The 144,179-nt window shown below is 36.3% G+C and overlaps 4 protein-coding genes across 4 annotated transcripts; 3 read left to right on the top strand and 1 right to left on the bottom strand.

Moving 5' to 3' along the window:
* Positions 1 to 9,850: 9,850 nt before the first annotated feature.
* Positions 9,851 to 67,302, bottom strand: LOC149816666 (sequence-specific DNA binding transcription factor ATNDX). Its single transcript, XM_089988170.1, has 17 exons — positions 67,078 to 67,302; positions 66,598 to 66,728; positions 66,335 to 66,496; positions 58,344 to 58,427; positions 58,134 to 58,262; positions 50,122 to 50,343; positions 49,828 to 49,959; positions 49,650 to 49,745; positions 49,404 to 49,562; positions 48,776 to 49,082; positions 48,558 to 48,680; positions 48,405 to 48,474; positions 31,427 to 31,487; positions 30,803 to 30,916; positions 30,050 to 30,628; positions 29,901 to 29,935; positions 9,851 to 11,163 (listed from the first exon to the last, which is right to left on the bottom strand). Exons 2-17 carry the CDS (start codon positions 66,718 to 66,720, stop codon positions 10,575 to 10,577), a joined length of 2,985 nt encoding a protein of 994 aa, XP_089844296.1. The 5' UTR covers positions 66,721 to 66,728; positions 67,078 to 67,302; the 3' UTR covers positions 9,851 to 10,574.
* A 1,058-nt stretch (positions 67,303 to 68,360) lies between these two features.
* LOC149816667 (uncharacterized) lies at positions 68,361 to 105,815 on the top strand. Its single transcript, XM_089987386.1, has 8 exons — positions 68,361 to 68,518; positions 69,629 to 69,700; positions 69,821 to 69,895; positions 104,267 to 104,336; positions 104,420 to 104,511; positions 104,593 to 104,634; positions 104,727 to 104,807; positions 105,599 to 105,815. Exons 1-8 carry the CDS (start codon positions 68,489 to 68,491, stop codon positions 105,668 to 105,670), a joined length of 534 nt encoding a protein of 177 aa, XP_089843512.1. The 5' UTR covers positions 68,361 to 68,488; the 3' UTR covers positions 105,671 to 105,815.
* Positions 105,816 to 116,165: 10,350 nt separating this feature from the next.
* LOC149816668 (16.0 kDa heat shock protein, peroxisomal-like) lies at positions 116,166 to 116,961 on the top strand. Its single transcript, XM_089987764.1, has 2 exons — positions 116,166 to 116,412; positions 116,512 to 116,961. Exons 1-2 carry the CDS (start codon positions 116,277 to 116,279, stop codon positions 116,784 to 116,786), a joined length of 411 nt encoding a protein of 136 aa, XP_089843890.1. The 5' UTR covers positions 116,166 to 116,276; the 3' UTR covers positions 116,787 to 116,961.
* Positions 116,962 to 136,199: 19,238 nt separating this feature from the next.
* Positions 136,200 to 136,979, top strand: LOC149816669 (uncharacterized). The gene has a single exon (XM_089986855.1). It carries the CDS (start codon positions 136,404 to 136,406, stop codon positions 136,794 to 136,796), a length of 393 nt encoding a protein of 130 aa, XP_089842981.1. The 5' UTR covers positions 136,200 to 136,403; the 3' UTR covers positions 136,797 to 136,979.
* The last annotated feature ends 7,200 nt before the right edge of the window (positions 136,980 to 144,179 follow it).

Consider the following 144,179-nt stretch of genomic DNA (forward strand, 5'->3'; position numbering starts at 1 on the left):
ACTTAATAGCATATATGTGTCCACATCATGTCATGAAAATACGCATGCATTGTCACATAAAGTATGCATCAATTCGCATAACAACAAGTTCGGCCCGTTTATTCGATATAGGCTATAAGGTAAGCTTGTGCCATAGCACATTGATTTGTTCGTGTCTCATAAGTGGACACTTTAGTTTTCTACAATAAACTCATAATTTTAACAGTCCACAATAGCTAAAACTTCATTTGAAATAGCATGAACACGTACACATAGTTTTTGCAACAAATAGCTAGTCAGGTTCTAAACTGGTTCTAAACTCACAAAAAACCAACTTTGTTCGACAGTTATAGAGTGTACAATTTTTTTTTCATTTGATGGTTAGATCTAAATTTTTATAGCTTGTAAGAAATTTTGTCAGCTTTCTGATACCGTAAACCGTTTGTAAAAATTCATCTGTATGAGGGAGTTACGAACATTTTAGTGCAGACCTATACTTTTCTGTTCTGATTATCACAAAACAATACTCAGTCAATGAACATGGAAAGCATTTCGTAGTAGATGTAAAATTTTGTTAGCTTTTCAATACAATAAACTGATCATAAAAACTTCTTCGAACGAGGAAGATACGAGTGATTTACCGGTCAAGTGTCAGGCCAGAAATACGAAATTCTGAGAATTAGGCATTCAGGTGGGCCAAAACAGGCCACCTGAATTCTAAATTTTGATTTTTTTCACATGAACTCCTCTAAAAAATTCTTAAAAATTATATTCACATAATTATAATTAATCTACCATGGACAAGCTGTGTTTTCACAGCTGTTAGGTCAGAAAATTGGTGTCTCCCTGAAGTCTATTTCCTCAAAATGATTCGATAAATTTTATAATAAAACAAGTAAATCACATAAATTTTCTATAAATAAAAAAAATCATGCTATAATTTCAGAGTATTCACATGTACTTACACTATAATTTTTAATTAAATTTTTCATGAGAAAAATTCAATATAACATGGTTTTTGCTAAAATTACAAATTTTTTTTTGAGAAACCTGATAACATAAAATATGTATTTTTGCATGACATCTACCACACAAATTATTCTAATTTTTATAGTATATTCACACAAACATGGTCTACTAATTCTGATCAAAATTTTTAAAAAAACAACTATGTAAAATATGTATTTTATAAATTTTATGGATTTAATTTCTAACAAAATCTAAAGCATGTGTATACCCTTTTCTTTTTTATTTTTAATTAAAATTTTGGGTAATTTTGAAGATGAATCGAATCCTTCTAAGGGAATTCGAGATAAACCCCTTGTCCTTAAGTCCAATATAGATTCTTAATTTTTATTCCACTTATAAAAAAAATCGATTTAGGTCCTCATACCTCAAAATCCAACCTTACTTTTTATTCCACTTATCTGAAACATTAGCTCAAAAAACTAAATCTAGCCTTATATTAGTCCTTGGAAATCCCTATGACTGATATAAGTGTTGATTAATCACTGATCATAAACAATAATCAAGCATGCAACCCAAAATCGTTTTTAAGAAAATTACAATCTCTTTTTTTTAAACAATTTCTTCAAAACCAATTTTGGTATTTTTTCCTTTCATATTCAACATTATGTCCTCCATGACTCATATCCATGGCTGAACATATGTAGACACATCAGACGTACCCACCTTATGCATACAAAAGCATAAATCAAACCATGCATAACCATTAGAAAAAACCATCAAGTTACATAGGTTTCTCCAAAAACCGTTTTTCTCCAAGATTTTGGCGCAGTCTTTCTTATTTAAATTTAATAGAAATCATGCATAAAGATTAATTAAACAATGCATGTAAGTCTTCCAAAATGTTTTTTCTCCAAAACTATTTTGGAGGTTTTCTCTTTATTTTCCAACATACATCAATCATGGCTAAGATCCATGACATAATATATGTATTCTCATACATATATTTAATTCATATAAAGCATGCATTTGCATGTCACCATGCACACACATAGAGATATTATGCACCTACATATAATCCAAATTATTTCAACTTCATAAGAAATTCTTTTAAATACTAATTTATCATAACTGACTAAATTTTTTTCTTAGAAATACCATTTTTTCTGAAATAAATTTGAATGTGATTTTTACTATTGTCGGGAGGACAATTAGTCATTTTACATTTTTTTGTAACTTAGATTTCAAACCCATAAAACTAAATTCAAATTTACTGAAATTATATTTCATTCGTATCAAATTATAAAAAAATTGTTTGAAATGATATTCAACTTTATTTTAACAAAATTTACCAATTATTTTATTAAATTTCATCTTATTCATAAATTTGATTCTGAATGTGAATTTCACTAAAATCAACTAGAATCAACTTTAATTTTTTATAAGATATTTCTTATAATTCATCTTAGGCTAATTTATATTTTTACACTTTTTTCTCATAAAGTTTATCATTAAAATTTCCTTGAGGAATCCACCAACAATCCTTCTTGATTCATTTTAAAATTCTAAATTCAATTTCAATAAAAATACAAATTATTGTATATTTTAAACTTAAGTTAACATTCAATTAGGTCTTAATTTAGATTTAAATCCAACTCAAATCTAATTATAATATTTAGGGCATATTTATTAAATTTGAATTCAAATTCAAATCCGATTGAAAATCGAAACCCTGATTCAGAATAAATTCTTTACTGAAAATTTATTCTGAATCCTAATAAATGTTTGAATTATAAATTAATTCCCATCTTAATCTCAAATAATATTTTAGCCTTAAATTCACTATTATTTCTTGTAAAATATCTACAAATTATGGATTTTACATAGGTCGCATCTGTATGGTTAGATTCAAGAGAAAAAAATAAAAAATCCATAAATATCATGGTTAATGCATTAGTTCTCATATTTTAGTTATTATATATATATATATATAACCTAACAAATGGAGTGGAACCCCTTTGTTTGGGTTTTTTTTACATATCTAACACTATTGAGGTGATCTACAAGTTTTGCTTGGTGGGAACCGACTTTTGGATCACCATACTCTGACCTGTATATAGGTTTTTCCAATGATAAAAAATCAACGGCTATGAAGACATTGATTTTCCTGACTCATAAAAACATATTTTTTTTATCGAAAAAACAAGATGCAAGAGTTGATTCCTACTAAATCGAGCACGTGGAATACATCTATGAGGTTAGATTGTGTTAAAACAACTAACATCATGAGATTCAAACTAGATTGTAGGTAAAACCATTCACTATTGAGTAAAATATCACTTTCTTTTCACATTTTTTAAATTTTTTTTCTTTTTTTTTGTAGATTGGACCCTATGGATGTGAACTGCAGTGTTTATTTAGGACAAAATGGTTGTTGAAGCATGTGAAGTAGGTTTTCCAGGGCTTTTAATATCAACATCCCATAATGTACCAAAATTTTGCAACTAAAAAAAAAACATTTTTTTACATAAAAAAATGTGACCCATAGTCCAATGTTTAGTAAACAAACTATGATGAGCCCATCAATGTGGTTAGATTGAGCCTATACAACTTTCACCTTTGATTTCTAGCTCAATAGTTTTGTACCTTATATATATAAGCAATCATCTCTAGAAAGAGATACTTGGAACCCCACTCTCTCTTTTGGATTTTAGTTAGACCTTACCTTACGAAAAGTCACCAGCTTTGTTAAGCTTTATTCTTTATTCGTTATTGAATTATGGTTGCTTACCAGTCAATCATTAACATTGAGATTAATACCAGCTTAGTTTTGTCTTGCCTCCAATCATGGCAAATGCCTTTTGGATGGTCTGTTTAGGCATCTCCGAAAGTGGTTGCGGGATCAAAACTTGGGAGGGCTATTGGGATAAACAAACAAGTTAAGAGGTTTTTTATGTTGGATGCACTATTCTGATGTGTTTGAAATGGAGGACTTGGCATGTGTCTCGAGAGAAAGAACCATATTCTCTATTTCAATGGGTGATTCCATGGCGGACTCCTATTCCTTTCTTCGATAGATGCGATGTTAGTTGATTCTTTGGATTTCACCTTCTTTTGTCAAATTGGTTTTTGAAAGCCCTCGTCTTTGTACAAGTAGATACAAAACCTCCTTTCATTATGATATTTCTTTTACTTAATTTATCTTCACTTGAAAATTTTGAGACTTCCATAGGCTATTCTCTCTCCAAGACAATGCAATTGAGTGTGTCTAATCCGATTTGCAAGATTTTTTAAAGAAATTATCTTCCAAACCATTTATCTCTCAGACCATTCTAATCCTTTTAAAAAACATACTTGCATATGTTTTTGTTTAATCTAAACCCATGGATGTGATCTCTATGCTTTATTTAGCATAAAACATGTACTAGTTTAAACATTTTTCAAGTTTAGGTGTGTTTTTAGCTCAACAAAAAAGATCAATGGTTCATATTACACAAAAAACTTGATTAACTAAAAATCAAGAATTTATTTTTTTGAAAGAAAAATAATTCAATCAATTCGGCAAATAGAAGTTACAGTAGGATTGACGATGAGTCAGTCCATATAAACTACATAACAATGTCAAAAGATAAGAGAAAATGCTCACACTGATTCAACCATTTAATGGAAATTCTTTGTCTCCACTTTCGCAATGCAACTTTGGCATTCACCTTAAAAGCCAAATGAGATTCTAAATGTTTGTTTTTGTTCCTTTGCTTCCAAACAACCCTCCAAATAGTCAACACACAATATCTTCATGCAAATAATATCTTGTTGCTCATTGATTTAATAAAACAGCCAATAAGCACTTCTCTAAGCTCAATATTACCTCTCCATAGGCAGTTAGGCAACTTTCAACTATTTTTGAAGCATTCTTTAACATAATCACACCTCCAAAAAAGATGACTTGAAGTTTCCTCCTCCTTACCGCAAGAGCACATTGACTAGGAAGATAAAAGCCTTTTCCTTGTAGTGCATAATTGGTGAGAATACAATCATGAAGAATCAACCATCCTTGGCATTTTCTTTGCATTTAGCAATCCAATATAAGGACGAAAAACATCCTTAAGACAACCTTCAACATACCATGTATCTTTCCAAAAATGTGTTCTTTTCTCATTTTTCAATTGAACATGATTAGACTATAGGAAGATAGATAATAGCTTGACTAGGCCTTTCCAAAAACCTGAACCACAAGTCCATTTTGACCCTCCTAACCATTCCCAAGGCCAGCCCTTCAAGGCATATTTTTCATTTATAACATTCACCCAAGGTTTTTATAAGCACATTATGCACTAAAGTTGCTTTATTAGAAGACTTTGATTCCATCTCTCAAACGCCTAATCTGCCACCATCCTTGGGTCTAGTAATGAGATCCCAATATGCTAGATGCAATTTTTTCTTTTGTGTCTTTCTCGACCATAACACTTGAAGAGCTATATTAATTCTTTTTCTTGTTTTCTGAGGAATTGAAAAAAATTGAACAAAATGCAATACAAGGCTAGATAGAACATGCTTGACAAGAGTAAAACTTCCCACAAATGCCAAATTAAAATCAGTCGATGAGTTCATTTTAATTACAATTTTCTCTTCAACATCCTTCTAAAAACTTTCTCTTAAGATGCCAAGATGGAGAGAAAGTTTGAGGTACTTAACTTTCCAAGTTGGCAACCAAAGAGCAAAGTAGCAAATGATTCTACCCTAGCCGACCCCTTAAAGGAGACAAGGCAAGACTTAGAGCCATTAATGAGAAGACCTGATACTTTGGAGAAAACTTGGAGCAAATTCCATAAATTAGTAATATTAGTCTCATTTGCTTGCCCAGAAATAAGGATATCATCGGCAAAAAGAATATGAGAGAAATTGTAAAACCTTGACAACTTCACCCCCCACAAAGAAGCCCCCTTTTAGTGGCCAAATTAAGCATAGAGGATAATGCTTCTATAACAATGATAAATAGGAGAGGGAAAAGTGGGTTGCCTTTTCGCAACTCTCTTTTCAAGTTAAAGAACGCACCTTGAATGACATTAATGCAAAGCGTTGTGTTGGAGATTCAAAGAAGCTCTTTAAACCAATAACACCACTTATGACCAAAGTTTAGGTGATCCAAGTAAGCTAGAAGTCTCATTTGACTGTATTAAAAGCTTTAGAGAGATCCAGCTTAAGAATAAATACTATGGGTAATTCTTTGTCTGATCCTTCATGAAATGCGACAGAAATTTGCTAACTACATGAGAAAGATTGGCCAGTTGTTGAATAAACCCAAACTGTTGAATGACTCGATTGGCCATTTGGTGCTCAACTTTATTCATGTTGTGCAACCAAATATCCTTCATCACAATGTCTTTTACCCCTATAACCACATTGGCATTCTCCTCCTCTTCCTTCAATGTGCCTTTATAGGAGAACCAATTTACCTACATTTTCTTTATGGTTAAGCCTACAAATATGTATTTATTAAAAAAATATAAAAAATATCAACAACAATACTTATGTTTGCCCTGATCAGCTAACGAAGCAATATAGTACATTTGGCATGTGACATGCGAGGACCCACCAATCTTTGATCACGACTCTCTTCACTGCATGACCGGCTCTACATTGCGGCACATGAAAATTCATAAATGTCATACATCTAGGTCTTTCAATGGATATGTGCTCTCATATTCAAACCCACATAACAATAATTAATAAGGATTAATACACAATATGTATCTATATATCAAAACTTTAGGATTAATACAAGTATATAAGTATGATATATGAGTATAAATCAAAAGTTTAGGTACAATGAAGAAATTAATACCTCCAACAATACCAACATCCCGACATTTTTTTTTTCATTGCTCATGCTACTTGAACTTGCATGTAGGTGTGCAAGTAAGGTTGTGCGTACTTATCAATGTGATCCAGCTCTACCAACAATTCAATGTACGATGCATGGATCGACTTCCCACCAATTTTGATGAATAAGCATGAGTCGAAAAAGTATAGCAAAAATATTCTTGCTGACATGTGTACCCTACTACCACCCTTCTCTCTAATACATGGTAGTTTTTCATTCATCCTTTTCGTCATTGTAGCTCCTAAGCCATGAAAACATGATTATTTCGCCTTCAAACACATCATCATTTGCTTGTAAGTAAGTAGCATACAAATGCTTGAAATATTATCATTATTGTCCACTCATTGGCTTCCTATGATACTTCAGTCCAATGATTTGTGTCACATCTTCCAATGTGATTGTCATCTCAAGATCTTTAAACTGAAATGTATTGGTTGCAGGATTTTAAAACTGCACAATGGCCTTTAAGAGGGGGTGACTGATGTTCCATGGTGTGATCTCTAAAAATTTACGAAAATGCATTCAATCTAACAATTTCTTCACTTCTTCCGTTAGTGTTAAAAAACATTGGTGTGCTTGGTTCCAATAGAACCAGTATATGCAGGATGTTGGCTCTTCTGAATTATTTGCCTAAGGATTTTATAATCAAAATTAATTTTATAGAAATCAGTTAATTTCAATGAATTTCTACATGTTTCATACGTACATGAAAAACTAATAAATTATATTCATGGATAGTAGTAACATTAAACTAATCAATGATTGAATATATATGTGTGTGTGTGTGACAATTTATTCGATGATTGAATGTAAGATTGAAACAAATTATTACAAAATAACAAATGAACAAAATAGAGAGCAACGACCTCTTCATCAGAGCTTGTGACCTCTTTAACCTCTTCGTCGGAGCTTGCACTTTTTTCTTCACTATGACCTTATTCTTCGTTGTAACCTCTTTGTCGGAGTTTGCACTTTCTCCTTTGCATAGGGAGTAGCATCATACTCTTGAATAGGGTTCACATCCGATCTAGCCACATGACCCTCACTTATATCTACTTTCTGAAGAGAGTCCATATTAATTTCAGCCCCTTGGTCAGGTACCTCCTCCACCCTTTCATTGCTACCATTGCAGGTGGACGCATTTCCAACTTCATTTATCCAGACATTGAGGTTAGCAACAACCTTATTGTAAGTTAATGTGTCACCCTCTCCCTCCTTAAATGTTTTCGGGATGGTAGACAAGAATGTGCTTACAAACTGCTCAACTTTTTTTACACATACTGCCTTAGATATGAGTTACATTGAAATTTATAGTTGTTCTTTGTACGGCAATTAAGTTTTTTTTGTAGTTTGAGCGCAACTTTATGTGATTATTAAGGGTGATTTTTTTGTGAAAAACGTCATACACCCACATTTTTGGCTTTGGATGTGGCTCCTTCTCTACCCACTTCTGCACACTAAAACATGCTTGCAAATTATCAGGATGACCCATTTCGTAGGTTTTTGTTGGCTTTTGTTATTGTGCTACAACACTAGAAGATGATGTGGGTGTGGACCCCTTTGACACAATCTTCTTATTAGCCATATTATATTAATAAACATATTCAAAATTTTCTATAATAACAAGACATGAATATTGAAAAAGCATTGCAAAACACCAACAAACTATTTATGAGGATGAGTAACTCCCCTAATCAAATAAGTAGTCGTTGATGGTAATATTGAAAAAGAATTTCAAAAAATAAATCAAAACAAAACAAAAGATAACACTATTTGATTCAATCGTTAAATTAACAAAAACGAACACTGTATTTACCAAAAAAACATATTGTCGATGGTTCAACCATGATGAAGTGCCCCATATGAATAGTTGCTGAAAATAGTTGTCGAAAATGGATGCCTAAGAAAGTCGATTGGGAACCACTAGTTGAAGACAAAAACAAACCCTAGATTATGCAAAAATAAGTAGGTTGGGGACCAGAGTCGATTTATATATCATTTAAAAAATCTGTAAAAAAAAATATCATATATTTTATCATAAATTCATAAATATTTAAGTATGATATTTGCAATATAGGGAGATTCACAAATTCAGTTATGTGAGATTGTGAAGTATATGCGAATAAGATATTTGTGAATTTAGTGGTTTCTAACGTTTCACACATATATTTATGCGATTTCATGAAGTATATATGAAAAAATAAGATATTTGTGATTTTGATGGTTTCAGTTTTACAAAAAAATTGCAAATAAATTTATGCGAGTTCATGAGACCCACATAAAAAAACGTGTGATTCTAGATTTAAGAGTTTAAACTAGCCGACAGGCGGTACAATTTTATTGCAATAAGCCATCAATTCACAATTGCAAAGGGTAATAAGGTCCTAATAATGTTGAATATTTGAGAGTTTGGAAATCGAGAGAATATCAGAAATTATAAGGTTTTTAAGAAATCGAGTTATTTATACAGTACGGTCATTTTCTGGTGTTTTATCATCAAGATGGTGATAAGGTCTATGAGTAAGGACATGATAATAATCTACGTCTAAGCCTATGGTTCGCGCATTAATTGTGCCATGGTGGATGGAGTACATTGAACCAACAGAATCTGAACTACACTGGTCCAACTGAACAAAATATTAGGCCAAACATTTAGATAAGCAAAAGACATACTGTTCGCTCTGCTTGTCTGGTAGGAGAAGCTAGTGCACGTCTCCTTGGTATAGTTGTATAACTGGTAGTGGTCTGCCTAACCCCAGCTTGACTTAAAAAAAAAATTGTGCCTCCAAATTGAGTCGGCAAAAAAGTTAGTTGGCACGTATTAATAACTAACTGCAAAGACGTGTATAACATGACAGTTCTTTTCTTTTTTCGCTTTTCCTTATTTTCTCACAGCAAAGAGGGATCCATGGAAACAAATGTACTGTTGGGATTTTATGCAAGTGAGTTTCACTAGTGCTAACAATGTAAATATTTTCTTGACTACCGAAAAAAAAAAGGAAAAAGAAAAGAAAACTATGCACACAATGTTTTCTTTACCAAAAAAAAAAAAGAAAACCATGTAAACAATGTTTTTAGTTTTTGACATGCATTGATAAGAGATTTCCTTTAGAGCTCCGTTCGTGACAAGGTGGCAGATAAAACATTATAAAAGTCGCAATTCTCGCGAAACAAAAAAAAAAGGCCCTAAGGTCAAGTGGGAAAACACTTCCCCATGACAGGAAGTGTGAACACTTTCCGTATGAAACATATTTCCTACAAAAAGGTAGGGCCCACCATACTCAGGAGCGAGACGTTTTCCCACAATTTGAAGTGAAACAAACGGGGCCTTACACATAACAGACTATCCAAAGCAGGCCTGACATCATCATCCAATACCTTGACTTAACCGTCTGCTACCACTTGCAAGAGGCCACCAAGGGAACACAAGTCTCCACGATCGAGCCTGGGCGTTTGGAATCAGGGAAAAAGCACACCAACATGTCTACACAAATGCATAATGCTCCTAGTCGTGTGCATGATTCTTCTGTTTACAAAAAAATCGTTGGTTTGACATTTCCAGAGCTCCTGGTAGCATTTGCCAACCAAGATAGTCCTCTAGAGTACTTTACAAAGATTGCCATCGATTCACATAACACTGGAGCAGCAGATGACTCTGGGGACAGGGGGAAGCTCTAGCTGTACAAAATGCACGCAGTTCTATATGCAGACAGATGAAAGAACAATGATCATCAGATCATGCACCTTAAGACAGGATGAAGATTTTGTGTGCATCCCAGGCTACCCTCATTTTCCCATTTTTTGCTTCCGCCTCGTCAAATGTGGTGCCACCAGAATCAGAAGGGTGCGGCAAACTGGTCCACCTCTCAACCTTAAGCTCGGTAACTTCTACAACCCATACCCTGGCTTCCTCCAGACTCTTCCCATGCCATTTTCCATCCACCTGGTAAACTATTCCCCTACCAACTTCCTTTCCATTTCCATCCATTATACACACACACTGGCCGGGTTCGCATTGCACGTACCTCAAAGGACAGTGCATTTGAAACTGCATCTGTATGTCATGTGCAGCAAAATCCGGAAAGTCTGAGGGCAGCACTTCACGAGTTTCAGGCTTTGTAGCTTTTGATGTGCCACTCGATTTCACTGCACTTTGACTACTGCCTCTCTTTGCTGTTGATGGCACATAATATTCCTCTCCGTTACTCTCTGATGAATCGTAGAAATTCCCTGTGCTGGATCCACAGGCCTTATCCAGAAAGGTATTTTCTCCCTCTGATGGGGCACGAGCTTCTCGAGCTGCACGGGCCAGACGAGCTTTCCTGTTATTCAACCTGCCAAGAAAACCAATCAAACTAATTATTTCATATCTAAGCCAATCATTAATTTTACCAAGCATGTTAAAATAGACAATTTGAGAATTACAACTAGTAGTAGGCACTTGTGAAAATTAAAATTGCATAACCACTCATCCATTTGCACTCCATTTTAATTGCATAGCAGGTATCATTTATAGAAATGCGAAGAGCCAATTTTTTGTCTCAATTTTGATCAACGGGGACAATTCATCCTCTATAAAGGAAAATAAAGAGATCCAAGGAACTCTAAATTTTAATCTTGCTTTTTTCTTCAGTTTCATATTGAGTATTCCGTGATATTCGAAGCCAAGAATTTGATTAGAGGTATTTCAGATACCTTTATTACTTATTTCTTGTCATCAGATTCTCCTCTCATCAGAAATACTTTGCTGTAACCACTTCATTCTGTTCTTTCTTCAATATGAGGGATGCTACAATAAAATGGCCCAATGAGACAGCATGGATCAGTCTGCAGGTGCATTGATGTACTTGAGATACTTTGTCTTCGATGTCCTTTTCCGTTACTTGCTACTTTGTTTTCTGTGGTGAATGCATGGAATTGGAAACAGAGGGCCAATTAAAAAGGGGATCTGGGGTTTCGAGGGGTGAGTCAAAATATTCTAGTGCTTTCTTGGAGATGAACAAGGTTAGAGTGGAAAACGGCCAAGTTGTTGCAACTTGGCACAATATTTGACTGTTGGACGGCCCTCTGTATACTTGCTTTCCAAGACTTCATAGGTTGGACTAGGATAAAAAGAGAGATTTCAAACTGCTGGAATGACATAGATGACTGGAAGGTAGGAGGGAGGTGTTCTGTATGTGGTATAGTAATGGTGGAAGCTGAGAAGCTTCCAGCATTGCTACAACGATGCCTACTCTTAGAAACACAAGTCTTACTGATACAAAGACGCTCTAAACCAGGTATTTTCTCAGTCACATCCTGTTATTCGACATTCACCTTCAGTTAACTCCCCCTTCCAAGCAAAATTTTGGTGTTGGAAATGTTGCCAAGAAAAGAGATTATTTGCTTGGCAGTGTCACAAAATAGAAACTGAACCGCAACAAAATCTCAAAGTCAGAGGTTTCGCTGTGACAAATAGATGTGTTTCATCTCTCAAGGCTGAGGAAGGGATCAAAACCTACTGGGAAATGTTCATACTTTCAATGCCTATATAATTTGGCTAGGTAAGATTTCCAGACAGGTCTTCTCGTAACTCGTCAATCAGGGATTTAATTCTGGTGCCACTAACAGAGCAAAAAGGGAAAGAGGTAGCATATAATTTGAAGATGGTATACCTTGCCTAATAGGATAATTAGCTTGTATGGACGGAGAGAAATTATAGAAATTTAAGGTGAGCCAATCAGTTATACATCATACTCTCTAAAATGCTACCCAGTTGTATGTGAAGCATCTTGGGGACTGTCAAAACTTGGATGGAATGAATCATGAAAAATTGGTCGCCAATAAAAAGGGACACCCATTCATACATTGTTGTTCCTATGACTCGTTATATATTTTGTTTTTAGTTAAATTTCCTTTGTTCATTTAAAAAAATCATAATATCATATCTTTCTTTATCTCAGGCCTGCCATGGGTCTATACTCGGTCTCAATGCTCAATCGTGACACAATCCTCCGTCACTTTCTTGACCATGAGATCGTTTTCTCAAATATAATCTAGTAACTAGTTATAGATCTTTGTGTTGATGTTTGCACTGATGGGTCTCCTTCCCCTTCCACAAGTATGCTATTGCTAACACATTTATGAGACATCTCCAATGAATTTAACAAATACAAGACCATCCCTAATCATGCTTTTAATTTATTAACTGCTTGACTGCCTCCATGTGGTTGTACCTTTGGTGCATGCATAAACTGTGATGCCTTATTCACAGCATAAACCAAGTCAGGCTGCACAAATATGAGATACTAAGGTGCACCTACAATGCTTCTGAACTTCTGTGGGAAATCAAGTAAAGCATTATTTTTGCTCTCTTCTTGCAATCCAATATTCAATATAATTGAGGCTTTGGCAGGTTTATATTCCAACATTTCACTAAGCTATAATAAATCTTGAGCATGCAGTCCACTTAAACACCAAGAAAATATCTTAGATTCCCAAGATCCTTCATAAGATACTTGCAATACAAAAATCCTTTGAGGTCTTGATGCAAAACAAGTTGCTTCCCATAATGATTATGTTGACAACACATACAAGAACCAGTGTAATACCAATCTCACCCAGCATTTACAACCACAAACCCCACCCCCCTGTGGGTCCCACTTGTACTGAGCTACTGACTGCAGGTGAACCCAATAGATGCTTAATTCATACTGAAAATGACAACCCATGCCCTAGATGCTTGCTTCAACACAAATGACTTTCTTTAATCTTAGAAAATGGTGGTGACATCTCCTTTCAGATATCCAAGAGGATGCCCATAAAAATCTTGGTGACATCTACTTTCGGATATCCAAGAGAATGCCCCATATATATACCTCCACACAAATCCCCATGCACAAAAGCACTTTTAATGTTTGACTGATATAACTATCAACCAAAATTAACTGCCAAAGAGAGAATAGCTATAATGGTTTCCATCCGCACCATCCCAATGAAAGTTATTACATCATCATCTAAACTGTACTCCCAAATATACCCTTCGCTATAAACATAGCCCTTGGATCTCCCTATAGTCTCATCAGCCTTATACTTGATCTTATAGACCAATTTGCAGACAACATTCTTGTTTATGGGTCTTAACCTACAGTGTGTCACATTCATGAAGCATCAGTTTCCTCATTCATGACTTCAATTCATCAAGCATTTCTACATGCTTCCGCAAAATATTTAGACTCTCTTTCATGATCACTTGCAGCAAAAAACTGAAAATCAAGGGAAAAGGTACTGTGGCTTACCCATTTGGGTGGCTATCAAATTCTGGTGAACCTTTTTACTTGCATTTGCTGATCAACTAAATGCCTTTTGACTTGAAAGTATCAAATTGATAGCTTCAGCTGTGTTGATGTGGGCTCAGGTTAATGTCAAGACTCCACAATTGACTGCAGTTTAGGATGTCTGGCACAAAGTATAGTGCTGAAACTCCGTGCAGCTATCTCACAATCAGCTGCACAATAACACCACTTAATCCACTTGCAGAACTAGAATTCTGCACCTTCAAAGTACCAGAATGCACACTGTTAACACCATAGTTATCAAAAACGCACCTCAAGGCGCAAATAGAGCGCCTCGCCTTGAGGCACAGGTAAATAGCAGAACAAAAAAAAAATAAAGAAAAGAAAGAAAAGAAAAACAAAGGAAAGAAACAAAGAAAGAAAGAAAGGAAGGAAGGAAAGAATGAAAAGGAAGGAAGAAAGATAAAAAAAAAGAAAAAGAAAAAAAGGAAGAAAGAAAGATAAAAAAAAAAGAAAAAGAAAGAAAGAAAAAGAAAGAAAAAGAAAGAAAGAAAGAAAGAAAAAGAAAGAAAGAGAGACAAAAAGAAAGAAAACTATTTGTATTTGCATTTTTCTGTAGAAGAAGAAGAAAAAATGTTAATTTCACTATTTATTTGCAATTTTCTGTTTCTTATTGATTGTTACTTTATCAATAAAGCATTTCTATTATTTATTTGTATTTGTAGATATTCTTAAAGGTTTTTTTAAAGTTAAAGAAAAAAAATTCGGAGGCTTATGCCTTATGCCTTGAGGTTTACACCTCGCTTCAGTTTTTGGTGGAGCGCTACGCTACGCCACAACGCTTTCACAACATTGGTTAACAGTATTCTGCAACTCAGAAATACCAACCACATGCTGTTATCATCATTCTGCACCTCAGAAGTACCAAACTGCATGCTGTTAACACCTGACTGCACATTAAAATTTACTTTAGGTGATCTTCAACCTATGTTTCCACAACCTTTTGGTTGCTGCAATGAATTATCCTTGGACCGCAAACTTATAAAAGATAAGAAGTCAGCCAGAACTAGGATAAGGATTTCAGTTCAGCAGTATCATAATGATCAGCATGCGATTCACTCTTTTTCATTAGATATAACAATCCGATTGGTGCTCACATTAAAATATGTGTACTTTTGTAGTCACCATCATATCCATTGAATGTCCACACTTGTGCCTTTAGTGAAAATTTGTTGCATAGGGAATCATCTATATGAACGCACTTGCAACCAAAAGCACAGGATATGGTGAATTTCCATCCAGTCCATCTAATGGCATATAATTTAAGAGAAAAATGACAATGTAAACACCTTAGTCCATAAATCTGCCCTTAGTTTAGAATCAGACATTATAATCAAGATGGTCTCAGTAACATGCTGATATTTCCCTTCGATGGTACATTTTTCGGCTGATGTCAAACAAGGTATTTCATGCGAAATACCATTATTATGTATTCAACAAAGGCATTAAAGGTATATTCACCTTTCCATCACTATGAAAGGCAATAATTTTATGAGAAAATTGGGTCTTCACAATGGCCTTGAATTGTTTGAAAACATTCAATTGCTTGATCCTTGGTTTTCAGAAAGAAAAACCAAATATATCGACTGAATTTGTTAATAGGAGTCGCATAATATCTTAATTTAGAAAAAATGACATGATAGGAGGTGAATCCCATACACCATAAATGTACAAGCTCAAATAGGAATGAAGTTCTTTTATTAGAATTCCTAAAAGATAATGTGTAACTCTTACAAGTTCATCTATCACAAAAATCCAAAGACCCGTAAGCCTTGTTTCTCAACTGTATGAGATATTTGTTACATGACATCTAAGATATCTCCGATGACACAACTCGACTTAATTATTGGGATGCTCCACACATAACAAAAGCAACGAACGAGAAGATGAAACTAAATTTCATGAGGAATCTTTGTTGCATGATATAAAAACCACCACATCTCCCTTCAACGAACATTTGCTTCAGGTGGAGATAATTCACAGAAAAAAAGGACGAAGAAATAAAAGATATAAGAATTTATTTGGTCAAGAGTCAAAACTAAACTAAGATCAGTCTGATACTAGGAGCAAGATAGGTATTGGACAAGAAGAGGGTGTCAAGACTATTAGGAATAATTGTAGTGATTATGTGAGTGATGCATAACATTTAACATCCTTTGTGATAACTCTACCTAAACCATGATAAGGTACAACACCAATGAGCTTACCAGAGTCTCTAATAACATGATGGGCAGCTCTGAAGTCTAGGTACTAAATGTTTTGAGGTGTAGTGTGTTGTCCTCTACTATTCTGCTGCACATAAGAACTTCCAGACCATGAATTTTTAGCCAACACTTATTGTATAATAGGTTGTATGTTGTACTAAGTGCATCATGTGTTAAGAATACTCACTGTTTGTATATGGATCTGGATCCATAATGTAACACGTCACACACATAAATATAAGAAAAGACGTCAGATCTAGCGTGACGTCTTCCTTTCTAATCCACAAGTCTTCACTCTTTTGCTTTCTTTGTTTTCTTCTTTTCTTGTCTGTTTACTGTGCAGAAACAGATCTCCAAAGGATTTTCACATGGTATCAGAGCCTGAAAAGAGGTAAACCTCATTGATCTCGGCTATTCTTTCTTCGCTTCACCTTCAAATCCTTCTCCTGTTTCTTCAACCCTAAATCCATTTTTCTTTCTCTTCGAATCATATCTGAACCTAGTCAGATCTGACGTGATTTATTTTGTCAGGTTCAAATCTGATCAAATCTGATAATCAACAACAGATCTGATCAGATCCTAGCCAAATCTGATCTTCACCTTTCTCTTCGCAAAATCTGATCTTCACCTTTCTCTTCGCAAAATCTGATCCTCCTTCCTCTTTGCAAGACGTCTCCTGGTTTGATTTAAAAAAAAACGATCAGATTTCTTTTTCAAAATCGTTTCCTTTTGTCTGGTTTTGAAAAAAAAAATTCCTAATCACTTCCAATCAGTCTGACGTGATCTTGATTCAAAAAAGAAAAAAACAAGTTGTATCACTTTTGACTTCTCTGATCTGACCAAAGCAAAAATCTGCGCAAAAAAAAATGCAGATATTATTTAAGGTCAGAAAAATTTTCTCTTTATTGTTAGACTGATTTTGTGCTTCCTTTGTTATTCTTTCATTGATCTCTGAATCTTCTTTTATTTATCGTGTATGTCGTGCTCGTGTCCGTCGGTCTTTTCTTAAAAAAAAAAATTGTCGTTTCGTCAAATGGCTGCTATCAATGCCTCTTTTCTCAGCCATTTAGCTACAAAAAAAACTTAACTCTTCAAATTTTATCACATGGAAGAAGCAGATTATCCCTTTCCTTTCCAGCCATGATATGATGAGTCACCTTGCTGGAACGATCACTGTGCCTCCGGAACTGGTTTCCCAAACAATTTTAGTGCAGAATGGAAGTACAGAAATCCAGATTTTATTGCATGGTGGAAGAATGATTAGTCAGTTGTAGCCTTCATCATAGCCACTCTCTCTCGTGAAGTTCTACACATCCCATCTGGAGTTCCGGCAAAAGTTTTGTGGGATACTCTACATCAATGGTACAAAGAGATTTCTACTCCCCGGATATATCAGCCGAAAGCAGAATTTGCAATGATTAAAAGAGGGGATTCACCTGTAGCTGAATATCTAGATAGGATTAAGGCTCTAGTGGATCAACTTGTTGCCACTGGATCACCATTGTTAGATGAAGATATATGCACGAAAACCATCAGAGGGCTTGGCCAAGAATATAACATGTTCATTACTGTTTACGCTAGCATTATGCCTCACCCATCTTTTGATAAATTGAGAACAACGCCCTTGGAACATGATTAATATATCATCAGGATCTTAGAAGGAAGAAGTGCATCATGACGTTATGGTTGCAGCCCAAAATTTCAATCCCTACAGAGGAAGAGGGTGTGGCCGCGGGCGTAATTTTGGTGGACATGGAGCAAGTATTCTCCCCACACCGAATTATTCTTCTAATCAAACAATCATAGTATGTCAAATGTGTGGAAGAAAGGTCATACTTGTTCCAACTGTTATTGGCGTTACGTTCCTACCTATTGCCCACCTACAGTATTGATTCCTCCTCGTTTTCAGGCACTTGTAGCTGCTTCCCCACTTCTAACAGGTGTTGGTCCGCATGATCCAGCAAATTTTATTCAGGCTCCTACTCCTACTTGCCCATATCCTTTGTCTGTTGTTGGTTCACATGACTTAGCGGCTCTTACTACTGGCTTTGGGTAGCTTAATTTCCAACAACGTCATAATCATGTTGAAAATACGTGGGCTGGTATTCAGGCTCCTTCAGGATATGCTCCTAGCACCCCCTCACACGGCTGGTTTATGGACTCAAGGACAGCACACCATGTCATAGGTGATTCAGGTAAACTCTCTCATGTTAAACCTTATCGTGGTAATGGGATTGTGATTACGGGAGATGAAAAACATCACCATATTACTCATATAGGCACATTCATTGTTCCAACAAATAAAGGATCTCTTTCTTTGCCCAACACTTTGCTTGTTCCTAACATTCATAAAAATCTTATTTTTGTTTTTCAACTTTATCGTGATACTACTTCATACGTCTCTTCTTCTCTATTCTCTGTTTCTGTGAAGGAAATTCACATGAATCAGACACTCACTGAGGGAACATGTGAAAATATAAATGTCCTAAATGAAGCTCCAAATCCCCTACGTTGTCATTCATTGTTTTCGCCATCAATAAGTCTAGAAGTTCATCTACAAGTTGATGTTTGACATCATAGATTAAGGCATTGCAATTAAAGTTTTCTTGATCTTCTATGTAATAAAGGATTAATTAATGTCAAAAAAAAATTCTTCTTCTTGCATTAGTTGTCGTATTTGTAAAAGTCATGAACTTCCTTTTTCAAGATCTAATAAAAAAGCTTCTTTTCCTTTTGAGCTTATTCATTCTGATGTTTGGGAACATTCTCCAATTATGTCTCCGTCAAAATCAAAATATTATATTATTTTTATGGATAACTTTACTCGTTTCACTTGGATATATTTATTAAAATCCAAGGATCAAGTGTTTTCTGTAGATTCAAAGCTTATGTTGAAACTCAATTCTCTAAAAAAAAACTTAGCCTTACACAGTGATGGTGGTGGTGAATACATGTCCAGTCAATTCACAATTTTTACTTGATAATAGAATTCAATGTGAGTTGAGTTGTCCAAAGACTTCTCAGCAAAATGGTGTGGTTGAACACAAACACCATTATATTGTGAAAACAACATTAACTATGATGTATGATGCTAATCTCAAAGCTGGTTTGTAGACGAAAGCCTTTCATACAACCACGTATTTGATAAATAGAATGACTTTGTCCAATCTTGGCGATGATTCATCATATTCATTGCTGCATGGTTTATATCCTAATTACTCTTTGCTACGTGCATATGAGTGTTGATGTTTTGTTCACATTGATGATTCATTGTGCCATAAGTTTTCTCCTCGAACAACTATGTGTCAATTCATTGGCTATGACGAGGAGTATATGGGGTATCGATGTTTTGATCATGCTGTAAATAAAATTGTTATCTCACGACATGTTTTTCATGAGAATGCATGTGGAGCAATATCATCAGCTGCCGGCAATTCCGTGTTGCACTCCTTTTGGCCGTCATCTCCTCAAAATATGCAGCCTGCCTTCAATGATGATGTTGCAGACACTCCTTTTTCTGCTGAACCACCGCCAATACAGCAACACAGTTTTCAGTTCTTCAAGCAGGTATACAGCAGAAAAAATCAGGATTCACTAGATGTGAGTAATCAACCAACAAGTTTACATAATCAGCCCAATCAGCATCCGTTCCCTCCTTGAATGATAATGCTATCCAGCCACCAGTTGTCTCCACTCGCACATCCACTCGTGTCTGTCACCCGCTGATATATGGGTCAGTTATAAAACCTTTTAATTGGATTTTCAGGTGTATGCCACATCTCTCGATGCTATACAAGAGCATCGTTCTTACCTTGAAGCTGGCAAACATCCTCAATGGACAGATGCTATGAATGAAGAGATAGCAGCTCTTCATGAATGTAATACATGGGAGATAGTCTCTCGACCAACAGAGAAGAATGTTGTTAGATGTCGTTGGGTGTACAAGGTCAAACGAAAATTTGATGGCAGCATTGAACGTTTTAAAGCCATGTTAGTAGCCAAAAGTTACACTCAGGAACATGGGCTTGATTTTGATGAAACATTTAGCCCAATAGTTCGAATGGGAACATTTTGTATGGTTTTATTTCTAGCGGTATTAAATGAATGGGATCTATTTCAGTTAGATGTGAAAAATGTTTTTCTTCATGGTGATTTATTCAAATAAGTATATATGGAACATCTACCTAGCTATCCTAAGGGTGATACTCAGTCTACTGTGCTCGGATTGAAGAAGGTTATATATGGGGTGAAACAAGCATCATGTGCGTGGTTTGACACTTTTAGCACTGTGGTCCGGTCTCTTGGTTTTGAGAGTAGCCACTGCAACTATTCTTTGTTTATTCACTGTGATTATCTTGGTCTATGTGGATGCCATTATTATTACTGGCCACAGTGGTGCTAAGATTAAGTAGTTGAAATCCGTTCTATATGGGCGGTTTCACATGAAGTATTTGGGCCTTCTTCGATTCTTCTTAGGTGTGCAGGTGGATCAACATGCAGAACGACTCGTTCTTTCACAACACAAGTATGCTAGAGATACTCCACCGTAGTGGCATGCCAGAGTGTAAGACAGTCCATAGTGTAAGTCAGTCCATACCCGTAAGGCAATTCAGGCCCAATTAGGTAATACTCTTGCAGATGATGTTGATTTGCCTGAGCCTGAGAAATATCGCAGTATCATTGGAGCCTTACAGTACATAGCTTTAACACACCCAAACTTGGCTTTTTCAGTGAATCAGGTATCGCAGTTTATGCATAAACCACAAGTGAGACATATGAAAGCAGTGAAGAGAATCCTTAGGTACATTAAAGGTACACCTTCAGATGGCCTTATTTATGTCAAACCTGCTTCCTTGAATTCTCAAGTCTCCGTTAAAGTTATTGCCTACTCCGATGCCGACTGGGCCCATGATCCCTCTACACCACGCTATGTGATTAGTTATGGAGTTTTTCTGGGAACTCATTTAGTGTCTTAGGCTAGTTGAAAGCAGAAAACGATAGCCCGTTCGAACACAAAGGCTGAATATCATGCTATGACAGCAGTTACTGCAGAGATTGTGTGGATTAAGCCCTATTCTTTTTAATCTTCACCAACACATCTCTAGCTCACTACTATATTGTGATAATCGAAGTGCAGTATCCATTTCTACCAATTCAATTCAACATGGTAAGATGAAATAAAAATCGATCAGAAAAGCTGAAAGCAAAAGAAATTCAATCAGTATTCATTAGAGGAGAAGATCAGGCTGCCGACCTTTTTACCAAAGCTCTTACTGTGCAGCGAACTGGTACTTGAAATCCAAACTGTCCATGGTTCATCACCATGTTCAGTTTGAGGGGGCATGTTAAGAATACTCACTGTTTGTGTATGGAACTGGATCTTGATCCAGATTCATAATGTAACACGTCACACACATATAAATATAAGAAAAGACAGATCTAATGTGACATCTTCCTTTCTAATCCACAGATCTTCTCTTTTTTGCTTTCTTTGTTTTCTTTTTTACATGTCTGTTTAATGTGCAGGAACAGATCGCGGGTGGATTTTCACATCATGTCCTTGATATGGGCATAGAAGCGAGATAAGCTATGTAAGCTGTTGCAGAAATCATAGGATAAGCTGGAGGTGCAGCGGTAGTAATCTGAGGCCTTGTTCCTTTGATGGGACTATAGAAAGTACCCTAAACTTGTTAAATAGGAACAGTCAGGTCGATGATATGTTGACACATCACATCCTATGAGACTGTAGAAAGTGCCCTAAACTTGTTAGATTAGGAACAGTAGGTGGATGATGGCACATCATGGCAATAACAGTTTGAACTCATCATGTTTTCCACACATTTAATAAACAATACGTCCTGGACGTGGAGTATTAAGAGTGGTAAGATGCATGTACTTCTATCAAAAGAGTTAGGCCAACCTCGACCTCCACGCCATGCTCCTGAAGTAGATATAGTGAAAAGAACTTTGTGTTTTTCAACTGATCTACATCCTTCTTTGAGCCAGTACCAGAAGGATAAACACTACCTCATGTTCCAGTAACAAAGAATGCAAATGATCAAAACATGGTCTGGGAATCTTACTCACACACATATAGCGAATATATACTTTGCCCCTAATTCTCAGACTATTTGAATAAAAATATCATCACCTAAAATCGGTGAACCAATAGCAGTAAGCAGATCTATGATAGTTTTTATCAGATTTCGTATGGGTATATGTGTGGTTCAGCTTGCACAGAAAAGTAGAGAGAGAGAGGAGGAGATGCACAATTGACTGGGGCGGCACACAAGAGCTCGACCTCCAAACCCTAAGCTTTATAAAAAATAAACAGATATACAATTAGCCTTTTAATATCAGAGATATTACAAGAATGCCATTAATGAAACTGATATTGTGCATGTGTTTCATTTAACATGCCTATTTTCACATGCGTATGGATCCGGATCCAGATCCATACGCAAGCTATATTTTAACAACCTCCCTCAAGTTGTACGTGATTTTGGAGCATGTCCAACTTGCTCTTCAATAACCAAAATTGATGTCCTGTTAACCCCTTGGTAAACAGGTCTGCCACTTGATCTTCTGTTCGAACATGACGTAGTTCTATTAGTTCTATCTCCTTCATCTCGACTTTCTGCTGTATAAAATGTTGATCAATCTCAATGTGCTTCGTTCTGCTATGCTGGATAGGATTACATGCAATGCTTATTGCGCTTTGATTGTCACATAGAAGAAATGATCGAATAATTGTCTCCCCAAGATCACTCAATAAGTGTCTAATCCATGTAACTTATGTCGTGCCTGCAGCCATCGATCTATATTCAGCCTCTGTACTCGATCGTGCCACTGCCTTTTGTTTTCTACTGCTACAGGACACTAAATTGTGTCCAATATATACACAATATCCAGAGACAGATCGTCTCTCATCTGGATCCCCTGCCCAATCTGCGTCTGTATAAGTGATGAGTTCATGTCCTCTATGCAGATTATCGTTCTTGCGATAAATAAGTTTGTCACCTATAGTTCCTTTTAAATAGCGTAGAATGCGCTTCACAACTTCCATATGACCCTCCGTTGGAGCATGCATAAACTGGGATACCTGATTGACAACATAAACTATATCAGGTCTGGTAAAGGTCAAGTACTGTAACATCCCCACGAGACTTCTATACATTGTAGGGTTGACACAAAATGACCATCTTTAGAGCTCAGCCTTTGATGTAATACACTAGGAGTGCTGACTGGTTTGTAATTCGTCATCCCGGCTTTTTCCAGAAGGTCAAGAGTGTATTTTTGTTGTATGAGTGTCAATGTGTCTTGTTGTCTGTCAACTTTCACACCAAGAAAGTACCTCAACTCCCCTAAATCTTTCATCTTGAAAGTTTTCATTAAAAACTGCTTCACGTCTTGCACATGATTATCTGAGCTCCCAGTGATCACAATGTCATCAACATATATAAGAAGAAGTATAACAATGCCTGTCTTTTGGTAAATAAAGAGTGAGTGATCCAGAGAGCATCTTCTAAAACCATAACCCTGAATTTGCATAGAGAAACTTTCAAACCAAGAACGGGACACTTGTTTCAACCCATACAGAGATTTCCTTAGTTTGCACACCCAGGCAGTAGGATCCTTCTCGGCATAACCAGGAGGTTGCTCCATATACACTCCTTCCTTTAAAGTTCCATGCAAAAATGCATTTTTAACATCCATCTGGCTAAGGCTCCATCCTCGATCGACTGCTAGGGATATAATGACACAAATAGTACCCATTTTGACTACCGGACTAAAAGTTTCATCGTAGTCTTCACCATACTGTTGTGTGAATCCTCGAGCAACAAGTCGCGCCTTATATCTGTCAATACTTCCTTCAGGCTTATACTTTGTTTTATAAACCCATTTTTAGCCAACTACATTCTTTCCTTCTGGCCGAGGAACTATTTTCCAAGTCTGGCATTCATGAAGAGCTTCCATTTCTTCATTCATAGCTTCAGTCCAATGACGAGATTGAAGAGCTTGATTAAAACAAGTGGGTTCATCCTGTTTTGTGAGCTGAGACATAAACAACTGGAAATCAAGGGAAAAGGTCTCATAACTCACCCATCGTTGAATAGGATGCTTAATGCATGACGACCTTTGAGCCGGATCATTGGTGATGCTTTCCACATTTCTCAGCTCTGTATTTTTGTTCCGTCTAGTGTATATCTGTTCATAGAAGCGTTCTACTGGGGGTGGCTCAACTGGAGATAATTCAACATGCATTTGTGAGTCATTCAACTCCCTACTCAAGCCGAAGGAAGGACAATTTGTCTGACATGTTTCTCCTGTATTAGCAAAAAGATTTGCGCTCATCTATGTCACATGGGTGCGGGCGCGGGTGCGGGTGCGGGTGTGGGGATTCGGCACTTCCAAAAAACCTGGGTGCAGAGGTGCGACAGGGGCAAAAATGTAATATATATATATGTATATATATATATATATGTATATATATAAAGGGGGTCGGGAGAACAGGCAGTTTTTTTTTTCAAATTTTGCAGCTGACAGACAGCTGCTGTCAGCATAATTTTTTTTTAAAAAAAAATCGCAGCTCATTTGGGCAAATTTTTTAAAAAAAAAATCCAAAAAAAAAATGGACCTTAATGATCTTGGGTGCGGTCAACGCACCCAGGATCGGGTTGACCGCACCCGCGTTGAGTCGCGTCAACGCGGGTGTGGCACCCTGCTAGCCGAATCCCTGTGACATAGGCGCTCATCCATGGATCATATACCTCTAATTCTCGAGATGGCAACGCTGCAGAGTCATTGACCTGAAAATTTTGTTCCTCAAAAACAACAATTATGGAGGTCCTAATACGTTTTGTAGTAGGGTCATAGCATTGATAACCTTTGTATTCATCCGCATACCCAATAAATCTGCACTTGACAGCCTTGTCCTGAAACTTATTTCGCAGAGATGAATCAATATGTACATAACATACACAACCAAAAATACGCAGCTCATCGTAAGAGGGATGTTGCCCAAATAAAATATAATAGGGAGATTTCCGATCCAAAAGTGCCATAGGAAGACGATTTATGATATGAACAAATGTGTGAAAAACTTCTCTCCAGAGACTAACGGGCACATTGCTATCATGTAACATGCTCATCGCGCTCTCGACAATATGCCTGAGTTTCCTCTCCGCAACCCCATTTTGTTGAGGAGTATGAGGGCAAGAAACCTGTCGACTTATTCCTTTATCCCGAAGAAAGGCAATAAACTCGTTCGATGAATACTCTCCTCCACCATCACATTGTAAATGCACAATATCACAAGCAAACTTTGTTTTGACCATCGAATGGAATTCTCGAAATATTTGAAAAACTTCATGCTTGTGTTTTAAGAAATATATCCAAGTATAACGGGAATAAGAATCAATAAAGACAACATAGTAATGACTGCTAGAAAGAGAAGGAATAGGTGCGGGTCCCCAAACATCAGAACAAATAATCTCAAATGGCTTTGAAGCTCCTTTATTTATAATATGAAAAGGAAGAACATGGCTTTTGCAGAGTTCGCATGAAGAACATTTATTATTATTATCAAAAAATGAACATAGGCTAGACTCTGGAAGGAGACCATCAGATACAAGATTTTCAACGAAACTCCGACTACAATGTCCCAAACGACTATGCCAAATATCTGACTTATTACAATGAGATGAATTAAAAACTTTCAATGAAGGGAAAAACAAATACTCTGAAGGCGAAGACACTGAAGAATGCTTGGACGACTTCAACTGGAGGACTGGGACTGAAGGCGAAGAGACTAAAGGAATTTCCTTGAAGACGTACATGTTTCATTGTCGCTCCCCCTTAGCGAACGTCTCCTTCGTTCGTAGATCCTTAACATAAACAGAAGAGGGAGTAAATTCAACGGAAGAATTCATATCGTCAACAAGTTTAGCTACATAAACAATGTTCTTTTTAATATTAGGAGCAAGGACATTGAACAAGTGAAGTGAGCACTTTGACATAGGGATATGTGCACTGCCAGTATGACTAATGGAGTGATAAGTTCCATCTCCCGTAACTATACTACCTTTTTCAAAATAAGGCAATAAGTGAGATAACTTACCCGCATTACCCGTAACATGTGTGGCGGCACTTGAATCAATATACCATTCGCCTTGTTCATTTTGCTTGATCGTCATCTGTGACAATGTTGATAACAAAAGTTGTTGCACATCTGTGGATGGCACTTTCGTGTCCATAGTAGTAGCTAATTTATTCTCAATTTTGTTTATTTTTCCTCTATTCTGTAGATTGAACCAACAATCAGCCTTCACATGTCCTCTTTTGTTACATAAGAAACAAGTGGACACTCTCCTCTGATTCCCTGTATTAAAAGCCCCTGAAATATTAGGTGTAGGCAAGATACCACGTCCTCCCTGCCCAAAACGTCAGCGGCCTTTGCCTCCTTGATGCCCTCCATTCCCTCGTCCAAAATCTACAGAAGTGTCCATGACCAAAACTGAATGAGGATGAGCTGATTCATTTCCTTCTGCTCTTTGTTTCATAATCATCTCATGCTGGAGAAGTTTCGCTTGAAGATGGTCAAAGGTGGGCAAGTGAGGAAGGCATGATAAAGCTATGGTAAACATGTCAAAATCAGGACCCAATCCATTGAAAAGTTGTTGAACCTTATCTTTATCTGCAATAGCACTTCCAATAACCGTCAATTGATCAGTAATACTCTTCAAGCGGCCTATGTATTTCATGACCGTCATGGAGCCTTTCTTCAAACTTTGAAATTCATTTTTTAAGTACATAACTCGGGCTTCTGATATCTGAGAGTATGTCTGAGCCAGCTTACTCCACAGATCCGCCGCAGTGCAATCATCTGAAAGAGTAACCAACACTTCTTGAGAGAGTGTTGACGTAATATAAGCAACCAAAGACTGATCCTGCTTCCTTCAAGCTGTATACTCTGAATTCTTAATAGAAATGGTAATTGTGTCACCCTTCTCATCCTTGGTTTCCTGCAAAATACGCCGTGGTGGTATAGGAACTAAAACATGCAGATGTTCATCGAGATCCTGACTCCGTATAAAAGGAAGGATTTGCCTCTTCCAAGTCAAAAAATTAGAATGAGTAAGTTTTTCTGTAACGAGCTGACTCAAGAAATTTGCAGAGGGACCGGATGACGAAGAGTAATCCATATCAATGGGACAATGAATAAGCAAACAAAATGAATGGAAAGAAACAAACAGGTTTGAGACCACTTAATCAATCAGGAGAACTTCAACAAAGCATGTACCTGTGCTACCAATATCTTGAAATAATTCCCTTTTGTAAACTGTTATAATCTGCCTATAGGCGTTGCACAAGGAACACTAAAATAGCAATAAAGGAAAAGAAAAATTTCTGGAATCAAAGAGATTGTTTGCAATCAAAGATGACTACAATAAAAAATGATGACTACAGTAAAAAATGAATCAAACAAGCTGCAATCAGAGAGGAGAACACTTAGAAATGATGACTGCAATGTGGCTGCAGTCGTTGATGTTGAGAAAAGAGTAACAGACGTTAAGAGTGGATGAACGAGAATCAAGAAACGATGACTGACAGTCGTTGATGGCTGCAGTCGTTGATGTGGCTGACACTCGTTGATGAATGAGAATAAAAAAAATGAGTAGCAGACGAACCTGTTTAGTTCTGGGACCGAGACGACGATGGGATTGGTATCACGTTAAGAAGATAGACAGATGATGAACGAGAACTAGCAGAAAAGAAGGGTTCAGAGAGAAGAATAAAAAGGGGGAAAGACGAGTTGCATAGAGGGGTTCGAAGAGGAGAATAAAAAGGGGGAAAGATGAACCAAAACCTGTTTCTTCAGATCTCGCTGAACACGCTTCTGATAGGATTCCGCAACCCAGAGCTCTGATACCATATCAGATTTCGTATGGGTATATGTGTGGTTCAGCTTGCACAGGAAAGTAGAGAGAGAGAGAGGAGGAGATGCACAATTGACTGGGGCGGCACACAAGAGCTCGACCTCCAAACCCTAAGCTTTATAAAAAATAAACAGATATACAATGAGCCTTTTAATATCAGAGATATTACAAGAATGTCATTAATGAAACTGATATTGTGCATGTGTTTCATTTAACATGCGTATTTTAACATGCGTATGGATCTGGATCCAGATCCATACGCAAGCTATATTTTAACAGTTTTAACCTTACTAAAGCATTCAATGACATGACTTTCCACAACCTGAGTTTTGCACTCCCCTTTTAGATGATAAATTTTGGGAGACGAAATCTGCTCAAACCCTTAATGGAGAGGTTATCCACAAGTTCCATTGAAGGAATCTGCAATAAGACCTTGCGAGTAAGTAGCAATAATATATGCCACTACTACTTGATCATTGTTAGACCACACAACAAAATCAGGGATTCTTGACTAAGATACCCTGACCCTATTAACTGTTCTTTTATGTCCATGTGACAAAATCCTTGAATATAGGTAGAGACCGTCAAAATGCCCCATCAAACCGTTACTGATAATGGAATGATATACTTCTTGAAGGTCAAAAGATTGGTTCACTCAAACTTTTTGGTGGATCAATTAATATCACTACTGTACATGGGAGAGACCAAGAATGAAGGTAGTAAGGAAATAGACATGGAATTTATTTCAGATGTTTTAGAGATTAATGGTCCATGTACACTTGAATCTTCACTCTTTCTTTTGAGAAGCTGCACCTGGTCAACCTTCATCTTTGGCTGACAGCCTGTCAGTTGTGGAGCCCAACAGCAGATGGAGGGAATCCAGGTACAGCGGCACACTTAAAGTGTGCAATGTGATTGCACCTGATCTGCAAAGGGGGGATCTCCTCTCACTGCAGATTGATCCATCTTGCTGCCTCAAACTTATTCTCTCTCCTTCTCTTCATGGACATCACATCACATTAAAGGCATGAATCTCAAGGTTGCTACCCACAAAATCTGGCATGGTATTAGATTAGAGCTGGCGTAAGATTTGACCAAACAATCCTGGTAATGAGGGAAGAAATGGACAAAATTGGTACAAGAAAACCAGTGCAAAGTGATGAAATTAACATTAAAAATGTCAGCCTTGGCAAGTCAGACCCATGCTTAAGCTGGGTAGCCCTTTGATGACAGCCATTCCCATGGGGTGCATGATCAACCTATTTGCTTACAAGGTTGAATGTGTCACCAGTTTATCCCATTACAATCAGGATTTGAATCATTTGATACATAGAAGAGGACCCAAGACCAATATGTTGAGATGTGGCCAGCTTGGACCTGGTATTTTTTCAGGGGATCAATCATGAGAAAACCTCACACAATCTAAACCTGACATATAGTTGCATCTAATAAAAATGGGTAAAACCAAGTTTTTTCCCACAAGCAATTTTATATGAAGACATACTGGATATTGCTTTGAACAAACCAGGCTTTTCATACAATGATTCAGGCAAAAGAAAAAAGAACATTATGATTTAAAAAATTATTCACTCACCAGTTTTTCAGTTGAGAAGATGTGAGCTCAGATCCCTGTGAAGTTCACGAAGAAAATTTATCAGAAGAATAGCATAAGCAGTCAAACAACGAGGCTATGAAACAAGTTTCAACAAAGCAAAAAAGTGCAATAGATTTTTATTTACACACATGTACACTAAGCTTTTCTGTCCATGACTGCAAAGAAACTGCATTGCGCTGCAAGTCTGGCTCCTCAATAAGGGCTCTTTCAATTAAAGTTATCTGCTTATCATTCATAATATTTCGCTTCCGTTTCCTTGGTTGCTTGTCTTCACTCTCAGCAGCTTCAAGCTTTTCATTTCCATGCACAAAACCCTTGGTTTCATTGTCTTTCATAAACTCTGAAAGCTTGGGAAACTGCCCATCTGCACTGGAGAAAAATTCGTCAAGCCGATTCTTGCTCTTCCTGGTAACACCTGAATTTCCTTCAGCAAACTTACTATCTTTTCTGACCTCTCGCTCACACCCTGTTGCAAATCTAGTGGATGCTTTCTGCTCTTCCACTTTAATCCTATCAGGCTCCATGTGTGACTTAAGAGGACTCTTTTGCTTATTCATGACATTCAGTTGATCCACCTCCTGAAATAAGGAGGTATCAGAGAACCCCTCTTTAAGGTCACAAATTTTCCCTTTGTAGTCTAGTGCGTCTTCAGCTTCATCCACTTTCTTTGTCAAACATGAACTGCGTAAGCCTACACCTTGGGAGTCCTGTTACATAATAATTTTTAGCTCCCACTTTTATATCCGCAACTTGGTTGTTAAGACATTTTGATAAAGAACCATGAGATACAGGCATGTTATCAAATACCTGATGACACTCGTTCTTGCTAATGTCATAAAAGATGAGTTGCTAAGAAACAATGATATAAATTTGTCACCCACCTTATTCCTTTCATGATTAGAGAATTTTTCCCACAATTGTAAACTTTGGTGGGTTCTGTGCACTGCTTTAAATTTATTCTCACGCATTTTTCTCATATTATCATTAACAAAGTCCTGCAGATAATGAAAACCAGCTAATCAGATCTGGAAGTAAAAAAATAATGGTTTGCAAACTTTGCATGATTATGAGTGACACATATTCAAGAAAAAATAGTTTACATAATTATGAGATACATATTTCTTTTTTTATTTATAAAAATCTGTGCCAAGATATAATAAAAGTGGCAATGTATTTATGCATGCAAGAAGTGTTGCATTATCCTCGGGATATTCTCAAGATATATTTATTTTATTTGGAGAAAAAAAAATTCATCTAAAAAAGTTCAAAATTTGTCAAACAAAATAAAGTTATGACAAGAGGAACCAAAAAAACAAAGAAAATTGACAAATTTCTGTTAAAGTTGTGATATAAAAGGCAACAGATCGAATATGCTGTAACTCCTTGTTTATTTAATTCTGATAAAAAGATCGCTACAGATTCATGAAAAACAGAATCTTTTGCCAATGTTTTTGTGATATTATCATGATGGTCTCGTATTTTTCAGGTCATGTAAAATGGCTTACCTGAGTTGCATTTGCCTTGTATGATGGAGGAAGTATCTCACACAATTGTTCAACAAATACACTACATTGAGGGAAAAATAGAGCCAAAATAAGACAAGAAAGCAGAACTAAGAGGAAGTTGAAACTAAGTGGCTTAGTATCTGACTTGAAACTTTGATATAAACTGCAAGAGGCATTACAACTTAAAGGTTGTTATTGCAAACATCATAATAAAAAGCATGAAAAATCTCAGTAAAAATCTTATAAAAAACTCAAAATTTGGGTTAGATTAAAAATATGCAGCTGCACATTGATTGCATTGCACGACAAGAAATATCACCATCGATGTGTCCCAGCCAAAAAAGCTTCTGGTTCATGTTTTCAATAACTTTCATGTTCAGCAGATATATCACCCCACATATTAACCTGACACATTGGCTTTTCAATGGAAATTTGTGTTAAATGTATAACTGTTTAAATGATGCATATGGTTATCTGCTTCCACTGGGTGGCTGGCAAAAGTGCTCTACATTGGTTGATGAGAACATGGTTGGTTCTGGCACTCTTTGCACCATCAGATAGTCCACAGTGATTACAATGACTATAAAGCTACACACTAGTGAAGATTCTCATGATGGTAAGCCCCATTCAAGTGCATCTATCAAGTTCTCACTTTTTCAGCCTTTTCAATCTCCAAGTTTTCCCCCTCTAAATGCTTCAACCGTTAAATCTAGTTGTGGTGTTTCCAACATGTAAACACAAGGTTGGGGAGAATAGAATATGGAATCATGCAACCACCACTCTTTAGCATACCTAACACAAAGAACAATATGCCATGCAGAAAGGACAAAAAACCACAAAAATGTTGATGTAATTATTGCTTTTGACAGAGAAATAACATATTGATGATCACTCTGCAAATGGATGGGTCCATGCCAAATATTTTCAAGTCTGACAATCAATTCAATTTAAAGAAGGCAAATAACTACATTATACATTATATATATGTGTGTGTGTGTCCCGCATCATTGAACTGGTTAACCATCAAACGACGCTCGGATGTGGGTCCAAAAAATAGGTTTTAAGCAGTGTTTCTTGACCGCCGCTAAAGAATGTATTCACGCAAAATTGTCCACAATCATCGAACGATTTTAGCGTTCGATGACACGTGTTACTATATATATATATATATATATATATATATATATATATATATATATATATATATATATATATATATATATATATATATATATATATATATATATATATATATATATCGGATACATTTTAACATTCCCCCTCAAACTTACAGTGTGATGACCGAAAGTTTGCCAAGAAGAAAATTGAATCTAGGAGAACAGAGCACCTTAGTAAAAAAGTTCGTCAGTTGGTATTCTGAAGTCACATAAGATAGATCAATAACATTCTTTAGATATTCTTCTCTAACATAGTGACAGTCCATCTAGATAGGTTTCGTGCGCTCATGAAATGTGTGATTCTTTGCAATATATATTGCACTTTTGTTGTTACAACATAGCTTGATAGACTCTTGAACACGAACTCTCATATCTTTCAATAACCGCCGAATCCAAACAATTTTCATGGTTATAGTTGTCATGGCTCGGTACTCAGCCTCCGTAGAAGATAAAGACACTTTTTGTTGTTTCTTACATCTCCATGAAACCAAAGATGTGACGGTTATTTGGGTCACCTCCCCAATCAGAATTAGTATAAGCAATTAAATTTAACTCATAAGATAAAGATAGAAATACTCCCTTATTTATGGACCCTTTCACATATCTGATAATCCGAAGAATAACACTCATATGAACTGATGTAGGGGCATGTTGAAATTGGCTTGCAACATGCACTGCATGAGAGATATCTGGTCTGGTGATGCTAAGATACATCAATGAACCAACGAGTTGCCTATAAGGAATAGGATTTTCTAGAAGAATTCCATCATCAATTTTCATCTTTGTCCCTACTACTTCAGTAGTTTCACAAGTTCTGTCATCTGAAATACCTGACCTGTCAATGACCACAAAAGTAAGCTTAATTTGGGACAAGAAATAACCCCTATGAGAATAGGCAACTTCAATGCCCAAAAAATATGCTAGAAAACCTAAGTCAAACATTTCAAAATTTTCTGTTAGAGTAGACTTGATACTCTTGATTCCTACTGCATCATCACCTGTGATTAACATATCATCAACATATACTAACAAAATTACAATACCTGCATCAGAGTTCTTGACAAATAAGCAGTGTCAGTGTAACATGAGACAAAACTATTTTCTACCATTATACTGGTAAATCGATCATACCAAGTCTTAGGAACTTGTTTCAAACCATAAAGGGCTTTTTGTAGGCGAAGAACTTTACCTTTAGGCACATTCATTCCCGGAGGAGGATCCATATAAACTTCTTCATATAGCTCTCCATTTAAGAAAGCATTCTTAACATCCATTTGATATATGTTCCATTTTTTAATAGATGCAATTGTAATTAGACATCTAACAGTAACCATTCGCGCAACCGAAACAAAAGTTTCATCGTAATTAATACCATATTCTTGACTATACCCCTTGGCGACAAGACAAGCTTTATATCTCTCAAGAGACCCGTCACTCTTAGTTTTGACTTTCACAACCCACCTACATCCTATTGTTTTCTTTCCTTTAGGCAAATCTTAGAATTCTCAAGTTTTGGCCTTCCTAAGATCTCTAAGTTCATTATCCATTGCATCCCTCTACTCTAACATTTTCTTAGCTTCTTCAAAACTTTTACGTTCTATAAATGAATGAATGACATTAAGACATGCTCTATGTTTAGGTGAGAAGGATTCAAAGAAAATAAATCTACAAGGGTTTCTTCTAGTTCTTTCGGTTCTACAAGGATTATTTGTTAAAGAAGATTCACTATATTTTTCGATTGCACTTCTAAAATTGTTTCTATCTCTATGTGTATAGGTGATAGGGTCACTAGATGCTCTTTCTTCTATAGAATGATCAATAGGTTGATAGGAAAAGTTGTTATTTTCATCTATATTTTCATTATCTCTAAAATCATCATATATACAAGTTCATCATCGCTTGAAATATCATCATCTCTAGATAGTAACTCAAACAAGAAAGAGTAATCCATCATTTCTTTAAAACCACTCACATTTTCTAGGAAAGTCACATTCCTACAAACATATAATTTATCATTCTTAACACCATAACATCTAAAACCTTTTTGAGTTTCGGAATACCCAAGAAATGCACAAGGGATAGCTTTTGGTGAGAGTTTGCCATTTTTATCGATAAGGACAAAACATTTGCATCCAAATATTCTCAACCTATTGTAATCGGGTTCCTTTTGGTATAGAATTTCAAACGGTGAAATTTTATTTAGATTTTTTGAAGGAAGGCGATTTATGAGATAAACGGAGGCAAGGGCCGCCTCGGCCCAAAATCTTTTAGGAATATTTTGAGAAATAAGCAAGTTTTAGTTGTTTCAATAATATGCCTATGTTTCCTTTCAGCTAGACCATTTTGTTGAAGTGTTTTTGGAAAAGATTTTTGATGAATTATTCCATGAATTTCAAGATATTTTTTTGAATCATTTGAAAGATACCCACCTCCGGAATCGGTCCTAAGAATTTTCAAGTTACTATTAAATTAATTTTTTATCATCATATGATGTCTTAAACGATGCAAAGACCTCATGTTTATGCTTAAGGAAATATATCCAACAAAATCTAGAATAATCATCAACAAAAATAACATACTATGCAAATCCTCCTTTAGATATAACGGGTGTCGGTCCCCATACATCCGAGTGCACAAGCTCAAAGGGTTTGCTTGTAAACATAGATCTTTGTTCAAAAGGCAGACTTCTCATTTTTCCAAAAATGCAATCATTATAAGTGAAGTTATCCTTAGCAAAAGTCAAATAAGAAAGCTTGACGACATTAGGATGTCCAAGTCTTTTATGTCAAACATTTATATCTTTATGTTGAGCAATATTACAAAAAGAAGCTTTTGGAATTTGTAGAAACTTCATATAGTAGAAATCGCCTTTTCTAGAGCCTTCCCCAATTAACTTCCCGAACTAGCGATCATGTACCCAATATTGATTTGATGAGAACTTAATATCACATCCATGGTTCGAGAGTTGAGAAACGGAAAGCAAGTTTAAATTTAATTTTGGTATAAATCTAACTTTCGGAATAGAGAAATTTTGTCTTTCAAAGTTTTCAACTCCTTCGATTTCAAGAGAAGCATCATTAGCAGTTGAAACAAATGATGAAAAAATATTTTTTGAATATTCGAAAAGTGCACAAAATTGAGTAATATGAAAGGAAGCACCCGAATCTAAGAGTCAAAAGATCTTAACGGGAGGAGATGACATAGCGGCACCGAAAATTGATCATTTGAGTAAGGGTTGAAGAGCCTCCATGATTTGACTTAAGGACAAAGCCCCATTGTAGGAAGTAGATGGATTCAAATCTTTTTGTGGTTGAAATGTGGTAGACATAGCCACCTTCTTTTTCCACTTAGGGCAAACCGGCTTGATATGTCCCGGTTCTTTACAAAAATGACATAATTTTTCCATACTCCGTTAAGAGTCAAAAGATCTTAACGGGAGGAGATGACATAGCGGCACCGAAAATTGATCATTTGAGTAAGGGTTGAAGAGCCTCCATGATTTGACTTAAGGACAAAGCCCCATTGTAGGAAGTAGATGGATTCAAATCTTTTTGTGGTTGAAATGTGGTAGACATAGCCACCTTCTTTTTCCACTTAGGGCAAACCGGCTTGATATGTCCTGGTTCTTTACAAAAATGACATAATTTTTCCATACTCCCTTCCTTGATTTCATCTTCTATTTTGTCCTCCTTCTTCCCTTACTCCTAGATTTTGATTTTGATTAAAATGAGGAGGCTTATATGCTTTTAAATTGCTTTCGGGCCTAGAGACGGCATAAGCACCTTTATTTTCATATTTACTTGAAGGCATGGCAAGAACACTTGGGTTTGATTTACTCATTCCCAAACGAGTCTCTTTCTCCACTTAATTTGGTAAGAACATCTTTGAGAGGAAGAGAAGTAAAAGAAGAGAGGAGAGAAGATCTTATTTGTTCGAATTCGGGTCTAAGCCCATTCAAAAATTAAAGAACCGATCTTCTTCCAATTATTTGTGGCGAAGCACAATGGCTTCTCCACTCCACTTTGGTTCAAGCATAGCAAACTCGTCCCAAATAAAAGACAATTCGGCAAAATATTCTCTAATGGTTATTTCGCCTTGTTGGAGAGTCAAAGCTTTCTTTTGGAGATAATACTTGTGAGATTAATCTCTTGAGGTATACATCCTCTCAAGATATCCCCACACTTGAGATGCTCTTTTAAATTTCAAGATATTTGCATTGATTCTAGTCTCAACCGAAAAAAAAAATCCATGATAGCATTTTGTAGTTTTTCATCTCCCATTCTTTATGCTTTTTGCTATATTCTTCAAGTGCTTTGGCTCTTTCTTCTTCATCAAGAATTTATATTTCTCCCTTTTCAACCATAGTAATTTTTTGCTCCGGTTCTGGTATTGAACCTTGGACATACTCCCAAAGTCCCTTAACTTTGATGTGAGCTTCCATATTACCGGCCCAAACATGATAGTTTGACCCATTAAGCTTGAAACCAAGAGAAAACTGAGAATCTTTTTCCGTCATATGAGAAGCTTACATGAGAGACTTCAAGAATAAAAGTACTTACCACAACGAGTCTTTAAAGCTTGATTGATGTGGTGTGATTCACTAGAAATGAATTGTAGAAGCTCTCCACGCCAAATGCAAGGATGAAGTATGAGCACGCTTTTCAAAGCAACCACCAAAATGAGGTAATACACGAGCAATTCTTTTAGAAACCAAGCTCTGATACCATGTAAAAATGTCTTCAAAGAGACAACATACACAAGAACACTAAGTTCTTAACGAGAAACATGTGCACAAAAGCACAATAAGAACACTTAGAACAAATGTGCACAAAGGCACAATACATTCAAGAGATCATAATTGCACAAAGGTATATAAAAATATGAATCTTTATTCAAGTAGTGAGAGAGCTTTTGCTAAAAAGCTTAGAAAGCTCCATATAGACATTGGAGCCCCTCCAACGGTCACAATTGTGACCGTTGGAAGGACCCAACGTCTATATGGTGGGGGCCCCAATGGTTCAAAAAATAAAAAATAAAAAAAGAATAAGAAAAAAAAGAAAAAATACAAGAACAAAAATTACATACATATTCCAAGGGGAATATGCGTAAAATGAGAAATGATAGATTTACCCTTATAGGGTATTACAAGAAATATTTATTTATATATATATATAGATACATATACATATTATATATATATATGTATATGTATATGTATCTCTATGTATATATGTATAGATATATATATATATATATATAAGGTACATTTTAACACAAATAACATGATCCAAACCATGATTCCTATCAAACAAACTATGTTGAGTACATCCATAAGGTTTAATTGAGAAGATACAACCTACAACCATGATTTCTAGTATATGGGAGTAGGTACTCCCGGAGCACCGGAGCATTACTATATATATATAGTAATGCTCCGGTGCTCCGGGAGTACCTACTCCCATATACTAGAAATCATGGTTGTAGGTTGTATCTTCTCAATTATATATATATATATGAGTAATGTGCGCCTGCCCACCTTCTTGTTCTGCCTGGTTCTTCCCTCTCAAAAATCGTTGTTTTTGGCATTTTTTCTCACATCTAACACCATAGATGTGATCTAAAAGTTTTGTTTAGTGGGAACCAGCTTTTGGATCACCAGAATCTGACCTGTATACAGGTTTTTCCGGTGATCTAAAATCAATGGCTATGAAGGTAGCAGTTTTTCCCAGCTCATAAAAACATGTTTTTTCATAGAAAAAACATGATCCAAGAGCCGATTCCCACTAAATCAAGCATGATAAATACATCTAACGGTTCAGATCTATCATAAAATACTTCAAAACTATGGGGCAGAACAAGAAATGGGACCCAATATGCTCAGCTCTCTCTCTCTCTCTCTCTCTCTCTCTCTCTCTCTCTCTCTCTCTCTCTATATATATATATATATATATATATATATATATATATATATATATATATATATATATATATATATATATATATTGTTATCTCATTGTAATATCGATTTCAAGAAATCTGTTCCAGCATTAGAAAGTTATTGGTTAAGAGTTACTACAGAGCCATTATTAGGGTAAGAAATGCAGCACCTTCATCTTAAAACATATGATGTTCAGGTTTGTCTCCTTGAGCAAGCTCTTTTGCTTGTTTTCCATCAAAAGATAATTTTGTAACAACAAAAAGCTTTAAGCGGTGATTTTTTTTTTTTTAAGAAAACACACCCTTATATTCTCATTAGTGTGAAAAGATGCAAGCACACTACTCTCAGTGCAAATACAGTGTAGAAAAAAAAAGAACAAGAAAAGAACCTGAGGTAGAGTACCTTCATATGTTACAAGAAATTAATAATAAAATCTGACTGAAAAATTGGCATCTTAGACAAGGTTCCTCAACCAAGTCTAAAATGCTCCAGAGAGATAATGATGACTTTGTATATTAATGGCATACTCAGGCCCATACAAAATGTACAGATTCTTCCTCTCATGATTCTTTCATCTAAGAACTAATGAAAGGCAAATTAGAAGGAAGCATGGAGCACAGGATTTAGTAAGAACTTGGTGACTCATTTCCAAAAATAGGAGAAAGATAAACATCGAAAAGTTTCTTACATTGTTAGGGTGACAAGATGAAAATAAAGAACTCTCAAAGCAACCATGTAGATGATGGCTCCTAAAGTTACTGTTCATGTCTTGAGAAGCAAATGGAAAGAACCTTATATCTTCTGTAAATTGGTGTTGGATCACAAAAGGCTAAAATTAGAGCTTTTATTTTCAACCATTTTGTCAGAAGCCTATGGTTTCCCCTCCATTTTCAACAACCTTCTTATCAGAGCTATCATTAGCAGAAGCACAAAGCGATTCTTGGCTTCCTCATGTGTTATGCAGCCTACTCAATTCCAACATTATTTTTGGGTGCATCCATTGTTTCCATAACAAAAACAGTACTAACCTAAGTCACACGGACTCGGTTAGAAGGTCGACGCACCCGCGTCGCCCGTACCCAACACGGGTGCGGCTTCGGACAAGGGGCGGACATGGTCAACGAAGTGTCAGACTCGATCAACGCACCAGGGCCAAGTCCGTCCACATTTTGGACTCAGTCAACTTTGACAGAGTCTATTTTTGTCTATTTATGATTGTTATATATATATATATATATTTTTTGTCAACTTTGACCTATCAACTTATTGCTTTAAAATTTACAACCTTATTATTGTTATATATATATATATAGCTCTGCACCCGTGTCCAAAATTTTTGAAATTGCTCCGCACCCGTACCCGCACCCGCACCCGCACCCGCACCCGCACCCGCACCCGCACCCATGTGACATAGGTAATAACCTATGATTTTCATCATCATAAAGCCAGCCCCTCCCTTTACACATGTTAAAGCTTCAATCTCCTCCCTTTATCTTGGGCCATTTTGTATTTTTAGCAATAGCAGATTCCTCACTACCTGCCTTTTATGTTGGTTCCTAATAGCCCTACAAAGTACAAACTCTCTTCTGCTAGAATAACATAACAAAAAGACTTTCATGGAAGCTGATTATTTTCATCATTAAATATTTGCAGCAGCTAACCACAGTAAGACGGAAAACTTTTCTTTTATAAAAGTCTTCATTCCATGTCCAGATATGTGAAGTACATCTGATAGGTTGATAGCAAATAAACTCATCTGATAACCCACAGAACACAATCCAAACTTAAAGGCCTTTCTGCTTGCTTAAACCTTACAATTTTCATGGTATGAATTAATATTTATTCTTTTTAGTATATGCTGCCGTGCTATATAAAAGTTTCAATAAGTTGTATTGATTGTGCGAGTCATCACATCACAAGTCAACTCTTCAAGCTACATCCCCCGTGCAGAGGAGTCAACTCCCAAAAGAAAAAATAGCTCTAATAGCCTGTCCATATGCTAGGACCAATTCATAAAGCTTTTATGTGAAGTCTAACATTTGTAATTTGCCATGAATGAGCCCAAGTCACAGTATATTATTCAGACTATCATGTTCTTAACTTCCAAAATTGCACGAATGCACCACTCAGTTTCATTTAGCTGAAAGAAACAGCATACGATGAGTCACAATCACTATCGTATGAGAATACCACCCCTACACATAAGATGTGGTTTGTAACGTTCTTGAAAATCAAGCCCTACACACATAAATAATGAAGAAAACCTAAAGGAAAAAAAACACATACTACCCTAATATTTACTCTTCAGATGAGGGATGGTGCTGCTAAACTGTGTTATTTATGCATAAACAAGCCCTAATTTTAGGGCAATACAATGAGGGTACAGTTAAATTCAGAATTTATGAATATTACAAATATGCCACTATACAGTGGCATCAACATTGAGGCAAATATTACATTAATGCCACTTAAAGGTAGTATCAAGTCAGATTTTTATATTACAAAATGGTATCCTGTTATTGCCCCAACAGTTTTATATCATGATTGAACAAAGTATAGCTTGTCCATCAAATTATTAGTACACAATTTCGAAATTCCTTTCAGGAACATGTCAACCACTTGATTTTTCATGTTTAAGAACCTAAAACAACTTCTTGTGATCCAACATTTTCTTGCACAAAATGTTGACCTATTTGAAAGTGTTGATACTTATCATGCTATGTAACATAGACACGAAAAATGACCCACTGTACCTGTGTTGACACACCTGGGTTCGGGTACCGGGTGTAGCATGCGTACGTTGTGGGTCAGTTTGGGTCAGGTCCAACTATGACCTAATCCGAAATTCAGCTGATTTTTTTACCCGAAAACCTGAGAGAGAGAAAAGGAGGAAGAAAGTGGTGGAGAGAGAGAGAACGGGGGAGGCGTATGTGGGCCTCCATCTTCTTCTTCTTCTTTTGTCGAAGGTGCCAGAGAGAGAGAAAGAAAAGGGGATAAATCTTCCCCTTTTTGCTTTTTATTTTATAAAAGAAAATATCAAACTGCCCCTCCCTTTCTTTAAAAAAAAAATCGTCTTACCCCTAATCTCCCCAAAATATCATCCGCTCATATAAAAATATACAAGATGGTTCGGTCCAACCTCATCCAAAGTCCAAACAATATATATAGCTGTGTCGCCGTACCCATGTGACATATTATCATGTAAAATAGGATTCTTTTGGCAAGGTTATAGCATTTCTCTTATCATAAAAAATAATTGTTTAATGTACTTTCATTTTATGAAATAGTCAATAGGCTTCTTATCCGAATCACTTCTGCAACAGTGATAGCAAGAGCTCATATTTGGCCTCAGTACTTCATATAGCTATATCTCTTGTTTCTTTCTTAATTTCTTCCCAAGTTCACACAATAACTTGTAAGTGATTTTCTTGTAGCTCAATCACCAATTCAATTTAAATTTGAGAAACCAACATTAATTAGGACCTGCAATATTTTGGAACCAATTTTTCAGTGTACAAGTTTATTCCCTATTGTTGATATATTGAATTATTCTTTTTAAAGCTTCCAAATATACTAACTATAGGGCAATGCATAAACTAATGTTTTTGATTTACGGCATAAGTTATGACAGGCAGAATGAGTATCAAACACTGTAGGATGTCTCCCATGCTTTTGTACTTTAAGAGATCTGCATACAGTTCTCTTTCTAAAGAAAGTTTCTTATCCATTATAACTAGAGTATCCATTGATTTGCAATTCAACATATCTACAACATGCACCTATGATTTTCCAACTAAGTCAGTAATATATATATGAAGGGGGACTGTCCAACCAAAGGAAGGTCCAAAATCTACAACCAATGAAAATCGACGACGTTCCTTCTCTAACGATCGAGTCTTTCATCGATCGGACTTTACATATTGGATTTTTATCATTCATTTAGTGAACAACATATTTTGGATTATAAATTTTTAATGTTTAGATGCGTTTTTGAAAGCGCTAAAACTCAACCGTCCACAATACTTTGTATTGTAAAGTTTCTAATGCATACTAAGCCATCGATTTTTCACATTTTGAAAAACATGTTTGTATGTCATAAAGACTTCGTGAAAGCATATTTCTTATTAAATAAATTATAAAAAACAAATATATGAGGCCCGATCGATGAGATGAACAAGCATTGGAGAAAGGGAGCCGTCTGATCGTCGTTGGTTGTGGATTTTGGACCTTCCTTATGTTGGATGCTATGTAGTCAAAAGCCCCGACTAGGCACCGACTAGTCCGCCTAGCCGGTCTAGGCTAAGTAAAATGCCTAGGCTTTGCAATTTCTAGGTGGGTACCTTAAAAGGTACCAATTTTGCTGACTAGGCACCGACTAAGGTGCCTAGTCGGCAACTACGCTGCCTCTGCCTAGGGACGAGGGTAGTTTAGTTATTTATTATTCATATATATTGTTCTTTTTTTGTTTATATAATTATGCGTATGTGTATGTTTGTGTGATTTGAAAACCTGCTTAGTTATTATATTTATATCATAGTCATTGATATCGCCAATATTTTGAAAATAACGCGATATTATTGGCAATTTCAAGGTTGGCGATAATATCAAAAATATATCACGATATTTTCAAAATATCAGCAAATAGAAAATATAGCGATATTTTCACAATATTTTTTGAGTTTTTTTTTTAAAAACTAAGTTTCCATTTTTTATTTTTTTGTTTATTTATATTTTTTATGAAAAATAATACAAAGCTTAGTATTTAAGTCACAGGGACTCGGCAAAACAGGTGTCGCACCCGCGTCGACGCGATGCGGGTGCGCGTGCGGCACTGGGTGCGGTCAACACGACATTGGGTGCGGTCAACACACCTAGGGTCATTTTTGTCCACTTTTTGGCGTTAAAAAAATCCCCGATGAAAAGGAGGATTAGGGCAAAAAAAAAAATTGCCCCTAATCTCTCCTCTCCTCTCCCCCTGAGCTCGAGCTCTCTCCTATCGACGCCCCAGCTCCACCTCCCAGGCTCCTCCTCTTCTTTCGCAGGTATGTACCCTCTCTCACTCTCTTCTTGTGTCGGCAGGGGAGGGGTCGAGCCCCCCCCCCCCCCCCTGCACCCTCTTGCTCTCTTGTTGGGTCAGTAGGGGAGGGGTCGAGCCCCCCCCTCTCACTCTCTTGTTGGGTCTATAGGGGAGGGGCTGAGCCCCCCCTGCTCCTTCTGTTTTCGGCACAGGAGGGGTCGAGCCCCCCCCTCTGGCTCTCTTTTTGGGTCGGCAGGGGAGGGGTCGAGCCCCTCCCCCCTCTCGCTCTCTTGTTGGGTCGACAGGGGAGGGGTTGAGCCCCCTCTGCTCCCTCTGTTTTCGGCAGGGATGGGGCCGATCCCCCCACCCTACTCCCTTTGATTTCAGGGGAGGGGCCGAGCCCCCCTTGCTCTCGCTCTCTTGTTGGGTCGGCAGGGGAGGAGCTGAGCCCCCCCTTCTCCCTGTGTTTTCGACAGGGGGAGGGGGTTGAGTATAATTGATTTAAAAATTTTAATGTATTTTTTTTTTGTGTTTCCAGGATAAAAATGACGGATAAAGAGAAAGGACTTGCGTCATCCTCATCCCAACATGTGAGTTCTGCTACTAGTTTTGCTGATAGTTGCAGTGGGATCGATGATGTGGGGCCACTATTGGTACATGTAGATAAACTTGCAAAAACTGGAGAAAGAGGTGGTGGAAACAAGAAATTTTGATGCAAGCTCTGCGAAAGAGATTTTGTTGGGTCTTACACAAGAGTGAAGGCTCATTTGTTGAAGATACCAGGACATGGCAGCTTGCAGAAAAGTTGATGAGGCAATGCGAAGACAATACAAGAAGAATATGAGAAGAGAAAGGCGATGGTCGATTCTTCTGCAGTTAGTGTGCCATTTGCAAGCCACCAAGAAAACGCTGAAAAAAAAAGAAAAGTCAATGTATGAGGTAGAGGAACGATACAAGCAGCATTCAATACATATGAAAGAGAAGAATTGGATAGAAAAGTTGAGAGGTACTTTTAATCTCGTTCACTCTCATTTAATGCGGCTAGAAATCCTTATTGGAAGGATTTAGTAACATCCTTGGCAAATTATAATTTGAGTGGTTATGTGCCTCCAAGTTCAGAAAAAATACGAACCACACTTCTTGCAGAAAAGAGGGCAAATGTGGAGAGGTTGCTAGAGATTAAAAAATATTCATGGAAGCAAAATGGAGTTTCTATTGTGTCTGATGGATGAACATATATTCAAAGGCGTTCATTAATCAATTTCATTGCTTGTTCGCTTAGTGGCCCAATATTCTTGAAAGCAATTGATGCATCTGAGGAATATAAAAATGCAGAGTATTTGAAAGTATTGTTTATAGAAGTGATAAAATAAGTGGGTGATCAGAAAGTGGTACAAACCATTACAGACAATGCTCCAATTTGTAAAAGTGCAGCGTTGAGTTTGGAGAGTGAGTACCCTCATATTTTTTGGACTCTCTGTGTAACACACAGCTTAAATCTAGCCCTAAAGAGCATCTGCAACCCCAAAGAAGAAAAAAATTCACAAGCATATGCTTTATGTTCATGGATTGAAGATTTAGAAAGAAATGTCAAAAGCATTAGAAATTTTGTTGTTAACCACCATCGTGTTAATGTTATATTTAATAGGCATTCTGATTTGAAATTGTTGAAGATCGTTGAAACACGTTTTGCGTCCATCATTGTGATGATGAAGAGGATTAAAAGAGTGAAGAATGCTTTGATTAACATGGTGACTAATGAAAATTGAACATTCTATCGTGCTGATGATGATATCAAGGCTCAAGAAATTAAAAAATTCATTCTTGATGATGAGTTTTGGGACAAAGTGGTATGCTTCCTTCAATTTACGCAACCTACTTGAGAAATGTTAAGAGAAGTTGATAAGGATGAGCCCATGCTTCACAGAGTTTATGAAATGTGGGATGATATGATTGAAAAAATACAAGCTATAGTTTTCAAGCATAAAGAAAAAAATCTTGCATTTGATGATTCAGATTTTTTTAATCATATTCATTCCATTTTAGTCAGAAGATGGGATAAGAACAACACTCATTTGCATTGCATAACACATTCTCTTAATCCAAAATATTATGCAAATAAGTGGCGGGCTGGAGGTATTGGTCGTGTCCTTCCAAATTTAGACCCAGAGCTATCAAGACATAAAAATATGTGTATGACAAAACTTTTTTCAGAAGCATATCTTCTACATCAAGTCACACAAGAGTTTGGAAAATTTTCATCTTCGAGATTATATGGACCGACATTATTCGCGAGAGAAAAAGATAATATAGATCCTATCACATGGTGGTCAACATTTGGATCAGAAACACCTCTTCTCCAACATCTTGCATTAAGATTGCTATCGCAGTCTGCTCGTTCATCTTGTTGTGAAAGAAATTGGAGCACATATTCTCAAATCCACAACATGAATAGAAACAAACTCACCAGCAAGCGTGCAGAGGATTTAGTATATATCTATTCAAATCTTCGATTACTTTCACAAAGCAATGATGAATACAGGTACTAATTTGCTCTCTTAGTTATTTGATTATTTCTTAGTTTTCATTTAAATATACTTGTATTGTATTTATCATTTTCAAATTGAGTTTGTAACGCAAACAAGGAACATCCAAATTTTGGAATGTAAACCCAGAAGAGTGTGACTTCAAGGGAGAACATGATTTCAACATAACAAACATGGATTTAGCTGAGCCCAGTATTCCTTTCTAATGATGCATTTGATGATGAAGAAGAAAATTATTAACATCCATTACTTCATCAAGATATACTTTGGTATGTAATTTAGTTCTTTTATGCTTTACTTATTTGATTGATATTTAGGTCGATTTATGTAATTGTTTTACTTATTTAATTGATAATTTGATATTTAGGTTGATATACTGCATGCATGATGAATGATATTATGACAATGTTAACTGTTAAATGTTAAACTGTTAAAACTTCAAAATTATATATATATATATATATTTTACATTTTTGCCCTTGTCGTACCCCCGCACCTGGGTTATTTGGAAATGTCGCATCCCCGCACCCGCACCCCGCACCCTGCACCCATGTGACATAGCTTATTATTTTCTTAGGTTTTTTGGTGTTATTTATATTTTTTCAATTTTTTAAACTCCTGAGATTTTCTCGAGATCTATCAACTTTTGAAAATGTCTTCGAGAAATACCCTCGCCAAGAAATTACCTTAACGATATAGGTGACTATGATTTATATGTGTGTGTGCTACTTTGCTTTTGGGATTTTTTCTTTGAAACATTTAAAGCATGCATAATTAATTTTAATTGATTATGTTTATATATATATATATATATATATGTTACTTTGTTTCTAATTAATTTTTTTACAAAAGCTTGAAAGCATGTTTAGCATTATGAATTATGTAATATGTTATTTATATATGTATGTGTTATTGTGCTTCTGTGAAAGGTTGAAAGCATGTTTTGTTGATTATACTGAATATATTATGAAATAATTGAATATATATATATACAATTATATATATGTGTATATTTTGGTTATGTATATTAATATATTTTGTGAAAGCATGTGTAATTTTGTATTTTGTGTACTTTTTTTATATTTAATTGGGGTACCGATTAGTCCCACCTAGTCCTCGACTAGTCGTTTTAGGGGTCTACCGACTAGGCACCGCCTAGCGCTTTTGACTACATAGGTTGGATGGTCCAACCAAAGGAAGGTACAAACTGTCCAAACCACTTTCAAAATTCAATTTTAAAAGTGTTTTTTAGCAACCGTACAAATGTTGTCTCCATAGTCAAAAACCAAAGAACCAGCTCTTGTAGCAAATTTTTCTGATATGTAAGTAGGATTTTATAATGTGTTAAAAATCATATGTTTCAAAATTTTAAAGTTTTCTAGATCATTGAAATTTTTTAAGTTACATAGATCATAAAAATCCAATCTATGCATCAAAAAAGTTCACAATAAGAGTCAGTTCTTAGGTTTTTTATCAAGAAAATCACATTCATATGGTCGGATTTGCCAAAAAACACTTTTAAATATGATTTTTAAAAGTGGTTTATAACCTTATAGGGTTTGTACTTTGTACCTTCCTTTAGTTGGACTGTCCCCCTTATATATATATCATGCTTTTTTAATTACAAAAAATGATTTTTTGATGCTTAACTATTTACAAAAAATCTGAGCTGTTGATATTCAAGACTTAAAAAATCCTGCTTATGCATCACATTCGGATGATTCAATAGCCCGTTCCTTTAAAAACAAGCATGTAGATCTCAATGTCTCATCCATAGTCAGTTTCAACAAAAAAACCCATGAAATCTCAGTTCACACACACACACACACACACACACACACACACACACATATATATATATATAGGCGTCCACCAATTAAGGTGTGCACTATGTGCATTCAGGTCAAAAACATCTCTCAGACTTTATCTGACCCCATAGATATGTTCAGAATGGTCTGTTGGGTAAGGATCACATCCTAGATTGTGTTTTTTGAAGTAAATTTTTTGAGTCATAAAGTATTGATAAATTGTGGGCAATTGATTTTTGTAGCCCTTGAAAACTCTTCCTATAGATTGCAATCACACGAGTTTTTCCTTGAGCATCTGATTAATTGGACAGTCGAAGGTAGACCCATACAAGTGTACACCAACACCTGGTGCACAAGAGTAAGAGAGAGAGAGAGAGAGAGAGAGCTCAATTAAGTTTAAATGATGAAAAACATTAACCATAACTTTCCTGCTAGTGATAGGGACTGTTGGAAAGAAGGAAGAAATTATGAAAAACATCAAAATGCATTACCTTAAAAGCTGCACATCCTCCTCATTCAACAATACAGGAACTAGAGAAATTGCATGATCCAACAAAGAACCTGCAGAACCACAACTCTTGCTTTCAAAGGCAGAAGTCAACTACAGAAAAATGGAGAAAGAGCATCATCAAGATGAACCTTACACAGATTCTCGTAAACTGCAATGGCTTTTCTAGCATCAGAGTCCGGAGAAACTTTGGAAGAGGTGTTCTGCTCCATCCCCGAACATTCAAGAAATTTGTTGAAGAATTGATTTCTCTCTTCCTCTGCAGATTGCAAAAAAGTGTATGCAATCAAAACATGACAACACAAAAAAGAAAAAAACAATCAGAATAGTCATGGTACAAAAGGCAATGATTACCTCCACAAATGTTAGGGACAAAACAATGGAGATTTGCAATTATTTTGACCATAAATGATGTTTTCTGTTGTGCATGAGAAACTGGAGGTATACAGTTGACAGAAGGGCACTCAATATTGTCTATAGAACCTGCTTCTGACGTCAAAGTTCCAGAAGCTCCTTGAACTGATACAATTACCGATCCAGCAGCATTGAATGGTTCATACTCAACAGTTGCATCTTCTTCCAATACTGGGGTTTCAGTTGAACACCAACTTGATATAAAGTCATCATGAGATAAGCTTAAAATATCAGCCAAAACTGGAGTCTGCAAAACAAACCACCACAAGAGACAAAAATAGAGACATTAACTGCAATCAAAAGCAATGTTCCTGCTCACAAAGATTCTGCTCATCCAGTAGGGACAACTCGTGAACGTCACCAAGCTGAAGGGATGTCATGAGTTCAAAACCCACAGGTATATGTCCCTTGCAGCGAGGCCGAAGCTTGGTATACTCCCTAGTAGATAAGGGGGACCTGGGGTTTTTACACCAATAAGCTCACAATTAAGTGAGGTGGTTTCCACAGTTATCCAAGAGAAAAAAAAATACAATCTTAATTTTAAATGCCATTTAGAGAAATAACATACAATGTTGGCTGTAATGAAAGATCGAAAGTTCGAATCATCGGAAAAAATATCAGCTAGGCGCATTGAATTGAGAAGTACAAGACCCTTTGGTTTCTGGTTCATGATAGAACCATTAAGCTGTGTTTCTCTGCCAAATGCAGCCTTCAATAATGCAAGCACCTGAACTCAAGGCAAATATATATTGGTCAAAAAAACCGGAAAACATACAAAGAATGCTAAGATCATCTCCAATCATCACAAAACAACCTCTAGGGCAACAGATTTTGCTAAATGCATACTCCTTGAAGAGCTAGCAACCTCATCCAAGTAAGAAATGCTTTCTGTTTCACAGAGCTGCACCAACTGAAAAGAAGATAATATGCAAGCACATTAAGGTCACTTTTTGTGGATCTTGGAGTTATTATGTCCTGTTACATGAACTTACAATGGAAAGCACTTTAGATTTTATCCGGGAAACAACAGCCACTAGACATGAAGATTCTGCAAAATGTGGCTGTACATTTAATTTAAGAACTGCTAGAGCCAGTGACAGAACACCTCCGTTTCTACATAGCTCCTGAGATTTGAAAGGTAGAAAATATTAATAAAGAGACCAAATAAATAAATAAATAATGCATTTATTATATATGTTTATTTCCATCCAATAAGATAGAACATTTTGATGACATGTAGAATCTTTCTGAAATACAAGAAACAACTCTGGTCCACAATGAATAACCTTGTTTCTGAGAAGGCGTTCTCGAAATGACTTTTGCTGACATAAGAACATAAGTATCTGTAAAGAAGCTTCACATTGATGTGAAATGATATGAACCTCACTTTCAGTATTCAGAGGGCTAGCTGTTTTTTTTGTTTCATTAGCCAACATCACCAGTTTCATCTGGCAAAATATAATGTCTACATATACTGCATCAAATGTTGTATCCATAAATATATCAACCTGGGAAAAAAAAGGAAACGGTGAACATTTCATACCTCAAAACCAAAAGCATATAGTCCATATGTCAGAATAGTAACAAAAGCTTCAAAAGGGAAAACTAGTGGCATTGCAGATCTCATGAGGAATGAACATTTTTTATTTTCTCATTTTTTTATCTGCAAAATATTGGTAAAAAAATTTAATTATAAATAAGAAAAAATAGGCACAAGTAGCAAAAATGAAAATTACACAAAACATAAACAGCCCATTTTCTCATAAGATAGCCATTAAAAATGTAAATATTGTGATAAAATCAGGACATTTTCATTAAAGCAATATTATCACACTGTTTCAAAAATATCATGATATTTTAGACATTTAAAACTGTGACAAAAATATCATATTGTTTTCCATAACATTTTCAAAATATTGTGAATACTTGCCACTATGTATGCTAATTAAGAGAATAATGAAACAAGAATGGTCTATAGAGTTTAAGTAGCATTAATGACATGATAGGCAGAACTGAACACATATATATAGATAGACCAACCTGCCTAAGAAAAAAAGGAAAACATCAAGGCAAAGGAACAAAATCAATAATTAACAGGCTACCAATTCTAGGATTTAAATACCATGCCTTCTAAATTTCTTCCATTAACTTCTGCATCTAATTTTGACTTATCAGAGCAAGTTAATCTCTTGGCTATCACTTTACAATCTCTGTTTCATTGGTTGTCCAAAAAACTCATCTCCATTCTAACATAATGTCCGCAAGTACCACCAATCACTCCAATTAGAAACAATGATGCCTGAATTAATTCAAGACAACTAAACAAGCTCTAAAAATCAGAGTATCAACAACAGGATTTGTGAGGTTTATATTTGCTTTATGAGCTCCATCAATAAGCCCAATATGTGGAATGCTTGCCCAGAGGGCTTCCTAAGGTGGGGCCCACCATAAAATTGACTAGACAAAGTGCAAAAACAATTTATTTTCTTCGGTCAACATGACAGAGAATAAAAGACAGCAAAAAATAAGCACCATATTATCTACCCAAGGGTCTCTAGAACCAATTTCTCAAGCCAAAACCGAACTTTGCTAAGATTTTAAGCTGTCACATGGGTATGGCTGTGGACACATGGATACAACCATTTTTATGAAGTTTTTCAATATGACATGCATATAAGGGGATAAAGTATGATGGAAAAAAATGGAGCATCTGTACTGTAGCTTTCAAGCCTAGGTAATCAAAACAAAAGTGCTAATCGGCACCTAAGTCCCCTAAAAGGCTAGTGAGTGCCTAGGCAGGATTAGTTGGCCTAGTTGGGACCAACAAGAAAGAAATAAAAAATAAAAATATATAATAAATTCTTAAAAATAATAGAAAGTACATATTCAACACAATTTATGAGGCTAAACAACTGAAACGAAAAATAAAAATTACATAATTCATGAACGAAGCTAAACAATTAAAACATAATTACATTTCTAACATTCAAATCCATCTAAATAAATTTTTGTTTAGCTGCATTACCTAGAGGTTTACAAAAGATTACTTAAAATAAAAGTATCAAAAATATGAAAAAAACTGAAAGTTTTAATTGATTCAAAATACACAACATGATTATAGTGTCTTAAACATTATAAAAAATACCAACTTTGGTGCCCCCCACTTAGGTACTCGCTTAGACACCGAAGTGCACCTAGGCAGTAGACTTGCGCCTAGGTAGCCTAGGCAACGTAGGCTAGATTTTAACTACTAAGTGTCATGACAAAATCAAACTATTGCAAGATGCCTTGCAAATAGTCAACCTAAAAAAACCCAACCACAAGTCTTATGCATTTCTCTGATTAAACCCCAAGACCTACGCATCTCTGATTTAAAAGATATGTGCATATATGGGTTTATAATTGGTACTAATGAAGGTATGGAACTACTTAGCTGGAAATCATATGTTCAAGCTATACTGATTCAACCTGACCACAGAGATGCATTTAGCACAGTTTGTTTGCTAACGATCAAACCTCGGATCATGTTTTTTCAATATAAAAATTGATTTTTTGAATCATGAAATTTTGGTACGTTGTGGGCTGCGAAGCTCTTAAAAAAGCTGCTTACATGTTCACAATCACATGATTCAAAACTCATTTTCTACTAAACATGTAATATCTCATGGAATTTTCCCAATTTTAATCTAATAAATATGATTTTATTAAATAAATATATATATTTTTCGCTGCTTGAAGTGGTATAATATATATATATATAGAGAGAGAGAGAGAGGGACTGACATCAATTTGGATCTGAACATGGGTCCTGGATCCATTAGCCGAGACCCATACATATATATAGGAGGTTGATGTCGATTTGGATCTGGTCATGGGTCATGGATCCATTAACCAAGACCCATAGTCCATCTATGACAAGATAACTCAGTTTTTAAAATAAATAACAAATTTAAAACTATATAATAAAGATAAGTTATACATAAATATATATATATATATTAAAGAGTTAGAATTAGGAGTTCTATTTCCATAATTATAGAGGGGTGTCACCTCCTGGAGGAGTCCCTCTCAAGTTATAAAACATTAGAAAAACTCTCTCTCAACATCGGTTTTGAGAGTGAGAGAAAGAAAGACAAACCAGTTTGCAAACTGTGTTTGATTAAAAATCTGTATGCTTATTATGTGAAACCAGTTTGCAAGCATGTGTTTGGAATGAAATCTGCATTTTTAATGAGCTGCAGTCTTGATGATTAACCAGATTGAAATTTGTGTTCTTGTTGAGCTGTATTCTTTATGATTAACAAGATTGAAATTTGTGTTTTTTCTTGAGCTGTATTCTTGATGACTAACCAGATTGAAATCTGCATGTTATTGAGTTGTATTTTTTATGTTAAACCAGATTGAAACCTGTGTTTTGTTTAACAAGTAATTTGTTAATATTAAACCATATTGAAAGCAGTGTTTTGATTAACCTGTAATCTTTATATGTTAAACCAGTTTGAAATCGGTTGAACCAAGAATCAGCCTTGTGGATTAAAGACATATTCTTAGGCTGACAGAATCAAGACAGGTTTTTGAATTCAGCCAATATATATATATATATATATATATATATATATATATATATATATATATTGGCCAAGATGTATATATATGCATAATAGGCTATGTATACAAATTGACCAGCATATGAACATATGTATAGGTACATATACTAAAACATATTTTGAAAAAGGTTTCGAAAAATCTGATTTGATTAAATTTGATTTTAAAAGTAAGTTTGGCATGTTATAAAAATCCGATTCTCAGTGTATCATAATAATTTGATTTCTATTTGAAAAAGCCTTGAGGTGAGGCCCTCTCGCCTCAAGGCGCCAGCTTGAAGAAGAAAGCATTTTTTTATTTATATAATTAGTTTTCCAGTTATACAATCAGTTTCTTAGTTACTTAGTTACTGCTTCAGATGACATTATATTTTTCAGTTATATAATTAGTTTTCCAGTTATATAATCAGTTTCTTAGTTACTTTTATATGTTAATCTCATATTTTTTAATACTTATTTGAGATTTTTTATTTCTTATTGGTTGTTGCTTCATAGGACATTATATTTTTCAGTTATATAATTAGTATTTCAATTGTGTAATCAGTTTCTTAGTTACTTTTATAGGTTAATCTCATATTTTTTTAGTACTTATTCAAGATTTTCTATTTCTAATTGGTTGTTACTTCATCAATAAAGCATTTTTTTATTTATTTGTATTTTTAGATATTTTTTTATAGTTTTTAAAAGCTTTCAAAAAAAATTTTTGAGGCTTATCCTTTACGCCTCGAGGCATACGCCTCGCCTTAGTTTTTGGTGGAGCGCCTTGTTACGCCTCAATGCTTTTCACAACACTGGTTGTGGATATACATTGAGGTTGTATTGTGAACATAAATAGTTGAATATTTATGTGTGATTTTTATTCACTAAAATTTGCAATGTCATTTAAATCTTATTAAATTGTATAGTGGTTATGTATGAATTACTGATGGGCCTTTGGAGGCCAGGAGCACGCTTATGAGGTAGTAAATTGTAAATGCATTGCAAAACGATTTTGGCATTGTTTTAAATTAATTACATTGTTAAATTGATAGGGTAAGGACCCGAATATGTTACTGCATGATGATTTTCATAACTAATAAATGTTTAAGAATGGTAAAAGAGACCAGTAATAATTTTTCTTCCCTGGTGTCCCTCTGAAAGGGTGGGAACCTTGGATGGCGGTCATGGAGGACCGTGAAGATACTAAACTTCGTATGCATTTGTTTCTCCAAAAATCTGATGTGCTATTTGTGTTCCTGGCCATGGTTGTAGGAAACTTCTGCCACTTGGCCTGCGAGTGGTGTTGTTGACTGAGCTATAGTTATTCGTATACCAAGAAAATAACGTCAATGGATGTTGATTTTCTTGTTGTCTCGGTATTAGGTGATGATTCCTAATGTTCTAATTGATGGTGATGATTTCTAACGTCAGTCGAGGAACATGTGTAGAATCCAGTAATTAAAATACAAATTGTATGTTAAGTGACCACTGAGCACTACCTTGAACCTCGAGAATTTAGCCCGTTTGTGTGTATCCGCGGGTTTTAAGAAAGTGAAAATTAAATTATATGCATTAAATAGGGACATGCATGTAAAAGAAATACTAATAATTGAACTTAAAAAGTTATTCATGCATGTTGTATTGATTCATGCATCCATAAATGTTTAACGTAGCATGAAATTAATGGTTATGTTATTTGAATTGCTTAGACTGTAAGTTTGTTCTGAATGTGTGTTGTTTGTAGAGCCCTCTTAAGCTTATGTTTGGTTTGACTTATGCTAATTTTCCTTACTGTTCAATTTGAAAAAAGTCTCGTACGAGAACTTCGGTTCTTATCCTATTTTTAAAAAAATCTTTTTTAGGTACTAAGGCACAATGATGAAGAACCAACTTGCTGGAAGGATCGAGGATTATGATCTGGTGGTCAGGGCACTGACGTATTCGAGAGTTTTTGTTTTTTTTGGGAACTATGTGAACCCTCAATGGGGATTATTTGATTTAAATAAATTCAAATTCAATTCATAATTTTATTTATATTATGTCTAAAGTTATTGTTGGATTGTGTAAATTAAATCGGTAATGTGCCCCGGGTCTCTGAGATATTTTCCGCAATCCTTAAAAAAAAACTTTTTTGAGGGTCAGTTTGGGGTCATTACAAAACAAGTTCAATATATATATATGGTGTGATGGGTTTGCATTGGATCAAGAACTAGACTCAACCAACTTTCTTGATGTTCTGAAAGAAAGAGGGGGAAACAGATGATATTTTGAAAAATACAGGGGTCGGGTTGGAGACGAGGCTTCCCCCCTCTCCTCTCCACTTGTAAAACCCCAACAAATTGTGTCTAGTACCAGGTTTGACCTGACGCAACCCCTGTCAACACAGGCAACCCGTCCTTCCCCACATAACCATGTCACATAGATCATACACTTGACATCTTATAAAACCACTTCAAATAGACCCAACCACCACCTGCTTTATTAAGTCCCATGAGGCCAACAAGTCCATATATTTTAGTCATGTCCTCCTAGAGCACGCTCTTTTGCAATAGGCATTCATAAAGTAGTCTACATATTTGATGTCTACACATTTGATGCATTTGCAATATCAAGTTGTTTGATGTTACAGTTTTCTACCCAAATATTTTCTACATGTTGTGCATTAATGATAATGATATATAGTGAGAAGTAAATGTGTTCCTTAAATTACCACTCCTTATCTTTTAATTGTTTCCTACACCACCTAAGCTTGGTTTTTTTATGCCATAAGAATTACGAGGACTTGAATCAAGAGAAATTGTAGAATTCATTTACTATTTTCTAGATACCTATATGAGTGTGTTTCTGTAATGTATGTCATCTTCCTATTCAAAGGAAAGGAGCACATGGTATGACCTAACACCTTAGTAGGAGATAGAATGTGAAAAATTGGTGCTCATGTCCATCACAAACCATATAGTCCAGTCAGACTGCCTTTGTTTCAGCCCTGAACATCCTATAAACCTTGTCAAAATGGAACCTTTCTTCCCAAACATGGTCTGTCCAATGGAACCTTCCTTCTCTATAGTGGAACAGTTGAATGAAACAATAAGAATAGATAGCTCCTTTGGAAGAATTACAAACAATTAAAAAATATGAAACCAAGCGTGTGGTGATTATGTTTCATTGTTTGTGATATTCTTACCATGAACAAACAAACAGTTCAAAACATGAGTTCATAAAACTGAACCATTTTAGAACATCTCAAATTACAGAACTGAAAATTATTTCCAATGACAAACATGCCAAAGTAGCACTGGCATTTTCAAGATACGCAGACAAAAAATTTATCTCTAACCAATGTGCTTTTGTAGTAGAAAAATCAGAAAAAGAATACATCTTAGAAAACTAAAGGTTGTCAAGAATGTGGCATGCCAAAAAGTAAAATCAACACAACGAGACGCCATTATAATAGGCCTACTTGTTTCCAAATCAACTGAGTTCACATCCCTGGTTTTGCATATCAAGATTAATTTTGCTGTTGAAATTTTATTCATTTCTAACAGTAACGATCATGACCAAAAGGCAAATTTCCCACAAGAATTTCACTGGAACTTATACGGCAGCAGTAGCATACAGATAAAAAGAAAAGAGAGCACTTTCAAATGCCACCATCTTGTCATTCCTGGGTGCAAAACACTCTTTCTCAAGCAACTTTATTGCTCAAATGGGCGGATGCACATTTTCAAGGTCATTATATTCCTATTCAAATGCCACCATCTCATCATTCCTGGGTGCAAAACACTCTTTCTCAAGCAACTTTATTGCTTATTGCTCAAATGGGTGGATGCACATTTTCAAGGTCATTATATTCGTACTTTCTTCTTGCATGTACCATAATCAATGGACTTCATGTGATAGAGAATCAAGAAGCCCTATATAGCTCTTTAGAGTTCTCAATGGACTTACACATCCAATGCCTTATTGAGTTTGATGGCATTCAGAAAGGGAAGAACATGATCTCAAATATGCAGATTTAATAAAGAAGCAAAGGACATGGGCAACTAACACCAACCTTCAGCTAAACAGAAAAGTAAAGCTAATTGAAGATAGATGACAACCATGTTTTAAGCATGTTGTGCTTACACATTGCAGAGTAGTTTGCGAACATAATTGTTCATTTTGAACTCTCTTAATTTGTCAGTTATGTAATAAAAAAGTGCTGGCTACCAGCTTAAACACCAGTATATATATTGAATTTTTATAAGAGATTAGGTGGAATTGGCTTTAATCTGATTATCTGATAAACAGGATAAGCAGGGATAATGCTCTACCTGGATCCTATGTGAAACTATCTTATGTAAAAGAAAAGTATGTAATTTTACAACAAAATCTAATTTTTAAATGACAGAAGTTCATATCATTATCTTGATCAGGACAGTTAATCCAAGATAACATGAATAACTACAAGGTGCAAATACGGCCATTTTATATAGTTTTTCAGATGTCATGGTATAGTTTTCCATTAAAATATATGAATATAACCATGCTACTGGACTAAAAATGGAAAATCTATGATATGGACGTGAACTATAGATAGACACCTATCCTGCCTACCAAAATAGTGTGTCTAAAGCAACTTCCCCCCTGATTATTATTCCAAAGCAGGGCAAAAGAGAAAGATTAGATGGTAAGTACAAGTACCAGAATAAATATAGAGGGAAAACAGAAGGCACCTTAGGATGCACCAGCAGCACATTAACTAAGTCTTGCCATTGCGTAGAAATACAGCTTGTCAAAAGGAAAAGGTTGCAAGCCACTAGTGTGGAGTGCAGTACAGGGAGTGAACTCTCGACATGGCTTTCCTAATCCAAGAGACACTTCAGCAGCAAACAAATAACCAGACAGAAAGGAAACTGAATCAAGCACTCAGAACAAAAGTGAACCTGCTCATAGTGTGAAAGCATAACAAACATAAAAAAAACAAGGTCCAATATCTGTTCAGAAGTCTTCATTTCCTCCAGTAAAACCTGCAAAATAAATGAGTATTGGTTGACAAAATCCCAAGGATACATGAAGCAGGAAATGATAAAGAAGAAATACACATCCACAAATGGAAAAGAACCACATTGAATACAAGACAGAAGCAATAACTACAATTGTCAGTTTTGGGGTCCATACACCATAAAGTGGTTTAGAGTCTAGACACATAGCTAAAAAAATAAAAGCATCAAGACAGCTGCCTAGACTACAAAAAGAAGTATAAAAAACAGAAGGCATAACAATGCCATCCAGGTATAATCATATAAGTAGCTACACAATCCTTACAGTCGTGGTAAAGCACCAAGTGTTAGTTAAAAGGCTAGACTTAAGGTCACCAATAGGTTAACATACAGCCGCTAGGGTCCTTGCCAGCCCAAGCTTGAATGACCAAACTGGCATGGAGATGAACAATAAGCATAGACACCACCTTGCAGAGCAAAGAATATCACCAAAAGTCATCATTGAAGTTCTTGATTTCAAGAGATTACAATAATTGCAAGATAAAATTAACTTTGATGCAATAATAGATGGATAACGACACAAATTGAATATAGCTTTGGGGTACAAGATTGCTTACATGAGATTAGGAGATCCAGAAAGACTCTTGGCTTGTGAGAGACTAGGCGTCTAGGGATAAAAGGAGACTCATAGAAAATTGCAAGACACTAACCTTGGAGTAAAACTACAAAAGTATACAAGCCAAGTGCTTCACACTATTAACCATAGTTATTAGAAGCACCCTCTTCAGGAAGGGGAGTGCGCTTCCGAAGTGGGAAGCGTCAAACTCCCCCAAAAAGGGGCAAGCATGGGGGAAACTCGCTTCCCATTTGTGGGAAGTGCGCTTCCTACATTACAGAAAACATGCTTTTCATTTGCTTCTCAAATCACTTCCCAATCGCTTCTTCCTTGCTTCCCTCTTGTTTTTTTTTTTCATATTAAATGTATTATTTTTGGTTTCTTTCTCATATCCCCCTCACTTCTCATTCGCTTTCCCCTTGCTTCCCCCATGTTTCTCCATCGCTTCTTACATGTTTTCTTTGCTTCTAACACGGTTCCACAATCATTTCCAAAACGAATCCAGCTTCGGGCTTCATACTACTTTTTTAGCACTCACTTCCCTACTTCCACTTCATGCATTGCTTCCCGTATCCATTTTGTTTCCACTATGCTATTAACCTTTTAACCAAGGGCATTTCTATCATTTTTCATACCTTCTAAACCATGTGTGCATGTCTAGTAGCATTTTATTATTTTAATTGTTTATCTTTCATTTAATGGAAAATAGTCATGCTCATTTATATATATATATATATATATATATGTGTGTGTGTGTGTGTGTGTGTGTGTGGCCACCATTTAGTGGCACTGTTGTAATTTAATGTATTTTTTTACAGCATTTGTACACAGCCCATTAGGGCACCCCATATTAATAAGGAACAGTGTGTTAGCCCCCAGATACATGAAAGAAAGAGTTTGGGGCTTTTGTGTTTTCTCCTCGATTGCACTCCTACCTTGTTCGTCAACTTCATTCGAGTTATTGTGGCATTGTATATCAACCTGCATCCAATTGTCTTTTTCCCTATTAGTAGCTTATTCAAGTCCAATCATGCATCTTTTTATAGTGCAGCAACTCTTCTGGCATAGCTTGCTGCCACTCAAGCTAAAGAGCAGCTTCAAGATACATACTAACCAAGGTTTTAAAACCCGTGACTCGGAACTCGACTCGTTCTTTATTGACTTGTGACTCGGACCGGATTTTGTTAACTTTTGATTTTAAAAGAAAAACAATATATAATTTGTTTCAAACCATGTTTTTCAGTAAACATATAGTCTAAAGAGTTGACAGAATAAAAAATTGCAAGTTCAGAGTAGAAAAAGTACAAACTTCTTCATAACAAGGTCACATGGAAAGATCAAGTTACATGAAGAAGCTGATGAACCATAATACAACTACAGCAAAAAGATAAATAGAAATAAAAAGGACATTAATGAATACCTTAAATTCAAAGGTGATTAGCTTATTGAGCCAAAGCATGCTGCTCATATTTGACTCAGGTTTAGCTAGATGAATATTGATTGTCCCCAGCTAGAAGCCTAGAACCTCTAGGTTGGAAGAAATGGTTAGAAGAGGCAGGACAAAGGACTGAAAGGAGGGACCGAGCAAGGGAAATGCTGTCACATGGATACATGCACAAGCATACAGTACAAGATCAGCACAACTGGTATGATATGGGTGTTTCTGTCAAAAAATAAGGATGCCAGGGTACAGATTGTTATGCACAGGTGTGGGTGCAGGTATATTTAAGATTGCAAAAAAAGAAATTCACAAGAATATGAAGATACAAAATTTCAAACTTTGTACAAGAATATATTTGTATATACAATGAAGGATATGATATGAGTGCATAAAGTGCGAGGTGTATTTAAGATTGCAAATAGAGAAATTCACAAGAATATGAAGATAAGCAAATACAGACTTTGTACAAAAATGTATTTTTATGTACAATGAAGGATATGATATGTGTTCATAAAACAACACCCAAAGGCACCCAACACCAGAACATGAAGTACAAGCACCGATACGTGTATGCTTCACGTTTTTGTTAGATCTTTGAATCATTTTTTTTGCCAATATGTTTAATCAACACATAAAGATTGATAGATTATTGTATCTTTGAACTGGTTTGTCTTGTAATTTATTATTTATTATTGACCTGTTATTTTGAAATACCCAAAAAATCAAAATTCAAATATCCCAGAACTCAGCCGAGTCAAGTTTACCCTGCCGGGTTGACTCGCTGGAGGGCCGAGCCGAGCCGAGTCAGCCGAGTCACCGAGTTGACTCGGCGAGTTTTAAAACCTTGATACTAACAATAACACAAAGTGGATTAATGCAAGAAACATATGGTGTTGATAGAAGAAACAAAGCTAAAAGGACAAACAGAATGGTAAGAACTACGCTTTGTAGTACTGATATTTGTTGTGGTACCTAACCATTATCAATAGAGGTGAAATCCAGTTGGGTGCTAGGGGAGTCCTTTGTATCATGCATGTTGCCTATCCAAAAAAGGTACGCTATCAAAATCTGGATTTCTTCAAGTATATATATATATATATATATATATATATGTGTGTGTGTGTGTGTGTGTGTGTGTGCACATGGTCTATACTTCCTATTCCACTATGTATCTTTTTCTTTAGGAGAAAAAAGAACTACAAAGGAAGTGTCTGACTCATCATTTTTCTCTGAAGTTTTAGAAACGAAATAAGAGAGATACTCAAAAAATATAACATGTTTGGAGATCCACTCTACATTGAATTATAACATCTATACATTTTTTACCTTTAGAGATGAAGAAAGGTGTTTCTCTCAAGTACATTAGTATAATTAAAGATATGTATGAAGGAGTAGTAACCAATGTCCGCACTTGTGGAGGGGTGACAACCAATTTTCCGATAACGGTTGGGTTACATCAAGGATCTGCTTTAAGCCCTTTCCTATTTGCGATAGTGATGGATGAGCTTACGAGATCAATTCAAGAAAATGTACCGTGGTGTATGTTGTTTGCTGATGATATTGTTTTGATTGATGAGTCTAGAGCTGGGGTTAATGCTAAGTTAGAATTATGGAGACAGACATTGGAAGCTAGAGGTTTTAAGTTGAGTAAGAGTAAGACTGAATATATGGAATGTCGGTTTAGTAAGCAACGAAGTAGTGATGGGAGTGTAGTGAAGCTTGGTGAGCAAGATATACCGGTGAATGATTATTTCAAATATTTGGGATCCATCATTCAAAAGTATGGAGAAATTGATGGAGATGTAAATCATAGGATAAAGGTTGGGTGGATGAAATGGAAAAGTGCTACTGGAGTGCTGTGCGATCGTAGAATGCCATTGCGGTTGAAGGGAAAGTTTTATAAGACGACTATTAGACCCGCTTTACTATATGGTACGGAATGCTGGGCTGCCAAGAGACATCATATTCAAAAAATGAGTGTAGCTGAGATGCGGATGCTTAGATGGATGTGTGGAAATACAATAAAAGATAAGATTCGGAACGAAGAGATACGTAAGAAGGTAGGTGTTGCACCCATTGAAAATAAGATGCGAGAGAATCGTTTACGGTGGTTTGGACATATTCGGCGAAGGCCTAATGATGCTCCAGTTAGAAGGTTGGAGAAATGGGAAAATATATTAGTTAAAAGAGGTCGGGGTAGGCCTAGGAAGACTTGGATGGAGATGATAGGAAAGGATATGAATGCTTTGAACCTCACCGAGGACATGGCGTTGGATAGAAATGATTGGAGGAAAAGGATTCATGTGGAAGACCCAAAATGAATTTCTTTTTTGGTTCATATCGCTGACCCCAATTGTTTTGGGATGAAGGCGTAGTTGTTGTTGTTGTTGTTGTTGTTGTTGTATACATTTTTTACCTTTAGGATAACCAATAAAATAGCACTTGACTTCCCTAGGTGACAGCTTGTCTCTTTCATGCTTAGGCAACAACAAAAAACAGGTCACCGACTCACCAAATACATGCAGAGAAGAGTAGTCCATAACAAAGCTATCCTCATCCTTTTTTGCCTCTGATTCAATATTTCAGAAATGAATGGAGATGGAAAATACTCATCCTTCAATGTTTTAAGCTATGTCACACGGACTCGGCTAGGGAGGCGCCGCACCCGAGTCGACACGCCCCGACACGGGTGCGGCTTCGGACACGGCCCGGACTCGGTCAACGCCGAGTCAGACTCGGTCAACGTGTCGAGGCCGAGTCCATCCTTTTTTGGACTCGGTCAACATTGACTAAGTCCAAAAACTATCCATTTTTAGGGTAAAAAACAAAAAAAAAAGTGATCTTTTTATATAATTTTTTAAAATATATATATATATATAGCATGAGTCTTAAACATGAGTCTCAAACCCGCACCGGGGGGAGCCCCCGGACCCCCCTTTCTGCAAGGGCAAAAGTACGATTTGCAAAGTTTATAAAAACACTCATGTTGGTGCCAAACTTTAGAGGACAATATCCACATATATGCACACAAGATATATTATTATTATATATATATTTTAAAATATATATATATAGCCAAGTCCCCGTGTCCAAAATTTTTAAAATTGCGCCACACCCGCACCCGCACCCATGTGACATAGGTTTTAAGTATTTATGGGACAATGGCACAGAGCATCAAGTTTCTTATCTACCCATTCTACAATAAAATGGAATGTCTGAAAAGAAACCCAGACACTTTAGTGAGGCCTTTAATATGACCACATGCTATTAATTGGATTCCCCTTATGTCTTGAAGCTTAAGTCATCTTATGAAACTCTTTATATGAAAATTCTGGATTATGATGTCATGAAGGTGAATGGATGAATATGCTATGTACATGTAGACAGCACCCCAGAGAAACACATTGGTAATTAATTGTTATTAGCAGGGATAATCAAGTAATAGATACATTTGTTAGATGTACTTATGAAATGCAGCAAATATTGCACTTGTCTTCTCATTGTAAGTTTACTAAAAGTCTAAAACACTTGTTCTGGTTTCAATTAACGTGAGGAGCCATCACATATGAAATCTGTTAGGGGCTAAGTCACACGGACTCGGATAAAAAGCCAACGCACCCGCGTCGACACGCCCCGACACGGGTGCAGCTTCGGACAAGGGGCAGACTGCCAGACACGGTCAACTAAGTGACAAACTCGGTCAACACACTGGGGCCGAGTCCATCCACATTTTGGACTCGGTCAACTTTGACAAAGTCTATTTTTGTCCATTTATTAAAATTAATTTTGGACTTGGTCAACTTTGACCGAGTCTATCTTTGTCCATTTATGATAAGTTTTGTTGTTATCACACTCACAAGCTTCTTTATGTGTTATATTTTGGTAAGTTTGTGTTGTTACTTCAATAGAATTACTTTTTTATTTTTGTTTTAAAATTTACAATCTTATTATTGTTATATATATATATTTTTTAAATATATATATATAGCCGTGTCCCCGTGTCCAAAATTTTTAAAATTGCTCTGCACCCGTGTCGCACCCGTACCCATACCCGCACCCATGTGACATAGGTTAGGGGTGAGAAAATGTGGTGATCTAGCCAACATCCAAAAGGTTGTGAAGATTAACAATAAATAAATAAATGCATATGCACATTCACAATTGTATTCTAAAACTTGTATTGAATATTTTGAGAATTTGACCATAAGGATGTGATCCACAAGTTCTTTAGTGGAGAAAATGTATGAAATTAAGTGATTTTGATGCTTTATACAAATTTTCAAATGAATCTCAAAAAAATGGCCCAAAATGCACCAAAAAATCAAAATAAAAACTAAATGCAAAAAGTCAAGTTTACATTAAAAAGAAAAAAGTAGATAGAGAGCCCGCACATTAGCAAATAAACTACGCTGAGCATATATAGTGTATCTGACTAAGAAACACCTGAAACTATGACTTGCTATCAGACGGTGCCATACTATAATATTATAATACTTATATGTATATATATATATATGAGAGTAGCTTGAAAACAGTCTTATCTCCTAACCCATCCTAAACAGCTTTATAGGGATAAAGTTGGCAGGTGTTAGCTTAATCTGAACTCATAGACATATTCTATATAGCTTACTTAGTAAGGAACATGTACTAGATTAGGCATTTTTCATGTTTAGATGCATATTTAGAGTGATAAAAAATCGACAACACATAATGCACCAAACCTTGGTGAAGTAGATAACAAGATTTTTCATTGAATCGATACAATCCAGGTTAAGATAAAGCAAAAAACATGTGCAACAATGCTTTTCAGAAACAACTAGGATGGTTTAGGACATAAAGTACTCTCTCTCTCTCTCTCTCTCTCTCTCTCTCTCTCTCTCTCTCTCTCTCTCTCTCTCTCTCTCTCTCTCTCTCTCTCTCTCTCTCTCTCTCTCTCTCTCTCTCTCTCTCTCTATATATATATATATATATATATATATATATATATAAGAGTTACTGAAAGCTTCATAGATACGTGGGAAGCATGCTTCCAAGAAACTCGCTTCGGAAGGCGAAACTCTTTGCTTCCCAAACTTTATGGGAATCTTAATTCTTTCACATTTTTCATACGCTTCCCACAGGTTTCTTCATTGCTTCTCTACATGCTTTTTATGCGCTTTTTCATGCTTCTTTTCATGTTTTTCATGTGCTTCCTTTCACGCTTCACACTCACTTCCCATGTACTTTCTCTAAATTGGTAGCTATCATTTTTAGATTTTGAGAAGAATTTAATTCTTAGACTACAACATCATGAAATTTAAGAATGGTTATTTTTATTTTAGCTTTTATTCTCTTCCCATTCAATTAGTATTTCGCTTCCCATTTTATCCTATATTACATCCTTTTTTATTCTTATTCCGCTTTTAAATTGATTTCTCACTTTCTGCTGCTTATAAATTTTAAAATACCTCGCTTCTGCTGCTTAGTCCGGCAACCTTATATGTGTGTTGTGTGTGGCCGTAACAATGGACAGAAAAATGTCAGAGGCCCCTGTTGGACAAGCATGCACCATTGATCGGGCATGCGAATAATGGAGCATGCTAAGTGTTTAGAAAAAGGGTCATTAGCGGCAGTCAGTGATGGTCGCTAAAGCGCTTTAGAGGGGACGCACAGCGCATGTCCACCTGTTCGATTTTTTTTAGTGTCCACTGTTACGCCTCTCTCTCTCTCTCTCTCTCTCTCTCTCTCTCTCTCTCTCTCTCTCTCTCTCTCTCTCTCTCTCTCTCTCTCTCTCTCTCTCTCTCTCTATATATATATATATATATATATATATATATATATATATATATACACACAATGTAGCAAAATGGATAACTGCCAAGAAGAATGTTTCTTAACCTGTTCGATGTCTGAATGTCTGGATGCAAGATCAGACAGAGTATGCAAGAGCCGCACGCCCCTTAGCAAATATGTTAAGTGTGCTTCGTCCCTGCAACCAGGGACAAGAAGCACGGCAAGAAGGTGCAGAGGAAGAGAAGACGCAATTTTCTTCATATCAACCTGGAACCACATAACATCACACCTTTATACAGCTTCCCAATACAAAACGCAGCAAGAACACCAACAATTAACAAAACATCCAAACGAGTTCGGTGACCAACCTGCATTGAAGATCCATTTCCCCTCTTAACGTGCAGAGTAGAACTCGCAGACTCCCTCAACAGCTTCGTTAGCTCTTGGGAGCTAATCCCGTGCAGATCCTCTACTATAGAAGAAAAAGCCATTCCCTTACCTACACAAAGAAATCAACAAAGCCACCAAATGGGTCTTCTGGAAAACCAAAACAACGTTCGACACTATAAAGTTTCTTCCTCCAGGACGCAACTATTCCTAAAACCAAGAAGTGGGTGGCAACCCATTTGATGCAACACTTCAACAAACGCATGATGTGCATGAAAACGCACGCCAAACGGAGCAAAAATAGCGGCAACCACCTTCATTTTCCTCAGTATTAAAGTAAAAACAGCGCAGAAACAGAGATTTCAGTGATTGAATGCGGCTAAAAACAGATCGATTTTCCTCGATGCATACAGAGGTAAAGATTAGCGCAGCAATCGGTGAAGAACTAAGAAGATTCTTACCGTTACGGGTGACGATCCCACTAGCGACTGTCAGTCATTCGAAGAGACTCCCAACCGATCGGGAGCCCTTCGCCATGAGGGGTCTCGGAGTCTCCGGAGAGAGAAGATTCGAGCTAGGGTTAGGGTTTTAGCTTTTCACTCTGCGGTATGCAAAATGTGGACGAAAAGGCTTGGAGTCGTTTTGTGTGAAGCTGCCGTACCATGTGAGTCCACCGTCCACTGCTCAATGGCAACAATGATTTGGCCAAGCACATCCGGTTTGGATCTCGGGTCGTCCCAACCTGGATCCAGAGTTCATGATTTGCCCCTGCGTCATAAATATGGGCGATGTTTTTAAAATTGCATGGTTTTATCACAATGTTTTTCATAAAGTCACTGTCAACTTAAAAACTACAATATTTGTACATATCATATTTTATGATTATACCAAAATGATTAAAAATATTTGTTTTTATGCTTTTATATTTGGTTTATAGCGATTTAACTAGACTTAAAGGGCAAGAATAAATGAACGTCCTTGTTTGACAGTTTCAAGAAAAGTTTGACAAATATTTGAAATTTAAAAAATGTGTGACTCATATTTGGAATTAGGAAAAAAAAGTTGGTCTTGCAATGAATTTTTTTTTTTTTGAGGGTGGCATTATTTTAATGGGCCCTGAATAGTAAACCCCATTAGCATCTTAGGCCTTTTTTACCTATTTTCAAAACACTAGGTGAGCAATGATTAGGGATGGCATTGAAGCGGTTGAAGGACAGGAAACTGAAAATAGATCAGGGATGCAGTGAAAATAAAACCAAAGGCAATAGAAAAACTGACTAAAATACTTTTAGTTATTTAATAAAATTACATATAACTCTTATGTATATTCTTAATATATTTTTAACTGCTTAAAATATTTTTTTTGGTTTCTTGAGTTCTTCTTCTTCTCTTTCTTTCAATCAACACAATTGACCCTTTCGGCCACCTCTTAATGCTTTTCGTGCCACTTCGCGTAACTCGCCTCTGATTCTCTTCTTTTTACGTGCATTATTTTGAGAGGTGACCTTGTCCCGGCACCCGCCTCGGTCCACTGCCATCCCTGTCAATGATTTGCTTTCGAACCACTGGACGGTAAAGCTCAGGTGAGCAAAGATAACCTCGTCTCTTACAAAGGCAGTTGGACCTTTCTCCCGTATCGCCACTCGCACATAAAATGCTCACACTTACAAAAGCAATCGAAACTAGATGAGCTCCTCTCCGACACTCACTCTCACTCTCTCTCTCTCATGCATGCGCAAGGGAAGGAGGGTTTTCAATCACTGCATAACCACCATTCTTCGAGTTCACTCTTCCTTTTCCTCCCCTCCCTTGAGGGCAGATTAGGACAAAGGAAGCAATCCGCCTTTCCAGAAGAGTAGAAAGAATCCGAAGATGCCCCCTTCAGATCCTTCTTGCTTCAAGGTGGGACACTATTTGCATCTCTTCTTTGTTCAACTCTATTCACTATTCCCGCATCGAAACCACTAAGGTGGTCACCCATTTCATCAGTTTCTGCGTAAAATCACCGTAAGAGCCAAAATACCAATTGTGGTGGTGACGATTTCTATTGAAAATTGAAAGAAATTGAATCCAAATGCAAGTTTTCAACAACTCCTTGCATGACAAATTGGTTTGGTAGGCTGCCCCTTCCGCCATTTACTAGTACAGGCTGCACCAACAATTGCAAATCCATCACATTCTTTACAAAATGAATTTGCTCATTTCCACGCAGAAACCTTCTCTGATTCCTTTTGGAAGACACTTTTTGTTTCTTGTGCAATTAGGAATGCAGATGATGGGAAACGAGAGCATTATGAATTTTCAAAGATAGTTGCAATGTCGACATTTTTTTCTATTTTTATTTCTTTTTTCATTTTTAATGCTATGTAATATGGGTTTCAACAATTTGTGGCTCTCTGGGCCTTGTTCTAAGAACTCCCTTTGTTGGCTAACGACTCACCATTCACCAATGCGATCGCCATTTCAAGCATTTATGTGTCCTTGAATTTGTCCTTACATGAGTGTTGTCGTTTGTCACGAGTCGTTTCTGCTTATCAAAATCTGCCTATAACGGCTTCTAAGAGTGTCTAAATATTAGGCTTGAAGTTTCAAGAGCTCTGAAGAGAACCTTCCTGTACAGGTTGAGCGTTCACAGTATAGTTTTGCTCTTTTCATAACATAGGATCCCGTTTGATACGTTCTTTCTAGATCCTTCTTCTCTTCACTGTTGAAGCTGTATTCTCTGATAACTTTTGGGCTGTTATTCTTCGTTGCCATTGCAAGGCCTGTTCTCATATTCCATTTGGGGTTCTTTTATGCATTAATGCTAGTTGTTAGATTTGTTTCTACCGTCTGTCAAAGAAAATTTACTTACTATCATAAGATAAAAAGAAATGGTAGGGCCAGTTAATTATGCTACCAAATTATATAATCTAATCGATTCCTCTTCAGACTTGTTTGCTGTCATCTGTTTACGCCTGTCTATTGATTCACATCCATTTTGCGTTGTGACATGTTGAGGCCTCGGTGCAGATTATATTAGGCTCTTCCTCATCATCTCGCAGGCAGATTTTAACGGAAATGGGATATGAATTTACTGTGGTGGTTTGTGCATAACCCCTTCTCTTTCCATCATGCTCATCTTCTTATTCTTCTTCCCCTTTTATATGCCTTTTTTATATCTTTTGGCTTTTTTGAGCAATTGGTTAATTGGTCATGTTGTAGACTGCAGATATTGATGAAAAAGCAATCCGTAAAGAAACTCCCGAAGAGCTTGTGATGACACTAGCTGAAGCAAAGGTTAGTCATACATTTTTATCTTGAACATGTCTTACTCATAGCATTATATTTTTTTTTTCATTTTTGTTGTTCTTCAACTGTCTTTTCCATCAAAATTTTGTTGCTGATGTTATCGGTAAAGTTCCATTGTTATTTCAAACATTAGAGGCATGACTAAAAAGGAATATATCTCATTAGGAGCAGAGTCAGACACACATTGAAAAAGAGAATAATCATAAAAGGAGCATCAAGGATTACAGAGCTGCCATTGAACAAAAACAGATTTGTAGTCAAATAATTGGTTCTATATGTAGGCAGATCTTTATATCAAGAACACCTATGTAGTCATCCTTTCTATGCCCCACTCCTTTTAGAAAACTTACTCTGGCATGTTCTTAGACATCAAGATTCTCTTTTCAAGGTTTTTTCCTAAATTCTGATGGTGCCATTAGGAGTTTTAATTTTGCAACACCATTTGGAAAGTGGAAACTAGGAAGTGGAATAATGCGTGAGAACTGATCCAATGGAAAAGCAATTGGCAAGAAAGTTGTTCAATGGAAAAGCAATTGGTAAGTAAGGGTATGTTTGGTTGCATTCAATGTGATTTTTAATCTCATGCAAATGAGAGAATGAATCTCTTTTTTCACAACTAATCAAACATGTGATTGGGAATCTCATGCAAATGAGAAACTGAATGTGATATGATATCACATTTGGAGTTGGGGTATGTTTGGCACTTTGGCTGTTCTTTTCAAAAATGAAAAGGAATCACATGATTCCAATTCTCATGTGATTTGTTTTTTCATGTTTGTTTAGTTTGAGGAAAAGGGCCCCTTTGAGCACCTGCAGGGAAGGGGTGGAACTCGCTGGTGATGATTTTCGGTGAGCTCCACCCCGCCTCAACTTACCCCCCCCCCCCCCTCCAAAAAAAAAAAACAAGGGAGGGAGGAGTTGAGCTCGCTGGTCAGTAGGCTCTATCTCACCTGAAGTGAGGGGGTGGAGCTTGCGGGCAGCGGCTTCTGGCATGCTCCACCTCACCAACAAATTAAGGAAACCAAAGGGGCCCTTTTGAGCCCTAGCACGAAGGTCGAAGGGGGTGGAGCTCGCCAATGATGATTTCCAACAAGCCCCACTCTGCCTCAGCTCACCCAAGAAAACATGGGAGGGAGGAGAGTGGAGCTCACCGGTTGACGAGCTCCATCTTGCCTTCAATAATAAAAAAAAAAAAAGAGAAGGGAGCAAGGTTGGAGGTGGAGCTTGCCTATGAATTCCACCTCACCAACAAATTAGGAAAAAGGGGCCCCTTTGAGCCCCAACAAGGAGATGGTGTGTAACGCTCCAAAATTTAATACAAATTTTTAGGTTTTTTGTTTTTAAATACACAGCGAAAACAATTGATTGCAGTTGAAAAATCTTAAGGAATTACAGATCAGTGTATCTTGGACCAAGTTACTAAAAATAAAACCATTCCATCGAGTTTTAATAACTATTACATCAAAGAGTTTCAAAATGTAACAAGAAACATCAAATCAAATAAAGATGGATCCTAGATCAGCAAGGAAGAGGTGAACACCACGACTCCGATCCTAGCACCTCGCAACAACTCCCAATCATTCTTCTTGACCTAAAAAACAATAATTATTTAGTGGTCAAATTCCACAAGCCCCAATAGGAAATCTCTTTCCAAGACACATAAGTACAGTGTCGGCATATAAGAACATAATGAAGTTTATACAAACTAGAATATATTGAAGTTCAGAAGAAGATTATTTAACACAGGCATAATAGCATATATTTTATTCATGTAAGCAATGTCATAAACAAAATATAAAACTATGCAATAATGATTGTGTTTCACTTTATTAACCCCCTGTCGGTACGCACAGTTCGAATACGTCAATAGAGATGAGATCAACTGGGGATCTATTATTCTTTGAGTGGTTTAATACCTCAGTTGACTATCTGGATCGGATTCCAAAATGGGCGGTATAATGACCGAGAGATAACCCCTAAAGGCCGAGATAATAGGATGCATTCAACTTCTACAAAAGTTTTTGGACCTACCCCTAGGATTTAATTTTGGTAGTCCAGATCCTCTAACTCTTGTGGGCGGAGGACTGTCGAGCTATTGTCGCTCGTAGCATGATAAAGAACGTTGTATGTTTCAACCACAACCCACAAAGTTTGTACCATCTACCCTCTCTAAGGTAGCCCGACACTGGATGGGTATCCAAATTTTATTAATTTGATTAGTTTAAAACCACTTCACCTGCCTCTATTGGGCAACCCAATGTAAGGCAATAGAGTTGACTACTCAAAAGAGATAGTCGAACAACCAGATTTTTATTTGGTATGTTAACAATGCTCATCCAATAGGCTTGTAGGGCATTCAAACCAACGAGTGTCGAAAACAATACCCTGATACGTTTAAACTAGCCAAACGTTATTATTTTATGTTGTGTACATGCAACTTATCAGATTTTATGTCTTAGGTGTATCCATGGTACCCTGCATGTCAGTATGGAGTACAAGCCCAATTTGGGCCAATCACCTAGGTGTGTTCAAATACACCACTGATCAATGTTATAGAGTTTGCATGTCACACATAAAGAAAAATCACAAGTGCTTGTGTGGTAGTGTGATGGTTCAGCAGAACCTCAGGCTTTGTTTTGGAGCTTTGGCATGATCCGGCATATATATATATATATATATATATATATATATATATATATATATATATATATATATATATATATATATATATATATATATAATCATGCATTCAATCGAAAAGGGTATGTGAACGAGACCCGGTCATGCCACATAACTTTTGAAACATTTGTAAATGAATTAAACATCACAATTCTCATAATATATGTTTCGAAATACCATTCAAGGAAATAATTCATTCACTTGAGCATAAAATAATAAATGTGCCAACTTTGCAAAAATACACTCGCATCTATTGTTTCACACGAAATGACGGCCAAAACTATATTTTTTCCACTTGCCTTTGTGTCACCGTCAAGAATAAGCATTTAAGATATGTATTAAATTGAACTTATGCATATTCGATCACTATCATGCACATTCAACCAGTAATCAATCTCTTGTTTGTATAAATTTTAGAATTTGCTGTTTGCGATGAATGCACAGTCACAGGTAATCGATAACTTCATTTTTTTTTGTATTGTATTGTATATATATATATATATATTGCATATTGCTGGGACTGCAGCAAGGCAGATTGTTGTTGCAAGCAGGACGCAACTGCAGCCCTTAAAGGCACACCAGCAGGGTACCATACCCTACCGGTCTTGTAATGAAGTGGTAGTCTTCCACGAATGCACTTGAATCTCTCAAAAGAAAGTATCTAAAAGATACTTTATACAAGACCCCAAAAAGGTTATAAATGGAAAAACAAGAAATAAATGACAAGCTCTATTTATGAGAACAAATGCTTAAAAATCATTTTAGTGAATGAATTTACAAAGGGGATGCACCCCTATTTATAAGAGAAAAGGAGGAGAGCTCATAAGGAGCTCTCCTCTTAGCCATTGGAACCAGTTCCAACGGCTAGAATTCTAGTCGCTGGACTAATTCCAACAGCTAGATGCTTGGTCAAGTTCCAACCGAAACTTGACCAAAAGCAAACTATCTAGTTCAAAATAAACTAGATAGTTAAAAGGCAAAAAAGAAAAATATAAAAATATAAAAAATATATATACAAATTTATATAATAATATTATTATTATATAAATATGTATTTTACATTTTAACACTCCCCCTCAAACTTACGGTACAATGAGCGAAAGTTTGTCTAAGAGGAAGTGAAATCGGGGATCTGCAAGAGGTTTGGTGAAGAAGTCTGCTAACTGGTATTCTGACGTAATATATGGCAGATCGATGGTTTCATGCAAGTACTCCTGTCTGACATAGTACAATCCATCTCAATATATTTGGTGCGTTCATGGAACGGCCGGTTGCTTGCAATATAGATTGCACTCTTACTGTCATAACACATTCGTGAAGTGTGTGTTGCTTCAGCTCCCATATCAGCAAGTAGTCGTCTGAGCCATACGACTTTCATTGTACTGGTTGTCATGGCTCTATATTCAGCTTCTGTGGAGGAAAGAAAAACCTTCTGCTGCTTCATGCACCTCCACGATATTAGAGATTCACCTAAAAAGACAAAGAAACCAGTGGTTGAGTGCCTATTATTAGGATCACCTCCCCAATCAGCATCAATATAAGCAATTAGATCTAATGAGGATGATGCAGACAAGAAGAGTTCTCGTGAGAGAGAGCTCTTTAAATATCTAATAATACGTAAAACCGCTTCCATGTGAACAAAAGTGGGAGCATGCTGAAATTGGCTAACTGTGTATACAGCATGTGCAATGTCTGGCCGAGTGATGGAGAAATAAGAAAGTGCTCCAACAAGTTGTCTGAATGGAGTAGGTTCATCAAGACGTTGTCCATCATCAATTTTCGTTTTAACATTGACCACTTCTGAGGTGTCCACCTTCTTATCGTCCGTAATGCCCGACCTGAAAACAATATCAAGGGCAAATTTAGATTGAGATATTAAGTATTCATGAAGGGCATAAGCAACTTCAATTCCTAAAAAATATCTCAATAATCCTAAGTCAAACATTTCAAAATGAGTTTTAATAAGAGTTTTGATATTGGCAACTCCCTGTTTGTCGTCATCGGTGATGATCATATCATCCACATAAAGAAGAAGAAGAATGATACCTGCATAAGATTTCTTAATAAACAAAGCAGTGTCAGTCAAGCAAGAGTGAAATTCAATATTTGTCATAGCATGACTAAATCTGTCATACCAGGCTTTTGGGGCCTGTTTGAGGCCATAAAGGGCCTTCTCAAGACGAAGAGTTTTGCCTTTAGGGATACAAATATCAGGCGGAGCGTCCATATAGACTTCTTTTACGAGACTTCCATTTAAGAAAGCATTTTTGACATCCATTTGAAATATAGGTCATTTTTTAATAGAAGCCAAGGCGATAGGGGCCATAGGGTCATATGGGCCATAGGGGCAAAGGTTTATTCGTAGTCAATGCCATACTCTTGAGCATAACCTTTGGATACGAGTCGTACCTTATATCTTTTTAGGATCCCATCACTTTTGGTTTTGACTTTATAGACTCATCTACAGCCTATAGGTTTCTTTATGAGGGGAAGATCTTGAATAGACCAAGTGTTGGCATTTTCTAATGCATCCAATTATGTTTTCATGGCTTTAACCCATTCTTCATGATTTTTGGTTTCATAATAGGAGGAAGGTTCAACATATGATTGGATTAATGCAAGGGCTGCCCTATATGAGGGTGAAAAAGATTCGTAAGAGACAAATTTTCTGCGATGTCTAGAAATTCTAGAAGTCCTTTGAGGGAGAACTTTAGAAAACCTTTCTAATGCACATGGAGGGTGTTGCTCTCCAACTCTTCGTCTTGAATATTGCAGACCAACATCCCTACTAGTTTGGTTTTCACTATCATTTTCAAGGATAGTAGGACTTTGATCATTGTCAAAGTTACATTCAAAATCTTCTTCATTGAATTTTGAAGTTAAATCGATTAAAAAAGAATATTAAGTAATATCCTTGGGTTTTTCACTTTCAAAAGAACTTTCTTTTTCTAGAAAAGACGCATTTCTTGATACATATAATTTGTCATTTTAAAGATCATTAGCACCTGTAGCCTTTTTTATTTTTAGCATATCTTAGAAAGGCACAAGGGATTACACGAGGAGAGAATTTATCATTTTTGCTTGTAAATACAAAACATTTGTATTAAAAAACTCTTAATCTAGAGTAGCATGTGTTAAAATATTTAATCTCATATAATATCTCATATGTAATCTCATAGACATGAAATGTTTTATCTCCTTTCTAGTTAGGATTTTTAGTTTAATTAGTTCTAGTTGAAATACAACTAGGATTAGCCAAACCAGTCCCTCATTGGACTGATTTGGCCTTTACCTTTTTGACTAGTCAAAAGAGTACCTTTTTGACCAAGTCAAAAAGGTAAATCCAAAGGAGCCGTTGGACCCCCCAACGGCTCTAATAGAGTTGTTGGGGAGTCCAACAACTCCCTTAAGGCTCCTCTCTACCTCTCTATAAATATGGGGTTATTCCCCTTGTAAATCCATCTCTTGTGTGGGATTTTTATCCCAACTCAATAAAGTTATTTATTTTTCATGTTGTATACCCTTTTCGGGTAGTGTGTATTCTTGAATTCTCTTTGTGAACCCTTGTGGTTCTTGTGGTGTATTTGTGAGAACTTGTTGAGAGACATTTGTTGTAGTGCATTTTTCAGTTTCTTACATGGTATCAGAGCCATTGGTGGACGTGCATTGGGAAGCATGTCCTTCAAGTACTTCTTCAAGAAAGTGAAGGCTCTTTGAAGAATTGATTGTGTGTAGCCGTGAAAAGCTTGGAAGGCTACCCACTCTTGTTTTCGTAGTAAAAGTACTCCCTTTTTCTTATTTGTTTCTTTCTTCCCCTTTCTTTCTCAAGATTGTAAAATGGATGACAATGATAATGTCACCATTAAGCCCATAAAATTAAACGATTCAAATTATGTAACATGAGTTTCTATCATGAAGCACTTCATTTGGGAAAAAGGTCTATGGGGCTTAGTTGATGGAACCGGCGAGGAACCTCAACTAACTTTCACCAAAGAAGGAGGTAAAGAAGTACTTCTTTTGGAAGTTGAAAAAAATAAGGCTATCTCCATGTATGAGAAAAATTGGAAAGAATGGAGAATGGGTCACGCCGAGATCATGTCTTGGCTAGTCTCTAGTGTGGATATAAAGAAGTGTTCAAGTCTCGCAAAATTTGAACATGCCAATGATGCATGGGAGTATCTTAAGATAATGTATTCTCTTAAAGATATTGCTCATATTTGTAATTTGCAAAAAAAAGTTCAGAATATAGTACAAGGGGAGAAGAGTATTAGGGAGTACTATAATAGCTTATCTGAGCTATGGGAAGAGTTGGCTCTTCTTGAACCAAAGTGGCATTGCCCATAAGATATTGAGCTTCGCCAAAATCAAGTAAATGCGGAGCATTTCTTTCAATTTATCAATGGGTTGAGACCCAAATTTGAAACAACCAAGTCTGCTCTTCTACATCGGGGAAAGGTTCCCTCTATTGAAGATACAATTGAAGAGCTAAGTATGGAAGAAAATAGACTCAAGAAACGAGTCACCATGAGTGATGATGATACAGTTCTAGTTGTATCAAGACCAAACAATCACATTCGCACGTACAAACCGCCACATGTTAGAAGGATAAATAATGAAAGACAAGGAGGCGATTTTAAAAGAAGAAAAGTTATTTGTTATTACTGTCATGAACCAGGACACGTTAAAACTTACTGTCCAAAGTTGAAAAAACCTTATGAAAAGAAGGTAGCTATTGTGGAATCAACGAAAGAATCAAATGAGACATCCATTGGAAACATGTCTCTAACTCAGCTGGTGGAGGCTCTACAATCTCTTCTTAAAGGAACGTCTTCCTCTGCTGGAGCTGTTGTTTCTTCTGTTGGCATCTCCGATCCAGGTAAACCCCTATGGCTTCTTGACTCTGGTGCTTCCTTTCACATGACACCAAATTTAAAATTACTGTCGCATTGTTATAACTCAAGTAGATCGAGTGTTTTTACTGCGGATGGAACAACCCTTGAGATAAAAGGAATAGGAAATTTCAAAAATAACTCTCAAAACTCAAAAGGATTTTGTGTTCCAAAAATTAGATATATCCTAAACTTAATCTAAACCTCTTATATGTTTCTCAATTAACTGATCATGGGTGTAATGTTTTCTTTTTTTCTCATGATTGTCGAGTACAGGATCACCAGTGAGGGAAGCTGATTGGGGAAGGCCATAGAGAAGGAGGCTTGTATTACATGGACTTTTTGGAATTACCCAAGAAAACATTATGCTGCAATGTTCAGAAAGTAGGCTTGGATCTTTTACACCAAAGATTTGGTCACCCTTGTATATCTAAGCTTCAGTATTTTCCAAACAAGGAAAATTTTTTTAATTTTGAAACTTTCACTTATGAAAAATGTAATGAAACGACTACCATTTCAAGAAAGAACTTTTGTCTTCACTCGACCACTTGAATTAATTCATTCTGATGTTTGGGGTCCTGCACCAGTTATGTCAAAATGTGGTTTTCTATATTATGTAATTTTTGTAGATGACCTTACACGATATACCTGGATTTATTTTCTCAAACACAAATCTGAAGTGTTCTCTTTTTTTCAAATATTTCATAGTTTGGTAAAAAATCAATTTAAGAATGATATTTCAATATTTTGCACTGATTCAGGGGGAGAATTTTTATCAACTGAGTTTAAAGAATATTTGAATTCATGGAATTTCACATAAAAAATCTTGTCCCTATACCCCTCAACAGAATGGGTTAGTTGAGAGAAAACACAGACACATTATAAAAACAACTAGAACACTACTTATCGCACATCAAGTTCCTAAAGTTTTTTGTGTCGAAGCTATTTTGATTGTTGTTTATCTTATTAATAGTATGCCCTCATCCTCTATAAAACAATATCTCTCCCACTGAAAAGCTTTATAAACAAAGTCCTGATTATTCTAGACTAAGGGTGTTTGGATGCAAGTGTTTTGTTTTTATGGATAAGAATGATAAATTCTCTCCCCGTGCTGTCCCCTATGCCTTTTTAGGATATGCTAGTCATAAAAAATGATACAAGTGTTTTGACCCTAAAAACAACAAGTTATATGTTTCAAGGAATGTATCATTTCTAGAAAATGAAAGTTTTTTTTAAAACAAAACCTCTATTGAAATAGATGAGTATTTCTTCTTGTTGGATCTAGTTCCAAGGGATAGTGAAAGAGAAATTGATCTAGATGATCAGATGGATGTGACTGATTTTGATCCCGTTAGCAATAGTCAAGATTGTATTCAATACTCTAGACGAAGAAACTTAAAAAGACAGTGTGCTCTGGATAAATACACAAGGGAACAAGAATCTGCATCTTCATCTAGAAAATCCACTAGGATCTCGAGGGTTCCTGAAAAGTTTGTGTCATACAAATCTTTTTCACCAAAACATCGAGCCTTTATTGCCCTAATTTATTCTTGTGAAGAACCTCCCAGTTATGATATAGCCAAGGATCAACCAGAATGGGTCAAGGCTATGGAAGTTGAATTAGAAGCCTTAGAAAAGGCAAATACCTAGACCATTAAAGACCATCCTCCAAACAACAAGAAACCTATTGGTTGTCGCTGGGTGTACAAGGTGAAAATCAAGAGTGATGGCACTCTTGAAAGATTCAAGGCCCGGTTGGTGGCAAAAGGCTATTCCTAAGAGTATGGAATAGACTATGAAGAGACCTTTGCCCCAGTAGCTAGAATGACCACTGTTAGAATCCTAATAGCTCTTGCATCAATAAAGGAATGGCATATCTTTCAAATGGATGTTAAAAATGATTTTCTAAATGGAACTTTAGCTGAAGAAGTATACATGGACCCACCACCAGGAATGAATGTGCCTAAAGGGAAAACACTTCGCCTAAACAAGGTTTTGTATGGTCTCAAGCAAGCTTCAAAAGCTTGGTATGACAGGTTTTGTATGGTCCCATTTCCTGTGAAAAACCAACAAAGTAGGGTGTCAGAACCGAAATTCTGAGCACAGCTACTTCTAAAGAAACCAGATGAGAGAAAGAACATGGATAAGATTTCATGCAGTGATTTGAGTGAGTGCAGATATAAAATTTTCAACATCTAAATTTCCATAACTACCAATGATTTCATTTACTCACCAATCAATAACAGTAAACAGTGTCATATATCAACAACTAAATAACCAACCTTTCAGCATGATTTCACGAAGTAAAGTGTATGCTACCACCAAATGATGTCATGATATCAAGAATGATTCAAACATGCATGATCTAATGCATAACAGAAAAATGCATGATTATGTGCAATGCATGATTTCTTCTGTTATCTTTCATTTAAGTTTCATCTTTCCATATGCATGCCCTATTAGATGCACACATCTTTAAGTTCCTCTTTTTAATTACCGTGGCCCGCGGATACACCAAACGGGTACAAACCCCGAGGTCAAGTAGGTTCCCAGGGTAGCTTAACACACAATTTGTATTTTATTACTGGGTTCCAACTTAGCCCTCGACCGATATCAGGAAACAACACCATCCATCGGAACATTAGACCTCCACATCTAATGTCGGGGACACAAGGGACACCCCACGCCCACAAGTGCCACTTCCTTGGTACCATAAACTCACAGCTGTGACTAACACACCACTCCCGGGTAAAGTGGCGGGTTCTCCCTAAAACCGTGGCCAGGAGAAGAACCTCAATATCGGGTTCAGGGGCAACAATGCACACGGAGTTTTTGTATCCTCACAGTCTCCCCAAGACCGGATAACTAAGATTCTCATACTCCAGATGAGATATCCCAGAAGGTATATTACACTGTTCTTATTCATTATATTTTTATTTAAAGTTCATTCTTTAAGTTTGCCACACATATGCAAAAGTAAAGTGAAAACCCTGCATCCTCCCTTGCAGGGACCCATTCGGGACTCCAGCCCGTATAAACACAAAGAACAGTGTAGTAAAGTGTCAAACCATCTTATGTGGTTTAAGTGATGCTTTAAAAAAAACATATATAAAAGAAAACCAAACTCACGGCTCTCCAGGCCGGTGATGGTCCAATTTGGCCATCGGTGCATCACGTAATAAAACCAAATTAGTGATCAATTTACAACACTAGGCCAAAATGCCAAAAGCATAAATATTCATGCCAATATAACCCCAAACATATGCACGTCATAATTTATTCATATGCATTTTCAATGTATGTGTTACCTACATCACATAGGGGTCTTAACCAATCCATAGTTTCTTTAAGTGTGTGAGTGTGCATGTACCTTTTCACATATAAATCAAGTATACATGTAACTAAATGTGACCCCAAATACAAGCAACATCCTAGTATAGTCATCAAATATTTCTCATGTGACTAATTCTACAACACAACACTGATGCCCAGTTCATTCACCCCATTCTTGGTTCTATTTCAGTATAATATGCAGGATTCAGTTAACATGATTGAGCAGTGAACCTATCCACCCAAACGGGTAGTGACGTATTACAGAAAACGAACTCTACAGCCCTACTAGAGCCTGCTAATCTCGAATCCCACATGTGCATGAGATAAGTCTTCACATGTTCAGCAACCAAGTACAAGAATATCAGAATAATCAAAAGAATACAGTACAAGCTACCATAAATGTACGTTACATTGGAAATACAATTTATGTAACATGTTTAGAAATATCGACAATAAACGATTGCAGTTGAAACAGGTTACAATTGAATAATAAAGCTTTATATTCGGCCAAACTAAATACTTAAAAATTCTGAACATCTTCAATGTATAGTATGTATGGTTTCATATCATGTTAGGACAACAAAAAAAACAACCAAACAATGTACATCATTATGAATGATCTATCTTATGCTGCCATTACATATAACTGTTTATAATCATAAGGGAGAAATCAACCTACACAACATGAATGGGTTATTAATCACGAAATCAAACTCCAAAATTATCTCATGAATGACACTTGGATCTATAATAATTCAAACTCGTTGAAGCAAACATGTACATGTTTATCATCCTAACGGAGCAATTGGTTTATACATTCTGAAAGGGGTTAGTGAGCATGCATTAAACCTCCCAAAAATTAATTCATAAAGACACTTGATTTTATAACAATTCAACTTGTTGAGGCCACTTCTTTTTTTTACAATATTTTACGCAGATTCAGTTCATGTGCATTTCCATGTGGAAAACAAAACATTAACAAATCTTTGATCATGCTTGGAGTTCAGTAAATCAGATGAATATCCATAGAAAATAGGCAGACATATCGTGAATAATATCATGGCATAGCAGAAAATGCACAGCATACATATATTTTTTTTTTTTTTTGAATCATACGAGTTACAGGCCAGCACCCAGCCGACTGGGTTGGCTGGGCCTGCTATGGCCCGGCTCACAAGATGTAAAGCACCCAGCCGACTGGGTCGGCTGGGGCCCTGCTAACACAACACCCAAAATAAACAGGCTTCGGTTTCCTCTTTCCCTTTAGTATTTAGGTTATTGGGTCCCAAAACAGAAATCACCCAAAAATTGGGGTTATCCATTTCAAAGAATCGGAAATCCCACGAATGGGGCTAGTCCGATACCACAGCCAAACCCCAAATCGTTTGGGCTAGGAATTTTTTGCAACGTAGGGTTAGGTAAGAAAAATCCCCAAATCGATTTGGGATGAACTTTGCTACAGTTTAGGGTTAGGTACAGTGAATCCCCAAATCGTTTGGGTTTTCGAAATGGGGAAACAACCTAATCCCCGAATCCTCCCCTCAATCCACCCATGGAATCGAACCCACGTTCGATTCCTCACCCCGAGTCCAAGAAGTACCGTACCTGATTCCGATGGGTTTCCCGGCGATTGAAGGCTGGGGACGCGAAGGTAGGGCCGCGACTGACACTCCTTGTTGCTGTCGCGACAGGGGGGTACTCGCTGCAGTCGCTGATGGCTGCTGGTTGCCGCAGCTCACCGGCGAACTCCTCCTCTCCGATACACACTGACAGAGAGAGAGAGACGGGGGAAAAGAGATGGGGGAGGAGAGAGTGCCCGAGTGAAGAGGGAAACCCCCCCTCTCCACTCCTTTTATCGGCCCTCTCCATGCCGAGATGGGAGGAGTTGGTTACGCATTGTGTAACCCCCTCCTGCCCCCCCCTTTTCTTTTCTGTAACAAACCTATCGGGCAACCCTTATCGGGTTGCCCCTTTCTTTAAAAGGGCTGTTACACAGGGGCGCGGCTCGGGTCCGGACTCGAGACCCGTAACCCGGCCCCAATCGATATGGATCCAAATGGATCCACTGTGGATCCTCGAATTAAATTAGATTTTTTTTTTTTTAAATTTAAAAATTTTATTTATTCATTATTATCATTAAATCAAGGTTTCAAATGAATAAATCCTAATTACCCCCCCTTTATGGGTCCTGGATCCGTAATGTGGATCTAGGCCCAACTTGAAAAATTTGAGATATTTTCAAATAAGAAATCTCGGGTTTTACAGAAACAGACTTCAACAGTTTGTGAAAAGAAAATCTGTTAATAGGATAAACAAACCCATGAAAAACAAAAATTTCCAAGACACTTCTTTTAAGGTCTTCCGGTCTGGTCTTACTAGAAGGGGTGTTACATGATGTATCTGTTGTGCATCTCAAAGGGATAGTTAAGTGGAGTTTCCATTGACTCATGAAGAAAAAATGCCAAAGTCTACTTTGTTATTCAGTATTTAGTGAATATTACAGATCATGCTGCATCATCTTTTGTCCTGGAACACCAGGACTAATTCAATCATGCTGATATGTGGCCAAAAGATGGCAAGTAACATGCACAAAATAGACTGGTTATTGGGTTAATGCACATTATCTTCTTGAGTGTTATCTTTTTTTTTTTCTTTTCTTTTTTTTTCTTTTTTTTTTTCAATATCAAATGCATACTGTTGTCATGAAATTTTAGTTGCTATTTAACTGAGGTATATTTTCTTTGTACTTATCAAGGTATTTTGTGTACGATGGACTAAAGCACTCATGCATAGAGAACCAGCATTACTTATACTGAGTTAGTGACTTGGTTTGTTTGTTCCTCTGAAAAAAAAAACAGGCCAGCATAACATACATTTACCCTTTTTCTTTCCCTTGAACATATGCAAAAGCCAATGCCTGACATGGGTGCCACACGACCTTGCTAGGTCTGTGCACCCCCCTTGCCATGCTGCCAAAGTATGGCAGTCAGCCGAGACTCACTCGGTTGGCTGCCAGCCATACCCATCACTCATATTTTAAAAGTTTCATTTTAAACTTTGTTTAAAAAAAAAATTTGTTTCTTGAGAGTAAAGGTTGCTGCCCAACAGTCTGGCAGTAACCATAGCCCTAGGGCTCAGTCTGCCCCACGTTGGTCGGACTGTTGCCTAACCCATACCTGTTTTTCTTTTCTTTATGAATTAAAATCTCTGGTTTACTATACAAATACCTTCCACAAGCATGTTATTCCATAATAACTTCCAAGAAGATGAAAAAATACATGGATTTCATCCATGGATCTTAGAGTAAACATCTAGATTTACTCATCCCTATGCTTTTACACCAAAATACTTACATGGAAATCGAACCCATGCTCGTTTTCCTCACTTAACCCAAAGGAAAAACCCATACCTGTTGAAATCGGTGTTTGGGGTTGCTGCCGTGAGAGAAAGAGTTATTCCACCGGTCTCAACTGCTCTGGTGTCGTGGTGGTTGCACGCAAGGGAAAATACAACAAAAGGGGCTGCCGTAGCCTGTGGTGGCTGCAGCCTTCCGGCGATCTTCCACCCTCCGGCGCACGCACACAGATCGAAAGAGAGAGGAACGAGGGGAGAGAGAAACGAGGGAGAGACCCCCTCGTTACTCCCTTTTATCGACTGATCCCCCCCCCCCCTTCCATGCCGAGATGGGTGGGGATCAGTTACGCCAGCCGAGCCCCCCCCCCCTTCCTTTCTGGATATTGCAGGAATCGTGCCCTAGGCACGATTCTTGATCTTTCCCCATTTAAAAATAAAAGCAGCCCGATATAGGGTTTTAAAAACCCTATCGGGTTACGGATCCGGGTCGGGTCCGACCCGGGTCCAAGAGCTTCTTGCCCTTAAAATTAAAATTTATTTTTTTTTTCTTTTCGCAACCTACCTGCTACAGGGGACATGACTCGGGTCCGAACCCGGGACCCGGTGCATGTTCACCTGATTACTAGGGTCCACAAGTTTGGACCCGCAACCTATTGCAAAGTGGATCCATAGGCTGGGTCCAAATGGATCCAACTATGGATCCCTTGCGTATTCTTATAAATCTTTTTATTAAATTTATTAAATTACATATATATATATTTCAAATATGATATAATTTACATATGGATCCTTTATAGATCTTGGATCCGAAACTGGATCTAGGCCCAATTTGCATAATTTAACTTATTTAAAAAATAAAAATTTCGGGTTTTACAGATCTACATGGTCTCCCGTACAGAGCTTCGAAAGGAGCCATGCCAATACTCGCATGGTAACTATTATTGTAAGCATATTCGGCTAAAATAACATGCTTGTCCCACTCACCTTTCCAATCCAGCATACATGCTCGCAGCATATCTTCTAGTGTCTGGATAGTCCTCTCTGATTGTCCGTCAGTCTGGGGATAAAAGGCGGTACTCAGCTTCAGTTTCGTACCCAAAGCCTGTTGCAACTGACCCCAAAACCGAGAAGTAAATCGAGGATCTCGATCTGATATAATAGAGACTGGTACTCCATGCAGTCGAACAATCTCCCTGATGTATAAGTCTGCTAAGCTCTCGAGGGATTGATTTATTCGTATGGGTAGAAAATGAGCCGATTTAGTCAGTCGATCCACTATTACCCATATCGCGTCATGTTGTTTCCGTGTTTTCGGCAAACCCACCACGAAGTCCATGGTGATTTCTTCCCATTTCCACTGTGGAATCTCCATTTGCTGCATCATTCCACCAGGCTTCTGATGTTCCACCTTGACTTGCTGACAAGTCAAACACTTCGAGACATAACTTGCGACCTCACGCTTCATTCCATTCCACCAATACCCACGTTGTAAATCTTTAAACATTTTCGTGCCTCCTGGGTGTATGGTGTATTTGTACCTATGTGCTTCACCCAATAGTTCTTCCTTCAACTTGGGATCACTAGGGACCCAAAGTCGCTTTTTCATCCAAATACTGCCATCTTTCTTGAGTGAGAAATGTGACTTCTCTTGTTGGGCTAGTGACTTCAATTTCTTATATTGGGGATCCTCTTTCTGACCTTCAATAATCTTTGTAAGGATCTCCGGATGAGCAGATAAATTAGATAACTTGATACTCCCCACGACATCTGAAAATGGTTTTCAATCCATGAATTCCTCCACCAAATTCCACCCTTTTGTCAATAGACTGGACAAACTGCAACCAGCTTTGCGACTGAGAGAGTCAGCTACCACATTTGCCTTTCTTGGGTGATAGGAAATGGTAAAATCGTAATCTTTTATAAACTCCAACCATCGTCGTTGTCGCATGCTCAACTCTTTCTGGGAAAACAGGTACTTGAGACTTTTGTGATCAGTAAATACCTCGAATTGTTCCCTATACAGGTAATGTCGCCATATTTTCAAAGCGAACAATACGGCTGCCAATTCGAGATCATGAGTTGGATAGTTTCGCTCATGAATCTTTAATTGGCGAGAGGCATACGCTATCACCTTACCATTCTGCATTAAAACACATCCTAACCCAGTACCTGATGCGTCTGAGTAGACCACAAAACCACCATGACCTGAAGGTAAAGCCAACACTGGTGCGGTGGTAAGCTTCTTCTTTAAGATTTGGAAACTCTCCTTACACTTATCCGTCCATTCGAACTTGATTCCTTTCCTCAGGAGCTTGGTCATGGGCATAGCAATCCGTGAAAAGTCCTGAATGAATCTTCTATAATAACCTGCTAATCCTAGAAAACTCCTGATATCACTGATATTCTTTGGTTGACCCCAATTTAATACAGCTTCAACCTTAGCCGGGTCCACAGCGACTCCATCTCGCGATATAACATGACCCAAGAATATGACCTTTTCGAGCCAAAATTCGCACTTGGAGAATTTGGCGAACAATTGGTGTTCCTTGAGAGTCCCCAATACAATCCTCAAATGTTCTCGATGTTGCTCTATACTTTCAGAGTATATAAGTATGTCATCAATAAAAACAATCACAAAAGTATCCAAGTACGCTCTGAATACCCGATTCATCAAATCCATGAATGCGGCGGGAGCATTTGTCAGTCCGAATGGCATAACTACGAACTCGTAGTGACCGTACCTTGTTCTAAAGGTTGTCTTGGGAATATCATCGTCCTTGATCCGAAGTTGGTGATACCCAGATCTAAGATCGATTTTTGAAAACACCTTAGCCTTTTGCAATTGGTCGAACAAGTCTTCAATGCGAGGTAGGGGATACTTATTTTTGACTGTTGCTTGATTCAACATCCGATAGTCTATACACAACCTCATAGAGCCATCTTTCTTCTTTACAAACAGAACTGGTGCTCCCCATGGTGACACGCTTGGTCTAATGAAACCTTGTTCCATTAACTCTTGGAGTTGTTTCTTCAGCTCCTCCAACTCTACTGGAGCCATACGATAAGGTGCTTTCGAGATTGGTGTCGTCCCAGGCACCAACTCGATATGAAAATCCATCTCACGCTGTGGAGGTAGTCCAGGCAACTCATCCGGAAACACTTCTGGGAATTCACGAACCACTTCAAGTTCTTCTAATGGTGTGACCTTCGACTCGCAGGAGAATACATTTACTAGGAATGCTCGGCACCCCTGTCGCATATACTTCTGAACCTTTAATATCGATACAATTCGGCCCTTCACTGTAGGTCTAGAGAGTCGAAACTCAACCTTTGGCAATCCTGGTCGGGACAAAACCACTTTCCCTTGTCGACAGAGAACGTTGGCATAATGTTCATATAACCAATCCATCCCCAAAATGACATCATATTCAGTCATATCGAGCAAGATTAGGTCAGCAGGTAAGTTCTGCCCTTCAAGTACAATTATGACATCAGGGATGTAGTTTACACATATCGAATTATATCCTATCGGATTGTACACATATAATTCATGTTTCAGAGATTCAGTATGTGCACCAAGTAATTTTGCAAATTCTACGGATATAAACGAATGTGTAGCACCACAGTCAAATAGAACAAGTGTAGCACAGCCATTGACAAATACAGTACCTTGTACCAGATTTTCTTTCTCCAATTCTTCCGCAGTGGTGGCATATACTCGTCCCGGCACCCTCTTCTGTGCATTTTGCTGCGGTGTTTGCTGCGGCTGAGATGGTTGATGTTGTTGTCCTCCCCCAGCATTACGTCTCTGCATATCCACCATCTTCTTGTGGCACTGACGGGCATAGTGACCCATCTTTCCACAGTAGAGACATGCTCCTGTGTCTCTAGGGCAAGGTTGTCCGTAGTGGGATCGGTTGCACTTCTGGCACACCCGATTTTGTCCTTGTTGCTGCGGAGAACGATTTCCACCATTGTACTTTTGCTTCTTGTAAGGTGGTTGGTACTTCTTGCCACTGTGATGCTGCGGCGGACCGGCTCCACGTTTTCCCGGTGTGTCTTTTTTACTCTTCCTTGATCTCTCCCATTCTTCATTCAGCATAGTACCCACTTCAATGGCTTGTGCGAGGGTGGATGGCAGATTTATCATCACTCGTGGTCGCAATCCGTCCTTGAGTCCGCGGACATACCTAGTTGCTCTGGCTTTATCATTTGCGAATAAATTTGGGCAATAACGCTCCAAGGTCCGAAATTTGGTAGTGTATTCCACCAAATTCATATTTCCTTGAGTAAGCTCCAAGAACTCCTGATGCTTCTGATCACGAGCGTACTGGGGGAAATATGTATCTAGAAATGTCCACTTGAATTCTTCCCATGGAATAGTATCTTCTCCGGCAAAGTGGATGGTTCGGGTTGTGTCCCACCATTTCTGTGCATCTTCCGTCAAGCGGTAAGTGCCGAAGTCCGTTTGCTTATCCTCGGGAACAGACAGAACCCCAAAAGCTCGTTCTGTCTCTGCAATCCAACTCTCAGCTAATTCAGGATCAGCCTTGCCTGAGAAGGTAGGCGGGTTCAACTTCAAGAACTTCTCATAGGTGATTGTGTTCGTATTATGCCTTTCACTTATGGCTGCGGCTAATTCCGCCTGGTGGCGCATTTGGGTGTCCATGGTTTGAGCCAGATTACCAAGAGTTTCCATCACGAAACCCCTTTGGTCCTGCCATTCGTTCGCCGTGCTCGAACTAGCTTGGGATCGACGGTACATCTAATAACCATTTCAATACACACAGTTTTACTATCTTTGCATTATAGTGTTTCAAAAATCATTACAGATATATATTTATACATATATAGGAGAAAATTGTAATTATCATGACTACTAAAGTAAAATAAATAAGATATACTCACAGAGCGATCTCAGGATAAATTTTAACCCAGATTTTTGAGGATTTTTTTTTTTTTTAAAGCGGAAACAACAAATGATTACATGGTTAAGCATTTCAGAACGATACAGGAAAGTAAAAGCAAACCACACCAATTATTCTTATTTCAAAAATAATAGAATCAGAGTTTCACATCATAAGTCTCAAAATAAAACTTTCCAATCCTAAAGAAAGTAGGGCCGCCAGGAAACAAATAAATCCAGTCAGCGCCTCATCCTGCTTCGCCCCTGGACTACTCTGAGCCTGAAAATAATAAAAATTATAGGAATTAGACTACCACGTCTAAGTAGGAAAACTGTAATTATTCTTGCAAGTAGATCATGTGTTAGGTGCGATGTGGGTGTTGTGTTGGAATTTTCAGTCTAAACATAAACACATAGGGAATTCGATGCAATAGCAATAATAGACATATATCTGAAGAGAAAGGTAGATTATGTAACAGTTATACTTAAGCACAAAAAGCATTTTTATGCAACTACAACAATTAAGCAAGGTATTAAGCAATTAAAGCAGAACTTACACCAACATGAATAGCATCCATAATATTAATTCAATTAACTAATAAATACACATTTTAGGATGTCGTTTCATCAAAAGCACCGAATATAAAGCATGATGAAAAGTAAACAGTTGTCTCTTTAATGACTTCAACACAATGATACCTAACTGTTCTAGTTAATGTTTATCTTTTCTTATCCCGCGGGTACACACGGGCCAAGGCAACCATCACTGAAGAGAACGTTCGGGGGTATATTATTCAAGGTTGTTTTATTAACCCGAACATTCTAACTGTGACTGAAATCCCAAGGGAGCGGCCAGTGACCGAGAGAAACTCCCAAAGGCCAAAACCAAAACAGGATGCATCCCTAACTTCTGCAGAAGAACATGGAACTACCGCCTAGGACACAATTGGTAGTCCGGGTCCCCCGACTCTGAGGACTGGGACCAACGAGTCGCTTTACGCTCGAAACCAACACACATGTCCCCAGAGTTTTGTACCACTTACCCTCTCTAAGGTAAGCCCGAATCTGAGTGGGTTAATCTTTTCATTTAGTTAATTTCCCGAAGTATGGGACATTTCCCCAACTTCTTTCTACTATCGTAGTAGTAGGATTTTTAACCTTAGTCATTTTACCCAGGTGTATAGAACAGTCTCAGTCATTTGTCATTTTAATTGCATAACCCACCCACAGTGCTCTGGTGCCTTTAAACCAGTCAAGCACACAAGTTATTATTTAATTTCCTTCCCAATATACTTGAACCAGACCACACACCTTCATTAGGTACTTAACCCGTATCGGGTAATCCAATCTGTCTTGCCCATTAGGCAGGGCACATGTCTAAAGATTGCAGCGTACACCAAGTTATGTGTTGAATCAACATCTAATATGTAACAGCTTCTATGAATGCTCCGCATAATTTATTATCATGTAGGGTCTCAATATGAAAATTTCCCACAAACATAGTAACTACCAGTATCTTCAATAGTGAACATGAGTTATCATAAGCATGCCATATCTCCCAACATAATACATAGACAAAAATAGGCTAACAGGTATTTACCTAGACAAGTTAGGGTTTACATAATGAAATAGTGTCAATCGGCCAGCATAAACGTGCTGTATTTTACAGGATGAAACCCTTAGCATCTGTCCACATAAATTATGTTATGTTTAACACAGGTTTACATAATGATTTAATCAACATAGGCTGATTATAACCTATGTTAAGTTCAGCATAACTTTACAGAATGAAGTAATCAACATCAGACAATCATAAACTATGATGATTCAGCATAGCTTTACAGACTAAACCATCAACATGGAGCAATAACCAGAATATCAAGTGGGTGGTCAGAATTTACATGGACAACTTATAATCACAAGGCAACAGCTGTACCAATCGGCCAGCATAAATCAACACAAGCATGATATATGTTTCAGAATAAGAAAAATATGATCTGTTAAACAAGATTTTTCATAAACCTAATTTGTATTAATCATTATCAAGATTTGATTTTTAGCAGTTCAGCCATATGAACCAAGTGTTATTTAACATTTCAGTTCAACTAGAATACAGCCTGCACAATGACTATCTACTTAGCCATTTACTGTACCTTAAAGAATAAATAAGTATTTACTAACATGTCTTGTTACATAGGAAAATAAATAAGGAGCATATTCCATACAGCCAAATGCACCAAAACTGTTAATAATTTAGCTACCCTACAACCTATATACTAAGAAATTCGATTTAGCTTTGAGAAGAACCTCACACCAGAACTGCACAATAGTATAATATGCCATAAACCCCGAATTTACCCAGTCTCTATAAGAATAAGTGCCTAATTTAGTGAAATGTCTGCTGCCCGGGTTACACCACAACTTAATATTAGGAAAATGACAAAAAGAATCTTGCACTATCGTGTTTCATGCAACTAATTGAGTGCAATATTGTATGCAGGGATTTGGAGTTTATGAAATACATTCAGGATGCTAATATAGTTACTAAGACAAGAAAAAAAAACATTCACACCACACTCCGAAAACCAACAGGTAACCAGCAACCTACCCCGAATCTTGATAGACGATGCCGCAACATTTAAACACAGAATCATTCCTTAGTTTAAGATATCACCTAAATCACCTTTGGTACAACCCCCCACACGCACCACGCTCTGAAAAAAAAAAAGAAATCTGAAACCCCCAAATTGTAAATTTGGGGTTTCGGTTTGGGGTTGACAGAAAACCCCAACACTAGAGATTTTTCCCCCCCTGCAAATCGACTGATTTGGGTGTTGGACAACCCACACTCCACCCAACCCATGATTAACCTGAAAAAAAAACAGTCACAGGAAACCTACCATTTTCCGGCGAAGTTGTTGCGGCAGCTACGAGAGGGGTCGGTCGGCCTGGACAGCACCACCACCCGCGAGGTTGGCTCCTCACTGCAAGGCCTCGAGCTGCAGCTTGGGATTGGAGGGAGCTTCAAGGTTTAGAAAGGTAGAAAAGGGTGAGAGAGAGAGAATGGGACAGCGAGAGAGGGAGAAGGAAGGGTTCGGGGTCCCCCTTTGTAGGTGGGTGGCCCCCCCCGAAAAGGAAGGGAAGCACACCCTCCCGGCGGCTGCGGGGTGCTCCCCCACCTCCCATCTCCTTAGGTGTTAGGGTTCGGCTGAACCCTAACACCCGTTATCGCAGGGGAGAGGGTTTCCCCTCTAAAAAAAAATTTATCGGGCAACCCATATCGGGTTGCCCCCTTATTAACCCCTCTTTTCATTTAACAGGGTGTGGGTCGGTCCGGGTCCGACCCACGACCCGAAATGCTGGACCCAAATTTGATTTGGGTCCGGGTCGCTTAACCAGCAGTGGACCCAAGAGTTGGATCCACTTGGGTCCGAACCGTGGATTTGAAATATCTAATTTCTTAAATATTTATTTATATACTATTACTAAAATACTCTAATATCCGAAATTTTCTTTTGGGTCCAATAACGGATCCTAGGCCCAAATCCACATAATTCTTAAGTTTTTAGTGTAAAATTTGTGGTTCTTACACATGGTCTTAATAAAATTGTAACAAGGCTTTTGTTTTGAACTCAAGAGCATTATCAGTGCGAACAATCTTGATAACAGATTCAAACTGAGTTTTTATTTCAAGAATTAAGGATTTGATAATACTTGGAACTTCAGATCTTTCTTTTATTAAAAATACCCACGACAACTTAGAAAAATCATCAACAATAACCAAATAATATCGACACTGAGTCCTGGTAGGAATCTTACTAGGACCTCATACATCCTGCATGAAGAAGTTCAAAAACCTTATGACTGGACTGACTCTGACTAGAAGGGAACGAACTTCGATGATGTTTGCCCAACTGACATGCTTCACACTGAAATGACATAGTAGACGAAATTTGAGGAAAGGCTGAGAGAGGAGAAAACTCGTTAACATAACATTAGGGCTAATCTCCTCTAAGTTAAATAGAGGGAAACCAAAATTAAAATTTACATACAAGTCCCTCCTTATATACGAAATATCAAATAACCTACTTTTAAGAAAACTTAAGCTTAAAACCTCAAACGGTCAATTAATCTTAACAGTTATCAAACATAGCTGTTGTAAAATCATTGTTGTAGAAATTGTATGGGACGCTGAATCGGAAGGGTTAAAGATACAGACATATCATACCAGAGTTACTGGAAACATCTATGGGCTAGGGGAAGCGCGCTTCTTCGAGACGTGCTTCGGAAGCGCGAAACTCGTGGTGAAGCGCACCTGCAATTTAGGAAGCGCGTCTCCCTATAAAGGAAAATGTGCTTCCCTTTAAAGGGGTACACGTCTCCCTTTAAAGGGAAATGTGTACCCCTTTAAAGGGATTTGTGTACCCCTTTAAAGGGAGACGTGTTTCCCTTTAAAGGGAGACGCGTACCCCTTTGAAAGGAGACGCGTTTCGGACGCTTAACACGTGAAAGACGAGTTGGCCCTTTTTTAAAAAAAAATTCAACACGTGAGAAACAAAAAATTTAAAGGAAACATTTTCTTAATAAGGGCAAAATGGACATTATACAAAACTCGTGAAAACACAAAACCAAAAGGGACTTAGGGTTTTGTTTTTCACCTACCATCTGACTCCTCCCTCTCTCTCTCTTTTTCGGCCACCGACTTCCGAGTTCCGACGACCTCCTCCACATGAATATGTTCAAGTACGCTCTCCTCTCACTAAGGGTGATATACAAGATTGCACAAACTATCGTGGTATAAAACTCATGAGTCATACTATGAAACTTTGGGAGAGGGTGATTGAGTCTAGGTTGAGGAAGATTGTCATGATATCGGAGAATCAATTTGGTTTTATGCCTGGAAGATCAACTATGGAAGATATACATCTTCTTAGACAACTTATTGAGAGAAATAGAGAGAAGAACAAAGATTTGCATATGGTTTTTATTGATTTGGAGAAGGCATACGATAGAGTACCTAGGGACGTTCTCTGGTGGACAATGATGAAGAAAGGTGTTTCTCTCAAGTACATTAGTATAATTAAGGATATGTATGAAGGAGTAGTAACCAATGTCCGCACTTGTGGAGGGGTGACAACCAATTTTCCTATAACGGTTGGGTTACATCAAGGATCTGCTTTAAGCCCTTTCCTATTTGCTATAGTGATAGATGAGCTTACGAGATCAATTCAAGAAAATGTGTCGTGGTGTATGTTGTTTGCTGATGATATTGTTTTGATTGATGAGTCTAGAGCTGGGGTTAATGCTAAGTTAGAAATATGGAGACAGACATTGGAAGAAAGAGGTTTTAAGTTGAGTAAGAGTAAGACAGAATACGTGGAATGTCGGTTTAGTAAGCAACGAAGTAGTGATGGGAGTGTAGTGAAGCTTGGTGAGCAAGAAATACCGGTGGATGATTGTTTCAAATATTTGGGATCTATCGTTCAAAAGTATGGAGAAATTGATGGAGATGTAAATCATAGGATAAAGGTTGGGTGGATGAAATGGAAAAGTGCAACTGGAGTATTGTGCGATCGTAGAATGTCATTGTGGTTGAAGGGAAAGTTTTATAGGACGACTATTAGGCCCGCTTTACTATATGGTATGGAATGTTGGGCTGCCAAGAGACATCATATTCAAAAAATGAGTGTAGCTGAGATGCGTATGCTGAGATGGATGTGTGGAAATACAATAAAAGATAAGATTCGGAATGAGGAGATACGTAAGAAGGTAGGTGTTGCACCCATTGAAAATAAGATGAGAGAGAATCGTCTACAGTGGTTTGGACATATTCGGCGAAGGCCTAATGATGCTCCAGTTAGAAGGATGGAGAAATGGGTAAATATATTAGTTAAAAGAGGTCGGGGTAGGCCTAGGAAGTCATGGATGGAGGTGATAGGAAAGGATATGAATGCTTTGAACCTCACCGAGGACATGGCATTGGATAGAAATGATTGGAGGAGAAGGATTCATGTGGAAGACCCAGAATGATTTTCTTTTTTGGTTCATATCGCCGACCCCAATTGTTTTGGGATGAAGGCGTAGTTGTTGTTGTTGTTGTTGTTTACGCTCTCCTCTCACTCTCTCCATCTCTTCTCTCACGCTCTCTTGCACAATTGCAACCCCTTCACAAGCCAAGCATGGCGACTCTCGTTCAGAGTTTTTTTTTTCTTTTGTTTTTTTTAAGGCAAGCTAGGGTTAGGCAGACCCTAACCATCTCTTAAGCCCCACGAGGTAGAGGGATTCCAGCTTTCAGCTTGGCACTGGACCCGCTTACCACATGGGATACCACCTCGGTGGTAAGCCCTCAGTGTTTTATGCTGCCAGGGTAGTGACTGCAAAACCTCTGTGTCACATGCCATTTTTGTGAAATTTTCTATTACAAGGGGACATGATATGGGGATTAAGTTGGAGTATCCCTGTGACATGTTATAGTAGTAGGTACTGCAGATGGGTATCACGCCATCAGCACATGAGTTCTTGTTGTATTATGAAAATCATGCTATGTTACATCTCCATCATTCTAATATAGCATGGAAAGAACAAGCACATTGAAATTGTCTGTATTTAATTCTTGAAGAGTGAAAGGTGTGCATAGGTAAATGAATAGTATGGCTAAATTACATGGTGTTAGCATGGTAAAGTAAACATTTCTTCATGGTAATATCCTGAGTCAGGATTCTTGCATATTTCATATCATATGTGGAATAGCCATCTTTAATCAACGTTTTGCTTGTTAATTTTCCTCAAATTGACATATTCATGTAGAGTATTGGTGTAATTATATATTAGGAATAAGGGTTAATGCAGTTTTTTTTTATCATACTTGTAGGTTTTAAGTCATTTTGACGAGTGCCTTATCAGATTGACTGGATCACTTTTATTATGTTTTCACTGTTGGATATATATGGATTATTGTTTTCAATTTCAAAGTCAATGAAAAACAAGTTCTGCCTCCACAAGTTGTCTTATGGTTTCATTATGGTGTCTGATCTTGTAGACTTCGATTCTCTCCTTGATCTCTTGAAGTGACTTTGCTTTATGTGAATTTTGAACTTACATGTTGATCAAGTGTACCGAGCATGATAAAAGAAACAAAAGAGATACTTATAAGTATAATATATAAAAAATATATTATATGAAAATTCTTGAATTCATATTATAAAAATATTTAAGTTATAATATAAAAACATATTATACAAAATGTATACCGAGCATGATTGAGCTTATCATCCCTATTAAGTATGAATTCTTTGATATACCGAGCCTGGGCACACCCAAGCTCGGCTCGTTTACTCTATCAGAAGAGTGGGGCAACTAGTATGCTGCAGCTAGTTGTTTAAAATTTTAAATAAATATCATTATTACTAGAAACAGTTGGCCAATATGAATTTTGTCTTTCTTCATTGTTATGTTGTCTTTCTTCATTGTTATGTTGTCTTTCTTCGTTGTTATGTTATCTTTCTTTAACATTTTTTCATAAATGCAAACTTTTGAAAGAACTTCCGTTCTTTTTCTTTTTTTTATTTTGTCTGTTTTATCATAGTATATTATAGAATCATAGATCTTTCAACTCCTTAAATGATGTTTATTTTTTTGTTTTAGTAATTGGTAAATTATGAGAGTAATGATTTGTGTTCTTCACTCTTCATCCTTTGTTGTTAATAATAGCTTTTTAAAAGTGTTTTAGACTGATTCTTATACTTTTATGATGCAGGTATATTTGCATGTTCTTTGCTTCACTAATGACCATCACAAACTACGATCATGACAATTATGATGACGATGATGATTATTTTTGCAATTTGGAGCATGAATCGTCTAGTGGTGTTGGGAATGACAATATAAGAAAGGGCAAGTGGTCTTCTAATTGTCTATTTCAGTTTGAGGACAGAAAAGAAAATTGTTTTGATGAGGAAGATGAAGAAAAATATGACTTGAATGACTACTATTCTGAAGATGACCAAGATGATGAACCACCTAGCATGCATAAAACAGTAGTGTTATGGCGCCATGTATTGAAACAAAAGAAGAGTGGGCAAGGAAAGCAAGGTGGAACTCAGGTTTTTATGTGCAGGTACTGCAAAAATATTTATCATGGGTCGTATACTCGAGTTTTTGCACATCTCATGGGAGCTCCAAAGGGACAAAGTGTTGGGATTGCCTTTTGTCCTGTAGTTGCAAAAAATACAGAATTGGCAAGAAAAATTAAGAGGCAAGTTCGACGAGTAGAGGTTTCGTCAAGTGCATTTGAATTGAGGTGATCAAGAATTGATAAACCGAAGCCTATTAGTATGAGTACATCTTCTAGTGGAAGCCGAAATACAGTTGATATTTGTGATACCTTTAAAAAGTAGAAAGATATGATGTTGATCATAAAATTATCATATTTTTGTGTGCAAATGGCATACCTTTTAATGTGCTTCGATCACCGTATTGGGAAGAGATGATATCTGCAGTTAGTAAAGTGCTTGGATATAAACCCCGATCATATGAAAAAGCGCAAACAACGTTACTTGACAGTGAGAAAGAGTGTGTTTACAGGGAGTTAAATGAATTTCGAGAAAAGTTTGAGGAGTTTGGAGTTTCTATTGTCTCAGACGGTTGGACAAATGTCAAGAACAAACACTTGATAAATATATTTGCATCAAATTGTTTTGGCTCGATGTTCTTATATGCAAGCGATTTTTCTAATGTGCAACAGTCAACTGCAAATATTGCCGAGTTTTTTAAGACGGGATTTAAACTTGTGGGATCTTCTAATATAGTGCAAGTAATCACAGATAATGCAGCAAATTGCAAGTTAGCAGGTGAAGAATTAAAACAAACGTATAAGTATATTTTTTGGTCACCTTGTCTTGTGCATACACTTAATTTAATCTTCAAGTTTTTGGCACATGAGTTTCATTGGTTGGGAAAAACATATTTGCAGAGTAAAAAAATTGTGAAGTATATCACAAATCATTCAAAAGCACTAGCAATCTTTAGAAGTAATAAAAAGCTATAGCTAATAAATATTGCAAAAACAAGGTTTGCTTCACATTATACTACTTTGAAGCGCTTGCTTGATGTGAGGGAGAACTTGAGGCTCACAGTCATTTCAGATAGATGGAGCGAGTGGAAGCAATCATGCACTGAAACAATTATTCTTGATGAAGAATATTGAGATTTTATTCATTTAGCATTATTGATTACAAAACCCATATATAAGATAATTACATTTTGTGATCAAGAAGACCCTATAATTGGTGAAGTATATGAAGGCATGGACAACATGTTGGGGGAAATCAAAGACAATTTAAAAGGACAACCCGATTTGTATGAAAAGATTCATAAGATTTTCTCAAATAAATGGGATAGAATGAATGTGCCTTTCTATAGTCTAGCCCACATGCTTACTCCAAAATATTACGAGTTAGAGTATCTCAAGATCCCAGCAGCAGGAGGGATCAAACGAGATTCTCCTGGTAAAAATTATATTCTATCTATTTAATAAAAGATAAGATTCGAAACGAGGAGATACGTAAGAAGGTAGGTGTTGCATCCATTGAAAATAAGATGAGAGATAATCGTTTACGGTGGTTTTGACATATTCGCCGAAGGCCTAATGATGCTCCAGTTAGAAGGATGGAGAAATGGGAAAATATATTAGTTAAAAGAGGTCAGGGTAGGCCTAAGAAGACTTGGATGGAGATGATAGGAAAGGATATGAATGCTTTGAACCTCACCGAGGACATGGCATTGGATAGAATTAATGGAGGAGAAGGATTCATGTGGAAGATCCAGAATGATTTTCTTTGTTTGGTTCATATCGCTGACCCCAATTGTTTTGGGATGAAGGCGTAGTTGTTGTTGTTGTTGTTATCTATTTAATAAAGTTTAAAGTTTAATTATTTAATTATTTAATTATTTTATTATTTCATTTGCATTTTCTTGTCATAGTTATACATTTTTTTTCTGCAGAAAAGAATAATGATATCTTAGATGGTGCAATGCTCGCGCTTGAAGTCATATCTGCTGAAAATAAAGAACTCTCTACACTTTATAAGTCACAACTTGTGGCTTTTGCATCAAGAAGTGGAAGATTTAGCCGAAATGCAGCAAGAATAGATGCATTGAATCCTACAATGGCGGTCCTTAATCGGTGGAGTTTTTATAGTGGTGATACACCTGAGTTGAGAGCATTAGACATTAAGGTTTTATCTCAACCTATTAGCACATCTTCTGCAAAAAGAGTGTGGAGCACCTATAGTTATATTCACAATGTTAAACGAAATAGGCTCAATGAAGATCGTGTTGATACCTTGATCTATATTCATTTCAATCTTCGATTGATTGACAGGTATAATTAAAGTGTTGTACTTTTGTTTTGGTATTTTCTTTTTCTCTTTTTTTATCATTGATTATTTATTATCATTCATAGTTTATATTCTTGTTATAAAAAGGTGCAACAATCGCTACAAAGAAGGACCTAGTCGAAAATTGGGTATCAATCCGGAACTTCCTATTGTAGAAGAAAATACATTGAGATTAGAAGGCATGCGTTGGAGAGATTTGGATGATAATGCACAACAATCAAGTACTATTTTTAAATCCAAACTCAAAGAGCTCAATTGCCTCCAATAATCATACGTACAAATGAGATTGAAGAGATACAAATTAATCCAATAGAGCTAGTAGAACTAGTGCAGATATACAAGAGCGACCATCAGTTCCTCATGGTCGGATTGGTTGTTTCTTTAGCATGAGACCTAAGCAAGGTATATTGATCTTGATCATGTGTTTTTTATTTTTACTTTCTTCTATATATGTATTTTTTATATTGTAAATTAAGGTTTTTGAACATTTTAATTTTTTAACATATTCATTATAGGAAATAGAGGAAGGAGCAGAAGGCATGGTCGTGGAGGACAAGGAGGACGTGATGATGAAAAAAGTTCTCGATCTATTGCTGACCTGAAGGGGAAGAGAAATATGACAAATTATTGATTATTGACAATGAAATAAACTCTTGAATTCTTAATTATTTATTTGATGATGTAGTTGGAGTAGTCCAACGTAGAAACTTTTATGTTACTTTTTTGTCATTGTCTTATAATATTTTGTTGGTTTGATATGTACTTTTTATTTTGAAGTTTGCATGATGAAGTGAAGTAGTGGATTATGTTAATTTTAAGTTTACACTTTAAAGTTTCGAATTTTATAGCTTATAGTTTATAGTGTAGGACTTTATAGCTTAAAAATTTAACCATATCTCTATGTAATCTTTGAGTTTATTGATTTCTCATTTTCTATGTTGCAGAGATCACAAGATTTACAACAATCAAGTCATTTGATTCTTTCGTTGAAAAATGTACTTTTTTTAATCAAATTTATTAGTTTTCTTAATGCATTATTTAGTGCTTGCATGCATTTGTTAAATGGTTGCCACAAGAATGTGAATTATGATCTTCTCTTGATATATTATTTTTTAAATGCTTGAAAGTTGCAATATAATGCATTTGTTAGATAATTGCAACTTATATTATTTATTATCTTAGATACATATTTTATTTTGTCAATAATGACATAAATCTTATTTTTTGATAAAATAAAAATATATAATTATATTTTCGCTTCTCTTTCGATTCTTATTCGTTTCCCACTTGAATCCTAGGTCGCCTCCTTCTTTGCTTCCTAGGTCGCCTCCTTCTTCGCATCCTAGGTCGCTTCTGAGACCCTTCCCGGTTCACTCCTAAGTCGTCTCGCGCTTCACGCTTCCGAAAAATTTAGAAGTGCCTCGCTTCCCGTATCGCTTCCCGCTCCCGCTTCCTCAACTGGCAACTCTGTATCAGTATCGTACTATAAGATATGACACAAAAGGATTTTAAAAATAAAAAGCATTTGAAAATTAAAATAGAAATCTTAGAATAAAATCTTAAAATTCAAAAAAAACAAAAAAAAGTTTTAGCACTAAAACTGCTAGAACATCAATTAATCCTAGAAGTTGGCAATATAGTGCATTTTTCCTTTTGCTCTGCTATTTATTGACTATGAGCATCTAAACATATATTTGTAGGTGGTGCATAGCTTTTTCTTTGCTCCATTTGTGCGTGTGTGTATGTGTAACCTCTTCCTCTTTTAAGTATCATTTGCATATTCATCTCCACTATTGGACGAGATAGGTCTATAGAACTAGTTTTATGCAATTCGTGCATTCTAAAACATGACATCATCACAATGCATTATAATATTGAACTTATTAAACTATTTTCTCCCAACGTCATTTAAGCTTTTAGACGCCAAAAGGGAAAGTAATATACCAAAAGTTTGCCTCTTTGTTGGAATGAAATGTTTAGGTAAGACTAGAGTATCGTTATATTTGCTTCTCTAATTGGGAAAGTTAGGCAAGACATTCCATTGACCATCAATTTTTCCTTCTCACGTACATCTCTGCCCACCAGCCATGCTTCCTACCTCCACCTGCCATACTCTCTCTCTCTCTCTCTTAACTGAGGGAAGCCATCTTTTTTAGGGCTTTTGTCCTCTCAATCCATGAATACCAGTGGAATCTGTGATGCTGCTCTGTTCTCAATTTTATAAGCAGTGGTTGATCTCTATCCGAGGAGTACATAATACCTAGCTAACCCTCAGTGTAGCTCAATGGATTTTCCTTGATCTGGGTTTTTTTCAATGGAAACCTCTATTTCTGTCATTGTATTAAATGCTGCCTTGTTTGGCCCTCATTTCTCATCATTATCAACAAATCTTATCCCAATTACATGAGGTTGCTTTATGAGTCATTTCTCTTAGAACTCATTTCCATATGATATGGCAAAAGTTCAAGGGTGGTTGCAGCTGATGCCAATCAGTGTTGTTAAAAGTGTGCCTCAAGGTGCCAACCTAAGGTGATAGTAATAATAATAATAATAATAATAATAATAATAATGAGAATAAGAATAATAATAATAATCATATAATAATAACAATAATAATAAGAAGAAGAAGAAGAGGAAGAATAAGAGAAAGAGGAAGAAGAAGAAGCATTTTTTTTATTTATTTGTAATTTTAGATATTTTTTATAGTTTTTTTTTAAGTTTTCAAAAAAAAAAATTGAGGCTTATGTTTTACGCCTCGCCTCAGTTTTTGGTGGAGCGCCTCGCTTCGCCTCAATGTTTTTCACAACATTGATGCCAATCCTCCTCTTTTGTCTTGCTTGGGACTGGCATTGGTAGGGGCAAACCTACAATAGTGCCAGAGCTTTCATCCTCCATTTCTAGGATTTCAGCTCTTCCTCATTTTCCAAAGAGTAGAAGAGGCGGGGGGGAGGTTATCGTCCATGCTGTTTAGTTAGTATAGCTACTTCCATTCACAAATCAAAAGATATGATCTTGCAATTAGATTATCGGGTTTTCTAATAGAACCCCTTCATTGTAGACATGCTTCGGATGCCTCGTATTTTTCTTCGAGCAGTAGATATATGTTATATGTAGAATATGAGTGTTATCAATGTAAATCACATAAACATGAACTTTAGAAGAACTAGAGATTGAGGTTTGGATACCGAACATCGATGGCTTGAAGAAATCGGTCATTCTCCTTGTCTAACCTCATCGGAGAGAACTCCCACATAAGCTCTGATATGTATATGACTAAAATTTCAAGGTAGTCATAATGCATTTACCGCACCTTGTTTAATCATTTTGCTAGTAATTTGTGAAACTAAATCAAGTATTATTGGAGTTCAAAGTTTTCTTTCATGTTATATCTCCATCTGCTTGTGACAAAAGTTGGCTAAGCACCTGCACGTTTTTTTCCCTTTTTTTATACTTAAGTATGTATATACTATTTTCTTTCATGTAAAATAGTTTCATAGAGTTGTTTTATTTCTTTTGGTTGTTGAATATCTCATTAGTAATATATCTTTTGTAGAATAGTTGGTAGTTGCAAAATACTGTTGAAAAATTGCAAAGAGTGCTTAATCAATGTAACAAGTTGCTGTTTAACTCTAAATCAATGTTCTCTGTCATTGCCATTACTCGATCTAACTAGATCTTTTTTAGAGTATTTGGAAGGCTACCTATTAGAATATGGGTCGGATATGGATCTTGTAGAGGATCCATATGGTTCACATGTATGTTATATTGTAATGTAATATACATTACTAACCCAGAGCAGTTTTGTCCATGTAAAAGAATTGTAAAACCTATTTACCTTAATGATGTTTTAGTGCAGCCACTAAGTGTAATTGTGGCTGCCGATTCCCAACAAAATCAGAGCTCTCTCTCTCTCTCTCTCTCTCTCTCTCTCTTCTCCCCATCTCGATTTCTGCAGGATTTTATCACTACCAACTTAGCCTTTCTTTATCTATGTGTTGGCATTGCAAGTCTATTTCCTCAAATTTCATTAATGAAGAACTTAAAGAATGGGCTCATCTTTGGAGCATACTGATAGCTATACTACTTGAAACTCTGTGCTGAAATTCCAAGGATGAAAGGAAACATAATGTGGTGAAAAATCTGTAACCAGGTCTGTTAGAATGACTCCTTTTATTACTAATGTTATTTTTGTGATTATTCATTTGATTTAGCAATAATTCTTTGTTTCTAATAACCGTAATAGTATTTAATTTTATTTTTAAGGCATCCTTACTTTAACCAAGGTATGATAAATTTTTATTCTTCACAAACGTTTGAACTTCCACAAGGCTGCATTTGAGCCAAAGAATTAGGTGGAGAAATTCACTGTTTGGGAGCAACAGAGGAATTCCTTACTGAATTCCAGGTGCATGGTAGAAACGGTGAAAATGGAATTACAAGGTCCAATAGCTCTTCTCAGCAAAGAAATTGAAAATAAGGAGATGGAGGGTGTGCCATTGTCAGTTCCCCCGTGTCTCTGCTGTTCCTGAAGACAGTGTGGATTGCATAATTCCCTCTCATTTTCTCTGAAGCTCTTTATACAAACAGCTTAAAGGCTGGGTTTCAGCCTAAAAACCTGCTGAACAGATACTGTTCCATATATGTGTGTTAATTGCATGCACTCCATCAATGCAGATGATATTCTTTCATAGGGAACATCTGCCTGAAGCAGGACATTATGTATCTTAATCTGGAATTATGTATATTCAAAATCTTCGAGATACTAAAGCTTCTGTTTTCTATGGATTGATCATTTATGGAGGTTGTTGTCCATGGTGGTGTGATTATAGAAAAGCCATCAAACAAAGAAGAAGCACGTGAATTTATTAAAGGTAATAGATATAAGTGGTGATACCTCTTGTAATTGCTTTGCTTTTGAAGGTTCCCGTTGATGTCTGTATGATGAATATTTCAGGTTATTCTGAAGGACATGCATCTACAGTGGGATCTGTACTCGTAACCAACCTTAAGACAGGGAGCCGAAAGGGAGGATGTGACAAAACTGAGGTCTAGACTACTCTCCTCTGAGTTTTCCTTTTCCTTATTTTCCCCTCGGAACTCTTTCATGATAACAATTCCTTCCTGCAGGTTTATTTCCATGAGATACCTGATGGAGTTATTGATAACTTGGTAGTCATTCTTCTTAATCCATTTAAACTCTTCATCATGTATGTTAGATCATATTTATCAGTGAAAGTTGATGTTGGTGGACCTCTGATCAGATCGAAGAGGGTGCCACACTAAATGTTGCAGGTGGCTTGCTGATTGAGCATCCACTTACATCACCTTTTGTTGCGGCAATGGTTAGTCCATGGTTCCTTTCTAATCTGGTCTTATCCTGTCTCATGAATTTGTTCTCAAGGGCATGTTTCTGAATTTTGGATGCTATGGTGATTTTACCCTCTAAGTTTCCTTCCCCTTACCCATTTTACCTCTCTCTCTCTCTCTCTCTCTCTCTCTCTCTCTCTCTCTCTCTCTCTCTTCAATGAACTCCATCCTAGATCCTACGACTGAGATGTGAGTAGAGATATTGGTGGGATCATGCTGACCTGATATTATGTTTTGACTTTTGATGGGTTTTGTTTTGTATTGACAAACTGTGAGTAGAAACAGCAAATGAGATGGGAGAAAGCGAGAAATATTTTTCTCAAGGGTAAATTTCAGTTTTCTTAATCAGTCTAAAATCAAGATTTTGTGTGAAAATAGAAACTGTCATCTATGGAACTAATCGCAACTAATATTTTTTGGTTAACGTATTTGAAATGGATTTGAGTAATGAAAAATAAGTGGGTACGATTTGAAAATGAGCCTTCCAAAATTGTATTATAGTGGTTCATCTTGAGTTGTAACAGATGCATTTTTAGATATAGAAAATGTATTTTTCACAAAAGGATTCCATAATAAAAACCTGATAAACACTATATAATAGATTATGAAAATACCGTTCTGGTATTCTTTGAAAGAAAAAAAGACATTCCTGGTATCATTGAGCACTGAAGCTTGTAAGGGTAATAAAGGGCCACAATAGAAGTGACCAAAAAGGACATCGTTTTTCCATGATTCTGAAAGCATTACTTTTGTGTGATTTCTGCAGGTTGGAACTATTGATAGTGTGATGGGATTGCCCAAGGCTCTTACAGAATCTTTGATTCAACAGGCCCTCTAGCTTTATCCCTTGTAATTGTTCACGGAACCATGGAGCATGCCAACTTGCCTTTCAGTCACTTCTCTTATAGTGATTGTGTTCTGTCGATCTTCTGTAAGATGAATTTATTTTGGAGTTTTACGGAAGAAAATTTCCATATCTTTCATGCAACACTTGTTTGTCATTCATCACATTGAGAAACATATCAGATTGTTTCATGGCCAAATTTTCAAGCCTTATAATATAGGTAATGTCAAAGATAATATGGTTTATTGTATGCCATGATAATTATCAACATCATCGTCATCTCATCTTCATGGTTTCAGATTTAAAAGTTTGTGGCCAAAACTTTGGTTCATAATCATCTCTGCGAGATTTGTTGTTCCCCATCTATGTCGGTTTCTTTTTCATTCTGGTTCCTTTTACGTGTATCATGTTGTGCTTTTTGTAGTAGTGGTATTATAGATTGCCTTATATTGGGGCCATTTGAATACTTGAATAAATATGTCTGGAAAAGTTGTCCTAAACAGTAGTAGCTGCGCTCGTGTTCTGCAATTCCTTGGCCATTGTCATGTTTGGCAAATCATGATTAATTGTTAAAAGAGTTGGTCAACTTTGGCTAATGAATTTTACAGCAAATCATGGTGAATTGGCACAACTATAAATCGACATTTTGATGGTCAAGTAATTTAAACTTAAAATAAATACATTAATGAAAAGCTAAATTAAGAATGATATTAAGATTGCTGTTTATTTGTTTGGAGCAAAGTTTTTTTATGAAGCTATGTTACACTTGTAACAGTTAACGAGAGAAAGAGAATTGCCACTCTGAACTTGGAGTACAGAAAGTTGAATTGTAGGTCTTGTGCTCTAGTATTCTCATTGAAAGACAACACTCCTTCCTCATGGAAAGAGGCTTCTGTGTTTCAATGGGACTATGTGGAACAGACAAAAACGAAGTCCTTTCCGCACTACACAAATAGGTCAAACAACTTTCACTGGAAAAGCTTTCCTTTATTCAGCATTTATTAAACGGAAAATGACCGTACAGTATGACAAAAAATGACACATTTTCTAGAACCAATAATTTTCAAAAATTTGCCCAATGTCCAAAAGAACCATTTTAACCTTGACCCAACTGACCTCTTGAGGTTCGTGCGATATATTGGTTTGCTCGTCAGCTATAGCAAACATTCACTTAAATATAAATTCACATGTTTTTTTTGTCGACCTTACAAAGTTGGCATGACTATATTTGTAAACCTCCTATTAAACTAGAACTTACAAGCTTTGCAAATATGGTACTAAATTCGTATGTGTGAATTTTCTTCATTCAAAAAAATTGATGGTCGCGCAGCAAGGTTATTTTCATGTAAACTAAGGCTTTTTTGTGATCCCCAACAAGTGGTCCCCAATATGCTTTCCCTCAACAATAATTTTCGGTGACTATTTTTGATGAATCATCGATGGTAATTCATTGGTGGGACTTCATTGGCGATAAATCATCGACGATGAGTTCTTTCGGTAAGTACATCTTTAATAGTTGAACCTATTATTTTTTTGAAACAACGGCTTGAATCGGTTGTTTTTTTTAAACATTGGTATGAGTTAATTATTTTGTGAAAATTTTGTATTTTTTTCAAGTTATCTGTGCATGTTTTATTTTTTTCTTTGATTAAATCATTTATGCGTGAGTGTTTGTGTGATTATATATTGTGTATCTTGTATTATAAACATGTTTCTTTTTATTGTTTCCTTAACAGTTCATTTTTTTATAGGATATTTTATTTATTTTTTGCATTTTTTTCAATAGCCTATGCCTTGTCTCAGTTGCCTGCCTATTTATCTATATTTCTTATATTGTTATTGTAGAAAATCTTGAATTTGTTTAATATGATGATTGATAAGACTGACTCGAAGGGGGCCACACCCACAACATCTGATAGTATTGGAACACATCAAAAAAAAAAACAAATAAAGAAAAGTTGTGTACTGGGTGAAAGTTTGTATTATGAGGTACGAAGTAGGCTTGACACATGGGTAGAGAGGAAGCATATTTAGTGGCCAAAAGCCTGGGTGTCTGACATTTTTCATAGAAAATACAACATCGATAAATTGAGACAGAAACTTCTACGCTCAAACTCGCAGCAACTAATACCTTTAATACAAGACAAACAACAACAAACACTTAAAGCGTGGTCTAAATCTAATAATGAATGTAAAAAATTTGTTAACGAGTTTGTGGCTATAGTCACGTCTTCCATCCTGAAAGCATCTAAGGAGGGGGAGTGGGCTTAGTGGTGAACAAGTTTCACTCATTGGATGACTCTGGGGTTGTTGCTAACCTCAATCTCTATATAGAGAAAGTTGAAGATGTTGCCACCTGTAGTGGCAAGATGGAGATGATATCTCACAAGGAGAGGATGTGAATACTAAGGTTGAGGTTAATATGGAGGGTCCTCAAGAAATAGAGGTGTGTAAGGGTCCTCAGAAAGTAGAGGTGAGTGAGGGTCCTCATAAAGTGGAGGTGGGTTGATCAGATGCTCAGCCAAAGGTTGAGATTGTGGCGGGGAGTGCACTGGATCGAATACAACAGAGAACAAGGTTTGGTACTCTGAGGAGGGGGTCATAGCGCATAATAAGTTCAGGTGTTTGTGGACATGTACTTTGTTATTTTGTATATACATGCTTGTAAGATATTTGCATTTATTGTTAATTTTGCATTCAATCAATGATATTGTTATTTATATTACACTTCAATTTTTAAAATATTATACTTGTGCATGTGTAATTAAATGATTATTTTGACTGATTCCATCAAAATTAATGATGGCGGTAAGATTTGCAATCTCAAGATTCAAAGGATCTAGTAAGCTTCATCCCCCAATTCTATTAGTTTCAAACACATGAGTAGTTCGTAACACTAACAAAGAATGATGTGTAGGACTGGTTGGATCGAATGCATTTTCAAAAATTTTTGAAGATCACACCATGAAAGATCAACCACAATCTCTTAAAGGTCGTTGTGCAGTTCTGGAATCTGACAACCAACACATTCTAGTTCGAAGATATTGAGATAACTATCATGTTAGTGGACGTGTCACAAATCACTGAATTTAAGTATCATGGGGAGTCAGTGAGTGCACATCGATGGAGAGATTTCAAGCACATATGTGATATTTATTTGGTAGCAAAGGAAGATGAGTTTGAAGGTTAAAGGCTGAAATTATCATAGTTGAGAAACCACTATGACCCCAGCAGGGTGAGGAGAATGAGGAGGAAGCTACCATGCATTAAAGGAAAGGGTGGTGTTAAGATGGACAAAGAGTTAAGAGCATTCTTTATCTACTTCTTTGACACATGCATATTCATCGATACTGGAGGGAAGATGATGCACAACTCATACATTAAATTGTTGCAAGACCTAGTTCGCATCTACATCTATATGAATGTTTCAGTAGCGTGAGGAGTAGAAGAAGAAAGATGGTCGACATATTTGTTTTGTTTGAGGTATTTATTCTTTTATTGTACTCAAACATTATTTAGTAATGTTGATATATTATACGTGTATTAATTTGCATTAATCTTTGTAGGTTTGGATATGGGAGCAAATATCCATTGAAAGGCCCCTAAGACGTAGTCGTCTTCTTGAATTTTCATATGTTGTAATATGGAATCGATCATGCAATTAACAAAAGGATTATGATCAAAGAGCGTTAGGTCCTCCAGTGAGGAAGGGATGATTGTGTTGCATCATTGTGCGGGCAGACCAAGGCACATATAAGTATTCTTCAACCAATATTCTATGTTTTTTATAAATAATATGATATAAGACTAATCAGGAATGAAACTTTGGTTTGTAGGCAACGTGTTGCCCCTATGAAGACACGAAGAGGACCACTTGAATGTGGTTGTTCAAGCAAAGGACATCGACAAGAGAGATGTTTGGTTGCACAAATGAATAAAGTTGTGTGCCAAATGGTCAGTCGAATGGTCTAACAATTTGGTTTTGTTTAGTAACCACCCAATCGCCCTTATGCAGTTAATAGAACAGTCTTGTGCACAATGAAGAACCAGATGAAGGATTACCCCCATGATCTTTCTCTATGAACTTGAAGACTAATGCGAGGTTACTGAAGACATCAATTTGTCATCCATGGTATGTGCATGAGATGACAAGAATGTAGTTGTTGCCAACCTTCAATTTGCAAACAGTCCATTTACAAAGAGGGTCATTGAGGAGGAGGAATTTGGGGAGAGGAGTCTAAAGCACATAAGGACTGCAAGTAGAGTGGATGATCAATTGGCTCTTACACTAGCTAAAATCTATATACTAAAGGAGTTGCTTCAACAAATGAGTTCATTATACAAACTCAAGTTGACATTATTGCAAACAATGATCGGGTCATCGATGGCCTACGAGCGCGCCTGACGCATCCACAATAGTGAGGAGTCTGAAGCACGTAAGAATTGAAAGTGGAGTGGATGATCAGTTGGCTCTTGTATTGACTGAAATCCGTATACTAAAAGAGTTGCTTCAAGCAAAGGAGTCCATTATACGAACTCAAGTAGACCTTATTGCAAACAGGGATTGGGCCATCAATGGCCTACGAGCGTGTTTGACGCATCCACAATAGTGACTTCTATCTTCAATTGTATCTATATAACAATAATTCATTGTAAATTTGATAATTATTATAAAGCATTATATGTAAATTTGACAAATTATTGACTATAAATTTGATAGATATTTTTATATTTTTTAGATTGTTGATATTCTTTTAATATTTGATGTTTTATACATTATGTTTTGTAAGTTTTAAATGTTTTGTACATTATGTTATGTAAGTTTTGGATGTTTTGTATAATATATTTTGTAAGTTCTTTAAATAGGTTTGTATATTTAACTTTATTCCATGTTTAATGTTTTGTAATAAGGACATGCACAAAATGCGTTAGTCATTATAAATCATTAAGTCATTGAATTATCTTCGATTGAATTGTATATCTGTTGTAAATTAAATTTGAATTAAGCAAGTGAACTTGAATGTAACATGTGAAATGGGTAAATGTTGTAAATTTGAATTGAGCTAGTGAATTTGAATATAATGGTTGAATACGAGGATGAGGAAGTCTGCAAATAATGAACGTGTAAACCTAACACTTAAGTCCACAAAAATAATTTTGCATACAATAACCAATATTTATGAGGATGAGAAAGTTCGTAAAAAATTTATACAAAATGACCAAGATTTGTGAGGATGAGGAAGTCTGTGAAAAAGATTTGTGAAAATTGACCAATATTTGTGAAGTTGAAGAAGTTCACAAATAACGAGAGTGCAAACCTAACACTTAAGTCTGCAAAAACAATTATGCATACAATGACCAATATTTGTGGGGATGAAGAAGTTCGCAAAAGCATTTTACAAACAGTATAACCAAGATTTGTGAGAATGAAGTAGTGCGCAAAAACAATTCGCAAACATTGACATAGATTTGCAATGACGAGGAAGTCTGTAAAAAAGATTTACAAAAATCTTTTTTGCGGACTTCCTCTTCCACGCAAATATTGGTTATTTTTCACAAATCTTTTTTATGGACTTCCTCATCCTCGTAAATCTTGACCCTACTATTCGTAAATTTTTTTTCTGACTTTCTCATCCTCGCAAATATTGGTCATTGTACACGTAATTGTTTTTGCAAACTTAAGTGTTAGGTTTTCATGTTCGTTATTTGTGGACTTCCTCATCCTCGCAAATATTAGTCATTTGTCATAAATATTTTTTGCAAATTTCCTCATCCTCGTAAATTTTGATCATTTTTCATATTTTTTTTCATGAACTTTTTTATCCTCACAAATTGTCAATTTTACCTGTTCAATTCAAATTTACAACATTTACATAATTTATATATTATATTCGAATTTACCTGCTTAATTCAAATTTACAACATTTACATAATTCATTTGTTATATTCAAGTTCACCTGTTTAATTCAAATTTATTTTCCAGCAAATACACAATTCAATGACTTAATAATTTACAATGACTAATATATTTTGCACATATCCTTATTACAGAACATTAAACGTGAAATGAAGTTAAACATACAAACTTGTTTAAAGAACATCTATAACTTATAAAACATAAAGTACAAAACTTACAAAACATAATGTGCAGAACATCGACTATTAAAAGAACATCAACCATTTTAAAAATATAAAAAACCTATCAAATTTACATTCAATAATATGTCAAATTTACATCTAATGTTTTACAATAGTAATCAGCGTAAAGTCTGTTAATTTTTCCACAACTCAACTTTTGAGATCTTGTCATTCGGCACCTCATTGCCTGATATCTCATTCTCGAACACCTCATTGTCTGATGTCTCGTCACCCGCCTTTTGTTTGCCTTTTAGATAATTTTTGTTCTATTGTGATCTTTTTCTATTTTTTGCTTCCTCCTTAGCCTTCTTTTTGGCATCCTCTGAAGTCGTCTTCTCCCTCATGAGTTTGTAGAATTTAATCATACGCTTCATGTACTTTGTTATATCATTCTAAAAAAAAGGTTATTAGCAAACAACTAACTATAGATTACATCAAAAAAACTTAACAAAACAACACATATAAACACGTACCTTCATAAAGTTCAATTTCTTGATTCTACTAAGCACTACATGTACAGTATAACAAATATACTATAATCAAACCTCTAACAATCATATTTCAATTCAAGAATATGTGCATATGTTAATTGAGTTAACAAACATGTAAAGTAATTACTTATTTTCTTGTTGAGGAATACGATCCATGGGATGGGCTAACAATCGGTGTAACAGTCATATCCAAATCATGTTTCAAGAAATCAAACCTATAATGCCAACATTAAACCTACCGAGTACAAGAAAGAGAAATAAACACATTATTGAATAAGTAATGTTATAGTACTAGTGCTTTGATGTCTTTATCTGCATTTGTGTTGCTCATGAAATTGTACAACTTGAACTCCTTCACATTCATATCCATTTCCCGAATAATGCAGTGTTGGTTGCTCTAATTGTTAGAAATTAAAATCTGCAGTATAAATCGAGTTTAAAGTCGTTATGCATGTGAAAATTTATCTTTTATAAGTATACAAAGTTGTCGAGTGGATACCTTGTCAGTTTCATCGAAAGGATACAACAATTGGGTGGTCTCTAAGCATGAATGAGACTCATCTTGCGTCCCTTTAGTTTTAACAATTTGTTGTGAACAATTAATGTTTAACATAACTATTAGTTAGTAGAAATGCATCAAAAATCTCTTTTTCAAGAGTCACAAAGAAATAAGGGGTAAGGTAAATGGTTGTTGGTTGTTCGATTTCATTTGTCATGTCCTAATGAGTCGCTTCGAGTCTTTCCATGAATCTTTCTAGATAAAACATAAGAGCAATATGTGATATATTCTTATTAGATTCAAATGAGTGTACATACAAACACAACAAACAAATGAACTTGCAAACCTAATATTTACGTCACTTGCCAACAAAGTTTCTTCCTAAAATTCATGTTTTTTGGGTTTTGGTAGCTTGTTGCTTTCTATGGCAATAACTTATTCTCATCACCAATTAAAAAATAAATATAAACATATATATTAAAGTACGCCACTGGTTGTATACACACATGACTCGAGACATTGATTATATCATAGAGAGCACAATTGCATCTTTTCTTGGGGGTGGGGATGGGGGTTTGGATCCCTTTCTGCTATCACATATCCCTTTATGTTTATAAGTATTTATTGCAAACTACCTATGATATACATAAAAGACATAAGACATTGGAGCAATTCATTCAAAACTCATAGATAAATACAAAGAAGTAAAGAAATATTTCATTCAACAACCCTTAACAAATACACATTTTATAAAGCATCTAACATATTGTAAAAAAATTCTAAACATAGTAAACACTAAAGAGTAAATATGATGGCAAATATTAAATAAAATACAGAAAAATATACAAAAAACATCCAAAAAAAAAACATAAGTATAGATGGGAATATTAAATACTCATATCTATAAACAAAATAAAAAGTTTAGAATGAAATGACACATACACAAGGGATTCTGAAACACACCTTTTGACCTAACCTGAGAACTCGATGTGTTGAGAAGGATACCGCAACCTCGGTGGAATGCAACAAAAAATTTTCACGAGAATCACCGTAAGGGGAGGAGGAAAATATTGAAGGTTCTAGTGAAAAAAGAATTAGGGTTCTTTCCAAAAACAAGCAAAAAAAAAAAACAAAATGAGCAAAAATGACTATATATAATTAAACAAACATGCAAATTTCACATAACTTCACAACATATTATATGCGCAGATCACCGTTTATTTATGGATATTCTTGAGGATCAATTACTTAAATGATATCCTCACGTCCCTATGTGAACTTCAAACTATATATGCAGTGAAATATTTATGAAGTTTTTAGGTTTTAGTTATTGGAAGTTTGCATATTTGATCATGTGATCTTCGTACGATATATTTGAATTTAGTAGAATATTTATAAAGTTTTTACATGGTTCAGCTATTGAAAGTTCACATATATGGTAATGTGAACTTCATACAATATTTGTGAACATCTACAGGTTTGAGTTACAGGAAGTTCACAAATATAGTTATGTAAACTTTGTGAGATCTGCAAAAAAATATGTGAATCTACATTTAAGTGAGTGTTTGTGATAGTTGGCGAGCAAACCGCTATATTGCACGAACCTTAGAAGGTTCATTGTGTGAAGGCTAAAATGATACTTTTGAAGTCGAACATTTGCAAGTTTGGATATCGGGCAAATTTTCAAAAATTGTAAGGTTTTTCAATAAACGCATCATTTTTGTCATACAATACAATAATTTTTTGTTAAAAGAAACCAAATACTTAGGTCTGACCAAGGTCCACAGACTCAAAAGTGCCTACGAGCATAACTTCGTTTTGAAATTGGGAGACGATGACATTTTAAATAGCTGCTCAAAAAGGGTCATGTAAGGCCCAATACATCCTCTTTTGCCTCGTCTATGACCTTGGTGCTGAAGAAGGCTCGTCTTCATGACAGACAGGCCTCCGAGTCCATGAACGTGTGCTCCCATGGTCGTGTGGGAACTGCCAATGGAAGATATAATCCAAGCTTCCTTTGACTAACTATGTTTGTACTGTATAACTCGCAGCCTCGTGCCACTCATTGTGGACTTGTTTGATCAAACATGTGTGGTTCGGTATTTAACCAATTTGGACTTGCGATCGGGGGGTGAAGGGTCCTCCCGCCCTCCTTCCTCCTTTAGTTAAGCGAATGACTTCCTTGTCTGCCTTTGGGCTTGCCTCCACAGTTTCGTAGACGGAATGGGGGGTGTACATTGCTTCCAATGCTTGTCGCACATACCTTTTCTATAGTCAGGCTATCTTTTGATGTACATATGTGAGCATCTTTTCATATACCATTAGGAAGGCAACACACATATGTCTGCTTGAGAATTCCCAAAAGGGGAATGCCCAACAAAGAGCCCTTACACACCCTTTTTAGGAAATTTCTCAAAGGAATGCCCTAAAAAGGGTCCTTACTTGCACCTTTTTTGGGAAAATTCCTGAAAGAAATGCCCCAAAAGAGCCCTTACTTGATTAGAGTGCTAGCTGCATTGTTCTCTTTTTCCTCCTCGTTAAATGAAAAATGAAAACCCTACAATTTCATTGACAGAGTATAGATCTGACATTGGATTGTCCATATCGTTGTACTTGGGGAAACTTGGTGGCGTATATCGTTGTCCATATCTGCGAGTCAAGCTGGGCTGATTATATTATAATAATAAATATATTATGTTATATATGCATAATAATAAATATATTATGTATATACACATATTATATGTAATATATATTATATTATATATAATATATATTGTATGTAATATATATTATATATATACATGGGTCAAGCCGGGCTGCCACTCTGTTCAGGTTAAACTTGGGACCTAATTTATAGGCTCAAGCCCGGCACATGACCGGCTGGGCCGGGCTGCCCAACTCATTATCCACCTTTACTTACAATTGCACTCACCTACAACCAAACATGGTAAGAATCAAAAGGGGTTGGACGCCTGAATCCTTGAAAATGTTACTCATGCATTCAAACAATAGAAGGAATCCACAACTCCTGTGAGATGAAACCAAACAGCCCTTAATTTAATTCTTAGTGTTCTGGTTTGATCGAACTTGGCTTGGTTTAGTGGAATTAGGTTCGAGCTCAAGCTCGTTGACTTCATCTGTACTGGGTTTGACACTGACGCGCGCGGGAACAAGGTAATCTCATACTGGATCACTTATGGTAGCGTAGTCCAGTACCCAAGGAACTGGAGCTCCAGATGCCGGTCTATGCTGCATCTGTGATGGATCATCTATCCTCTACAGCACGGCCTCACAAAACGGCCCAACATGCACGGAAGAAGCTTCTAGACCATGACTTCTCATAAAATTTGGCCACCTCTGCCACTTTGTTTGCTGAAATTGCTCTGTAACCCCACACTTCACCGGCTTTCCTCCTGACGAGATCCCACTCTTCTACCCCCAAATTAGGGTTTTCTGTATCAGACCAAAAATGGCGGACGGCTTCTTTGGCAACCCATTTCGGCGCTTCTTATGGGACCCCACCCTCTTGGGCGTCTCCTCTCACTCTGCCCTCGCTGATTGGTTCGAAACCCCCACCACCCACGTCCTCAAGATCAACGTCCCGGGTACGATTCTATCCCTAACCCTAATCCTAGTTTTGGTTTTCTGTGTTGAATTGTGGGGTCTTATTCTGTTGTTGTTTCTTCTTTTTTTGTTACCTCTAGGGTTTCACAGGGATGACATAAAGATTCAGCTGGAAGCGGGGAACGTCCTGCAGGTGAGTGCGAAGGCCACAAAGCCGGAGGCTCCAGATGATGCGGTGTGGCACGTTAACGAGCGGGGCGGCAGCGAATTCTCACGGGAGTTCGTGTTGCCCGAGAACGCCAAGGTTGATCAGATCAAGGCCCATGTTGAAAACGGAGTGCTGACGGTCACCGTCCCGAAGGAAACCGTCGCGAAGCCTAAGGCCAGGAGCATCAGTATCTCCAGCAAGCTCTGATGAGGTCCCGCCTCTGATCTTTCCTTGTAGTGATATATCATAAGGGTGTTCGTGTAGATACGTGAAACTCTGAGCTAGGAATAAGTATGAGCTTGTGAATCATAGGTATACAGTTTGTGAATCGTCCTTTTTCTGTGTTTTTGTGCTAAGAAGAGGTATTCCAAAAAGAAACACAGTATGTGAGGTGGTTGATCGATAGCCCAAATTGAATTGCCCGAATAAATGGTCTATTAATTGGACACAATTTTCTTGTTAGTGTATCTTTTGGTTTAGCAATGCTAATAAAGACTTTCAGAAGGAACGAAAATTGTAAGTATATACGGAATTTGCGAGAAAGTGCATATATGAGTCCGAGTCACTTGTTTAAAGTAAGAATAGTTTATCAAGTCACAGACAGCCACAAGAGATAGAGTGATGATGGAGAATTTTAAGTTGAACATGCATGTAGATGGTAATTTTACTTGAGATCATTTGGGTGTTTCTCATAATTTCTTGTAGTTTTTGAATAGTTGATGCGATCTTGAGTTTGTATGTGTTTTAATAATGCGGGTGTGGGCTGTGAGCCATCTCTTTTGTTTAGTCTCTTTTGCTGAAAACCACTGTGGAGTGAAATGTAGTAAAAGAGAACCGGTCGAGAAACATCCATACTGCTTTTACGATGATATCTATACTAGAAAAAGCTGATCTTAATGGTGTATTAGTTCCCATAAATTTGAGAAAGGTGTGAAGTAACATTCCATTTTCAGGAATTTTGTAACTGAACGGTGCATTCCACAAGTCTTAATGGCAGGGCCCAAGATATCTATGGATGCCTCAAAAGTCTGATTCATACTGCTTTTACTATGGTATCTATACTAGAAAAAACTGATCTTGATGGTGTATTGATTCCCATAAATTTGAGAAAGGTGTGAAGAAACATTCCATTTTCAGGAGTTTTGTAACTGAACTGTGCATTCCACAAGGCTTAATGGCAGGGCCCAAGATGTCTATGGATGCCTCAAAAGTCTGATTCAATTGAAACCTTCCTTATTGTTTCTTGTGCTAGCTGCTAGACATTAACCCATCTCTGCTAAGAGCTAGACTTATCGAATTGCCTGTTATGGCATAATCCAATCTCATCTTTATAATTGCCTCATAACCATGGATTCTGGGCTTGACTCTAAGTGTTTCTCTTTCTGATTTATTATCTGCATTAATGGTTATAATTGGATTGGATTTTTCATTAGTATGAAGCACTTAAAAGCGAATATGAACTAGTTTCCTAATGATTTGTTTAATTCTTTTGGTTTGTGGTTACAAGACATCGAAAGAGTAGGTTGAAGTTTTATTTCCTCTTGGTTCCTGCTTATTTGTTTTTCTCCATTATGCATTGGTAAACTTTGCTCCAGTGTATGGCTTGAAGATAAGGTTTGGAAGTAACCATGGTTATTGGTAATGCCCGGGTATTGAGGACTTTGGAGACTGTTAGCATGTGCCCATGGTATTGATGGGATGAATAAGGAGCACTTTTCAAGAGATTCTAAATGGTGGATAATTTTTGGAAGGGATGGATTGGGAAAGACTCATGAATGCTCTGGAAGGCAAGGAAACTGAGCAGGCTTTGGAGGATTACATGATTTTGGTTAGGCAACAAAGTGCAGAGGTGTCCCATGATGTAATGCTGATTATGTAGGATTGATATTTAAAATCTTGCTGCAAACCTTTACTTTGTGGTGCTACCTTTCCGGAACAATTTAGTTTGCGTCAATATTGAGGTTGATATTTAGTTGGAAGACGTGTATTTTGCTTTTTCAAGTAATGAAAGAGTTATTCATATCTTTATTCATTTTGTTTGTTTTGGATTGCTTTTTTGGTTCTTGCCTGGTTGGGAGATGAAGAATCTATTGATCAAGATACTCATTGCCGTGTGAACTTATTATGGGACAAGAACCACTTAACTGATTAGGATTGGACGTTTTCTCATTATACATTTGTGTAAATCAAATGTACAAAAATGCCCCTGTTGATTGTATTTATACAGTAGAATTTCTTTATAAGGGATCTGACAACTTCATGAAGTTACAAAGCGGAACGTCAGATAGCAGTGCTGGAGAGTGAATTAGAATGTGTCAGAGAGGAGTATTGTTGTACCTGCTTAAGGATCATGTAATGCTGATTATGTAGCTGTAGATGAACTGTGATGTAGCCTCTAATAGGTTCAAAGCCATGCAAACCTCATGCTGTTTATTTAATTTGAGACAAGGAAATCGGCATTGAAATTCAACTTTGTGGCAACCCTCTATTGTTGTTACTCTAGCAAAATGTTGTGAGGAGATCCCTAGGCTTGTAAAACAGACCTTGCTGGTTGTTTCTGAGATTCATCCAAAGAGGGAGTATTGATCTATCTTTTATTTTTCTCATGGTTAATCTGACAATGAGGTTTTACTCCTGCCAGTTTGTGGAAAAGAAGAATAGAACCTTGAAAGGCATTGGGGTGGGGCTGAGAAACAAGACAAGCAACTCATGGCTCGCCCAAAGATAAGCTTTGCCAAGCCAAGCTTGCTCGACTTGGCTTGGCTCATGTGGACTCTTTAAGACATTTAAATATATGTTTTAAGAACTTTACATATTATGCTTTATAATGCAGCATTGTTGTTTGCCTTTTTAAGCTTGCAAGTTTTTGGGTTTAAATCCCATTGTTCTCACATTTGAAAAGGAAAACATTTTTTATTGAAAGAGTTAGCTCGAGCTCAACTTGTCTAGCTCAGGCTCATCATCAACTCTAGCTTGATTTGGCTCACTTCATCGTATGCTCAAGCTAGTATTCATCCTAAACAAGCCTAACATTTCAAGTTTGGTATGCTCAGCTCATTTACCAGCCCTAATTGGCCTGTCTAATATGGTGGTTTATTTTCTACTAAAAGTTCTGTCTCGACTTGTCATGACCAATGCCATTAAATACCAACAGGAAAATTCTATGCCTACTGCCTACCAGCTCCATGATCCTAGTCCATGCAGTGGCAAAACAAGGTGGTGAAGTTTGGGTGCTGTTCTATATTTGATGCTTTTGGTTTAGGATTTCTTAATGTCATAGACTCATAGGATTTGGACTTGTAATTCTAGGCACATCCACTATTGGATTTTGTTCTCTTTTACCCGTTAAGATCAGGGCCTCACTTTGAAATCCGATTCTGAGTTATCCCTTAGTTTGGCAAGCAGGAAAAAGAGAAAGAGGGTCTCCATGATTTAGGTGTGAGCAGGTATCCAGATAGGTAGATAGAGAATGATAAATAGAACTAATATCTATCCTCTTAGCTTTGAGATTTTTCTACTTTCAGTGGGCCGTGGCTTACATTTTTTCCGTATAGTCTCACCTGATGGCTAAAATGATCTATAGGCAGTTGAATTAGTAATGACTTGCCAATAATATGGTGTTTTTGCTTCTATTGTTCAAAAAATTGTATGATCTCAAACAGGAATTTTTCTGGAAGTTTTGTGATTTTTGCAAGTTTCTGGAGATTGAGCAACGCTTTGCCTGCTATTTGTCAGAATCAGGCAAGTGATCAGAATCTAGCACCAGCTAATTTCAAAGATCAAACCAGATGCCTTGAAGATCCAATATCGTTCATCTCTCTCTCTCTCTCTCTCTCTATATATATATATATATATATATATATATATATATATATATACACCAAGTCTGTGTGATGCTGGAGCATGGGGTTCATTCTAATACATTTTCATTTTTTTTGTTTTTTTGTAACTATTTAGTTTGGATCATAGTCACCTATATCATTCATGGTATTATCTCGGTGAGGATATTTCTTGATGAAATTTTCAAAAGTTGAAATTTCTCTGAAAAATCTCCAGAGTTTAAAAATTTGGAAAAAATATAAATAAGAAAAAGGCAAGAAAATAATAATTTTTGCATGATTTTTCTTCCAAAATTATAAAGAAACATGTTTTAAAGGTTTTAAAATATAAAAGAAACAAAAAAATAAGAAATGCAAACTTAAAAAAAGAGAGTTTTTTTCCAAAAATATCATGATATTATTGTGATATTTTGTCTTCTGGCGATATTTTGAAAATATTGTGAGATATTCCCTTTAATATCAGCTACCTTAAAATATTGGTATATGATATTTCTCGCCATATTTTCAAAATATCGCAGATGACAGTGGTTTTGATAATAGTTTAAGGTCTTGTTTTGAATTTTATTTCATATCAGATCTATCTTAGGTCCATATTATCAAGGTTGCATTATTGTTTGCTATATATATTCATTGTAGAGAGGAAAAAGAGAGCTAGATAAACGGTTTTAGTTATTAATGGTTCAGCTTTGCCCTCGCTTCAATTATCCGGCCAGTGAAACTGGTTCCAAACTGATTTCAACCCCTTTTTGACCTCCCAAACTCCTATTTGGATCCAAAACCTTATAAATTCAATCCAAGTTACCCCCAAAATCAGAAATAACTCAAATCTCTACTCAAACCAACCAGATCCTATTCTAGCCCATTTTCTTCCTTGTCCAACCTTGTCTCAAACCAAAATTAACCCACAGGTACCAGGATCTAATACCACCAAGATCCAACACAAGTAGGCCAACAACACCTACAAAATTAAAGTGGAGCTTTCAGAGTTTCACAGACCATTGGATGCGAAGATATTCTATGATTGGGTCTATGTAATGCGGTTGAGTACCATTATATTTTGAAGTATCGCATGGTCCCGTTTGCATCGATATAACTTTGAGGACCAATACAAGTGTGGTGGGATGAGTTGTAGAAAGATCAATAGGACTAAGGTTTGGGACATGTTCAAATATGGGAGGAGATGCGGTGTTTGATGCACGAGGTTCGCTCATTCAAATTATGCTCCAAAAGCCTTAAAGGAGTAGATCCAAGAAAACATAGTAACTTCTAATCTTATACCTAAATTTTCTCAAACTCATGTATGGAAAACCTAATTATGGTCCAATCCAGATAAACATTTAATAGAAGTTACCCAAGACCTATATCCAATTAAAGAGGATTTGGATCCAGAATCTCATAATAAATTCAAGTTCATTTTGTTGGATCCCCAAAACCCATTATAGAATTCATTGACCCATTCATAGATAAACCCAATTTAGACCTTAATCAAAGCTTGCCAAATCCAATCCAACATAAACTTGTTCATATCCAATATCAATTCCTTGATGCTCAAACTCAATTGAATCTAGTTCAAAATGAGCTATCTCAATCCATACCTAACATCCAAACCCAAAAGCCTCTTATATCTTAACCTTATAACCCAAACCTACTTCAATTGTTGGATTTGGTTGAAGAGAAAAGGATGATGGATGTTTTGGAGTGCAAGATCTGATTATAATAGCATTTATGAATTTAAACTTGTTTTTATTGAGTTTACAAACTCTAGATCTATTGAAACTGAAAAAAAGCACAAGCGAGATCCAGCCTTGAGGGAAAGTCTTCTTCAACCCAGGGAGAATGATACAGGAGCAAGGGCTAGTTACTACCTTGGATCCATTTTCATTATTTGGTTTTTTATAATAATTTAATTTGGATCTTAGTTTAGGATCTTATTTCATATCAAATCTATCTCAGATCCATATTGATTCTTGAGTCATATTTGGATCATAGTTTAGGATTGGATCTATCTGAGGCCCATATTAGGATCATTTTTAGGGTTGCTTTTTTGTTTGCTATATATATTCATTGTAGAGAGGAGGAAGAGAGCTAGATGAATTATTACTAATGGTTTTAGTTATTTCTTTCAAATTTCTATAGTTCTTAGTTTTGTAGCTATGCTAAGGTGCCAATTCTTGCGAGGTTCAGGAACGATCCTCCTATTTACTGCATCACTGTGTCAGGCCTATATGAGTATAACTTGCTAGTAAGGTGACTTTGAAAAGACACCTTTCGGTAGTGGGTTGTCATTAAGATTAGCTTTCATTGAGATGAGAATCAATTTCTCCCTCTGATAGCTCTTAACTATTTGTCTTTTCGCTTTGCTTTTCCTTTCTTCTTGCATCTGTTATCTGTCATCTTCTCTCTTCTTCCACTCGAACTAGAATTGTCATATCTCTGCCTCTACTATCACTATTCTACTCATTTGTATCGATCTGAAAGTGTAGGTAATAGATAAGTATAGTCCTCAATTCACACATGTTAGTATAGATGTTAATCCACTATGTTGTTTCATGCACCTCTCTTACACTGGTGAGGGCAATTCCCCTCATAGTCTTTTGCCATTATTGACAAGTGCATGTTGTTTCTCTCCCTCTTCTTTCTAATTTTCCTTAATGAGGATTACTGCGAAGGTTAAAAACCTTGTCTAAGCAAGACCATATTGTTATAAGCAAGACAATTCTCCAATTTCACAATGTGAATTCCAAGAAAGGTCATTCAACCAGCAAATTCTACTATTTAAATAGTTAACAAAAATAATGATCATGCAGTTTTGGTTGGTGACTAGTTTTCAGATGAGAGGTTGAAAGTTGAGGATGAATTTGGCAGTTAATCTGCTATCATTTTTTGAACCAGTTAATACTTTTATTACTAGTGAAGTTTTTAAGGATGAAATGGTATTTGTTAGGACCAGAGTTCTCAGTCAAGGAAGCAGGAGCGAAAAACAATTCGAGAAGTGAAAACAGGAAGTGAGGCACTTCTAAAATTTTAAGAAGGGAGAAGCGCAGGACGACTTAGAAGCGAACCGAGAATCGTCTCGGAAGCGAGAATGAAAGTGACCTAAGAAGCAAAGCGAAAGCAAATCAGGATTCAAAGGGGAGACGAACAACGAAGCAACCTAGGATTCGAGTGGGAAGCGAATAGGAATCGAAAGGAAAGCGAAAATATAATTATATTTTTTCTAATTTACCAAAATATAATATTTATGTTATCATTGACAAAATAAAACATGTGTATCTAAAAACTAAATCATATATACAAAGTGCAACCATTTAACAAATACATCTGCTGCAAGCATTTAATAAATAATATAGCAATTGAAATTCATAATTCATATTCATGTTGCAACCATTTAACAAATGCATCATGTTGCAAGCATTTAATAAATAACACATAAAAAAGATCCACAATTCATATTCTTGTTACAACTATTTAACAAATGTATCATGTTGCAACTTGCAAGCATTTAATAAATAATACATCAAAAAAATCATAAGTCATGTTCTTGTTGCAACTTGCAACCATTTAACAAATGCATGCAAGCATTTAATAAATATTATATTAAGAAAACTAATAAAATTGATTAAGAAGCGTACTTTTTTTTATAAAAGAATTAGATGACTTGTCATTTGATGTTGTGATCTCTGCAAGATAGAAAATGCGAAATCAATAAACTAAAAGATTATATAAAGATATGGTTAAATTTTTAAGTGCACAAAATAAATTACACATTTAAGCATTAAAAAGTAAAAACATAATTTAATTTCAAGCATTTCAAAGTTTAAAGTATAATGTTAATAAACTTTAAACTTTAAAATTAACATAATCCACTATACTTCATCATGCGAACTTCAAAACAAAAGTACATATCACCAAAATCAAACCAACAAAATATTACAAGTCCATGACAAAAAAGTCATCGCCGGCTAAAGCAACATAAGAGTTTCTAAGATGAACTACTCTAACTATATAATTAAAAGAATAACCAAGAATTCAAGAGTTTATTTCATTATCAACAATCAATAATTTGTCATCTTTATCTTCCCTTTCAGGTCAGCGATAGTTTGATAAGAACTTTATGCATCACCATGTCATCCTTTTGTTTCTTCTTTCATTTCTTATAATGAATATGTTAAAAACTTAAAATGTTCAAAAACCTTAATTTAAAATGTAAAAAATATATATAGAAGAAAGTGAAAATAAGAAAACACAAGATGCATAACACATACCTTGCCTAAGTCTCCTGCTAAAGAAACAATCAATTTGGCCCTAAGGAACTGATGGTTGCTCTTGTATATCGACACTAGTTCTAGTTCTTTTAGATTGATTTATATCATCTTCAACCTCATTTATATGTATGACTGACTATTAGAGGCAATGAAGCTCTTGGTTGTGCATCTTTGGTAGCGCTTGATTATTGTGCACTATCATTCAAATCTCTCCAGCGCATGTCCTCTAATCTCAATGTATTTTCTTCTATAATAAGAAGTTTTGGATTGATATCTTATTTTTTATTAGGTCTTTCTTTGTAACGATTGTTGCACATTTTTATAACAAGAATACAAAATATGAATGCTAACAAATAATCAATGATACATAAATATTTTACAAAATATCAAAACTAAAGTATAAAACACTTTAATTATACATGTCAATCAATCAAAGATTCGAATGAATATACACCAAGGTATCAACACGATCTTCATTAAGCCTATTGGTTTTAACATTATGAACGTATAGGTGGTCCACACTCTTTTTGTAGAAGATATGCTAATAGGTTAAGATAGAACCTTAATGACTAATGCTCTCAACTCGGGCATATCACCGCCATAAAAACGTTACCAATCAAGGACCGACATTATAGAATTCAGTGTATCTATTTTTGTTGCATTTCAGCTAAATCTTTCGCTTCTTGATGCAAAAGCTACAAGTTGTGACTTATAAAGTGAAGAGAGTCCTTTATTTTCATTAGATATGACTTGTAGCGCTAGCATTACACCATCTAGCATGTCATTGTCTTTCCCTGTTGTACACACCCTCAATTTGATTTTCAATATTTGACACGAGTTTCATTGGTTAGGAGAGACATATTTGCAAAGTAAAGAAATTGTGAAATATATTATTAATCATTCTAAAGCATTAAAAATCTTTAGAAGTAATGAAAAATTGGAGCTAATAAAGATTGCAAAAACAAAGTTTGCTTCACATTAAACTACTATGAATCGCTTGCTTGATGTAAAGGAGAGCTTGAGGCTTATAGTCATATCAGATAAATGGAGTGAGTGAAAGCAATTTACACTAATGAGATTATGAAAATGAGGGCTATTACGACATAAACAATTGTTCTTGATAAAAAATAATGAGTTTATGTTCGCTTAGCATTAATGATTATAAAGCTTATCAAATTTTGTGATCATGAAGGCCTATAATTAGTGAAGTATATGAAGTCATGAACAACATGTTGGGATTGAGAAAGATCAAAGACAATATAAAAGGACAACTAGATTTGTATGAACAAATTCATAGAATTGTCTCATATAGATAGGATAGAATGAATGTGTCCCTCCATAGTCTAGCATGCACCTTTACTCCAAAACATTATGAGTCAGAGTATCTCAAGATCCCAACACCAGGACGGGTCAAACAAGTTTCTCCTGGTAAAAATTTTATTATACCCATTGTTTAAACTTTAATGATTTAATTATTTTACTTTCATTTGTATTTTCTTTTTATAGCTAAACAATTTTTTTCTTTTCCACCCCTACCAGAACAACAACCACCCCATGTGGTAGAGGGATTCGATCTTGGGCCTTCAGCTTGACACATGACCCTACTTACCACATGGTATACCACCTCGGTGGTCATTTAAAAAAAAATCTAGAACCAGAAAACATCATCTTCAACATAACCATCATGACATGTCCTTGTTAAAATGCACTCAATATATATATATATATATATATATATATATATAGGAGATACATATATGTCCTACATAGATATATATTTATATCACTCTTTGTAAAACCCAATAAAGGGTATTTTTGTTATTTTACTTTTTACACATATTTCAATCGAAATATGGTTGTGTTTTTATTTTTTATTTATTTTTCTTTTCCTTTCCTTTTTCTTTTTGTCCTTTTTGTACCCACCTTGGGGGCCCAATGTAGTCGTTGGGCTCCTCCAACGGTCACAAATGTGACCGTTGGAGGGACTCCAATGACCACATTGGAGCCCCTTCAAGTGGTTCCTTTTGTGTATTATAAATAAGAGACTTCCCCTTGTATTTGTTGAAGCTTGAGAGCTCAAGCTTCTTCTCGTTTCGAATATAAAGATTCTTTGCATGCCATTGTGCATATTTGTGTTATTTTATGCCTTTGTGCATATTTGTTCAAGTATTATTTTAGTGTCTTTGTGCACATTTCTTGTGAGTTATTAGTGCTCGTATGCGTATTGTCTCTTTATAGACATTTTTACATGGTATCAAAGATTGGTTTGAAGAAAGAAGATCGTGTGGCTATTCACGCTATTGGGTGCCTCAAAAAATGTGCCTTCAACTTTTGGGTGATTGGCGTGGAGCTTCATTTAATATTTTAGAAGCGTATTCCACCAAGATCAAAAATCTTATTGTGGTACATACTTTTTTCTCTTTTCTCTTCTTTAATGGGTGAAAAAGACTCTCATTTTTCTCTTGGCTTTAAACTTAATGGCTCCTACTATCATGATTGGGCTGGAAACATGGAGGCTCATATCAAAGGAAAAGAGTTTGGGGGTTATGTTCAAGGTTCGATTCCAGAACCGGAGCCTAAGATCACCTTGATAGAAAAAGGTGAAATCAAAATCCTTGAAGGTGAAGAAAGAAATAAGGCTCTTGACGAATACTCCGAAAAGCATGAGGAATGAGAGATGAGAAATTTTAAAATCCTATCATGGATTTTCTCATCCGTAGAGACTAGGATCAATGCCAACATCATTAAATTCAAAAAGGCTTTTCAAGCGTGGGAATATCTTGAAAAAATGTATACTTTAAGAGATTTGTCTCACAAATATTATCTTCAAAAAAGAACCTTGACTCTTCAACAAAATGAGATGTCTATTAGAGAATATTTTGCGAAATTGTCATCCATTTGGGATAAACTTGCCATGCTTGAACCTAAGTGGAGTGGTGAAGCCATCGAACTTAGACATAAGCAATTGGAGGAGGACCGCTTTTTTAACTTTTTAAATATGCTTAGACCCGAATTCGAGCAAATACGATTCTCTCTTCTTTCCTCTTTTACTTCCCCCTCACTTGAGGATGTTATTACGAAACTAAGTGGGGAAGATACCCGTATGGGTATAAGCAAAAACCATCCAAGTGTCCTTGCAACTCCCTCAAACCAAGAAGAAAGTGATGGTGTGAATGTCGTCTCAAGACTGGGAAACAACTTAAGAACCTACAAACATCCTCATTTTAAAAATCAAAATCAAGGATCAAGTAGTCAATGAGGTAAAAGAGATTATAGCAAGATTGTGCACTATTTTTGTAAGAAACTGGGTCACATCAAACCGGTTTTCCCAAAATAGAAGAAGTTGCTAGCTATGGCTACCACATCTTAACCCCAAATGAAAGAAAGTTCATCTTCTTCAAATGGAGCTCTATCATTGCATCAAATTGTGGAAGCACTTGAACCACTTTTCAAGGGGGCAACTTTTTGGAGTGGCTACATCCACTTTCTCTCCTCCCGGTAAGACTTCATGGCTTTTGGATTTAGGTGCCTCTTTTCATATATCTCCAAATATTTTGTTTCTTTTCGAATATTTAAAAAATTCATCTCCAACTTTCGTTTCAACCGCGGATGGCACCTCTCTTGAAATCAAAGGAATTAGAAATTTTGAAGAACAAGGCTTTTTTATTCCTAAAATAAGATCTATACCAAAAATGAATTTAAATTTGTTTTCGGTCTCTCAACTCTCGGATCATGGATGTGATATAAAAATCTTATCTACTAAATGTTGGATACAAGATCGTCGGTCTGGGAAGTTGATTGGAGAAGGCTTTAGGAAGGGAGATCTATACTATGTGGACTTTCTTCGTATTCTAAATAATACTTTTTGTAATGTTGTGCAACATAAAGACATTAATGTGTGGTACAAAAGACTTGGACATCCCAATGTCACCAAGATCCCTTATTTACCTTTTGTCAAACATCTATGTAAAATTGATTTCAATTGTAATGATTGCACTCTTGGAAAAATTAGAAGTTTGCATTTTTATCAAAGATCTATGTTTACTACAAAACCATTTGAACTTGTCCATTCAGATGTTTGGGGACCGGCACCAGTTATCTCAAAAGGAGGGTTTGTATATTATGTGATCTTTGTAGATGATTATTCTAGATATTCTTGGATATACTTTCTCAAACATAAACACGAGGTTTTTGCAACATTCAAAACCTACCATGTGATGATTAAAAATTAATTCGATGAAAGATTCAAACTTTTTAGAACTGATTCTAGAGGAGAATATCTCTCAAATGAGTTTAAGAGCTATCTTGAGGAACATAGTAATCCATCAAAAATCTTGCCTCAAAACACCTCAACAAAATAGTTGGCTGAAAGAAAACATAGGCATATCATTGAGACATCCAGAACCGTACTTATTTCACAAAATATTCCAAAAAAAATTTGGGTCGAGGCGGCTCTTGCGTCTATCTATCTCATAAATCGCCTCCCATCTAAAAATTTAAATAAGGTTTCACTTTTTGAAATTTTATATAAAAGAGACATTGATTATAGTAGATTAAGGGTTTTTGGGTGCAAGTGTTTTGTTCTTACAGATAAGAATGATAAACTCTCACCTAAATTCATTCCATGTGTTTTTCTTGGATACTCTGAAACTCAAAAAGGGTTTCGATGCTATGATATTAAGAATGACAAATTATATGTATCTAGAAATGTAAGTTTTTTAGAAAATGTTAGTGGTTTTGAAAGAACTCATTCTCATGAGAAAATTGTAGATTATTCTTTCCTATTCAACTTATTGTCTAGAGATGATGACATTAGTGATGATGAGACCATACAAAATAATCTTAGCGATAATGAAGGCAGAGGAAGACAACAATCTTCTTCGTCCTCCTATCTATTAAGAGATTGATGATAGAACAAGCAAAGAACCTATCACCTATACACATAGAGATAAAAACAGTTTTAAAAGTGCTATAGAAAAATATAATAAAACGACTACATTAAGTAGTGAAAGTGCGCAAAGAACAGAGAGAAACAGGAAACTCCCTCTAGATTCATATCCTATGATTCCTTCTCTCCCAAACATAGAGTCTGCCTTAGTGTCATTTACTCTTACGTAGAACCAAGAAATTTTGAAGAAGCTAAAAAGAAAAATGAATGGATAGTGGCTATGGAAAATGAAATTAAGGCTCTTAGAAATGCTAAAACATGAGAATTTCAAGATCTTCCCAAAGGTAAGAAAACTATAGGGTGTAGATGGGTTTTTAAGGTTAAAATCAAGAGTGATGGGATTCTTGAACGATATAATATTCGTCTAGTCGCTAAGGGTTATAGTCAAGAATATGGGGTAGACTACGATGAAACTTTTGCTCCTGTTGCACGTATGGTTAGGTGCCTTATTACCATTACGTCGATTAAAAAATGAAACATATACCAAATAGATGTTAAAATTGTCTTTTTAAATAGAAATTTAAATAAAGAAATTTACATGGATGCTCCTCCTCGAATGAATTGTTCTAATGGAAAAGTTCTTCGTTTATGAAAAGCTCTCTATAGGTTAAAAAAGCTCCCAAAGCTTGGTATGATTAATTTAACAACTTAATGACAAAATGGTTTTATATCATGTTATACTGACATTGCCTTGTTTATAAAAAAATCTGATGCAGGAATTGTAATCTTGCTTTTGTATGTTGATGATATGTTAATTACAGGTAATGATGTCAAGGGAATAAAAAGAATTAAGCATACCTTGACAGAAAAATTTGAAATGTCAGATTTAGGTTTTCTGACATATTTCTTAAGCATTGAAGCTGCATTTTCTCATAGGGGATATTTTCTATCCCAAACTAAACTTGCTTGTGAGATCATTGACTGGTCAGTTATTTCTGATGACAAAATTTGTAAAACACCAGAAGTAGTTGGGACAAAGTTGAAAATTGATGATGAGATTCCTCTAGATAATCCCACTCCTTACAGACAACTGGTTGGTTCATTGATGTATCTCAACATCACTAGACCCGATATATCTCACACAATTTATATTGTCAGTCAATTCCAGCATGATCTTACAACCATTCATATGGGTGTCGTTTTTCGCATCATCAGATATATAAAGAGGACGGTAAATAAGGGAGTCTTTCTTTCCTCATCCTTTGAATTAAATTTAATTGCATATACTGACTCTGATTAGGGAGGTGACCCTAATAACCGTCACTCCATCACTGGTTTTTGTATTTTTTTAGGAAAATCATTAGTCTGTTGGAGATGCAAGAAACAACAAAAGATGTCTCTATCCTCTACTGAAGCCGAATATCGTGTCATGTCATTCACAACCATAAAAATAGTTTAGATTTGACGTCTGCTAGAAGATATGAGAGTTCAGATTCAAGAACCAACAAAGTTGTGTTGTGACAACAAGAGCGCAATATACATTGTCAAAATTCACACATTTCATGAACGCATGAAGCATATTGAAATGGATTGTCATTATGTTAGAGAAGAATACCTAAAGAAGGTTATTGATCTTTCATATGTGACATCCGAGTATCAACTGGTGAACTTCTTCACTAAGGTGCTCTACTCTTCTAGATTTAATTTTATCCTTGGCAAACTTGCAGTCATCACTCCCTAAGTTTGAGGGGGGGTGTTAAAATGTACTCAATATATTATATATATCTATATATACATATACATATATGTCCTACATATATGTATACATATCTCTATGTATATATACATAGATATATATATTTATATCACTCTTTGTAAAAACTGATAAAGGGTATTTTTGTTATTTTACTTTTTACACATATTTCAATTGAAATATGGTTGTATTTTTATTTTTATTTCTTTTCTTTTCTTTTTGTCCTTTTTGTACCCACCTTGGGGGCCCAATGTAATCATTGGGCCCCTCCAACGGTCACAAATGTGACCATTGGAGGGGCTCCAAGTGGTTCCTTTTGTGTATTATAGATAGGAGACTTCCCCTTGTATTTGTTGAAGCTTGAGAGCTCAATCTCCTTCTCTTTTTTAATATAAAGATTCTTTGCATGCCATTGTGCATATTTGTGTTATTTTATGCCTTTGTGCATATTTGTTCAAGTATTATTTGAGTGTCTTTGTGCACATTTCCTGTGAGGCATTAGTGCTCGTATGCATATTGTCTCTTTGTAGACATTTTCACAGTCCTATCTACATGAAATTGGCTTGATGAGTTATGGGGAACATGCAGAGCCTCCACATAAGACAAACATTACAGAAAGAACTTTTTACCAAGTATATATTGGAAGCCTACAAAGCTATACATGCTAACCTTATCTTGCAACCATTCACTCGTCACAGATACAGTATATTCAGCCTCAAGAATCTGTCATTCAAATTCAGCTCCCCTAAAACCTTTCTGCTGCAAAAGTGTTCAAAATGTTAGAAAGACAAATAATGAATGTGCACCTTCTGACCAACCGCTCTAGAAAGGTTATGTATAGAAAAAAAAGTCACTCACAATAGCTAGAGCCAATGGTACATGTTGAAGCTAGGTTTACAAACTATCACTGCTTGCTGAAAAGGAAAACAACAATATACCTGATTTAAAGATGACATATTCTGGTGAACTATAGATAGTTTCCTTTTAAATTCTGCTAAAAATAGAAAGCCCAGCCTTTATCCGCTAAGCAAAAACCAAGATTGCCACTTTCTCAAACAGTTCCAACTAACTCGATATAATCATTTTGACAAATGCATATAACCTTAAAATGAGCTGAAGCTCAAATAAGCTGCAATGACTAACCAAGTATTACTATGGCACTTGACAGTTAACAGATGGCACTTGTCAATCTATATGAATACTGAGTTGTCATTTAGCCATACATGAAAGTACATGTTCACACTGCATTGCATAAGCAACCTAAACACACTGCCTCCTTGAGTTGTATCTTGCTTGCTCTGAATTGTCCAAGCCTATGAGGTGATTACTAGTGTAGATGATCTCTTTTGCGCTTATGCAGCACAAGCCTTTCATAAAAAGCAATTTTGGTTCAAAACCACTAACACCAGTAACCTGTCTAGTGTTGTCTGATGCATTGTCAAGGACTTCACAATAGTCCCTAGTTGCATGGAAATGCCTCTGTTTTTTTTTTTTTTTTTGCATTTTACAGCATACAATTTCAACGTAATCTCATTGATCCATTTTTTTGGATTGTGGTAAGCAGAAATATATGGTATAACGAGAATCCAATGAATATAAAACTAACACAAGAAACATATGATGAAAACCAGCTGAAGTATTTTTCATAAATATTCAAGCATTCAAAAATCATATTTTTTCATCCAAAATACAGGATCCAATGGTTGATTCCTAGCAAATTCATCTTGCCAAACACATCCACTTGGTTGAATTTGCAAAAAAAAAAGTATTGGAAATGCCCATATTTTGAGTTCTCATATTTCAGTTCTCTTATGCTGATTTTGTAGACTCGTGGGGATAGATTACCATATCGGATGACTTCCAAGTCACTGCATCTAACTCTTCGTCGACCGACGACGCTGGGGTTCTTTGCTTCGTTCCTAAGTTTATGACACGTCACTATCTTTATAAAACGTGGTCGGCATAATAACGCCACGTTTATTTTTGTATTCCACAAAGATACCCTCCATAGTACTGGTAGTTACACAAATACCCTTCACCGCTTTGTCATTGGAAAAGCTTGCCAGTGACGAAAATACCCTCCGGCTTTCCCATTTTTGGAAGATCGGGGCAGACTCATTATCTCGCACTGAACCGTGTGAGAAAGCAAGGACGCAAATAGTTCGGTTTTGGTTGGATATCCGATCCAAACTTGATACGTTATTTTCAGCAGATCTTTAGAATAAAAGCCGAATGTGCATTTTCATTGGATTTGCTTAATTGAAGCATTTTCGGATTCAGATCATATTTCAGATTAGCATCTATTTTTCAGATCTATGTTTAGGTTCAAACTAAATCTGGTCATTGGTGTTTTTTTAATAGATCCGGTATTACCATATCTATTTTGGATCCAAATTCATCTCTACCTCATTAAATATCATTTGAAACCTGGATTTGGGTCTATTACATACATTTCAGGTTTGGATTTGAACCTGGCATGATCTGGCCCGCATCTGATCTGTTTGCCCCCTTATAAGAAAGCGAGATCCTAACTGAATCCAGTATCTTAGCTGCTAAAAAATTTGGTGAATTCAGCTATTGTCATTAGCTTTCACTTTTTTACAATCTGGCCCGCGGCTATTGTCTTTTTTTTTTTTTGTTATATTTAGTATATTTTTGTTTTTACATTTGCTTTCATGTTATTGTCATTAGCTTTCTCTTTTTCTTTTATGTTGTTATTCATCTACTTTTACTTTTGCTTTTACATTATTTCTAGTGTTTTTTTTTGTTCTCTTACAAGGCATGTTTAGAAGTGAGAAAAAGGAAAAGTGGAAGTGAGAAAGAAAAAGTTATAGCCTTTCCAACCGTTCTAAATGAGAGAATTTTTGAAAGGAAAGTTTTTTAAAATAATCTGATTTTTTATAGGAAAAATTCTTCCACCTCAAGGAATGAAAGAAATTTTGGTATAATTTTTTTTTTTTTGCATTAGGACAATCACTCAACGACAACACATCTCATTCCATGAAATGCCACAAAAGGAAAGTTTTTTTAAATAATCTGATTTTTTATAGAAAAAATTCTTCCACCTCAAGGAATTGAAGAATTTTTTCTATAATTTTTTTTTTGCATTAGGACAATCATTCAACCACAACACATCTCATTTCATGAAATGCCACAATAAGAACTTCCTCCCACCCATCACCATTTTCAGGTCTCTCTCTTTTTTCACTCAAATTTTCTCATTTTACACAACCATGTGAAATTTTTTCTTTTGAAAAAGTTATCATATCAAAACTTCTCATTGGCAATTTTTTTTTTCTATGAGAATTTTTCATGTGCCTGCTTTTGATCGTTGTAATTGTAGGAGAAACTTTCATTTCGAGGCTAACATTTTACGTTTAATTTTAATGAACCTTTTATCAAATGTAGACCTCAAGTCCATTGATGTCACTATCAGCCAATTCATATTGGATCGGCCAAAAATTGATACAAAACAAGCTGATTGGGCTTATTTTTCAATATTTTTTAAATTTTATTTAACATTATATGTTTAATATTATTTTAATATTTTCCTAACACATCATTAGCAGTCCAAAAATCTGTTAATTCAGCTCGGTTCAGAATCAGAATGGGCTGATTCCTTCAATCATTTTGAAAATGGATCCCAAGTCCGATATGAGTATTGGAATATTGCTCAGGTCACCTTGAAAATAACATGATTCTTTTTTGTTTTATGTATTGTCCTATGAAATTTAAAAAAATTCATTCATTATCATTAAAAAAAGATAAATATTTTAAGCATTTGATTCCAAAGCCTATTGTTATAATTTGATTTATTATTTAACTTCAGTTAATAATAGATAATGATAAAGGTTAACTTTTGTTTGGCAGATTCTAGATGGGCCGAGTGAAGTGTTGAAGCTTGCCTCATTCTAAAGATAAAAATCAGGAGACTGAAATATGTTTGCTGGTATGAATCAAGATTTTTATAGGGTTTTTTTAGCAAATCTAACCTTGCAGATGCATTTGGCATAGTTCATTTGTTAGAAATCTATTGTTGGGTCATCGTAATCGGAGAAAGAAATATGATTTTTTATGTTGGAATATTTATGAAAATTATAAGCGGTGGATTTTGAACCCTTAAAAGATCATTTTATACATCATAATTGGATGCTCCAAAGAGTTTATTTTTATAAGACCAAGGGTCTAGATCACATCAGTATGGTACGGTAAAATTTTCAAAAAAAAAAAAGTTAAAAAAACTTATAAAAATCTTGGTTCATACCAATAAACATATTTGGTTGGTAAACATATTTCAGTTATCCAAGATAAACCAGCCTGAGTTGGAGATGACTAGTTTCATGAAAAAATAAGTTATTTTTTAGTGGAAGCAACATGATTACAAAAAAAAGTACATTGTTTTAAAGCTAGAAGTAATAAGATTTTACAAGTAAAATAGTTCAGTAAAATTATTTAAAATATGTTTTCTTACTACCTAACGAGCTCTTACGAGTCAAGCCGATGTGAGCTGTTTAAGAGTTGAACTACGAGTAGCTTATCTTGTTTCTCGGCCCTTACGGAATTATTTTAATTATAAATAATACGGATCTCCTCAATTGAACTAGTCATAAAGTAGATCCATCTCGATGTCGATTGAATATAAGATGAAACCCATCCTATTTCAAATGATGAGATCCATATTCCATTATAAAACCCGGTCCACATGGGCGGGTATTTTATCACATTAAGTGGTCTATTTTGTCATTTTATCAACAGATGGTGGTCGTAAAAAAATGACGTGTGGGGATAGTTTTGGAATTTCGGGGTTAGTTTCCTGCTAGAGAGGTCCGGCGTTCGGTCGTATAAATATATGCTCCAGAGTTTCCTGCCTCCTCCACAAAGTGCGTGCTGCGTGGTGGTGTTTCCGTTGCTCTGGAGAAGGATCGAAGTTTTCTGTGTGCTTAGACTTTAGGGTTTCTCGACGCAGAAGCCTGACTCTCGATCTCCATCGAGGGCTGTCTCGCAGATCGGACCGTCCGGTTTTCTAGGGTTAGGGTTTTCCGAGAGAGGGGGGCAGATTTCTAGGGTTTGAGTCAGAGAATGGCTTTGGAGTGGGTGGTCTTGGGGTACGCGGCCGGAGCGGAGGCGATCATGCTGCTGCTCTTGACGTTTCCTGGGCTCGATCGCCTCCGGAAGGGTCTGGTCGCCGTCACCAGGAACGCGCTGAAGCCGCTTCTCTTCGTCGTCCCCTTCTGCCTTTTTCTCCTGATGGACATATACTGGAAGTACGAGATGAGGCCGACTTGCGACGGCCCGTTGTGCAGCCCCTCCGAGCACCTCCGCCACCAGAAGTCGATCATGAAGAGCCAGCGGAACGCGCTCCTGATCGCCGCCGCGCTCCTCTTCTACTGGCTACTGTTCGCCGTCACGAATCTCGTCGTCCGGATCGAGAAGCTCAGTCAGAGGGTGGAGAAGCTCAAGAATCAGGATTGAGTGAAAGATAAGGCTCTGTCCTTTCCTTTCCAGATCTATTTTAGTTCTAAGTTTACGCACTCTTTCTTCTCTTGTTTTTTTTACCCTTTTTGGAGGGGATGAAGTTGTTTGTTGGACGAACAGTGATTTTATGTACCTGGAGATAATCCTTTTGCTTTGAATGTATTCATCTTGTCTCTGTTAGTTATCTTTCTCGTCTGATTATGGGCATTCTGTTTGGATGATGCTGGCATTTTATTTGAGGAATCCCTGTTTCTCTTCGGGAGATTTAATGGATGAATAAAACGTTTGAGTTGATTGTTTTGTATATCAATTACATATGATGTATGAATGAGCATTGTTGCGATTTGTTTTCTGTTCGGAGGAAAAACGCATATTTTAACATATAATTGTTAATCAAGTGCATAGAAGTGAAAAAAAGGTTCAATATTTAAATGATAAATGGTACTGTAAGAACTTTGCTTCAGCTGGAGAAGAATCGTATGGATTTCGCCAAGGATTCTCTCTCTTGTTGCCATCTCCCTGTGACAGTGCTGGTAGAGAGTCAATCATGCTTTTTGTGCAGCATCAAGTGTCCTTGAGTCCTCCTCCTTGGCTCAAGTCATGTGAATAACAAAGGAAAGCTCTGATTAGCAACACTGAATGCCCCGACTTGTCTGTGCAAATGTTTAAATCTAGCTGGTGTATGTATCAAAGAGCGAAATAAAGAAAAAACATGAGTATTGGGCAACTAAGGCCTGTTTGGATTCCTTGCATTAATATGAAAATACCATTTCTATGTGTTGCCAAGTGGTTTTGCCAAAATCTAGTGTGGGGATTGAGTTGTCAACATCACCCTCTTTTGAATGACATTGACCTTTGGCGATGGGGCTGCCATCTCCATTCCCAATGCATTGTTTTGGAACTCTACTGCTCCCAAACATACGAAAGCATGAGAGCACTGGGGGAAACTACAACATCTTCAACTCATGGCTCCCAAAAAGGCCCTAAAAGGCAATGGGGAGAGAAGACTGCATGGCGGAGAGATGCTCATGTTAAAGTAGATGTATGTAATAGCAGAGAAGAGTCAACTTAGAAATGAACATATTAGAATGCTTCCAGTAGAAATTAAGGGGCATTCCTGGGATGGTCTTGGATATGTCATACAGATGATTTTCACATCACTGGTGAAAAGGTGAAACGCGTGCAGGTGGGGATTAGGAAAAGCCTAAGTGAATCTCGTTAGATGCCAGGGCCTACAACTGCCTTAGTGTAATAGCTTGTTGAACTACATAGAGATGATGAGCCAATGAAAATTAGGAGGACAATTAGAGGTAGCCAAATAGCAAATTTTGTATTGACAAAGCACTATATCTATAATAAAACCAAATGTTTTTGTTGATGAATTCTTCAAAAGTTATCAAACCAACGTAACCTTGATCAAGGTCCTTCCGAAGGGTAAGAATGTGCAGAAATCTTCTTATAAGTGTGCCCTTGGAGTCAAGAAAAGCTTGTATTTTATGCATGTATTTTCAGTTTGAGTGAAGGTACTCTGTCATAACAGATGAGTATTATTGTGGCTACTTTAGAAAGTTTTATGACCAACAGAAATATGAGTGTTTAAAAGACAATTATCATACATCTGGATTATTGAAATATGTGTTTTCTTATGTGGCAGTTATGCTAAGTATTGTTCAGACAAATAAAGAATCTCCGTGTTTCTACTAGTGTAGCGGCCTCAAGCAGTGTTGGTCCCATTGTCTTTGAGGCTCAAAGGGAACATGCACATGTTTAATAGAACATAGTGTGAACGAAGACTATGCATGGGCATTTCTGTAGGCATAAGTTTTCGAATCATAGTTGGCAAACCCGGTGAGTCGACTAGGGAATCGCCCGAGTCGACCCGGATCTGACCCAACTGGGTCATGATTCACGACTGTCGATCCAACCCATTAAATATTTTTTTCATGTATTTTATTATTTTAATGCATAATTCTTATATAAAGTCACTTTTTATGAAGAATCTAATATTGTTCAATGAAAAAAGTTAATAATCATGTATAATTATATGTTTTTGTAACTTATCTATTGACATATTAGCTTGAAGTTTAGTTATTTCCATGTCTTAGACGGGCTTACACCATAAAATACAAAAGCATTATCCTAATTTCAAGTAAATTGTTGTATTATTATAGCACATTCAATATATAATATTTGCAGTTGATGAATGTCTGGTATCTTTTGTTAAAGTTGCATCAATGGACAACCCTCCTGATTCCAGGATGTTTTGCTTGAAATGACACAAATTAGTTCATGCTCATCTTCAAGGTTATGAGTTGGTTCTTGCATGCGTTTTTTGGTTTGTGATGAATTTTGTGTTTGGAGTTGCATCGATATCCTAGTTAATCCCTCTTTTTTCCATTATACTATGATTTAGCTGATTGCATGCCACAGACTAAGTGAACAAACATCTTGTCATGGTCCTTAGTCAGGTGGCCTGAATGCTCAACAAATGGGAAATGGATAATATCAACATTAAAGAGGCTATCATAGGAAGCCCTACTCAAGAAGTTCTGGCTTCCTTGACCTACTATTTACATTCTTCTCAACCTCTCTTATATTACTGCGTATAGGATAGTATTCACTCGGTAGAGACCATTACTGCATCTGTTTCTGCCACTCCCACAGGTTATAGTTGCCAAGAAGGTGGGATCCTTCAAGCTCAAATTAGTTTGTGAGAAAGATTGCAATACCACCTTGGACACTCTGTTTCTAGTTCAAGTGTCCATCTAGAAACTGACATTATTGCAATTGAATACCCGTCTTTTAACTATCGTGTCTAATTCAAGTGTCTCATCTATGCATGGTTTCTCTCATGACGAGAATCAGTTTTCTGGAATGTATCCTATTTTCAATCTGCGTAGCATTGTGTATTTAGTCCTTTTTCCCCATGATGGTTATTATTATATTCTTGTAGTACCAGTTTTTAAAGCTATTGGGGATTAAGATCTGTTGACCTAAACGCTATGTTTTGGGATAAAAGTCATGCATGTTGTTACCCTTCCTTTGCCAAATCATCAAAATCCCGTTTTTTGTCTGCCACCTTCTTTGCAGTAGTAAAAATTAGAGTCAGATGATTAAGAGGCTTGTTTAGCAGTAACTGAAAAGTAACAATTTGGCCTAGGCTCAATTAGAGTTACTTCAGGAGCAAATGATGCAAAGCAAGTAGAACATTGACAAGGGGCTTCAACGCGCCTTTTGCTCAATATGCTTCTTTATATTCTTAAGTGACTTGATTGGGCGGAAGGTATCAAAAGACTTTTGATAGGTGAACAGCTTGTTGCTGTATATGCACCCAATGAAAACGGTGGATGCACGGGATGCCTAGAACACAACGTCCCATGTGTCTAGTAGGACATCTTTTTAGCTTTCTCGCAGTGTTCTCTTGGCTCAATGAACTTGACGAGTAAAAGGGAGCAACTGCTTCCTGCGCCATTATCATTTGGACTAGTGGTGTCCTGAATACTTGGGACAAAAAAAAAAGGCGGGAGTGAAACACTTGGGATAAAAACTCAGCTTGTTCAGGACAAATCTGTGCCCAGCCAACATTGTCCAAACCCTGCTAACAATGTCCAAACAAGACTGTTTTACATAGTCCTATTTGCATGAACAAATGAGCCCTAAACATGTGGTTTATATTGTTTGGATGGCAAGCAGTAAACAATCAGTTAACCCGATTTTTTAGTGTGTGAAATTATTTTCCTAATACGTAGGTAGGCATGAAAAGATGGTCAGTTATGTCATGCTTTTCACGAACAATTTAATGAACTCACCATCACTATCAATGTATAAAGTTTATAATTTGTGATTAAGGAGATTTACATCATTTACTTTATATTCATTTAGGACATCAACCATGGACAGTGAAAGTGTCGAACTAACTGATCATGAAGTGTTCAAGCTTAGCTCATTTTTGTGGTGAGCTAAACTGCATCAAACTCATAATAAGTTGAAGTGAAATGCGTCAAACTCGAGCTAACTTGTACACAAAAAATTATATTGTTTTAGAGCTGAAAATAATAATATTTTATCTCTAAACTTTTGCTTGTAAAACCAAATACTTCAGTCATTTGTTTTACACTGTAGTATATGATGTAAAATATATTATTTATTACTATTTAATGAGCATGTACGACTTAAATTGAGTTGAGCACCTATTCTGCATGTTCAGATTGCCGAGTTTACTTTTACGAGTTCAAGCATGCCCTTTACAAGCTGAAGCCAAACCACGAGTAGTGGTTTGTTCCCAACCTTGCATCAAAGCAATGTTGTTAAAATCAGTTCACTAGGTGAATCGGTTTCTTTAAAAAACCAAAGAATCCAATCGAATTGTTTTCGAATTGAAAGATTTTTTATTCAACAAACCAGAAAAAAAAAAACAGAAATTTGGCCAATTCTTATCTTAATCTACTTCAAATGGACTGATTTTGGAACCAATTTTTAAAGGGGGGTCGAATCAATCCCTGTTTGTTCATATTGATTTTGACAACATTGCATCAAAGGCATCCCTTGTGAACGAGGTGGTAAAACCACTTGGATCTACTATCATATCAATGTGATACAGATAATATATTGGCAAGCACTAGTGGAAATCACTGGAGCTAGGTTCTAAACCACAGTTCCCGGAAGCTTCCTAAAACCCCATAAGCTCACTTTGAGAAAGCTTTCTTCGGAAGATATCAGAAACTGGCTTTTGAAAGCTTGTTTCTCTCAATGTCCAAGTAAACTTCCTCGATATTATAAATGTTTTTCTCATGTTAAAAGGTTTGTACTTTATTCTTAAAATTTATATTTTTTATTAAAATTTACATATATAATAGATATTTTTAATAAAACTGTTTAAAGTTTGCTTTTTAGGAGTACCAGTGTTAATTATATTTTTACGTCGTTTTCTATTCATTTTTATTGTTGTTTTTTCACTTGCTTCTCCAATGCGTTCAGGCATTTGTTAGACACTTGCTTTTTACATACGCATCTTGCCTTGGGAACTATGCTCAAGACATTAGGATAAACAATTTCAAGTGGTCGGGAAGAAGCGTGGTTTTTGTTAAAAAAAAAAACACTAGAGCCTACTTTTGCCAAGTAATAAGAGTAAATGGTGTATGACTAGGTCCTGGTTTACCCAGACCTGACCCGAACCAAACCCTATAAGGTCCGGGTATGGTGATAAATAAGAAGGCTTGATTAAGACCAGGGTCCGGACCAAATCGGGCCCGTTGCCGCCCCTATGTATGACATTGATGGTGGTGCAACAAGTGTAACAGCAGGAGGCTTGCAATGGTTTTCTTTTCCCTTTTTCCCCGGATGAACATGACACTAGCAATGTTAGTCTGCCAAGATTGATCAAATTTCCCGTTATAGGTCATTGCCAAGCGTTCCATATAGACCAGCAGATTTGGCCTTGTAGCGGTTTGGTTACAAATTGTGCATCCCGAATCACAACCATGGTCGCCGCTTGGTTATTGAAATATGCCATTCTACATTAACTGCATGACAGAACATTGCATTATGTGAAGAAATTTTATTTTTTTTTGATAGGTAAGCTAGGGTTAGCCCGACCCCTACCAGATATCTCTTAAGCCTCATGTGGCAGATGGATTCGAACCTCGGCCTTCAGCTTGGCAGCTTGGCACAAGACCCCGCTTACCACATCATTGAGTATGTGAAGAATTAAGTCCTACAATAGCAGAATAGCAGAGTATATTCTCAGTGAGCAATATTTATTATAATTCAGTAATATAAATAAATGGCATGTGATTGATAGTAAACTTAAAAGAACTTGCTATTTAATAAAAAGGTATCAATGAGAAATGAGTCTCAGGGTTCCCAAAACATGAATCACATCACCAATATGAACCAATATTGATGGCTCAAGCCGTCACTATAGTGACGGCTTAGTGTCCGATACTCTAAGCTTGTCACTATAAGTAATAGTGACGGTGACAAGCTTAGTGTCTTGACACTCTAAGCTCCATCAGTATTACTTATAGTGACAGTTTCGGCAGTCACTAGTTCCTCATGTGACCGTCACTATATATATGCATATGCGTGACTTCTACATAGGTTTCGGTGACGCTATCAGCCATCACTAACACGTCTTATGCTGATGGCTTTGACCATCACCAGTTAATTTGGGAAGGTTAAAAAAATGACTATTGATGACGGTTAATACAGTCACCACTACTCATTCAAGAGAAAAATGAAAAATAAAAAATAAATACCTGCTGCATTTAGAGGGCCAACTTTTAATCATTGAGGTCTCTTGCTGCAAGAATATCGTACTAATTAGATTTTACTATAAGGTCTCTCTTGAGGCCCTCTCTCAAATTATTAAAAGTTGACCCTTTAAAGCTTAAGATGTGTACACATGGGGATATAGTTAACAACAGTGATAATAGCAACTACTCAAAAGAAACTACAAGCCAGTTCCATGGCTTATCTTTTCAAGAGAGGCTTTGACAATTATAAGTTACAAGACCAACAGATACTCTCAATGCACGTGGACAGATGTGACGTAGAATAAGAATGTAAACAGAGAGGCAAAAGAGCTTTAACATGATTTAACTATGTGATTCGGGGCAGCTCAAGAGAAGTTGAGACCTAGGCTAAGGCCTTCAAATGAAGCCCTAATTTTTTTTCATTGTACACAAAATTTTCATTATTAATTAAAGGAGTTGCACCTTTTTTTTCTTAAATTCTTAATATCCTTCATATTTACTAATTAAGTTTATATATATATATATATATATATATATTCATCACACTGCACCAAAAAAATATAAAATAGTTTAAAAAATATTATTTAAAGTCTAAAGCTTTATAGTCAAGCTTTATCATTATATCTCTTTCAATATATAACCTAGCCAATACACTTAATCTTTCTTATGACATAGTTCTTCTTAGATATAATTTAATCAATTTTAATTTTGAAAAAACTTTTTCGACAAAAGCAACGGTAACAGGTATGGTCAAAAGTATTCTATAAGCAATATATGCATTTGAAAAAGAATTTAGTGGTCATTGTAGGCAGATATTGTGATGGATCATGCGGCCACACAACCTCACTTGTGGATGACTATGCTTGCCATCAATCAGAGTAGTCGTAAGACATGTGATCAATGGATGCCACTCTCTGGCTATAACTTGATGAATCTTCAAGATCATCCCTCAATCAAATTGAGTAGAAAATCTTGTTATGATACCACTGATGCAAATTGGTTGCCTGATTGGCAAAAAAATCTACCTTCTACTGCTACTATTATGAAGGTATGCTACCAAAATATAATTAATGAAAAACAAGAATTGATTAATAAATGAAGTTCAAAAAATAACAAAAATTTAATT

Source organism: Nuphar pumila, chromosome 14, assembly GCF_984573655.1.
Source record: "Nuphar pumila chromosome 14, dmNupPumi1.hap1.1, whole genome shotgun sequence".
NCBI classification, from domain to species: domain Eukaryota; kingdom Viridiplantae; phylum Streptophyta; class Magnoliopsida; order Nymphaeales; family Nymphaeaceae; genus Nuphar; species Nuphar pumila.

Bases quoted from the DNA above. Each gene is read 5' to 3' on its own strand.
- LOC149816666 (XM_089988170.1), bottom strand. From the start codon at position 66,720: ATGGCTTTTTCTTCTATAGTAGAGGATCTGCACGGGATTAGCTCCCAA. The intron at 50,344-58,133 runs GTGCCTTCTGTT...TTTTTTTCCCAG, and splicing joins TGCTGCTGGTGCATCCTAAG to GTTGATATATTTATGGATAC. The intron at 49,746-49,827 runs GTAAGTTCATGT...TCTTCTTTTCAG, and splicing joins AATCTAAAGTGCTTTCCATT to TTGGTGCAGCTCTGTGAAAC.
- LOC149816667 (XM_089987386.1), top strand. From the start codon at position 68,489: ATGCCCCCTTCAGATCCTTCTTGCTTCAAG. The intron at 68,519-69,628 runs GTGGGACACTAT...GCCTCGGTGCAG, and splicing joins CAGATCCTTCTTGCTTCAAG to ATTATATTAGGCTCTTCCTC. The intron at 104,337-104,419 runs GTAATAGATATA...TGAATATTTCAG, and splicing joins AGCACGTGAATTTATTAAAG to GTTATTCTGAAGGACATGCA.
- LOC149816669 (XM_089986855.1), top strand. From the start codon at position 136,404: ATGGCTTTGGAGTGGGTGGTCTTGGGGTACGCGGCCGGAGCGGAGGCG.
- LOC149816668 (XM_089987764.1), top strand. From the start codon at position 116,277: ATGGCGGACGGCTTCTTTGGCAACCCATTTCGGCGCTTCTTATGGGAC. The intron at 116,413-116,511 runs GTACGATTCTAT...TGTTACCTCTAG, and splicing joins CCTCAAGATCAACGTCCCGG to GGTTTCACAGGGATGACATA.